Genomic DNA, 116,153 nt, shown 5'->3' on the forward strand with positions numbered 1-116,153 from the left:
CAGCAACATGCCGGGTTCATGGACGTTTAGACATTTCTTCAAAAAAGGTACTTGACTTGTTTGGCTTGCCTAATATATATCCCATTCCCATTAATGCAGGAATCCAATACCTCACTGTAAGTGCACATGACCCCATCATCTATCTCTCTCTCTCTCTCTCCCTCTCCTTCTGGCTCTCCTCTCCCCCCACCAACCTTTAACTAACCAACTGTATTTTATTTTCTTGTCTTTAATTTCTTTTCCCTCCCCTTTTTTCCCCATCTTAATCTCAGATTCGGTTACCTACCCCCAAACATGTCACATGTTCTATCTCTCTCTACCAATGAGAAAGATGCTTAAATTCCATTTGTTGTTGATTAATATTAATATATATATTAAATAAGCCCATCTTGGTACTCAATCCTACCAGCTTCAGTCATACACAAGCCATAGTATATTTCTTTACAGAGTTGGTATTTCTAGGTGGAGGAAGATCCGCCATTCTTTCTGGAACCTAGCACTAGCACTAGATTCCCTGCACATTAATATTAATCATTTCAACTTTCAATCTACACCGTCTGATCACTGTTATCATGGTCCCACTTGTTGCCAAACTCAAATCACAATATATAGGGCTAATTTCATATAAAAATTTGATCATAAACTCCTAACTTGTTTAAGAAAACCCTATACGCTTCAAAACGTGATCAAATTGCTCTGAAATTCGTGTCGGACCGTTAACCTAACAATGAAATGATAAATTTAATTTTACTTTTTAATGTTAAATTTAAAACTAAAAATTATCTTTTTTTTTTTAAATTACAAAAATAATTTAGAGAGGGGTGAGTTTGAGAGGGGGTAAGATTAATATAATTAAAGGATATTTTTGTAATTAAAAAAATAAATTTAAATTTAACATTAGATAATAAGGTTAAATTTGTTATTTCACAACTGGGTTAACGGGTTGGACACGAATATTAGGACAATTTGATTACTTTTTAAAATGTAGTGAATTTTGTGAAACAGATTAAGAGTTTAGGCTCAAAATTTAAAAATAGTAGGAGTTTTATGAAATTAGCCCACAAATATATATATATATATATATATATATATATTAGTTACTAACTTTGCTTTTGGGTCAAGACTTCGTGTGTTTTTGGCGTGTTGCCTTAATTTGAATCTGAACAATATGCGCGCATGATATAGAAAATGAGCGTCGATTGGTTCTAAGAACAAGCCTCTTAAATATAATTATATGTAATGTAACTTTTTATTTTATTTTATTCATATGTTACGGCTTAAATTTATATATCATACTTTAATTTTTTCGCATGCACATATGACATCACCAATATCTGGGATAAAAATTTGTTAAATTGTTGAGTTGTGTGCGTTTATACTAAATTGTGTCAAAAGGTCAACTCCAAAATGAACAAGTGGCTCCTAAATCCCCACAAACCTTTTTTTTTTTTTACCCTTCCTAAATAAGTCCCCACATATTCAATTATGTAGCAAGTTGTAACAAGTCATACATAAAAGAGACCATTGTCCGGTGTTACAATTAATTATTGATGCGGAGTGGTAAAATTTATTTTTACGTATGTGTAAGATATAATTGGTTAATTACAGTAAAAAGAAAAAGATATAATTGTTTAATGTGCCATCTATTTGATGCATCAGAAGTAACGGTAATATAATAAATAGATAAATTTTTATTTATGCCACAAAATCTAATTAGTAGATTATATTGATGACATAGTGTTGTAGGTGCACCCAAAATTTTATCGTGAGAAAAATGAAGAGAGAAATCGAAAATAAATTTTTTGTCAAATTTCTGAATAAGACTCACACTTGAACTTATGCACGGACGGAGCCAGCTTGGGTTTGGGGGGTGCCGGTTGACCCATTAAATTATATATATATATATATATATAAAATATTACTTGTGTCCTCTTAAAAAAACATTTTCTTTCTAAAACACCCTTGGGATAATTTTTATTTTTTATTTTTTTACATATAAGCATATAAGTTGTAAAAAATTACTTTGTGCTTGTGAAACTAAATCCTTGCTCTGCCCCTATCACTTCGTAAATAATAATGAAGTGATAGGGACTTATGTCTAGAATTCGAAACACTCACGTGAGACTTGAGACGTTTTGTATTATCTCTTAAAAGAATTTGTTAAAAAAAAATTAAATTAAATTAAATTTGGTAGTCAATCATTTAACCATGCTTTTAGCGCCTAATCGAGTCAGAGAGCAAATAGTGCATCACTCCTAATCGAGTTGACACAGACATTAGTGCCTAGCATTAAGCTAGTCCAATACTTACTAGTATTAGGAGGATAGGACAGAGAACACTCCAGACCCTGATTTTCCTCCCACAAACTGTTCCTTTTTGTAACAACATATTCAACATATCTAATAACTGCTTTGTGCTTTGTCTTCCATTTGTCCAAAAGAGAGAACTTTTATTGCAAATCTAACTTTACTAACAAGAAAATACCCTCCCTACCCTTGCCACTATGTTTTAGTGCCTGTCTAGATCTACCATGGTTGTTAAACTTAAATACCCAACATTGGCCATGTGACCTACCAAACTTTTACAACTTTTTAAAACAATTTTGGCTCCTAAGAGCAAAATATCGGTCCCCCACCGAATCAATGAAGTGTTATTTTCTAGGAAAATATAAATACTTCTCCTATTGCAAGAAAACACATTACTACCAAAGAATTGAATGGTTCAGCCGTTATCATCTCTTATGCTTGGAGTTCGATCATCGATGGAGGTTTTGTGTGTTATTGCTTTAAGTTAAAAAAAAAAAAAAATACATTACTTTAAAAATCCTAAATGATTTTGAAACATCAATTAGATCAAAGACTATGTAACCAAATATATTTTTTCTCCAATAATCGGAGTGGTCTGTTTTACCCGACTAATCAATGGGACTCGAATAAGACGTCTTCCACATGTATCCTCCCTACCCTTGCCACTATGTTTTAGTGCCTAATCTAGATCTACCATGGTTGTTAAACTGAAATACCCAACATTGGCCACGTGACCTACCAAACTTTTACAACTTTTTAAAACAATATTGGCTCCTGAGAGCTAAATATCGGTTCCCTACAGTGTTATTTTCTAGGAAAATATAAACTACTCCTATTGCAATAAACCACATTACTACCAAAGAACTAAATGGTTCAGTGATATCATCTCTCACGTCTGAAATTCGATTCTTGGTGGAGTTGTGTGCATAATTGCTTTTAACTTTAAAAAAAAAATTACTAATCAATGGGACTCGAGTAAGACTGTATTCCATACGTATCGGGTAAAGATCAAATTATGTTCACGAGCGTGATTAACTTTAAAGAATTATTTACGTCTAAACGGACATGATATTTAATGAGACACCAAAACTTATAAAATGACATGTTAATCAAAAATAAATATAAAATAACTATAAATTTTTGTTCATCATACTCCCTCCGTTAAATATAATAAGCAATTTTAAAGGCATTTAGTCCTTCGCGAATAACCTAATACTGTACGTAATTCGGCTCAAAATGGCATCAAAAGTCAATTGATTTAAATTTGTCAACATTCTCTTAAGAAAATTTAAATTCTAAATAATAGATTATTATTATTCTGACAAAAAAGTCACACGCATTCATAATTGTTCCATCAACAATCAAATTAAATGATGAGACAACACTTAAACTAAGCCGTTAATTAGTTACAGATTATTAAATTTTATAATAATATTAATAGGAGTAATGATAAAAAATCAGACGACAGATCTGATGATTCTTTCGAATTTGGACTCCAAATTACTTTTTTTTTATTTATAGTATTTTTAGATCTAAAATGTTTTTGTTTAGATTGATTGTAATAAAAAGAAAACAAACAAGTGTAGAAAAGGGGAAAAAAATATATATATTTGTTCCATTAAATGTTCACTAGTATTACATGAGATGCTTTCATCTTCTTATAGATTTGTTGGTAGACGAAGGTAGTAAGTACGACATTTATATCTAAAACCTAAAAAGTCTATGCATCCAACGGTCAGCAAAATCTGAAAAACCCATTTGATCCTTGACAATTACTACACAATTGACCGCTCTGAAACCCTAACTGACAACACAAACATACCGCCGTCGCCGCCGCCGCCGCCGTCGCCGCCGCAGGCCTTAACTCGTACGGACTCTCCACCCCCGGCTTCGACTCGGCCGAGTTCGCAGACGAACTCTGAGTCGTCGTCGACCCGGACAGGAACGGGACGAGTCCAATCGACAGGTCGAGGTTGATCGGTCGGTGGTGGTTTGGCTGTTCGAGACTGTCGTCCGGTTGTCTCTCCTCGGTTGTGCCGCTGTTGCATTTATTGTCTTCGACCGAGTCGGTTAGGATTTTGAATTTAGTTTGATGATTCATCAGAGCTATGTCCGCTACTGGTAGAGACGGTGGAGAGGCATTTCTGAATTCCAAGCATGAATTGGCCACCGCGGCGGTTGCGGTGGTGGTAGTGGTAGCGGCGGAGGCGGCGGCGTTGAGCGGATGGTGAGTTTGGGGATCGAGGCCGCGGCTGATGAGTTTGCGCTTGATGTGAGTGTTCCAGTAGTTCTTGATCTCGTTGTCAGTTCTTCCCGGCAATCTTCCAGCAATCAAAGACCATCTGCGACAAAATCAGTAATCCAAAGTTTAGAAAAGTCAATTTGATGCAAGGTATGATTCACTGCTTTTACTTTCTGATTGGTTGCTGAGAAAATTGAGCCAATAAATATAAAAAGAATGTTAATTATTGGAAGTTAATTTTCCGAGTGTGAATTGTGTGGCATCTTGGAAATTAAAATGGGTGAAATTGTTGTATTAACTCCACTGAATAAAAAGCTTTTGTTTCCGGTGTGTAGAATTGCTTTTTCGTGGTCCCAAATATGGAAAGTAACACTAACATATACTCCAAAAAACGAAAATTTGCTTCTTTTTGTACGTTTTCTCAGCTGCCAAACAGAGTGGGAAAAGTATGGAAAATTGACATACTTGTTTCCAAGCAGACTGTGGAGCTTGATGATGAGTTCATCTTCTTCTTCAGTGAAATTTCCTCTTTTGAGGTCGGGACGTAGGTAGTTTATCCACCGGAGTCTGCAACTCTTACCACATCGAAGCAATCCTAGAGGAGAAGAACAATAACAATCAGTGTTTTCATGTATATGCATATATATATATATATATATATATTTATGTATGTATAGGTAGAGAGAGAAATAGAGTGGGTTCCGGGGGGTTACCGGCGGATTTAGGGAGGGAACGCCAGCAGCCTTCGCCGTGAGCACGGATGTAGCTAATGAGGCGCTCGTCTTCTTCTTTGGTCCAAGCACCTTTGTTGGTGTGAGCTTTCTCACAGCAAGGGGAACGTCCCATAATTGTTAGAGAGAGAGAGATGGGTATTGAGTGGCTTTGTTCTGTTCTGGGTTGAGATGAGAGATTGATTTGATTGAAATATATTAGGGAGAGAGAGAGAGAGAGAGAGAGGATGTGTTATATATGTGAGAGTGGGAGGGAATGGAGAGAGAGAGAGAGAGAGGAGGATGGAAGGAGAGAGAAGGAGAAATAAGGGAAAAAGCAATAGAGTCGATCCTTTTTGATAGGGGAGAGAGAAGTGGATATTTGACCAAGTTGGTGAGAAAAGACGAGTGGTTACAGATGGGGCTGGATTTGGTAGGTAGGTCTACTTTTACGTGAGTTGGCTTTGTGGGCTCTCTCCTCTCTCTCTATCTCTTTCTCTTTCTCTCTCTACATTTTGGAGTTTTGGACACAGTTTCAACATCGATGGGATAGAGTTGGGTACATAAAGTTAGTGTCCATGTGGAATCCGGCATTGGCGTGGGGGTGTTGAGAGTTTATTACATGCTCGGGCAACACTATATACCCTGGTGAATAAGTCCACGTACAAATTAAAAATTAAATAAAATTTATACATTTATTCAATTGGTCGACACTCAAATCATTTACCATAATATTTTTTTTGTGTGGGGTCTTCAAATTTTTTTTTACATGTTTTGAAATTACACGGTTTTGATCTATTACAATAAATGTGTCGATTTTACTTAAGTTTTTACTTATATGGTATGTTGTACCCCCTCACAGAATAGATGTCTATTGGCATGTGTGATAATTTCTTATTTCCTCTTCCTTATTTATTAATTAATTAATAATAATATTATTATTATATTTCTGTTTTGATAATTTCTTTTGTAATAATTCATTTTTTGATAAATGCACTTAAGAAGTTAAGAGATCTTGTAATAATTTCTTGTGTGTCTCCGAATTTTTTTTACAATAATCAAATAAATGTATTAGCTTTATTTAATTTAATTTTTTACATGTCATGTTGTGATTAGTATGGATCGTGTAATATTTTCTCATTTCGTCGTCTTTATTTATTATTATTATTATTATTGTTTTATTTCATCTCTCACAAATACACGTGAGGGATCATACCATATGAACTAATGCCAATAAATAGACTTATGTTATATTTAGGAGCACTGGGTGCCTTTGATTTGGGAATGAGGGAAATTTAATTCATTATGTATAGCATTATAGATAAAATCTTGAAATTTTTAAAAACTATAAATAAATCTATTAAGTGGTACCCTACTGTGAATTAACACAAATAAAGAATGAATAAAATTAACACATTTACTTATGTGTCGGTCCTGTTAAATTGAGATTGGTCGAGACCCAAACCATGTAATAATTTCTCGTGAGGTGTCTCCAAAAATTTTTACATTGCCAACTACTTGGTCTTGCCTAATCATATGGCCCGTGAAATAATTTATCATTTCCTCCTCCTTTTTAATTTATTATTATTATTATTTTATTTCTATACCTTGTGGCTAATGTCCATAAATAGACTTATACATAAAATCTAACTTTTTGATGGGGAAATTCCAAATCATTTTATTGTAAGAAGAGTGGATTATTGGATAACATTACATTCTCATCCATTTATATTCATTTTATTTTTCATACTCGAATTTTTAACGCCCTCGTTGAGGTCGGACTACTCTTCTTACCCAGGTGGCTCACCCGATCACCTTCCGAGGTGGGCAATTGGCGTGGCATCGGATCAAGAATTGGGTCTGGCTCTGATACCAATTATAACAGGTGGACACTTGTCCATTTATCAAAAAACTTAAGTTATTATGCATTGCTGCATACTCATTCATTTATATCCATTTCACTTTCCATCCTGATCCTATGTGGGACAAGTCTCAACTCACCCCTTATAACACTATTACGCAACTAGTGGTAACTAGTGGTTTGCAAGGATAATTCAGCGGTGATTTTACAAAAGCGGTTGTGGGTCCAAATCCACTAGGTTCTATACCCAAAATATGGTTTAGATTATGCTTTTAGAAGCACCATTTAAAGCCCTAATATTCTAAACCTTTTTGGTGGGCTTGATACCAAGTCTAATGGTCTATTCTTAAGGTTCTATTTAGAAAGGAAAGTAATTTCTATTTATCTCATATGACTAAGGAACGTGTCTCATCTTTTATTTATCTTCGTGTTAACAAATTAATTAGGAAAAAAAATAATTAATTAAGATTGGTCATGATTTCTTACAAGTAGTTCCATCAATTTCGAATGTAAAACAGGGAAAGGTTATATATAAAAAGAGACGTAAGATTTGGAGAACAATAATGATATATTTAGTTGATTTTATTTTCACCAACCTTTAAGAGCCTTTCTTAAGTTTATTTGAAATATGTAAAGAAAGAATTTAGGTACAGCGTTAATAAGTTTGCAAAGAGGAAATTGGGATGTGAGAGAGAGAGAGTATTTAAAAGCAGCTAAGAGCCTAAGATTTATTGGGCTTCAATCTTTGGGCTACAATTTTGCATATTGTTCTCATATACACACACACACATATTGGTCTTAGTTGTTGAAAGCTTTAAATAATGCCAAAGCCCAAGAAAATTAGCCCACCTTACTTGTCCAAGCCTCCTTTGCACTGAGGGAGGAAGTGAAATGAAAATACCCCAGCTTTTTTCTTCATTGTGTTTTTCAAGCAAATTACACAGGCAACACTTGGATGTAAAATAGTTTTTGGAAAAAAAATTTTACATTTTTTTTTTATGTTTGGTTGTCCTAAAATATTTATGAAGGAAAAAATATTAAAATTTAACAAAAATAATATAGTAATTAATTTTTGACAGTTATTTTCCACGTTTCACTCGAAGGACTTGAACCTCAATCTCGATCTAAAAATCTTAACTAAATACCAAAAAAAATATATAAAATATTTTACCTAAAAAAAAAAATCACAAAAATATTTTATGCTGAAACAAAAGGAACATTAATTTAACCACATAGAAGAATTTTAGACTTTTCTCTGGAGCAAGACAAAATCCACACTTCACTTTCTGGCTTTTCATAAATGGAAAGGCAAAAGTGCCCCTGAACTTATAAGTTCATTAATGTTTGATTATTTATTTATGAAAAGTTATGGAAATAATTTCATTTTCTTTAAAAGCAAATGCATATTTGCTGAAAAATAGTGTGTGAATATGAATACCTTTCCTATATATAATTACTGCCATAAATCAAAGATGGTGGTAGCTGTTGACTCTTAATTACTTGGTCAAAAGCTCCTTAGGTAGCTAGCTTTCCAATCATTTAAATTTAAACAGATTAGGTCCCACTATATCCTTGTGTGAGACTGAAGTCAACTCTGTATTTACATGAATTTTGAATTCATTATATGCAGTACGTTTTGCAATCACATGAATGTATGCTATTCTAGTTGTTGAACTTTTCATTAATGTTGGAATGTACAACAAGAAGTTGATGTTTATCGAATGAAAAATGACCTAAAATTCGAGTCTTCGAAATTTGAATACGTTAATGTATTTTATTGGACTTTTGAAATATAACTGAGAGTTCCATTACACTTTAATTTTATTTTTATTTTTTTTTATTTACAACAGTATGTTAAGATACACTGTCACGTCACTAATGTGTAAAATTATTATGTATTTTACACAACTCCTCATTCTTTCTCATTCCATTTACGAATCAATCCAATATTAAACATGGTAAAAATTTTGTGGGATCTAAGCATGATACCGATTGGTTGTTATTGGGAGATATATTTTTACACAAAAGTATAAAATAACCGCTGGAGTTAAAAATAAATAATCCAAAATTTTTGTGTAAATCTCTCCAATTGCTTTTTAAATTTGTGGCCGAATTACTAATATTTTTGGGGCCGGGCCATGAAAGTATTCATAAGACTATTCCTCTCAAATTTTCAATCCATAACCCATATTATATCTTATAAATTTAGAGTCTATAAATTTTAGATACTGTCATTTGCCACATCTCCCTCCCTCTTTTTCTCTCTCCTCAATTTTTCTCTCTCTAAATCTTAAATACAAGACTAAAATTTTCTCTTCCCTTTTAGTAACTTTCATACAATTAACCTACCCACAAACTACTTTTTCTCTCGAATCGTGAACTTACTATCTCCGACCTGAGCTAAACCATGCAGTCACCATGTTTGGCCACTTGCCGGCGCCATGCTTGATTACTTCGCCCTGAAGGATTCTTGTTATTATGACAGATGCATTTGTAGTTATAAGCCCATCCATGTTTATATTGACCATGAATATTTCTATCTTTTTTAGATATTGCTCCAGATTTTGTATCATCTTCAAAACGAACAATTAAGGTTTTTTTAGGTTTTGCTCGGTTGACCCGGTAATAATCATAAATATATGCTGAGTTTATTTATTTATTTTGTTTTTAGAAAATAATCATATTTTTTTTCTTTTATTTATATGTGTGTATATATTACGTTTAGCACAAGTTGAAGAAGCAAGCAAAATTTAGGTATGAAAATTACTGAAAAGGAAAGAGAAAATTTTGGTTTTGGTATCTAAGATTTAGAGAGAGAGAGGGAGAGAAAGAGGGAAAGGGAGATGTAGCAAATGAGTGTCTTAATATTAGCCTTCAGATTAGTTTTGGAGAGAGCAGTAAAGAGATATCCTCAGGAGAGGATCGTATCCTACTCACAAGATATCCTCAAGAGAGGATCGTATCTGATACTCACATTGAAAACTTGCAAACTTGCAGTAAATAGTCTAACCTAATATTTTTTAATTGATTATTTATACTAAATGTATATAAGTGGAGGACTCTACTTCCTTATTTGTTGCATAAATGACCAATTAAAAATAATAAATCTAATAATTTACTGTAACTATAATAATAATAATATCTTCTGACTCCTCCATATTATTGGGTGTAAGAATCATTTTCTTTATTTTAAATTTTAAAATTTTAATTTTTGGGTTATTTTCAAGCATTTTAGTTCCCTTTTCCAATGCAGCAATAAATGTGAAATGCCATAGCTACATGCATGTAGTGAGATCTTGAAAATGTGCTTCTTCTGTTTGAGCTAATAGCAATAAACTATCATTATCGCATAATTAAACATAATCAAGTATTTTGTAAAGTGTAACTTTCAGATTGCGAAAACATCAAATAAGTGGTTCATTAGCAAATTTGGGCAACACTTTTTTTACTCTTATTTTCAGCTAAACTCCAAGTGTCTGATCATCATTTATGTTGAGCTATATATGCATAGCTCAAATACATTGTCAAGTGTTAAAACTTGACAACACTCAACACATAGTTCACTAGTTAGGTACCACTTTTAGATTCATTTTGAGCTATAGTCCAACTATCATTTTGAACTATAGAGTACAGGTATAAAAATATATACACTGTCAAGCTTGAAAAAGCAAATTGAAATGTCATGGTCATATTCTGAACACTGGAATATTGTCAAATTTACAATTTTACCCAATATGTGGTTTAGTACACCACAATTAAGAAACCTCTCTCTACCAAGAAACTCAAATTTAACAATCATAAACCCTTCACCAAGCAGGAAAAGGCTCTTGTTCTTTTTTCTCTTTTTCATAGGGGGAAAAAAAATAAAAAAAAATTAGAGCAAACATTATCCGAGAAAGTAGAAGCGCGATTCTCCGATCAAATGAGTAAAACCCGTGTCAGACATCGACACTTTTCGAATATATGTCCGATACTTCATATACGTATCAATAAATAAAAATTAATTTTATTATTTTAAACACTTAGCACACACCTTTCGAACGCTTTGTCGACACTTTTTGAATATTTTTAATACCAGTCTACTCAATAATTTTAAAAATAATAGTAATAAAAAAATAATATATATGATATAAAAATTATTAAATATAATTTTATTTTCTAATTCATTTAAGAACAAAAGAAATATCCATTCAGTTGATATAAATATATAAAATCCACAATTACCATTTTTGTATTCACATGTTTATGGTAGTGCTTTCCCTTCAAAGTTGACACTTTCTTAAGTACACACAAACCAACGTTAAGACACCCCTTAATCTAAACAAGCAGTGGTTCTCTTAATTAGTAGCTCAGTACCTCATTTTGCTTTGCCATCTCTTATCTCTAAATTACATTCCTAAGACCCGACAAAGATTAATTAAGCATAGGATATAAATAAATATATAAACAATCAAACGCCGGCGGGTTGTAGCGGCGCTGGTGGTGGAGGAGGAGGCTGCGCCGGCGGAGTAGTGGGAGCTGATTCCCTGCGGCGGTGTGCATTTTTGTTATTGTGCATCCACACCTTGAGGACGTTACGCTTAACCCCAATCTCAGAGCAAAACTGGTTCAGTGCGACGTCGTCTTGCCTCTGTATCCTCCATCCCAACTTCTCTGCAAACTCCAACATCCTCTCTTTCTGTTGCTGCGTAAACTTCGTCCTGAACCTCTTGTTCCTCGCCGCCGCCGCGGCCGCCGCCGACATTGGCCCGGCGGACCCCATCAACACCACCTCCTCTCTCTCCGGCGTCTCCGACCGTCGATCAACCTCGTGATCGTCATGATCATGCAGATCAACGTCTCCAAACAGCCCACCACCGTTCAGATGAGCACTAGTGGGACCCATTGTAGCAAACCCTCCGATTTTGTTGGTGGGTCCGGAGTTATACGCCAACATCGCCGGCGGCGGCGGAGAATGCAGCATGCTGCGGCAGTGGTGGCCGCCGCCTTGTACTTCTTTGCGGTGGAAGTTGCGGTGGCATCCGCAGGCGGCGCACGTTAGTGGGTCGGCGGAGGAGGGCATGAACTCGCCGCAGCCGTCGTTGGCGTGGCCGCCGATCGCGGCCGCGTGATTCCTCATGCAGTGGCGGTACTTGAATTTGGCGGTAGGTTTGGGGTTCATGACCACCGGTTCGACCGGCGTTTCGCGGGTCCGGTAGAGCACCGGTTCTGTGGTGGTGTCGGACACGTTGTCATGGGTGGTGTCGTTCTCGAACTTGATGTCGATTCCGTACGGCACCATCCTTAAATCCATACCCTTCATTCCCCCTAAAGACATGATCTCTCTCACTGAAAAATGAAAATGTAGAGAGAGAAACGTAGACTGGTAGAGAGAGAAAGCGGGACTCTGCAGCTAATTTTGGAGGAGCTCAGCTTATACTAAATAATTAGCTGAAACACAGATTGTTGTAATCCTCGTTTCGGAGACAGCGTGAAATGAATTTAAGACGAGCACGAAGAGAGACAGAGAGAGCGTGTGCGTAGAGAGAGAATCATCTAGAGAGAGGAGGATGACCAACACGTGTCACTCAAACGAAGAGAACTCTTAATACTATTTTTTATTTTATTTTATTTTTGAACAATGCTAAACTTTAACCCTCCCCGTAACACTTCTCTAAATTATTGCAGCATCATCAAGTACTCGAACATTTGTCAAATATGCAAGAACGGTTTGAATACATGTCGGCTAAAAATATAATATTTTATTTTTTAGTCGAATACGAAAGATAAGTAGAGTGATTTTGTTATTATTAATTTTTTTGAAAAAAAAAAATGTAATTCAAAATATATTATAAATTAACCAAAAATAATAATATAAATTTAAGAAAATAAATTTAACAAAAATCTACCTCTAAACTTCAAATTATTAATTTATTTATGATTATACAAATAATATATTATATCTATATATTACAATATATATTATATTATTGTTTTTTAATGTATAATACTATTTAATTTATTATATTGTCTTATCCGTATCATATAATACTAATTTTTGTATCTCTATTCGTATTTCTTAGATTGAAGGCAATACTCAAAATTGAAAAGAGTAGGGAATAAATTCATATGAGAGACTCATTCATAAGGTTTAGCTATTTATTTTTATTTTTCAACAATTTGGCAAGTTAAATTTTGATGCGTTTTTGATATAATTTTAACACCAAGACTATTTTAGGAAACTTATGAATTACTTTTCCTTTGTTCTCTCTCTCAGCTGTTAGTCCCCATTTCATTTTGATCCTTGCTCCCTTCCATGGGTGTGGGGAGGTGCCCTTGCTTACCTCTCATATTTTAATAACCTTGACGTGTCTCAATAAATTGGCCTTGTGGGTGGTTTTCATGTCGTTTTTTTGTTTTTGTGTGACTAGATCTACTCTTGTTTGGATTGTTTTCGATTTGACAAGATGTGTGCAGACATCTTGTGAATGCAGTTTTAGAGTTGTTACCTTGATGATAATCTGATCTTTGGTCACTTTAGTTGCTGCTCTTCTCTTTTGGTAATTTTTATTTTAGAGCGGTGGTTCTTTCTATTTTTTTTTTTTTTTTTGTGATTTTAATTATAAAGAGGTGACTCTTTCTCAACAAATTTAAAACATGTTTTTTATTTTTTTTAATTTTACTTCATGATATATATATCTTTATCTTACTCGACTTGTACTTTTGTACCGTTACTTGCCTTTTGTCTTTCAAACGATGAAAAAAAAAATAAAAACTATTCGCTGTTTGATCATGGAAAAAAAAAAAAAAAAATTACTTTTCAAAATTCATGATATTCAATGGAGTAGTATAAAGATGAGCGTAGGATAACACTTATGAAGCGAGATCTCATCATAACCATTAGGAATTAATATGATGACGTGTGGAAGACTGATTGGTTGGGATTATCGTCCGCCCACGGTGGTACTTTGCTCGTGAAACGTCCCGAGTCTGAATTATCGAAAAAGTGGGACCTACCCACGTGGTATTCTGATAAAACAGTCAGATGATCTGACGGCTGGAGATGGAGTGAAAGTGTAGGTAGAGTAGTAGGGTATGGGCAAATTGTTTTTGTACAACACGTCACGCTTTTTCCCGCCATACTGAGGGTGGGGTCCACGAAGGGAAGGAGGAGGAGCGTGGTTTTCAAGGTAACTGAAGGCTCACCCTCCAATTTTAGGGCCTCTAATGACTGACATCTGACATACCTAATTATAATATCTGTCCGTCCCTTTGACATTTTTTTTACTCCATAATTTTGATAAAAAAAAAAAAATTCCTAATTTTTTTGTTAAGCCATTTTTTCTTGTGCCACTTCTATGTTATTATAATTGCTTATGCAATAATTTTATATTATTTATGTACGAATAATTATTTACCTTACTTATATAAAGACAATATTACTTATATAACCAGAATTTTGTTATATAGGAGTATTACGTATGTGTTATAGATGGATTGTGTTGCACTAATATACTATTCGAGACACCAAGGCACAAAATGTTTTTCACAATCAAGGATTTGAATTTTACCAAAGTTATATATATTCTCATTATGAGAAAGATTCATTCAAACGAAAATTTATTGGATAGTTCCGAAATAATTTGTCTCGACCCAATAATTTAGTGACACACAAACTTAGTATGTTTAGATATGAGGAGTCATTCAAACATATTAAATACAATTTTGGTCTCAGAAGAGATATTGTTTTTGGAGTTGAGGGAGCCGATACTATATTTAGATATGGATTCATGCTTTGTTTCATTCTTTTTTGGATTAAAATAGGTAGAATAATCACTCATATCTCTAAATGTAATGTACAAATAGTTTAGAATTACAAATTCATGAAAGTGATAAATAAGAATAATAACTTATTTTTGAAATAAATTTAACTTCCTCTCGGATTTCTTTATTTATTATTTTTCTACAACTCGAACTTATATGACATTATCTGAAATATTTTAGGGAGTCTTATACTATTTTCTACTTGATTATCTTGCTTTTATTCTCCTCCAAAGCCTAAAACACTAATAGAGAATATTAATGGACTCATTTCTATCTCTCGAGTAAATTAGATAAAGACTAAAATTTTGATTTTATTACTAAATTTATTTGATAAAAATCTCTGCACTAACTTTTTCTGGTAGAGTTTTTTTTATTCAAAATAGCATTGTCTTTTAGATATACATATATGTGTGTCCATTAGAGAAAATTATTTAATTAAAAAATTTTGGACGAGGGTAAAATTAATAATCTAGTACATTTATTATTATTGAATTGCAAGATGAAATTAATCTCAATTAAAAGTATGCAATTTAATTGAGTATGCTCTCAAAATTTTATATAAGAACTAGATTGTAAAGAAGGCTAAATCTATCACTTTGTAGAAAATATTCATTGAAATATCAACTTACCTAAATATTACATTTGTCACTTTTTAATAATACATAAATGTATTTTTTTCGTTGACTTATATTTCATGGAATATTTTGGCACAAATGATAGTTTAGTAAATTCAGTGAGTCTAATCCCTGGTGAGCTTAATTGCAGCTATTAGGAACCTCAACACCATCAGATACAAAATTACAAATACATTGGGACTTCAAACACTTCTCATGATGCTGCCTGCTGGTAATTGAAATTATAATAATAAAGTATAAAAAAGAGATATGAAATTAAATTATTCATTCATTGTTTTGGCCCTCTTGAGTGTGTGAGTTAGTTGAGGTTATATTTTTTATTAAATAATTTTATTTTATTTTTTTATATTTTTTATAAAAATAATTTCAACTTTTAAAAAAAAAAAAATTCATGGACATTATTATAAAATCAATAATATAAGTGTTTTAAACAATATTGTTATTAAACGAATTAAAAAATATATTAATTGGAAAAAATATTTTATATAATTGATTACTAAAAAACGTGGAATGATTTTTACCAACAACAATTATATAAGAGCCATCTTCCTAAGAGGGAGAAATTAATAGTTATAACGGTTATCTCAAGTTATTAGTATAACTAATCAATACAAAAACTCCACTAAAGTAAATGATCCCGCAACGGTTTAGTAAATTATGAATCCAAACCATCTTACTCTAGTGGAGTGTTTGCATAATTGCATTGGTTGGTTGTATCAGTGGCTTGGCACAACTTTCTCATAAGATGAACCACGAGCTCTTCTTATTTTATCATTGGATTCTAACTTTTTGAGATATGGATAAATTATTTAACACATTTTTCAATCCAAGGGCTAAATAGGGAAAGAACTCAAGGCTATTCCCATGAGATGGTCCTCTTAGGAGACTGATAAAAGGAGGTTACGCCACACAAAAGACACGCAAGAACTGAGAAGGATATCAGTATTGTATGAAGAATGTGGAGTTATATAGTCTTTCTAAATTGTATAAAGAATTGAGTAGTATCGTAGAGAGTTGAAAAAATCTAGAATGTTGGAGAGTTCGCTGTACATAATTGTAGAGCATAGACCGCTCCAAAATTGTAGAGAATTTGTAGGTATTTAAAACGATTTTTAGATCTTGGAAGGATTCATATAAATAGGGAAGGATGGTTATTCGAAAATAAGCTACAAGTGAGCGAGGAGCCACCAATAGTAAGAGTGTTTTTTACAACACTTTTCTGAGTGGTAATAAGAATTAATATTCCAAGGATTTTGTGAACTCGGCGGTCATAGTCATGAAAAACTGTTGAAGCATCTATGTTTGTTGAATGTCATAGTGGTGAGAAGAACGGTGAATGAACCTAAAGAATAATAATGTTAGAATGGTAAAAGTAGAATGTGTGTGATGGTTTTTTTTTATTTCATTTTCTAGTACGTTAAAGGTTTTCTACTTGATTGAAAAACTCTACTCTTTTAGTTTAAATTATTAGTTCTTAATTCTTTTAGTTTCTATTTAATTATTGTAGTTTATCTATTTCATCTGCTTGAACTGGCAAGAAAAACTATTATTATATATATTTTTTAACATTTTAAATTTGATATTAAGACTAATTATAATGTTGTAGTCTATAATGTGATATAGTATAAAAACAATGGTCTTCAAAGAATAATCACAAGTAATCACCAATATAAAAAAAAAGAACAAATTCCATCATAAAAAAGATGAAGAATTACAATAGAGAATTTTTTCTTAATCTCTCTCAATTGGTCTCTTGTGTTGGCACAAATTAATTAATCATACACATGTATGATAATCATATTTTCATTAAGTCATACCCTAAATTCCAATTAAGGTTCACGTAACTTTCCAGGAGAATTGAACCGGTTCAGAACCGGTTCAACTTTGTTGTCTTACGTGATGCACCAATTTAAGAAAAGCTGAACCAATTCAGCATTGGCATGCGTAGTCAAAGTCTACGCCACACTTGAATCGACCTAGGAACTGGTTCAACTTTGGCAGTAGCCAAAGTTAAATTTGCACCTCCAGTTGAACCAGTTCAAAGACCCCTAAATCAGTTCAAATATGTCAATAGACAACGTAAAAATCCAATCAATAAGTTTGAACCTCCCAAATCCTCCACGTAATAGACCCCACAAAACCACAACAGAACTTGAAAGGTAATACTTAATTAATTCAAACATATTGTCTTGTAAGTCAATATATCTTTTGCCAGAAATGTCTTCAAGTAAAAAATATACCAGGTCCCTATAGAAACTATTGGAGTTTCCTACTAAATTAACTCTCCTACTATTTTTTTTTTTTAGGTTTTGCAATTCTAATCTGAATACAGTATTTTCATACTTTTCAATTCTTTAACAACAATGTTAAGCAGAGTCGCATTTATGCAAATCTGTTGATAAGATTATGTGCACATTATTTTGGTGGGTGAGCACATAAAATAAAGGTTAAGATTGCATAATCGTGTGACTGTACTTATCATTTTTCTTCTAAAAGATGTTTAGTTGTTGATAATATTGCATATTATTTAATAATGGCGTTGGAGGAACATTTTATCGTTCTCAATAAGCAAGGGATTAAAGTCTGGCAGAATTAGAAGGGAGCTAAGGGGGTCGTTGCCCCCCACTTTTTCTTTTTTTTTTTCTTCTTTCTTTTCCCATAATTTTTTATAGGCCTCAAAAATAGTTCTGTATTAACCATGGATTGTTGATTACAACAAAGGGCCATGACCATTGGAAGACGAGTGGGTGAAAGAACAACATAGATTGATCAAATTACATTGTTTACTAGCATTAGGGACGGACCCATAGAAGTATGTGAGTGGGGGTGACTTTTAACAAACAAAAAAAAATCCGTGTCGATGTTTACTAGCATCAGGCACGGATCCCCTGGGCCTATGCTAGATCCGTGTTTGACGAGCATGCTTGACCAGCCAAATTGATTAAAAAAATAATAATAATAATTTTAAAGCCTCCAAACATACCTTTAAGCTAATTCTTGACAAGTAATGGAAATCATACATGCAAACATGAAATGTGTACATATATAGAAACATCAGTAATAATTAAATACAATTCGCTATTCAAATGAATGACCAAAAGGTGCTCAGGCATCCTAGAGAGCCAATACACAAGGCAGGGGCAAACTGCACTAAAATTATTAAGGCCCTGTTGAGCCCCAGACTAAAGGGCGGGAAAAAAAATGCTTATATGAATGAATAAAAAAAATCCCTAGTAGATGTGGAGAATGATATGAGATTAAATGTGGACTGAGCTGTTGACTGAACCACTGCTAGAATCGGCTTCCTTGTGTTCTATGGAGAGGTTAGCCATTTGGGGCTCGAGGTCTCTACTTTTGGATCGATGATGTTTGGAATGCTGCTTTTGTTGGTGGTGGTGTTGCTGTTGCTGTTGTTGCTTTTGCTGCTGTTGCATCATCTGAAGTTGATACAGACTTTTAAGTCTTCCAATCTCTCTCTCTAACATATCCTGCTCCACTGTAACAATAACAAATAAGCAATTACTGCTTCATGCTCCCAGATCACAAGTCCGAAAAATTATATTAAAATATATAGAATGATTGTTTGGATTGTGCTTCCACATTCCAGTGTCACAAGCTAAGAGATGGCACGAGACAATGCTCTTGACGCCTAAAAGAGTGATCAATGAGTTTGGTCAAACATGAAGGACTGATGCCCGTTAAGGGGCATGGGGACACATTTGCATGCAAGTTGTTGCACCTTCATAATTATTGAAAACCCGGTCTTGGAGTCAATAAAGTGATTGGAGTATATACTGGAAAATATGATAATTAGCTGGAGGTTATAAGAAATCTATAGCAATGGACACACACGAACTCAAGAGCATTTCGAATCTGGTATGACCAATTATGATTCGTTGAGCATAGATGACATGTCTCCCTATTAAAGGGATAACTTCTCAATTTGCTGTTATGAAGGAAACACATGCATGGTGAGTTTCTATCATCCATGCAGTGCTAAATTAGGGCACTAAGGGGGCAATCATGAGGCAATTTTTAGGCGCTTAGAATCACTACATCTACTTGAAAAATGTTATATTGAGCTGAATAAACTGTGGGAAACTACCTTGGCCCATGTCCCAATTAATGGGCGTTCACTTGGATTTTCACCTTGTGGCTAGAGGGTGCATGTATTGAGGAAATGATGTTCTTGCTCGTTATTTTGTTATCAGTGATAAACCATGTAACTCGTCTGACACTGACTGTTTTGAATGAAAACATATGAGGTGCCATAGCGCATTGCTGACTTGTGCTTTGGGCAGAAGATGGCCTAAGTTGCTTGTAAATTGAGTGCATAAAGGATTATACTATTGCTCGAAGGCAATTCTCACTGCTTGTTTGGAACTAAATCATTCCTTGGCTATTCAAGGTACTTTATGCAAACCTAACACGAGATGTCGAGCCAATGTGAATCACATAATTAGATAGCTTGTGGACTTGGCATTACAATTATGTTGATGTATGATGTTTTATGCTGGTGGCCTCCAGTTACACTAGGGTACATGGTTTTGTTGCAAGAAACGTTGATAAAAATATCTCGATGTAATCGGTGTATTGCCCTATAACTATTTGGCTTAGTACAGAAATCGGTAAATTGGATAAAAAAGCTTCCTGGTGGCATCCAGTATACAGGGCCTTTCGATAGCGGTGCTTGTTTGGGACTTTATGGTTCCTTGGCTATTCAAGGTGTGATATGTAAACCTAACACAAGATGTGGACATACCATCTTGGTCGAGGCCAACGTCAAGAACATAATTTGACAGCTTTTGGAGATGTAGCATTATAAGTATCTTCTTGGTGTAATGTTTATGTGGGTGGCACCAAGGAACATGGTTGCATCGGGTAATGTCTTCTTGATGTGATCAGTCTCTTGTTATAACTAAGCTCGGTATGTTAAGAAATCAGTAAGTCGTCTATAGAAGCTACTTGGGATGAGGAAGCTTCCAGATGGCATTAGATACATAGGGTCCTTTGATTAGGGTTGGTCTTGTTGACAAAGGTCTTAGGCTTGACAATATTAGAGTCGGATCATTTATTTACTCAAATGCTATCTTTAATTCATTGAGTTTAGGCATTGCACAATACAAATAGTTTGAATTGGAGCTAGGATGGAGGTGATTTATCATATATTAAACTACATTAAACCTTGATGCTACTATTTCAGGAATCCGAGCTTGAGACATTGGAGGGGGTGACTAATCATATATTTCTGTTTCTCTACGGACAGCCATTATAATGCGAGGAAGCTTCCATTCAAGTAAATACAGCCAAAAAAAAAATCAGTGCAAAAGGAAGCACATATGTAAACAGGGCTTAGACTTCACATAACCAACAATGAATTGGAAAAGAAACACTTACAGTTTTTTATAAGTTGCTCCTGGGATAAACTGTCTAACCGTTGTCTCAAGGCTCTGTTTTCCATGCCTAATATAAGATTGCGCTGATCAAGAAATTCAAGCTCAGCTGAAACTTCAGATCCTTCAGCCTATAAGGCCAGAAACAGGCAGAAAAGTGTTAATACTTGTACCATTAGCACAATTATCAACAATGCTAACATGCAAACACTGCTAAAATTAAGATATAATGCTTCAAAATTCTGTTGGCTTGCCTGTAAAACGTGGACATGCCTTTCCAGTTCAGCTATGTACTGAAGTTTCCTGATTCGTGACCGTTGTGCAGATTGCCTGCATTTCATAATGTCATAACAGTTTTAAGTATGCATATCAGGTGAACAAACAATGCGGACATTTTCTAAACATAACGAAGCAAGTTTACATAATATGAAAAATGCCTTAAGACGCATTCCGGATGTTAAAATAGCATGCAGACACTTATATTGGAGCTTGTGTTAGTTAAATCAAGCACATTTCAATATCAACAGAAAGCAAGAGAATTTCTGTTGGTTGAATCAAGGTCATGGGTGACATAAGAACACGGTCACAAGAAACATGATTAGAACACATACTGTTTAGCACGTTTTGCATCTATCTTGGATACAGAAGGCTTAGCTTGCAATAAGTTAATTCTTTCAGTAGAACTCTCTTGGTTCTGTGAACCTCGTTCCTCTTGGTCGCACTTTTCAGTGGCTGTAGATGGCACCCCATCTGATTCTGGCAGAGCACAGGATGATACTGAGGTTTGAAGAGAAATGCCATCCCTTGTAGACGAAAGGCCACTTGAGCAGGTTACATTTTTTAAAGATGATTCATTAACCCTATGGTTCTGCTTATCAAAAGACCTTGGCTTCGTGTCAGAGCTGGAACTCCAAGAATCTTTATAATGAACAAAATTCTGAGAGCCCCAGGAAGGTCCTCCAATAATATTTTTCAATTTGTGCCTCTCCCATGTGCTACATGTCTTAGCTGATGTACCTGCATATGCTAAAGAGTCACTTGATGAACGTCGGTGACCTCTGTGCACCAGTGTCTCTGGCTCGTTAAGAAGGTCATCAAGCCAAGAGGGTTGCTCCTCTAAGAGAAAGCTCTCAGAAGAACAACGTTGGTAAGACAATTTCTCCGTTGGCTTTGGAATGCTTTGCGATCCTACCACAGAAGAATCAACATAGGATGAAGAAACACGTGGAAACGGGCTTATAGGGGGGAGTAGCGTCTGTCTGCTCATGTTTGGAAAATTTATGAAATTCAATAACCTGTTTGAATTTTTCAAAATCTAAGCCTGTCAGATCAGAATTTGTCATAAAAGGACAGAAACATCAGGAATGCTCAAGTATAAGTGCAAAGACATAGCTATAACTGTCAAAAGCAATTATTAATGATATAAATCATTCAGGAGATAAACAAAACAAGCAGAATTATATAGCATCAGTCTCGCAAAATGGCAAACAGCAACATTGCTATTGAAAAAACGTTGTTCAACCACTACTTGACACTCTATTATGAGTTTTTAGTTGATTTATGTTGATTATTGAATGTTTTGGTCATGCTACAATGGTCCAATTTGGGAAATATAAAATATGTGAAAAGATTTCCCTAGTCCTCGAATTCAATGGATAATTCATGAAATACATGTGATTTGGGCAAGACATGCATCAAAATTCACACACACACACAAATGTGTGTGATAAGATTTCCCTAGTCCTTAAATTCAATAGATAATTCATGGAATTCATGACATACATGTGATTTGGGCAACACATGCATCAAAGTTCACACACAGATACACACACAAATGTGTGTGATAAGATTTCCCTAGTCCTTGAATTCAATGGATAATTCATGGAATTCACATACATGTGATTTGGGCAACACATGCATCAAAATTCACACACACACAAAAGAGGTTATTTCTATGTATTCAATTTTTAGCTTTCTTGGTTTCTACATCAACACTCAAAGGGATGCCCAACCAGCAAAAAGGATACTCTGACATTAATTGATTGAAAATATAGTTTATGGAAACGATACATATGACATAAAGCTTAATCATGACAAATCTTTTTCCAATATCAAGCTCAAGAATATTTCAGTTGTAAATTGGCCTTACAAAGTGTTTTCATATATGATCTCGTTAGCTTTAAAAGGAAGATAAAAATTGCGTTCACACAAACACACACTTATTTACATATATAACATTGGGGGAGAGAGAAGAACAGATTGAAGAAATATAAGATTAAAAAAGAAAAGAAAAAAGAAGCAGATCTGAATTGAGTGCCTATGTATTAAATTAAGTGCAGACAAATGCACACACACACACACACACACATATATATATATATTATAGAGAGAGATTGTGTTAGTACCGTCACCGGAAGGGACAGTGTTGAGAGCGGTGGATGGGAATGGTGATTCATGAGCTGTGAGTCCAAATTGTCTCAAATCTCCATGAATTTGCGGAGGGCAGAGCATATGCTAACTCCTTCGTGCTTCTAACTCTCTCTCTCTCTCTCCACCTGAAACAGGCAGAGAGAGAGAAGGGCGGAAAGGTTCGCGCGCACTTTACGTAACGAAATGAAAAAGGATCCGTTTGCTTTCTTGCGAAATACTAGTAGTACTACATGTTATGTTCTGATCCGCCCCGTCAATCTTTCAACACTCATCTATCTACGCCCCAATTTGAAAGCCCATACCAACTTTTCTATGGACCAACTTCGTCGAACCTTGGGCCTTGCAAGGTTCGAAACCAAATCTGGCTCCATTTGAAGTAAATTTGTTTTCATAATGTATATATTTAACAAAGCTTATAAAGTATATAAAGTAAGATAAATAATATTAATCACAAAATGAGACTCAACTAGATAAACAAATCAATCACAAAATGTATTTAACTCAAGTGCACACAATGCCCTACGAAGAACTGAAAATAATTTTTGAGTTCTAACTATTACTTATAGTAAAATAAGACATCAGATTTCTTTTATTTTTCCGTATTTCTTTTATTTTTCAGTTTCGAAAGAGTAGGTTGTGTGACTGCTAACTGTGTGCTTATTTGCTTTTATGATGCGTTTCTTTCTTTTCTCACTTTTAAGCTTCGTTTTTTACAAATAGAGGGAGTCAGCCAACTACATCACTCTTTGACTGACTCACCCAAGCCATTGGAGCAAGGTCTACAGTTCTACTCATTATGTGGTCCTTGCAATAAATCGAGAAATTTTTAGGTTGAAATCTGTGGGCAATTTTGACAGAATAGAACAAGGGCTGTAGATTTTATGCGCAAATAATTATTTATACCATAAATGTACATTGAAATGCACAAAAAAAAACACTCAATAATTGACGGCCTGCACGGGCCGTATACTGCACATTCCCGTTCTACCTGATTTGGTAAAATTGTGTGTACCTGTCATACCAGCATGCTGACTTCGCTACGAAACAATCTACTTTTATTACAAACTTCATATAACGCCTGCCAGAATACAATATAGTGAGGAAGTTTACCTCTGAAATTGTACTAAAAAAGATTTTCTCAAGAATACAGACACAGCTACATTTGATTGCCAAGAGATCATATGGAAAAAAGATATGACCGTCTTCCTTCCATTCACATGATAAACAAAGCACCAGAGTAACAATATAGCAGCCCCAAGAAACCAGATTATTTTCCATATTGAATGTATCTAAAGGTAAAAATATATCACCTCAATATCAAAGTCATGACGAGTACGGTCTTCAACATTCTGTTTCTAAGGAAGTACAAATGGCGTTCATCATTCAGTTCAACTAAGAATGTTTCATTCACGAATTTTACAAACTTGAGTATGGAGAGAGAATCCCCGACACTCCAAGGGATGAAGCATTTAAGTGGGGGGAGGGGAGGGGGTTTTACTTGGTGTATAGACCAAAAATTTTCACATGTGATCTGGTTCAGGAAAAGGTCAACTGGGGATATGAACATGGGGAGATGCACAGATGTAAAGAATATATCAGATAAGACTAAACCTTCTTACTGCTGGTAAGTACTTTGTGCAAATGGAAGGCTTCACCTTGATCTCCATTTAGGGACCTCCTCTCCAAGTAGCAAGCAGTTAGCTGCCTGAGTAGCCGCTCGAGATAGGAATGCAAGCTACCCTGTGAATCTTTCATGTTAGGATTTGTTGACAAGATCATCGCATTAACAGCATCAGCCACAATCTCTCGATGTGAATCTTCAAGAAGATATCCAACCGAAGACTTCTGCGGTTGTTCATATGCCAATAAAGCAGCACAGTCCTATGGACAGAGTTTCAATTAGAATCTAACTTCAAGTTTCACCGTAACAAGAAAGATGCTCAAACTCCACCTATAAACTTCATTACTAAATATCACTGAAACGATATACTATAATTCCAGATTTACCCTAACCAACCAAAAGCAGGTTAAACAAGTGTTCTAGTTAATATCATAATATCTAAGGATATTCACAACAGGACAATAAAACACATAGCTGTAGTACCTGTTGGAATTGTTTGTTAAACATGCCATAATATCCCCCCAAAAATCAAGGAAAAATAAATGTAATAAAACTGCAACTGGTATGCGAATCACATTCTGCATTCCAAGTTACAACCAATAATAGAATTTAAGATCCAGAACTTGAAGATCTGGATGAAATTACAATGAAGGATTGATATGCTTTGCACTTAATGCAGTTTTTTAACCATTCAGTATGTGTGAAGAACAGTAAAATTTTAAAGCAGAACTAAATATGGGGTGCAAAGTAACTGTATTGCAGAATTTTATTCACTACCTTAACTAGATTGTCAAATTCAGCCAACCTATAAAATTTTTCGAAGTTGATCCTTCCGTATGCCACAGCCTCCTCCAGCTTTCCGTCCTGCATGCCAAATATAGACATTTCAAACTATCAAATTGTTTTATGAATTGTATCAGAGTGTAACATTTCCAAGACAAGTATGGTACTGAAATCAATCCACAATTTTAAAGTTTCCTAACAGTGTCTAAAAGAACCCAAAAATTCGTTACCACTTCTCTCACATTACATGCAACTTATCGTTTTCGTTTCTCTATGTATTTTATTTCTCATGTCAATATTCCATCTCAATTGTAAACCTTTTTTTGTTACAACTGATTTATAAATTTGTCAAATTATATCTACATAATTCTAGTTGGCCTCCCTTTCAAAATTCCTGGCTCCACCCCTGAGTAGAACTAGTCTCTGACGGTGGCAGAGAATACATTAACCTGCATCCATAGTTTTGGGGAAAACTACACACTACAACATAGTATGGGCTTCTGGCCCTTAAAAAGCAAATCTATGAACAATCAAAGTGATCTAAACCGATCAATGAGTTTTTGGATGTTGTTTCCAGACTTGTGATTTTTCAATGTTCATAGTTCGATAAGAACTAGAATACTCTCTTGCAAAGTACACTCTGCGTAGTAAACTTGGGCACAGAACTGCTCATCAATTCGTACCGCATGTACGGATTCTAAATTGTGACTGCAAAAATGAGCACTTGCTTATAAGTTTCTGTCACCACATGCATTAATGTATAAATTTGAACAGACTGATAGGAGTACATATCGGTATGTAACTCCTTGCCACTATATGAATTGATTCTCAACAAAGTATGAGCAACAAAGTTCATATCTGCGAATCATTTTGCCAAACCCTCATAAATGGGGTTGATACTCATAGTTTGGTAATTAATGGTCCAGAACCACATGGTTACATCGTTTTACCTACTTCTTAACAAGGATCAAATAACCATCCACCAACACTAAGGAGACAAGGTGTAGACACCAAAGGCAAATATCAAGATAGTTTAGTTAATTACTTAAAAAAGAAAGGACGGAACTTTCGAACCACAGTTTATTCAGCTTGACAATCTGTAAAGAAAGTAACGAACATGATAAATAAGAAAAATATTTACCCGGACTAGTTCAATAAACTTTTGAGAGTGAAGCAGAAAGCAAGTAGCCGATGTACCATCCTGCAGATAGATAGTAAAACTGGTTACCAAGACCTGAATAGTACAAGGATTGATCACGGAGAGAAGAATGATACTCTAGTTCGCAGCACAGTGGATGAAGTAAGGGACTGGGCAGGGAGTCTTGATAAGTTCATAATGAACATAATTATACAATATTATTAACATTTTTTTTCCTTTTCACGATCTACAAAGAAAACAATGGGGTAGACACCATGTGTACCAATTCTAACTTTCAACCTCAATAACAAACAAGTAAATAAGAAAAAAAATAAGTACAAGTCAAAGTGCAGTAGGAATTCTTCTTCGCATGATATACACAGTGATGTAGAATAAATAAGATCAATTCGACATCAACTGTAGCCAATAATTATGCTAAAGTACACAAATAAACAAGAGCTTGTCTTGACTGATGCTGATAATAAGACTATGACAATGATGATTATGATGACGATGACCAACAACATTTCTAGGAAGAAAGCTATGAAGGATATGGAGAACAAAAGGAAACATCAATCACAGTTTTACATTGATGTGGTTGTGGCTGTTGCAATGCCCTAGGAAGTAGGTAAAAGCATACATTCCGTGAGAGCAGATAAGTATAGTATGTGAAATTTTTGGGGGTTCAAAACCAGCTAAATCTTCACAATCACGAACAATTAAGCCTTGAAGCCCCATAGTTAAATGCTCTTTCAGGATTTTTATAAATATCATGCAACCAGTAAAGAAGTTTCTGCTTTTTAAGTCACTGTCAATAAGAGGGAGGGGGGGGGGGGGGGGGGGGGACTCTTGCCTCCTTTCTTTTTCAACTACACTTTTTTATGACAAAAAATGCAATCAAAACATGGTAAATTAATTTAACATTAAAAAAAAAATACATAACTAAAATAAAAAAGAAGAAGAAAACATATTTGTGAAGTAACAATTTCACATTAAAATATCAATTAGTAAAAAAGTGAAAAATGGTTATTTTATAGCACTGGTTGATTCTTTTTCTTTGAAAATCTATGTTACTATTTAATCTAGTCATATCTTTCAAAGCAAATTTAAATTTGACTAATCAGCTCAAATAAGTGGTACAAACTTAACACAATTTAAATTTGACTTGTCACCTCAAATAAGTATTACAAACTGAATTCAATCTTTGATGTATATAGTTTATGACAATTTGGGATGGTATGACAGAGGCAAATTTAAATCTCAGTAACAATTCCTGATATCTAATGTTGAAGTAAATATATCTAAAATTACTTATCAAAAAAAAAAAAGTAAGCGTGTCTAAAATTACAATTGAGAATCTAATCTCATTCTCAATCAAGAAAAGAACATCAAAAACTTGAGGTTGATGAGAATAAATCTACTACTTTTATCTCTTTGATGCTGTTTAGCCATTTGAAAGCTTTGATTCAGGATATGAGCTCAAAATCCTAAACTTAGTTGATGAATTTGGTAGATGTAATCTGAATTAGGAATGCATTTCTGAGAAATTGGTGGAAAAAAAAGGGAAAAGAATATTAGAATCTGGCTTTAAAGGGAGTTTCCAATTAATGCACTGATTGGGCCAAGGTAAGTTGTCATGACAGTAGTGTGGCATAGGGATGATACATATGTGATCACAGGACTCACAGCAATCAAGGCCATAGCAATTGCGCTGGAGACCATAAAATTGTAGTCAATATGCAGTGTTTTGGCTGCAAATCCACAGTCAAAACCTTGGTCTGGATACAAGTAATGTACATAGAACACCTAGTGGTAGCTATGATTCACAAGATCATAGCTTTCTTGACAGTAGAGTTGGGTTGGCACAATATACACTGATGCAGAAGATAAGATTATTAAAACAAAACAATAATGTAAAATGAGTCAGCATTTATATAGAGAACTTGAGAAAGTCAACCTGAACAATCTGAGGATACCAATCACGAAGTTTACCAAACGCATCATCAATCTTCCCAATCTTGATTAGCTTCATGTATAGAGGAGATAGGTAAATTAGAGCTTATCTTTACTAAAAAGTTATCACTGTAAGCTGAAATCATAATAGAAAATACAAAAGACCTCAGAAAAGGAAAGCCTCAGAAAAGAAAGATATATAATACACAATTGTATTTTTCAATAAATGCACAGTTCAATAGTCTGAGAAACGAAAACTGAAGGAAATACTCCCAATCCAGAAGGATAAGGCTAAATTTATTCAAGAAGACCACATTGCAGAACATCTATTTTATCATAGTTGGAATCATTTACAAGTAAATGACTGCAAAGACTAGACACCATCTATCTAATCAAGTAAAATATCTCAGAACTCTTAACAGCTGAATAGGCAAAATAGATTCACTACTGAATTCAGGATAACCAAAATAAAAGAGTGATTTTGACATGAGCCATTAAAATCTTCTCTCCACCCCTTTGTCCAAGCAAAATCTCACTAAAAACTATATTCAGAAAGAAAATTAATCCAATAATTTCATGATGAACTTGTGTTACTTGTGCTCTAGGAAGCACGGATATGGGATCCGGACACGACACGATATGGGTACGGCAATACGACAAATATAAAAATAATAAATAAATAAATAATCTTAACTTTCACCACTCATTTTCTCCTTGTTGCAGCTAATGCCTTCAAGTGTACAGTAAAAAATCTTAACTTTCATATATTCATCATACTACTTATTGTAATTACGTTCAGCGAACTTTCTTGCAGCTCCTCCAACTGGAACATTCTCGTTCTTCATTTATATTGATTCACAATTGCCCACATAATTTTTTTACGATCTCTTTAAAAAACTTCCAAATATTTATCTATATATGTATATGATTACATACCCAGGAAAAAATGTATCTTGACAAATGGTTATTAAACATGTTCAGACTGCCAAACAAAATGAATAAGCACTCAAAATGAAAAAATGTAATATGAAGTTTTTCTCGTTTTCAGAAGAAAAAAAAAAAGAAAAATTTGTGTCAGATTATATAATGCAGGCTATTCAAGAAGAGGGGGGAGGGTTAGAACACTATTTTACATGTTAATATCATCCGAAAAACTTTGCCCAGTCTATGGACATGCATACTACTTTATTAACTCTCCATAAAGGATACAACCATGCTCTGACATTTCGTACCTGGCGAAGAGTCTTTCTCTCGTTTAATGCATACATCTCTGGTTCAGTGAAGCCATTTTCTTTAGCCAATGGAATGGAAGGAGCAGTACTTTTACTAGCCATGTCAAATAATTGGAGTGTATCTTCGTAGCCATAGTGTAGTAAGTAGGAACGGACTATTCTGGTAAATCCCAAACCAATTAAAAAAAAAAGGTCAGAAAAATATAACAAAGTTTAATATACTCAGTATTAAAATAAATATATATATAAATAAAGAGAAAAGAAAGAAACAAAGAAATAAGAAAATTAATAATACTATGATAACCATGTCATTCCAAAGGTAATAAATACTAAGCACTAAAATGTATATTAAGGCGGAGTGAATAGTAGACACCACACAACTTATGGAAAAAAAGATCCATCAGATTCAACTTCAAAGTTGAACAACAGTTTTCTTGAAACGCAAACTCAACTCAACTCAACTCAACTCAATTGAGACTTTTCCCCAACCACTTGGGGTCAGCTAAATGCAGCAATACAAGCATTTTCAACCTGAACCAAACCCATTCATAAGGTAAAAACAATATACTTCGTAAAATTGATTTTTGGAATGTATCTTTAAATAAAACCAATATAATCAACATTCAAGCGAAGTATAACCCTCAGCCTGCGTTTGGTGGGACAGAAAGAAGGGCCATGGATGTAAGAGAGCAGGGATGGAGCAGGCTTCCATTGTTTGGTAGAGGGGAAGGAATGGATGAGAGATGTTCAGGGCCCACCATTTTGCTTCTATTCAAAAGTGGGAGCAAGCGAAGAGAGAAATATCAATATTTGTTGGATAAAATATAAGACTTTTTCATCCTCATTTAAGTGTATTAATTCAAATTAAGGATATAGTGTTAAAATAACGATATCACCTATTCCCTTCCCTTCCCTTCCACTCAATCAAACAAAAGAAGCGATGGACACCCTCCATTCCTTAGGGATGTCTCTTCCTCTTCCTATCTTCCCTTCATTTTTTCATCCTTCCTACCACAAGAAGCATTAAACCTTAATGCGCTTTCAGGTATTACCCCTTCACTTTATCAACAGTAGAAGACTAATGTTTTTAATTTTCCCCAAAAAACAATCATGCAGTCAATCAGACAATCATTCTTATTCCAATGGTTTCCATAAAGCTAAATTAAGAGTTAGCACAGCACCATCAAGGCACATTGCAAAGTTCTAAATTTGTTTCTTCCTTTCCATTATTTTCCCACTTTAATGTCATACCCAGAACTAGTCGGATAGTGTAAATAATTTCCTTGTCAAATGAAACAAGTAAAAACCCCTCCCCCGCTCTATTGAAAGGTCTCCATTCCTCCGGTGATTCCCAAAGTGCTGACGCAAACAAAGGCATCTCAGCAGTTGGTCAGTCAAGACCAGTTGATGACTTCCAAATGGAATGCGGTACAGGCATGAACAGTAAACGAGACATGCTCAGCAGAATTATAGATTTTAATTTTAATCAAGAAAGGACATAAATATGTCAACAAAAAAATCTTATCTTTTTTATAAAAATAAAAACAAAGCTAATATGAAGTAAATATCACAATAGAGCACCAAATGAGGTGCACCCACACACACATGATGTATACATGAGAATTTTAAGATGTATGCTCATCTAACCCAGAAACCGGCTAAGGAATCTAACCCCCCCACCCACACACAAAATAAATAAATAAATTCCAAAATAATGCTCACAGACAAGTTACCAACCCATAGAAGACCTTATATTCCTCACCATCCAGCAAGCACATCCTCTGCCAATCTGTTCCTCTCCCAGTGAGTTCCGAAAAAGAGTAAACAAGTGAGCCCACATATGGCTGGCAACAGGATGATGCAACGGGAAATGACTTCCGCAAGTTATCTGGTGTACTTTTTCCCACCTTCCACAAGAACCAAACCAACTTCCCTGAGCATCCAATAGAAAGATCTCACCTTGGAGATTATGTATACCCCCACCCTTTTCTCTTCTTTTTCTCTCTCTCTTAAACTTTACCACCTCAGCAAACACCTCCTTGACAACCTGAGGATAAAGAACACAAAAAAGGCCTCTCTCTCATCCAATTCTTAATCCACCAAGACTTAAAAGACAAATATTTCCCATCATCCCACATTTTGAAGAGAGGAATATCCGAAACAGGGGGACTACCAATAGTACAGAGTATATTGTATATAAAAAGTTAAGGACCAAAACCTTACCAAACCCATCCCACAAAACCCAAGCTCCTAGGAGAGAGAAAAAAAACAGTCAAGGGGGGCAAAATTGAACCCAGCTACTAAGAGTAACTAGTTAATGTTTCTCTACCTAATGCTCTTCTCATTTGTTTGTTCCTCCACTGTTTCTTCCTCAAGTTGTTTTTCTCCTCTCCCTAAATTCAAATCATTTTCATTCATTTCCTTTATACAAATATCCAAATATACCCTTTACCCTTTCTCCTCTGCAAACAACCTGAATCAAATCACTTTTTCTTTCTAAATCCTCCTCACATGAACTTATTGTATCATCACCACCTCGTTCTCAAGATAGCAAGCAGTCTCAAGGTCTTGAAGTACATCCTACATCATCAACAACTTGACAAAGTTTGGGGGCCATAAAGAAGAACCTAGTGGAAGTAAATGGCTATTGGGTAAATCATTCTTCCAAGCTAGGCAAGAGCAATTTGGATAACGCAACAGCATTAGGTGAAAGACCTGAGAAATATCAGTCGTAGTACATATACCTTCATGAAGAACAGGGAAAAAATGGAGCACAACTATCACAAGGGCGCACTCAGCAAGCTTCAACTTTCAGCAGTTGGATTGAGAGCTCTCGATCCAACGAATGAGCACAATATCACGCAAGAGCGCTCTCATCATAGATTTTTCCAAAAAGATAATAAATATAAGCTTCAAATAGCCAGACATAAAACAAACCAGGGATGGTCATCTTGTCCCATATGACACCTAACAGTTGCATTCCTTTTAATGCTTCCAGTATATGGGTGTTAAATCTGTTCTTACAAATAGCAATACATCAAATTAAGTTCTCACTTCATATTTAAATAAATAAATAAATAAAAATCAATTTCAATACCAATTGCTGAATGTTTCTCATTACCACAAATATTAGACATGTATTGTTTGATCGTAACTATAGTTTAATGCGAACTTACTCATAACTGACATTCTGCGGTAAAGATACATTTTCAATTATCATCTCTTGCTTTGCTCTTTCTTGCGCTTCATATGCCTAATCATCAGATACAGGAAAATAGGAAGGGGGTCAATATCCACGAGAAATATAACATAAACTTTAGCAATTTCTATTGTTTCAAGTTCAGAGATCCAAACTTTCAGTTCTTCAGATCAAAAATTTTGATTCATATTGAACGTCACAACATTATAGAACTAAAGTTGTGATCAGAAAAGAAGGAAACAATGAGTTGTCTGACGTAATAGTACCATTATAGTTCCTAAGAGCCAAAAATGGAAAGTCAGCAAGTTATTATGTCTGCTGAAATTCAAGTGGATGAATAACTCAAAGTAATCACTCCTAACTAGCCCATTTGCAATCTCAAGACATAATTATAGAACCAAGAATACATTTTCAAGATGTAAGTACTGGGGCTTCTTATCAGAAGCATTTGGCTCTTCAACTAATACAGTTTAAACCTTATCTTACCAAAATAACAATATTACTTCTTGAAAAAAAAATTAGCACAATTAAGCAATCACTTAATCGGGTAGGTAGTCGTGACAAGCATACCATGTTCAGAGAAGAATATCATGATGACAAAGAAAGAGAAGTATATTTTACCTTAAGATCGAAACGGAATGGTTCTTTCCCAAAGTTGACACTCACCCTGACATTGAAATTAAACAACAACTACAATTATCAAAACCTCTAGAACTTTGATAATGCAAGAATCTCTATAACTATTTCAATTTTATACAAGTATTGGCACAATTAATGAGTGCAAGAAGAAAAAAGTGCACAAAAGGAAAACTCAAGAATATAGCAGCCATAATGTTTCCCTCACAAACATATCAGAAAAGCTTCTTAAATTTAAGCCACTGCCCACCAAATACAAAGCAGAATGAGAGAGAGGAAGGTAGGAAGAGAGAGAGAAAAGAATATGCAAACCATATATTAAAAACTAAATTTGTAAACTATCAACAATAGAAGCTTATCCGCCCACGCAAGACATTACTTAAAACAATTATTTTAAACAATTATTTTCAAGCAGAAAAGTCATATTCTACGACGACGACTTAGCTGTTGCACTGTTGAAGAATGGTATTATGTGCACGCTCCAATATTATGATGTTTGAAACCAATGTTAGTATGTAATATCTCTTTGTAGGAAAAGAAAATGTGGGTGGTTAAGACGCAATCATACATCAGTTAATTGTTAAATTCCATTTTTGATCCGCAAACAAGCTATAACATTGAGAATCTTACAACATGGAATGTACCAGTAAAACGTGAACTTTAAGGCCAAAATGTAGAAAAATATATTGGACATACATAGGCAACAATACCAATAATCTCATCTTTAACCTATTGAATTTACATATGATAACACTAGAGGTAGAAATTCGGGTTAATAGGTCGTATTTGTGTGTCGAAATAAGGGCACATTTTGTTATATGGACCAACCCGAATGCAAACCTGCTAATTAAACGGGCCAAGTATTCTTGACACGGTTGTGTTCAGCAAAATAAAAAAAAAACATTATACGAGTTGTAAACCTATAATATGGAGTCACATGACCAATTTAATAATCTATTCAATATTTTTTCTTAATTATAAAATGCAAATATAACCAAAAAATTATTGTTAGGGGATTTAAATGTTAAAGAGTGTAATTTTAATATTTAAATCCTTCAACACGCCCCTTCACGTGTGGCCTTCTTTTGGCCCAACACATGTTTCAATTTTAATTATCACGGTGACGGTAAGGTTTGAACACAAGACCTTGCCTGCTCTGATATCATGTTAACAATCATCTACACTAAAAGCCCTAATAAACTAAAACTTATGAACTGACTAATTCTTTATTTTTTCTTAATATATAACACAATTAACCTACGGTTCACTTTACCGTACTAACTGAAACATATTACATATTATACTGGTTGAAATGGGTCACTAGTCGATTCAGGCTAACCCTACATGACTGTAACACAATAAATTTAACGGATCAAATTGGATTAAACAGGTTGAGTTTCAAAACCCAAACATGGCATGATTGAATAAACAAGTCAATCAGGTTGAGATGAACCCAATTGAGGTCAATCCAAACACACTAAATTTTTGTTGGATTCAAATCATGTTGAAGGATTGAGTCAAATTCTGTCACCCCTAATTAAACCAATTCCTAGCACGTGTAGTAAGACGAAGATAGACTATTAATATCCCACTGCCCAAAAAAAGAACAAAGAAAATGTGAAGAGCCACAATAATTCAAATATTTTTAATGGGATTAGGTCAAATTGATAGTAAGTGCAAACCAATGGCCTCATTTCACTCCAAGTGTAACACCAATAAAACAACACATCTCTATATTCATTCTAATTCATCATTGTTGATAAAGAGTTGAAATAATAAGTGCTGCTCAGTGGGAAAAAAAAAAAAAAAAAAAGAATTGGAACCTAAGTTCATCAGGTATCAAACCTGAATCAAAACAAGATAGAATTTTATTGGTAACGGCCAGATAGGTTGGTTCCCAAACACTAAGGTTACGTCCTATTAGAGTGCTCAAGGACCCATTCGGACACATAATATGTAGACCTAACCAGGTGCTAGTCCTTTATTTGCCCACACGTACCCAAGACTTCCTTTTCCTTCCTTTCTTTTTTTTTTTTTTTTTTCCCCTCTTTTTTTTACCCTTTTTAAGTCCAAAGGCAAGAATGTGCTAAGACGACAATTAGCAGTCCCCATAATCATAAAACCCTCAACTCTAATTAATACATGATTCTATCCTATATACCAAACAACATATCAAGACACAAATAGGCACCAATTTTTTATTTGCCAGTACATAACTAAGACTTTTCTTTTTCTTTTTCCCTTCTCTGGTACAAAGGCGATATTTGACTACACAATTGTGCATAGCTCTCTCCCCCGTATTCATAAATCCTCCAACTTTGTTAAAGATTGGATTCCATCCCATGCTTGCTGATACAGACACCTCAAGATTTTACTAGCAAGTTAAATAACACTGTTGGCATTTGCAAGACATCCAAATCCCTAAAAGAATAAGTAATTTTGGGTCCAGCCACTTCAAATGTGTTGTATGGTACTGGTAACTCAGCCTCACATTGCCCTGATTCAGACAAACTCGGGGAAGTGTGATGAAGAACCGGACATGGCCCGAGAGCTTGAAGTACACATGGTCCACAGCTACCATCGGAGACATGGTAAAGACAGATATTAGGTTTGATTTTCATTGAATATTATTATTATATTAGTATGTTTTGATTTTAGAGATATTTTAGTAGCTTACTATTTTATGGTTTTATTTATGGTATTAGGGTTCGATTAGGGTTTTCTTGCTGCCTATAAATATGTGGTTTGATTACATTATTAAGGTACCTTTTTATGTTGATAATTAAATATATTGAGATTGGCATCAAAGTGTTAAACAAGGTATGGCAAGAAAAGGAAGTCATGTCAACTAAGATTCGGGGCAAGGTCAAGGACTTTGGTGGCCCTAACTCACCCACCCAGATTATGCAACAATTAGACAATAATACCCCTACTATTTTTCAAAATGCCGAAATTGTAATATTCTAAATAATCTCATTTAGGGTGTCTAGCTTTGCAAGCTGCTTTCCAAACTTCATCTCTCTCGTCTGTCATCTCTCTCATTGTAATCCAGCCACCATCATCTTCCATAACCATCACCATTCACCAACATGGTGTCCATCCATCACCATCAAATCTCAATCCCCCTATCCATCATCGTTTTCAATCATTGTAGTAGTTGTGTGACCACCTTTTTTATCCTTAATTTTTTTATTTATCATTTTTTCTTCCAATGATGTCCGAAGTAAATATGCAATTCCAATCAATCTGATCATCTCCTCTGGTGATTTTGTCTCTCTACATTTTTCATGTTACTGTAACTTCTTGGATATTATTTCGTTCATGCCTTGTTGGTATCTTTTAACTTCCATCAGACAATGTTTGGACGCTTAGAAAGTTTAAGTAAAAGAAACTAATGGGAAATAAAACCTTGCGCTTTAAATAGTTTTGTGGCGCGCGGCAGGATGCTGGGAACTGGTTGAAAAGGTTCCTTCAAGATTAAAATAAGAACCCTGTATTGTATTCATGGCGAAGTCATGGAGATAGCCTTCCCTACTCCCTAGCGGGCAGGGTCGAGATACAGTGGCCCCATCCCATGCCTGTTGCCACTCCTAGCTGCTTCTCATTAAACCTTCATAACCATAAGCAGTTTCATTTCACCTAATTATTAGAACTGCTAAGGCAACCAGACACTTGATTTATTAAACACTGGCATCAAAGGTTACACATCAACAAACATTGAGAGGTTTTCAAATGCAAAGTATCAATTACTCCAAGCAATAGAATCACAATATGATTAATTACATTTAAATAGTGGAACAAAACACACAAATACTGTCATTAATATTTTTACTGTTTAAATCATGCATAATATGAGAAACGAGCAATAGTTTTAGCACATACTCTTCATTTTGACTGTGAACAGCAACAGTAGGATATAAGGGAACCTTCACATCCTTGTAGACTGTTCCTACAATAACCCCGTTTCTACTGGCATCAAGAACAACAAATCAAACATCTATGAGAATTTTGAGAGGAAAAACTACAAAAATAAATAAATAAGTCAAACATATCTAAACAGGAGCCAACTTAAAGAAGCCATATTTTTAGTTCTCAAAATTCTCCATGCTCACAATCAAATCATGTACATATGAAGCAACACTTCCATTATGAAAGCAAGCACAAAGTACAAAACCATCTTACGTGAAAAATAAGTCCTGTGTAGCATAGTTAATACCACCTCCAACTGTATCACCAGCCTCAAATTTTGCGGCAAAGTCCTCTACATTTCCTTGTCCATGAAAAAACTTTCCCTCTTCCCCATGATACCCATAACTGTTTGCTTCCCATCTGTCACATGGACGAAAAAGAATAAGAGGAATCTTAAATCAACAAAATAAATAAATAAAAATAACACTTGTCAAAAAAATAATAATAACAACTAAAAAATAACAAGGCATGCCATAATCAGCTGAATTTTTCAATCCTCATGTGATATGAACAACAATAAAGCTATAAGAAGAGCAGAATATCTTTTTCTTCTTGGAGGTAGAGCTGTGATATGAGCTTCAAAATACTCAGCACAACAGTTTTGAACCACCTTCATGTTCTCCAAAGTCCAAACTAAGGCCGGAACATCACCAGCCTGCTGCATCTTCATATACTATTTCAACAGAAACAAGATCCAACCATTCGATGCCTTGATCATGTTATTGTCTTCATCTAGTAACCTCAATTTGGATGAAGCACACAAAAACAAAACTATTTAATTTCTAGTTAATTTTGCACCAAGTTAGTCGAATTCAACCTTTCTATCTATGTTACATGGACTATTCAAAATATGTGAAGTACCTGTGTTGGACACACAAAATTGGACATGAGCATGGGATATGTGTCCGATACCTTTGGTTAGACAAGCACCAAAAAAGACATATCTAATAATTCAATTTTATTATACAATACTTCAAAATGAGTGAAATGCCTATATTGAAAATTATGTTACATAAAGACATTTTTTACTCTAAAAAATAAAATGAATATTAGCAATGTAATGTCCATGTGTCCTTTTGTCTAGGGATCTGACATGTCCAATGCATGGATACATACCAGCATCCGACACATGTACCCAAGTCCATGTAACATAGCTTTCTATACAACTAATTTATTGTACTTATGAAGCTAAACAATTTTAAGCAAACGAACTATGAAAACCTTGAAACCATTGTAGGCACTGTTACACTATGAACTTGTTTGTGGTTGTCTCAACACTCAGATTAAGTTTTCTGTTGCTTAGGAATGTGATGTCTTCCCTGGATTTGAGCCTAAAAGAAAGCCTTTTTAAAAAAAAAAATTGTTAGAGGCCATGGTACCTGCCTATATCAGACAGCTATAAGCCTATAGCAGGCCTTTTGACAGAGAGTCACTCATAATAAATATCCGTCATAACACCGCTACTATCAATCTTTTCACTCCTAAACTAAGGTGGTGTTTGATAAAACTGAGAATTAAGTACTCAAAATTGTAAATGCTGAAATTTTTAAACGGTAATTCAAAATTGAGATTTTTTTATATCTTGTTGAATTTTAAGTGTTCAACATTCAATGATAAGTGAAGTCATTGTTGCTTAAAATTCTACGCATTACCTTTTTAAGTGGTATTCAAATTGTTTATCAAACACACTTAATTTGATAAACCCTTCAGAATTAAGTGCTCAATAGGGTTATCAAACAGCACCTAAAGGCCTTTTTCCCCTAAATTTTCACTCATCCTCAAGAAGGATCCTCTCCCGCACAGAGATTAGCTGAACTTTGATGGTACATATTTAGGGAATCCGGAAAAGTAGGATGATGGATGACATTTTTTAAAGAACATTGTGGTAATTAGACTGGCGGGTGAGATTTCGGCAATTAAAACAAATATTAATGTTCAGTGTATGCGAAAAGTTGTAGGGTGGGAATTTTTTTTTTTTTTTTTTTTTTTTTGCCTTTTTGGTAACTAAGCTTGTGAGATATCATTAATCAAAATTTTGAATTGCAATTTACTCTTTCTAGGCTCTTGAGCAGCATGGAAATTCAACACATGAAGTATAGGACATCTCTAGTAGTCAAATTCTCTAGAATTTAAGATGAGAGAGAACCCCCACCAAATCAACAAGGACTAAGAAGCAGGCTAATTTCTCAACCACAAAGCGGTAAGTGACTTCCCCGTCTTAAGCTTGTTTTTGTTTGTCTTAGTATTCTATATTGTTTTGGGTTGCTTAATTTGCTTAAAAGCCTAGAATGGCATGGTATAATTGTTCTATTTTTTCTCTCCTTAGAGAGGACACGTCATCCTTCCTTCAAAGGGACAATAAATACCTGATAGCTAATGTAGTGTGCATGTTATGAATAACTTTTCCATAGAAATAACAAAAAGTAAGTTGGTAGTGACGATAATTTGTAACTCAACATGTGAGATATCATATTACCGTTATTAAAAACATAAATAATAAACATAAAAATAAATCTTTTGATGAATCAATTCAAATTTCAAATGATTTAAACTAAAATTATACCTAAAAGATTCTAGATAAGTACTTTTGTGTAGGGATGGGACTCAGACGGGTTTGGAATACCAAGGGGTCAATCCGCGCCAAACCCATGTTACTGACCTCTTATCCCCGCCATCCCATATGGGTTCCTTGGGTTGTTCACGTTACTCAGATTGTCAAAAAAAAAATCAAAAATCAAAAGAAGTTGAATGAGTTACTCGTGTAAATATAACATACTAATCAAATATATATATCTATAACATACTAATCAAATATATATATCTATAACATACTTACCTATGTATATCCAAATTACCTGTACTAGAGTGTCATATTAGTCACATTAACTATTGATAAAATCAGCCATACAATTATTATTATAACATAGACAATAATTTATAGCCATAACCAAAAAAATACGGACAGCCATTACATGTTTCAAACTTTCAAAACATGTAATATAACCGAAGGGTAAAACATGTAACTTCAACCTTAATTTATTAACTTCTCATATTATAAATCTAAAATTATATGAAATTTTCTTACACCAGTTTCCCAGGTAGGAGGAATTTTCGCCCAAGTCCCATCCAAAATGAATTCGGACTCCTAAAATTGAACTCGATCCCGATTCCGATATCTCAAATACCCTACCCATTCCCGCCAATTTTTCAGGTTGTGTTTAGTTTGTTGGGGTTAAGCACGCCCAAGTCCACCCCCAGTTTTGTGTTAAGTGAACAATAGCAGAGAGGTGGATTTTCCCTTCCACTTGGGGGATTTGTGCAATGGGTCAGAGAAAAAAATTAATTCATCACTTACTTAGAAAGTTGCACCCCAGTTTTGTGTTAAGTGAACAATCTCTGATTTTAAGATGCAGTTTTTGTAGTATTTAGGGAACAATTTGTCCAGAATGGAATATCTGAGTCCAATCTCTTTTCTCACTTTCATGGCTTTCCTGATACCTTTTTTTTTTTTTTTTGATAAGTAAAGTATATTAGAAAAGCATTCAAAAGGGGAACGCGTCCCTAATACAGAATTTTTTTGTTTTCTTTTTTTATAGGCAAGAAACTCACTCACACACCCACTTTGCCCTTAGGGGGACTTGAATCCTCGACCTTCTACTTTGGAAGGTGACAAAATACCATTTCTTTACCTATAAGATTGGAATTTCTGAAATGTCTTTGCTTCATTTACATCTCTTATCTTTGATTCACCAAATCTTTTTTAAATTCAAGTATTTTCTATGGCTTCAACTCTTCTAATAGCCTATATATTTCCTTATAAGCACAAAATAGTCGTACAATCTTATGAGAAGAAACATTTATCATTGGCTGAATGGCTCAATAGTCAGTTGGTTCCTCTATGAATGTGAAAAATCAACAGATTTATTTATGAAATATTAGGAAACCCGAACCCTGTTTGGCTGCATAAAGGAATTAAAAAGGCATGCCAGACATTTTACTCTTCTGAAATCTAGAGAAAAGGGAATATATACCTAATTAAACCATAAAGTCATATAGGACCGATTAAAAGGGGGTTCCTTCAGTTATCTAAGGTTTCGAATACAGAAGAAAACAAATAGATCTGTATAATAAAATATAATTTCTTTGCTTCACCTACAATATCCGAGTAAAAACAATGTAGCACAATTAAATCATTATATTCAAAATCAGCCATCACTTTCAACTTTTTGGACAAAAAGAGAGAAGGAAAGAAAACCCTCGCTATCCCAACACAATAACTATCAAATAGTATACTCAATTACAATCCAGCCGTCATTGAAAATGTAGTCTCCACGCATCAAATAAAAATGCAGTGCCTGCTTGGTTTATAAACTGTTTTCATAGATTTATTTATTTTTTTACCATTTTTGACCTTATAGTTTCATAGATTTTCCCTCGTTTTCTTAGGAACCAAACATACGACCAGTAAAATTTTCCCTCAAGATTGAAGATACTATAAAGTTCAGCAGAATGTAGAGTAATAGAGCTTGAAATTAAATAAATCCCACAGGACTCGTCCAATTATGAAGATCAATTGACAACTACCATACAATACTCAAATATATATTTACAGCTATATAATATATACACACATATATATTCTTACCCGGGTTGTCTGCGCATGTTGTAACCCTCGCAAGTGAATCCGATGGCAACCTTGCCCTTGGCGCCATGATTCTTGACAAACATCTCGAAGTAGTAGACGAGTCGCTTCACCGGAGCGGGTCGATTCGCCTGAACGGCGCCGACGTCGTGTTCGTGCAAGTTCACACTGGAGTACTGAACCGTGAGCCTATCGGGCAACACCACCGCGAAACCTCCGGAGCTGTTGACTGTGTCGAGCTCCGTCGGAACCTCCTCTTCTTCCTCCATTTCCATGTCTGTCCAAGCCTTCGAGTTCAGCTTGCACATCTCGAGAAAGTACGGGCCAATGAGGTCTTGCTGATCGCTCACCATTTGCAGAGATTCAAGTGAACATTTACGCAAACAAAAACCCTAGATTTCAAGTTCTTGGTAGTAAACAAAGCCCTAGAAATCAATTCGAAACCCTAATTCTTATATTTGTCTTGCTATAGTTAGGAACGATCAAAGAAAGGATTTCTTGATACCAAAGGGAAGTGAATAACGGAGAAAGAATCTTTTAACCACTGCACATCTCGGAACGGTATACGGAACCAAGTATTTATATGGGTCTGTTACTTACACTGACCTCTACCAGTGTTGGCAAATTACACACGATAGTTACTGACTTTAAAACATTGGAAGTGAACAAATGTCCTTATATTATAATAATAAATTAGAAAATAGTAAAATTATCATTTTGTAAAATTTAACCACGTGCCTTCTTAAAAGAAAAGGGGGGTGTCTTTGGAGAAGCTACCGGTTACGCCCGAGCATCGCATCAAGTTTATTCGAACTATATGTACACAATTGGTGCTTGTGTGTGTACAATATTTATGGTTTGAGTGAGTATGGTACGTAATGTTTCGGACACACTCAATATCTATTCATGTCATAAAGCATAAATTACAGAGAAAAAATAATCTACCAAAGTATATTTGTTCAAACCACTGAGGAATGAATATAATTTACTCATTATATATTAGCTGTGCTCATAAATGGACCCAGAAACATAAGTTTTGGATGGGGGTAAACGTGAATTTTTTTAATAATTTCACTGGGGCAATAGCGTAACTTGATAGGTATCTATCAAAATCCAAAAAATATTTAGGGTATAATGCTTAAAAAAAAAAAAAAGGGTTAATATTTGTACTCCACTTTTATATAATCCACGTTCATTATTTTAAAAAAAAAAATTAACAATAACCACCATGAGCTCATTAATACTTCACCCATTATTTTATAATACCATAACTACATTTTTTTAATTTAAATTTTAGGATAAATTGCATTGACATTCCCTGAGGTTTTGGTCAACGCCACTTAGAGGATAATCAATGGCTCTTTTTACATTGACACCCCCTGAAGTTTCAAAAATATACATTGACACCCCTCTAGACATCTGAAACTATATGAAATGTTTTTACACCATTTGACTTGTTTACAACTCCATTTAAATCATAAAATTATAAATTTAACCTCCTAACTAAATTTAATAGACCAAACTAACCCCTTCTTCTCTCTTATACATATAAATATGATTTATATATAATAATACTTATACCACCATAACCACCAACGCAACATAAAAATAAAATATATATATAATTTGTTTTTAAATAGCTAGATAATTGTAGACCACCATAACCACCACCGCAATATAAAAATAAAAAATAAAAATTTTAATAGCCAGATATGTACACCACAACATAAAAATAAAAATTAAAAATTAAAAATAAATTAAATTAAATTATTTTTTAAAATAATCAGATAGCTGTACACTGCCACCATATAACCACCACTACCACACCCAAAAACACCACAGTAGAAGAAAAAAAAAATATAAAAAAAAAATTATGGCGAACCCATACTTCTATGTGCCAAATGCCACCAATACTACCACCACACCAAGGCATAACCACCAACACACTCAGACTCTACCAGAACCATCACCACCACAATAGAAAAAATAAAAATAAATTTTTGAAACACGCACCTTGATAACCTAGACACCACCTCAACCATACCTAAACCATACCACAATAACCACCACCAGAGTCATAGCCAGCCTAGACCCACCAAAACAAGGAAAAAAAAAAAAAAAAAATGGGCAACCATATGCGAGATCGGAAAGAGAGAGAGGGAGTGTCGGCGGTTAGGTAGTAAAATGAATCAAAAAAAAAAAAAAAAGGTTAAAGATTAAGGTAAAGAAAGAGGCTTAATAATGAGAGTAGTTTTGTAAATTAATTGAATTAAATCATTAGGGGCAAATATGATATTTGAAATTATAGGGAGTGTCGTTGTTAAAAAAATCGTTGACCCGCATCTAAGTGACATTGATTGAAACCTAAAAAAGTGTCAATGCAATTTACCCTAAATTTTAACTTCTTTTTTTAACTTTATTTACTCTTTTTTTTTTTTTTTTTCTTTCTAACAAAAGATATCATTTAGGAACGACATCCATAAAAAAGTTACTTACTTTTTACCGGTAAAAAAAAAAAAAAAAAAAAAAAAAATTAAAAAAAAATATGGTCAGAAATAAAATAAATTACGACAAGGTTAAAGGAGGTTAAGAAACAGCAGAATATAGACTTGACCAAACATCTCGCAACTTGGCCAACAACATCAGAAGCTCTTTTTCTTAATAGTCAAAGTGGCATGCATTGCTATTGGGGCCTTTTGATAAATGATGACCATTAAAGAAGTGATAATGTAAAAGCAACATCTTTGTTAATGAATAATTCATTATTTTTTTTTATCTTTCGTAGTGGTATTCAAGCACCATCATCTCTTTTACTGTTATTCTTACGATAGAATGCAATGAACAGTTTTTATTTTATTTTTATTTTTTTTGTTCTTTTCACAAAATCTATCTCATTGTGATTTTATTGTCAAAATATATTGGACTTTTATCATCAATTAGGTGAAATTCAATATTCAAAACATTCTAAATTAATTCTTAAAAACTCATAGAAAAAAAAAAAAAAAAAAAAAAAAAAATCCAAACTCAACGCTTACCACACGAAAAAAAAAAAAAGGACAAAAAAAAGACAAAAATGCGAGAGATCTAAAATATTAAATATTAGAGAGAGGGAAATAAAAAATATAGTTTCAGATATATTTAACATGAGGACTTTTAATTCCCATGTCAGTTTAAGCATTGGAAGCCAAAGGCGTTAAATTATCTGCTTTCTTATACTTCTTTGAAGACAAAGACATCAAAAAAAAAAAACAAAAAGGTTGCAATGCGTGTTTTGCTTCAACTGAATTGACAGGGATGGAGGAATTAGCATTTTGCAATACTCTATGGAGAGAGGAGGGCGTGGTTTTGGGAATCGATGAAAAAAATAAAATAAAAAAAGAGAAAGGGTGGTTATCAAATTAAAACGGGTCGATCGGACTTTCTCTTCATTTTTTTTATAATTTTGCTGATTTTGTTATTAAAATTGATCTGTTATTTTTTTATTGGAACACGCAAGAATGAGTAGGGTGAATGAGTAGTTAAGCATTGTCCTAATATATATATATATATACACATCAGAGGAAGAAATTTCTGACTACGCCACTGTTTAAAAGGATAGCTGTGGTATTCAAAAATAATAATAATTTAATTATGAAGTTATGTTTAAAAGTGTTACTTCATTTAAAATTGAAATCCAGTTATATGACAATGGACTGCAATATGACTCCGTGCTTGCGTGTGCTCCTTTGTAACAAATTTTACACTCGCGTCTACCAGGAGTCTTTGACTCACTTGAGTGAGTTATTTTTCTATTGAATAGTTAAGAAAAGAGTCAGAAATAAAAAAACTGTAATAGTAATTTTTTAAGAGATAGTTAAAGGTTAAAGATACAGTAATGTTCTCGTTATCGATTAATCATTTAAAATAATCTATATTTTATTTAATTCATAGAAAACTTCTTTTTGGTAAGAGTAATGATATTTGCACAAAAAAGTTAAGCAGAATTATTAGACCTATTATATTTAATTGGTCAATACATGCCAAATATAAAAAGTGGGACCCTTAACTTTCTTATCAAATGCATATATAGAGGAATCAAAATCCTTTCCAAAGCTATAGTCCTCTTGTTTCAGCCGGTGAACATTGCGTGGCTCTTGTTAAGCCACGTCGCTGCCCAAATAAGTCTATTTCAGTTCAGTTCACGTCTTGTCATCAAATTCCTCTCATCTTCTCTTCGTTCCCTTCTTCCTCTTCTCCCGTTCCGGATCAATTTTAGTTCCATCAAGGTCATTGAGTTAATTTCAATTAGTGAATGTAAGTATACAAATATACAAAACCTTTAACATAACAACTTAAACGTAATATGTTTCAAACACGAATTATATGTGACACACCAAATTTCCCGTAACATATATCACTTAACGCCTTTAACATAACAATTTAAATCTAACCTATTTCAAATACGAATTATATGTGTCATCCCAACTTTTTGTGACATATATCACATAAAAGCATTTAACATAACAATTTAAACGTATCATGTTACAAACATAAATTATATGTGACATCCCAACTTTCCCGTAACATGTATCACATGGTCTTTAACATAACAATTTAAACTTAACATATTTAAAATATGAATTATACGTGGCATCCCAACATTATCGCAACATATATCACATAACGTAACAACATAAATGTAATATGTTTCAAACACGAATTATATATAACATCCCAACTTTCTCGTAACATGTATTATATGTTACTTTCGTAGTGTCAATGGATTTTAATACATTCTTTAATGACAATATTAAATTGGGTTAGAAAATCATGACCACATTTCAAGTTGTTTTGATACATAAATGTAAATAATAGGTAAAGATTTTATATAATTATAACATCCCAATATGTTTTTTTCAATCTCAATTAAAGAGGTAGTTGCTATAAAACTTGGTTTTTAATTTAAAATCACTCGACTCACCTTACTTTAACCTTGTGACATATCTTACAATATATTGGACTCACCTTATGTTAAATTTGTGATGCAAATATACGGTATACTTGCTTATACAAAATTCTATTGAAGAGAAAAAAATGGGTCACAAGAATAACTATGTAATCACTTTTCTCTTGGGTTTCTGTAGAGAGAAAAAAAACGAGTTTGATTTTGGTTGGAGAAATAGTAGACTATACATTTGAGGTGAAGAAGATGAAAAAAAGATAAAAAAAAATAAGCTGGGGTTTGAAATTTAAAAAACATGTCAATTGTTGTCTAGTGGACCCGTATGTATAAGAGGCAATAAACAAGTATGGTATTCTCTCCTAATACATTACTTTATTACTTTGTTGCCTTTTCAATCATTTACCTTCTGTATTTTTACTTTTCTAGGCTGGGACAGATGTCTTGTAGTTCCGGAGAGGATTTCACTCCTATACAAAGAGAGTCGGATGTATGCTTGCTCAGAAAAATTGTAGATAAACTATTTTCACTTTAAATTTGTGACGTTTAAGTCACAATTAACCAATCATACTGTTGCGCTTTTAGACACAGTCTTACCTAAAAAATGCAGAGAACATATTTTAATTTCAAACTCGTGACTTTCAAGTCACAATTAAGCAACCATACTATTACGCTTATAGATGTAGTCTTACCTGCAGATAAACAGTTTCCGTTTTGAACTCATGATATTCAAATCTCAATCGAGCAACCATACCATTGTGACAAAGCCCATCCTCATTTTAAACATAAAAATTTGGTCTCAAATCTTTTGGATCTCTGAAGCTATACTTATGTTAGCTGCTGCTGTATATGGAATTTTAAGAGTTTGAATAAATATATATATATATATATATATATATTTAACTTATGAAATGAGAAGAGAGAGACTCAAAAGCTGCAACCTGAAAAGTCCCTTGAGAACAACAAAAATTTATAGAATATAATTGGTAACATTCATAGAAGAAATAAAGTCATGAAATATTTTGATTTATTGTTCTATTATGCATATAATGAATTTAATTGGATCAACCCATGGTTTATTTTAGCCCAGTGTTCATGAAATATTTTTGACTAATACCTCAAGTAAGCAAGCAGAGTAAGTTTATTTGAACTCCAACTAATTTCCCAAAGGTACAAATGATTGGTTTAGAGGAATAACTGTGACTAGGAAGAAATCAAATCCTAGTTCAAGAAAATCAAATACAAGTCTGAACATGTTATTAATTACAGAATTAATATTTTCCCAGACATCTAATTGCAATTTTTTCAGAGCTCAAATTATAGTTAATTACCATTAGTGCAGCAAGGAATTACTATGAAACAAGTTATATGGTTGGTATGCATTGGCATGATTCTACAGTACCAATGTCTCATCTCTAGTCTGAAATTTATCAGTCCATTTTGAACTTAATTGTGTTCAAGATTACTTGACTCATTCATCAACGTATATGAACATGTACGAGCCCAATAATGTTTGGGATCGATTTGTTTATTAAACAAACTTATAGATCAAACCCGAATTCAGTTCATTTACTTAATGAATGAACTTTAGTCAAACTCAAATCGAGAGAATCTCAAGCTACTCATTGACAACTTGATTTATTTGCATTGTATATGACATATTTTGGACGAAATATGCGCTATCTCCCATATTTTATTTGAATCAAGGTGTGTATACATATGTTGCGTGTGTGTACATATGCAGTTTGCTCTTCTGCTCTCCAAAGTCCAAATTTATGAATAGGTTATATTGAGTTATTCAACATTGACTCAATAAAATAAAAGTTATCGGTACCTTATGTAAGTGGATTAATCTAATTAAAAGCATCTTAGAGAATTTTGAATAGGCATCATCTAGACTAGTTAATGAATCCGGGATCATGTGCACCCATCCTGTAGCGTACAAGTTACATGACAAATTGTAACACTAAGAAAAAAAACGATGTAAAATAGTTGTTGCATAAGTAATGTAAAAGGCATATTAGTGACACACTATGAAACCGGCGGAGTAGAGGACCTAGATTAATTGTTAATAACTAGTTCAGGTAGAGATGTTGAAAGTCGTTATTTCTAATTAATTTAATCTATCTTGTTTGTCTATAAATAACTTAAAGCTAACCTTCTCCAAACAAGTAAGAAAAGCATGGCTGCAAAAAAGTGTGGTGTCCTGTTTCTTCTCCTTGTTTGTGGTATGCTTACTACATTTCACTTTGATTCATTACTGACATGGTTTATATGCATGTATGTGCCATTGTATATTCATTTATAGTGCTTAATGATCACAAAAGATATAGATCTCCAAACTCTATTCCATACACATATGTTCATATATTGTATCATCAAAACTGTGACTAATAAGCTAATTAGTATGCTGTTTTAACTTTTGGCTAATGACAGGCATGTTTCTGTTGGGGACTAATCTAGAATGCGCCAACGCGAAGGTTTGCCCATTAATTTGCTACGATTATGCAGCTTATATGACTTGCAAGTCTTCCGGCAGTGAGAAGCTTAGCCCGAAGTGCAACTGTTGCTTAACCCCAGTGGGCTGCACCCTTTACCGTGCTGATGGAACTCCAATTTGCAGTGGAACTTGAAAGTTTGGACATGTCTCGAAAGACTACTTATCCATATGAACTATGAAATAATGTGGGCGTTTGTTGTCTGTGTAGTAAAGTGTGATGTGTTCTTTATTGTCCAATAATTGAGATCACTCTCTCTCTGTGCTATATAGTGTCAACTGTTGTTTCTACAAGCCTAATGGTATGTTTGTAAAAATACTCATTGTTGCAGCAAGTGAATTCAGAACTGTTGTTTCTATAAGCCTTATAGTGTCAACTGTTGTTTCTATAAGCTTTATGGTATATTTCTCATGCTGTGAGCTCGTGCCTTCATCTATTTCATTGGAAGGTACATGGATCGTCGACGTCCAAGTGTCTCAATCCAATGACTGAGGGTGTGAGAACACATTCGAGCATCATCACTCATGGTAGCTTTTTTCCTTTATCTAAAACACACATTAGTCATGCCTATTAAATAAAACAATGATTATGACCAACCCACTCATAAATTAATCACTTGGAGCTAGGTTGATCTTGATTGAGTGTTTCAAACAAAAGTCAATTATTTTTAATATATATTTTTTATTTTACTTGTTTATTGGAACAATAGGAGTGTTCTTGAATACAAATCAAAAGTTGACTCTGACTAATTAAGCATCCATTGATAAGTGCATTTCACATCATAATTCCATCACCCCATGACAAAAAGAAAAATTGTTGAGAAATTCATTACTTCTAATGTTTTTGGTATGTTAATTTTTTGTATACCTCAACACTTCCCTCTTCATTTTGTTTCATTTTCATGGCTTATTAACTTCTAGTCTTCTCTTTAGGCTAATATCGGGAGACTATGTCTCAAGAACAGCTTGTAAAATAACAACAAAAAAAAAAAATCAAACCAGATCTATTCATCTCACTAAGCCACAGGCTGATCCATATATAGTTTAAACTAATTTTTATCTAGATTAATTATTTTCTCAAAACAGTCTTATGTTTCCAATATTGACAAACCTTGTTCTGCTGGGAGACAACATGGAACACGCAATCGCCGTGGCACATTGCCCTCTGTTGTGCATGGATGTGGAGTACATGACTTGCAAGTCTTCTGGTGATGGGAAGCTTAGTCCAAGGTGAAAATTCTGCTCGGTCCCGAACAGATGCACTCTTCACCTAGCTGAAGGAACTTCAGTTTATTGTGGACATTCACAGTCTCAACATGCCTTAGAAACTTGCAACTGACTCTGCTAAACAATGGATGTTCTTGTCTATTTAAATCTATCTGTAACCTCTATAAGCTTTTGTGTATGTTTTGTACACACATTGTTATAACAGCAAGTGAATTCAGAACTTTGGGCATATTTATCATGCTGTGAGCTTGTGCCTTCATCTATTTCATTGCAAGGTACATGGATCGTCAAAGTCCAAGCGTCTCAGTCTATTGATTGAGAATGTGAAAACACATTAGTTATGCCCTATTAAATTAATCAATTACTATAATATTCGTCTGTTAATATACATACATTAATCTTCGTTACTTTATCTAAAAGGCACATTAGTCATGCCCTATTAAATTAAACAATTATTGTGACCAACCCTTTCATAAATTAATCACTTGGAGATTGATCTTGATGGTTTGGTTCAAATAAAAAGTCATTTATTTATTCTATTCGAAAGGTAAATGGTTAAAGTACTTATTTATTGGAACAAATAAGAGTTTTCTTGAAAACAAATCAAAAGTTGAGTCTGACTAAACATCCATTGATAACTTCATTTCACACCATAATTTCATTACCTCATCAAAGAAAAAAGAAAAATTGTTGAGAAATTCATTGCTTCTAATGTTTTTTTATATGTTGATGTTATATATAACTCAAAGCTAAACCCCTTCAAAGTCCAAACATGGACATATAAGAAATCATGCATCAACCGCTGACAGAGTTGGTGACGTGGCTTTTTCCTTGTATTTGGCATTCTGCAGTTCCCTCTTTCACTTTGTCTCATTTTCATGATTTATTGACTTCTAATCTTTTCTTTAGGCATCTATCAGGAGACTAATAGTTTAAATTAGTATTGAAAAATCACACCAGATCCTATCTATCTCACTAAGCTACCAGCCGACCTATTCCAAACCAATTAGTCCATAGTTTAAATTAATTGTTATATAGTTGTAGTTGTTGTTGTTGTTTTTTTTTTTTTTTTATCTGAAGTCTCATGTTTCAGATATTGACAGACCGGCCTTGTTTTTCTGGGTGACAATATGGAACACGTGATCGCCATGGCACATTAGCCACTGTTGTGCATGGATGTGGAGTACATGGACTTGCAAATCTTCTGGTGATGAGAAGCTTAGTCCAAGGTGCAACTGTTGCTCGGTCCCGAATGGCTGCATTCTTCACTTTGATGAAGGAGCTTCAGTTTATTGTGGAGATTGACAGTCTCAACACATGCCTCAGAAGATTGGAATTACTTCAGTTAAACAATGGGTGTTCTTGTCTATTTGAATAGACTGTGTGTGTAAATAGTCTCGATGTAGTAGTGTTATGAATTGTGTGTTGTTTTGACAAGACTTGTGGTGTGTCTCTTAGTTTCAAAAGTTACAATAAGTGAATTCTAATCCTTTCTATTATTATTTCATTATCATTATTTTTTCCAATCCACTTTGACAAAAGTTACAAATCTAAAGTTGACTTCCACAAAAACATCCATTGATAAGTCCATTTCACACCAGACATTTTCATTACAGAGCTGCTGAGAAGTTCTTTTGTTGTAATAAATATGTCATATCTGCTTATTGCTTTCAATCTCTAGATAAGTGTCTTTGAATAAACTGTATAATTGACTTTGACTAAAGATCATCTAGTTGATAACCAGTGCAGTTTTAACCATAATGTTTCCATTACTTCACAAAAATGAAATAAAATTTGTTCAGAAATTCCTTATATCTAATACTCAAATATAACTCAAAGCTAAACCCCTCAAAACATAGATAAGAAAACATGGCTGCCACCAGAGTTGTTAACATGGTTCTTCTCCTCTTATTCGGTAGTCAATACTTCTCTTCGCTCGGTTTGATTTCCATGGTCTATTCACTTCTAGCTTATAACATGAAAATTTTACATCTGCACTAAGCTACGTACCTCTATCTCACACATACATAAATTTGTGCATAATTTATATTTATTGTTATGGATTGTTTTCTCAAAGCAATTTCATGTTTTCTATATTGCCAGGCCTTGTTTTGCTAGGGAACAATATGGATCACGGAATTGTTGAGGCTTGTCCTCAGTACTGCTTGGATGTGGACTACATGACTTGCAAATCTTCTGGTGCTGAGAAGCTTAGCCCGAAGTGCAACTGTTGCTTGGCGCCAAAAGACTGCACTCTTCGCCTTGCTGATGGAACTTCAGTTTACTGTGGGAATTGATAGTCTCCACATGCTCAAGAAGATTGTAACAGCTTCTATTAAATACTGGATGTTCTTATCTATTTGAATAGACTCTGAGTGTAGTTATTGTGAGACTAGTCTCAGTTACAATAAGTATATTCCAAACCTAATTTTTTTTTTTTTTTCATCCATTTTGTGCTTGTTGGTATACTTGAACACTCAACTTTCAATTTTGAGACGTGAAAAAGATAGCCCTCAATTAAGCTAATTATAAAATCTCATGAAATGTTGATCTTAAGTAACTACTAGCGAGTAATATACCATAAAACAACTATATCTTAGGATCACACACTATTGGCAAAATAGAACATATTGAAATACACATAAAACGAGATTTACTTTGTTTGGCAAATTGCCTAGTCCACGGACCAAAAAAAAAAAGACTATTTTACTTAAAAACTTAATTACACAATCTCTCTCTTTTTACAAACTACTCATTTATCTCCCTCTACAAAACAACAGAGGCCTCAAAACATTCACTCCCCCAAATCTTGCCTTAATTAGTTGGTATCAACAATTCAACCCAAAAAAAATGAAAATTTCAACTCCACAAGCCACCCTCCCCCATATCTCCCTACAATATCAGCACCAAACTACCAACCAAAAAAAAATCAAATCAAATAATAGCATTCACAATCAACGCCGATTTCTGTTCGGTGACCCAGAAGCTTGATTCAAGTTTCAATGACCAAATCACAAACTCTCTGCTGCAGTTTCAATCCATCAACGAGCCTCCCAACACCGGCGAGCAGAACCAACCAAACCAGACCTAGCAACCTCCATTGTTTCTAGCCAAGCTTCATTCGCATCATTCACGTCCGGCGAAGTTAATGATGGTGCTCCATTGTTTCCGGCCAAGCTTCATTGTTTCCGGAATGTATGGTGCTTCTACTTTAAATCGGAGCTTCTTTGAAAAGGGACAATGTTTTGCTTGTTTGATGAGGTTGTTGTCGGAATTTTCGAAGCTTGGTCTTCGGCCGGATCAGAGAGACTTCAATTTCAAAGGGAGGTAAGCTTGGTCTTTGGCCAGATCAGAGAGACTTCAATTTCAGAGGGAGAGAGACCTAGAGGGAAATAATGAAATATCAAGAGGATATAAAATAAAATTTTGGGGGGAAATCACTTTTATGTTTTGGAGGGAATTTGAATTTAATTTTGTATAAATTCTTATACAGATACATACGTGTATATATATATACACCAGCCAAAGTAAATACCTTTTTACTAAAAGGGCCATGTCACCAATTCACCGCTCCAAGGACAGTCACCAATTCACCGCTCCAAGGACAGCCACCAATGAGTGGTGCCTTGGAGATGATTTTTTCCCTATATCCTAAGTGATACAACGAAGTCAAATAAAGATTTTCAAATTTTCAAGTTGTCCATTGGTTCACTTTCTAGAATATTTCTATTTGTAGGTTATAGTATAGCATTTGTCCTCAATATTTTTTCCTTTAACCAACTCCTTTTATTGGAATAGAAAACCATGAAGATGATATTAAGGAAGACTTTGCATGGTGTCCGCATGGAAGAGTTTGTAGAAATTTATAGATCGGAGAGAATTATAGAAAAGTTGGGAGTTTTATAGAGTTTATAAATATGAAAATATTTTGGTGAAAAGTTCTAGAAAATAAATCTTAAACATGGATGGTAATGCATGATAGTCGTTTATTGGAGTTTTATAAAGTTTATAAATATGAAAATATTTTGGTGAAAAGTTCTAAAGAATAGATCTTAAACATGAATGGTAATACATCATAGTCGTTCATTGGAGTGGAGGATATCTATATAAGACATGGATGTCTCATTTGTAGTCATCAAACAACTAAGAGTTAGTATAGATCTTAAAGGAAGAGAGTGATTGCTAGTCTCAATTTTGGTTTGCATGTGTTTATGATATTTCGGATCTATAGAGTCAGAAGTTTGCGGAATAAATGTACCCTTCTTGAACTAACATATATAGAACATTGTAGTTGGTGATTTATGGGTAGAAAGGGATCCATATGGAAACTCTGTGATGAATTTTAAAATGATTATTTCTTAGTGTTTTGTTATGATAGGATGCCACTGATTCTTGCTCATTGGTCATATAGATTAAAGCGTTTCATCAGGAGATTCAACTTAACTTTCCCATATTAGATTAGAAAATTATAGAATAATTTAAAGCGCATACAATTTCAAAAAAATTCATTTTCAACCTATTGACTAAACTACACAATCTTTGGGAAATACCAACTATCGTTCTTGTGAATACATCAGCAAACAGGAACGCTCAGGGAAATTGTGTGAGAGGGCAATAAGAATAATTTTGTGAAATTTTAGGACGCCAATATTAATTTTTCATAAGTATATAATTCTAAAAAAAAAAACTTCTTAGTTGATGATCAGAAGACTCCATGGACATTTCTTCAGAAAGGACAAGAAACAAATGAAAATTTGTCTATTTATATTGGCATTTTGTCATGAAACTATTACATACAAATTTGACTAGGTTACAAAACTAATATTTTCCCAGACATCTAACAATTTTTTCGGATTATAGTGTGTCATTAGTGCAGCAAGGATTTACTGTGGAACAGGCGATATGGTTGGCATGCATTGACCATGATTCTTCGGTTCCAATGTTGATCATCTCTAGTCTGAAATTTATCACACTTGATTTGAACTTAATTGTGTTGAAGATTACTTGACTAACTTGTTCATGAACATATAGGAGTTAGCTTACACGAGCCTATGTTTGATGAACATGTATTAGCCTAATAATTATATTTGGGATCGGTTGGTTTGTTCCACGGACTTATAAATCAAACCCATGGTTCTCAGTCTGTTCATTGACAACTTAGGTTTATTTGCATTCTATAATCCATATTTTGGATAAAATATGTATTATCTCCCAAATTTTCTTTGAGTCTGTACATATGTTATCGTGTGTGTGTGTGTGTATGCAGTATGCTTTTCTTCTCTCCAAAGTTACGAATGTGCTATATTGACCATTGACTAAGTGTGTTAAATAAAATCACAATTATATCTAAAACATACTTTGACTAGGCATCATCTGGTCTGGTTAATAACTGATTCATTTACAGAGCAAAATATTTCTCTCACTGCTACCGTGCCACGTGGAATTTGATGATAGAGATGTTAACCAAGTCCTTATTTCTAATTAATTTAATCTAATCTTGTTTGTCTATAAATAAGTTGAAGCTAACATTCTCCAAACAATCAACAAAAACATGGCTGCAAAAAAATGTGGTGTCCTGTTTCTTGTCCTTGTTAGTGGTATGCTCTACTACAATTCACTTTGATTGTTTATAAGCTTGTGTGTGCCATGTTATTCATTTGATAGTGGTTATTAATACATTGTATCATCAAAACTGTGACTATTTATATAAATAATATGCTGTTCTAATTTTTGGGCTAATGACAGGCATGTTTCTGTTGGGAATCAATCTGCAATGCGCGAACGCGAAGATTTGCCCACAATATTGCAGGGGAGATATAGCTTATATGACTTGCAAGTCTTCCGGCAGTGAGAATCTTAGCCCGCCCTGCAACTGTTGCTTTGCCAATGTGGGGTGCACCCTTTACCTTGCCGATGGAACTCCAATTTGCAGTGGAACTTGAAAGTTTGGACATGTCTCGAAACACTGCTTATCTATATGAACTATGAAATAATGCGGGCGTTTGTGGTGTGTACTTTTTATTGTCCAATAATTGAGATCACTCTCTCTCTTTGTGGTTTATAGTGTCAACAGTTAGTTGTTCTACAAGCTTTATGGTATGTTTGAAAACTCATTGCTATGGCAAGTGAATTCAGACTAGGGCATATTTATCATGCTGTGAGATTGTGCCTTCAACTGTTTCATTGGAAGGTACATGGATCATCAAAGTCTGTCTCAATCTAGTGACTGAGGTCATGCCTATTAAATAAAACAATGATTATGACCAACCTACTCATAAATTAATCACTTGGGAGGTTGATCTTGATTGCCGTTTAAAACAAAAGTCAATTATTTTTATTTTTTCGAATGGTAAATGGTTAATATACTTATTTATTGGAACAGAAATCATGGTTGCTACGGTAAATGGTTAATATACTTATTTATTGGAACAGAAATCATGGTTGCTACCAGAGTTGGTGTCATGGCTTTTCTCCTTATATTTGGTATTCTGCACTTTCCTCTTCACTTTGTCTCATAAAATATCATGAAATGTTCACAAGCTCGACTCGTTGCTAATATCTTGTACTTGAGTAGCAAACACTTGAATTATGACACAAAATGAATTGATGTAGCTAAATGATAACTGAACATGCTTGGGTGCCTTCTATTGGAGTTTTGAATTCAAATTTTGTGCAAGACTTATTCAAAGTTTCGCGGAAGCTCTGCTACTACTGTATTTCTTACCACTCACTAGTTCTAATTGATCGATGTTGAAGGATTTATATATTTAAGTTACACCCTCTGTAACAACTTAAACTTTTGGAATAGATGGTAGTTAACAATAGATACAAAATTAAATTTGGATTTTACAGAAAAATTCAAGTAATTGAGTTGCTGTTATTTTTAGAAAGGACCTGATCTTTTTAGGAAATAATTGCAAAAAAAAAAAAAAAAAAACTACTGTTTCTACCCCATCATGCAATTTCTTGAGATCACTGTCTTTTTGTGATATACAGTGGTAACTTCTGTTTCTAAATGTCTTGTGGTATGTTTGTATACTCCTTGTTAAAGCAGGTGAATTCAGAACTTGGGTCAATAATGTTTGTCACGCAATATCTATCATAAAGTTAGCTTGTACCCCAGTTGTTTCATTTGAAGGTACATGGATCCTCAAAGTCCAAGACTCTTGATACAGTATGTAATTAATTGAGGACGCGAGGTCACATGAGAGTACTATCATATCTAACACGCGCATTAATCGTGCCTAATAATTCCAAAATAATGACCATCACCACCGCACTCATAAGTTAACAATTTTGACTTTGACAAAACCTCCATTGATAAGTGCATTTCACACCATACAATTACATTACAGAGAAGTTCCTTCATTTTAATATGTTATATATGCATATTAATTGATTTCTCTCTCTCCATTTGTGTCTTTGAATAAACTCATATTATAGACTTTGCTACCAGAGTTGGTAACATGGATCTTCTCCTTGTATTATTTGGTAATATTCTACACACTTTTCTCTTCACTTTGTTTGATTTTTCATGGTTATGTTAAACTTCTATCATATGCTTATTTGTGCATATATAATATATATATGTATGATTGTTTTCTCAAAGCAGCTTCATGTTTTCTAAATTGCTAGGCCTTGTCTTGCTGGGGAGCAATACGGTTCACGGAATTGTTATGGCTTGCCCTCTGGTCTGCTTGGATGTGGATTACATGACTTGCAAATCTTCTGGTGCTGAGAAGCTTAGCCCCAAATGCAACTGTTGCTTGGCTCGGAAAGACTGCACTCTTCACCTTGCAGATGGGAATTCAGTTTACTGTGGAAAATGAAAGTCTCAACATGTCTAAGAAGATTGATTGTAACTGCTTCTATTAAACAATGAGTGTTCTTGTCTATATGAATAGATTGTTGTAACTACTTCTATTAAATAATGGATCTTTTGTCTCCACATAAATAAAGGAACATAATTTGATACTTTGGAGCTTGGTTCTCCAATTATGTTCCTTTGCTTATATGCTTCTTTGGTAGAGAAGTTGAAATTCCTTATTTTTTTATTCAAATATTCATTTTTTTCTTGTTTTTCTATAAATAACTTAAGAAAAGCATGTCTGCAAAAAAATGTGGGGTCCTGGTTCTTCTCCTTGTTTGTGATATGCTCTATTGCAATTCACTTTGATTCATTATTGACATGGTTTATAAGCTTTGAATGTGCCATGCAGTGATGGAGCCTGGAAATTATTTCAAGAGCGCAATGAGTATGATCAAAAATTGTTTTTTTCAACTAATAGTGCAGCAAAACAATAAACCAAAAAATATAATTTCAGTAGTCAGAATTCAAATACTATGTCATTATTCTAAAAATATATAGTAAAAAAGTTCAAAAATATAAAATGTGGATAATAAAAATAAAAAAAATAAAAAAAAAAAGAATAAAAAGGGAGAAAAATGTTGTTGCACACACATCATATATTTACGAAGGATTAGGTGGCCACCTTATTTGCCTTAAGGTAGAGCAACCCTAATATCACTCATGGTAGCTTTTTCCTTCTTATCTAGAAGGCACATTTTCTTTTAGCACCTAGAAGGCACATTAGTCATGCCCATTAATCAAAATGATAATGTTGTCACGAGAACCCACTCATCAAAAGAGGTGTGAGTTTTTTTTTTTTTTTTTTTAATTACTAGATTGAGATAATTTTTTGAGCAATAGAAAAAATCAAATGAATCTCTTAATTAAATATGGAGAACTCCTATCTTTTGTCATGAGTTGATTTTCCTAATAGTATTACTCCAATGAAAAGTAATGATTATGACCAACCCACTAAAAAATTAATAGATCATGGTTGAATTTAAATAAGTCATACAGTAGTTTATTAGAACATTAAGGGTGTGTTGAATACAAATCTCAAGTTCACTTTGAGAAAACATTTATATTTCTTGATAAGTGCCTCTGAATTCTGGAGAATTGAGTCTGACTAAACATTAATCAATGAATTGAGTTTAAGTAAACATTATCTAGTTGATTATCAGTACAGTTTTAACCATAATAATTTCATTAATTACCTCATAAAAATAATATTGAAATGTAATATATATCTCAAAGCTAAACCCCTCCAAACATAGATCAGCAAGCATGGGTGCTACCAGAGTTGGTTTCATGGCTCTTCTTGTCTCAAAGCTAAAAAAAGGTTTGAACTGCTTCTGTTAGACAATGCGTTTTCTTGTCTATCTAAATAGATTGTGTGTAACTAGGGTTATGTATTGCGTGTTGTTTTGCCAATATTTCTGGTTTACAATAAGTGAATTCTAAACCTTTTTTTCTTCTATTTTATTATCATTATTTTTTGCAATTCACTTTGACAAAAGTTAACGAATCTAAAGTTGACTTTGACAAAACATCCATCGATGTAAGTTCATTTCACACCATACATTTTTCATTACAGAGCAAAAAACCCCCCATTGAGAAGTTCCTTCCTTGTACGTAAACTCTACAATTGAATTTGACTAAATTCATTTGGTTATGCAGTTTTAACCATAATATTTCCATTACCTCATAAAAATAAAATAAAATATGTTCAGAAATTTATATATAACTCAAACCTAATCCTCCCCCAAACATAGATAAGAAAACATGGCTGCTACCAGAGTTGGCAACATGGCTCTTCTCCTCGTATTATTTGGTATTCTACAAACTTTTCCCTTCACTTTCTTTGATTTACATGGTTCTATTAACTTCTATAGTATGTGTAAATCTGCATGTTTTAAATTTATTATTATCAATGATTATATATTTTCTAGAATCATTTTCATGTGTTTCTGTACTGCATGTCAGGCGTTGTGTTGCTGGGGAACAATATGGCTCACGGAATTGTTAGGCCTTGCCCTCTGATCTGCTTGGGTGCGGATTACATGACCTGCACATCTTCTGGTGCCGAGAAGCTTAGCCCAAGCTGCAACTGTTGCATGGCCCCGAAAGACTGCACTCTTCACTTTGCTGATGGAACTTCGGATTACTGTGGAAATTGATAATGTCAGTTTGACATGCCTTAGAAGATTGTAACTGCTTCTATTCAATAATAGTCTGTGTATAGACTGTATAAAAGTTCTTCTAAGACTAGATTATACATTATATAGCCGCCTAGGGTTTAGGTCCAAATTCTCATACCATGTTACAATATATGAGAATACTAGAATAATATTATATTGAAACTGATTACCATGATTAGGATCCTAACCCTAATTGGGCTATATAATATATAATCTAATATTAACACTCCAAACAAAGTTTTTGGGTGTAAGAGCATTTTTCACTGCTAGTTCTGGGTAAATTTGGACTTCACATAAAAATTCAAGATGGAGTTGCCGTTATTAATAGAAATAACCTGGGCTTTTTAGGAAATAAATGGTTTCCTTTTAAAAAATTTAAACTAAAATATGTCACATCTGTATTGGGGTGGCAATGATACTGATAGTAACTTTTGACTAGTCGGACAATAAATTGATAACTTGGCCTTGGAGGTCGGTGATGATTGGATTTAAAGAACATTAATGGTGTTGCTTGAATACAAACCCAAAGTTGACTTTGACTTACAAATCCATTACATAGCGAGAAACCGGTTGAGAATTTCCTTCCTTTTTATATGTTACAGAGAAAATTACCTATTACTCCTATTTTTTTTATTTTGTGGACTAATAAGTTTTTTATATAAATAAATAATAATAATAATAATAATAAGTTTTTAAGTCCTACTATTAGTTAATATTGCTCTTTTTTTTAATAGAAATATCATTAATTTCATTTTCTTATATAAAAAATATTGGAAGAAATTTTTATATTATCCTATATATATATATATATATATATATATATATATATATTAGTCTTAAATTTACATAGAATTACCTTTAATTCTTGAAATTACACTTTACCGAAGAAAATTGTGGAGCTTTTGGACTTGTTTTAATATTTATTTTTATTACGATTGGTTGAATTTTAAATAAATATTTTTTAAAAATTGCTCATTTTGGTGGCAATTAAAACTATGTGCCTTTTTCATTACTATTATAAATTGATACTAATTTTAAAAATAGAGTTAAAGAGTATAGTTAGTATTTTAATAAGAAAATAACATTTGAGGCATTTATAAGAAATGGCAAGCCAAGAAAAGAAACTTAGTTAAAAATAAGACTTTATGGTACTCATAACAAAATTTAAGTTTAAAATAAAAAAGTAGGACTAATTTGTAATTTTTTCCTATGCTATATCCATATATTGTTTTTAATGTTCTGATGACTTTGAATACTCTATAATTGAGTTAGACTAAAGTTTAGGTCAAAGTTTGACTAAACATCTTCCATCACCTCATAAAAATAAAATGAAATTTTTTTATTCAGAAATTCTTTATTTTTAAAGTTGTGGATATGTTATAAATAACTCAAAGTTAACCCCCTCCAAACATATATAGATAAGAAAACATCGCTGCTACCAGAGTTGGTTCCGTGGCTCTTCTCCTCATATTTGGTATTCTACATCTCTCTTCACTCTGTTTATAACATCAAAAATTTACGTCAGATTTGCACTAAGCTACCTCTATCATTTGTGTGTGTGTGTATTTGTGTATAATTTATGTTTACTGTTACGTATTATTTTTTCAAAGCAGTTTCATGTTTTCTATGTTGCCAGGCCTTGTTTTGCTGGGGAACAACATGGATCACGCAACGGTTGAGGCATGCCCTCAGTACTGCTTGGATGCGGATTACATGACCTGCAAATCCTCTGGTGCTGAGAAGCTTAGCCCGAAGTGCAACTATTGCTTGGCGCCAAAAGACTGCACTCTTCACTTTGCTGATGGAACTTCAGATTACTGTGGAAATTGATAGTGTTTGATATTCCTTAGAAGATTGTATCTGCTTCTAAATAATGAGTGTTCTTGAATAGACTGTGTGTAGTTCTGATGAGACTAGACTCTGTAGTGTTATGACTCTGGGTTTGATAAAGTTACAATAAGTAAATTCAAAACATTTCCATCCAAAGTTTCTGGTGCCACAACATTTCTTTTCGAAAATTTTAAATTCAATGTCCCAGCTGCAAAATTTAAGATGGAGTTGCTGTTCTTAATATAAACAACCCTAGCTTTTTAGGAAATAATTGCTTTTTAAAAATATATATATTTAAATTCGATGTCCCAGCAATGAATGATAATATAGCAAACATACCTGTCACTATAGCTTGAAAGAATACTGTTTCCAGAATTTTGTATTCACATATCTAATGGTAATGAGCAGCACTGCTGCTTGTGTGTGTGATTGAAGGAATTTGATGTCATCTCATTCTAACAACTGGCATTGCCTGCGAAAAGACAAACATCTTAGAAGATGATCGCAAAGGTTTCATACATATTTCTTCCAGAAGGACAAGAAACAGATGAAAATTTGTCAATTTATATTGGCATTTTGTCATGAACTTATTAAATACAATTTGAAATTTCTATATAAGCATTTAACATACATTTTTTGTTTCTATCCCTGCCCTATAATTCTGTTCCTTCTTCTTTCCTCTCTAAGCCTTATACACATATTCTTCATACAACAGTCTGATATTTTGAGCCGATATGGAAAAGAGTCGATTACTCAGTTACAAACACAGAAAAAGGAACTTTATGGAGAGAAAATTAGAAGGGATGGAAAAGAGTCGATTACTCGATACAAACACAGAAAAAGAACTTTATGGAGTGAAATTAGATGGGATTATATACTGCCGGAATCCCTCCTTCAAATCCCATCCACTCCTCCCATTCGTCAACTTCATCATAAGCCCCACTTGCCTGCAACTCTTCTTCATCTTCAAACTTTTGCGTTAGGCTCTGCACATTAAAATAAATACATAAATAAATAAAAAGAAGGAAACCCAAGAAAAAGAAAAGAAAAGAAAAGAAAAGCTATTAAACCAACAGCATTATAACATTCATCACTTGATCCAAATGCAAGTAGGAAACCCTAGGTAGATTCTGACCTGGATGGACCCATTCAACAGTAACACTAAGATATTCCTCTTAATTTTGAACAACTTTAAAGGGACTCCATAAATGTGCTATACAAAAAATGGAAAACTAAATTTATAATTATGTAATTAATTCAGCCACTCAAACATATGCCCGCATGTATGCAATTTAAGTTATCAAGCACATATGCAACAAAAAGAAACCAGCATTAAAAATTTTAAATGATTGAAATAGAAACAAATAAATATCGAATTATTGGATACATGTTTCAGGGGTTAGCATTGGGTACTGTCAGATAATTGAGCAACATTAGTCAGCCAAGAACCTTCCCTGCCTAGGTATTGTCTATGTTTACTAATATCGTTAAAAGGGAAATATATGATGTATATTTTTAATCAACTTATCTAAAAAGCTCCCATCCCAACTACTTGGAGTCAGCTACAAAGGATCCTTTGTCTCCATATTATAAAAAAGAGAAGGTGAGGAACAGCAAGAGTGGGTCTGAATTTAGGAATTCCATTTTTCTCGCCCCATTAGCTTCGTCTTCTCTTTTCTTTTACTTGAGAATGATATAGGAGAGAATATTGGTGAGGCAGTTAAAAATGACACGATGGCCTATGACTTAACTTCCACTGCTCTCATTACGCCTTTCTACCATAAGGTCCCTGTAAACTAAGATCACCGAGTGAGATGTTGAAAGGTATCTTAATTATATTTTGAATAAGACAATTTACAAGGTCTCGGATAAGCTCTCAAGTATTTTGATACTAATGTTATCTACAATTATCTGGAAACCTGGATTAATTCTACGAAGCATTTCCCTCATTTAGAAGGGAATCAGGAAACAGTTTTATATGATTCAAAATGTCTTTTGTTCTCCAGTAACCAAATTGAAATATTCAGCTTTGAAAATAATCTGAAGGCAACAACTCAAAAAGTAAGGAAATGGTTGCAGAAGGATGTACAAGAAGTTGTGAGAATAAATAAGAGTGGTAATCAAATTTAAGAGAGTATAAAATAGAAGTTCAATCCATGCAATGCATATTCGCTTATAAACCAAATTTGATTGAACCACAAGGCTATCTTTTGCTCGAGTCTTATACTTCAGGGGCAACTGAGTCCGAAGTTTCAGGGTTAATAATCATTTAGCAATTTTGGAACTGAAATAACTATTAGCAAATTAGTAAAGGATGTAGGGGTTCTTTACTGGAGTGCTAAATAAGATGTAATAAACGGAGATATCAAATACAAATGTGAGGCACCCAGAGAGATGATATGGATGAACAAGCAGTAGACAAGCCAATGGTATTTATGGTGAAGGTAGGAATGTTTGTCTATGTGACAGATCCCTACTTTTATGGGAGTTTATGTTTGCAATAATGCCTGCCATAGTGCCTGTATTTATAGTCCTAGGGTTTTTGGGTAATGCCCAGTAATCCACGACCTGATTGGTTTTTAACTTGTACTTAGGGTTGTAGGTTATGATTCCTCTACACCTAAGAAGTCAAGTCCTTCTTTTCGACATGAACTAGCATAGCAACAGCGCATTAAATTTTTAATGCAGACAAATGCATTTGGCTGGGCAACAACAGCGGTGGTTGAGGCATTAATGGTTTTAACTTTTAAGTAGAGGATTAATGGTGATTGTAAGGGTTGTCACAGCATGCGTTCACCATCAGTTTGGCTAGGCCCATTACTTGCCTCTGGCATCTTCTGACTTCTCATCCACCAATCCAAAATCCTTCTAAATGTCCCATGTGGTAGTTGTAAATACATGAGGAGGCTCTACCTTCCTCTCATTCCATACTTAATAATCTCGACTTGAGGTTGCGAGACACCTCGTGTCGGTATGTTTTGTCGTACGCGTTTTCTTTAGACTCAAGGGTGATGTTCTCGAGGTATGATGACCTGGCATGATGAGGTTTTATTTGGACTCGAGAGTAATACCCTCAAGGTTTGGTGACCTGTCATGATATCATGGTTTTCTTGGACTCAAGGGTGGCGTCCTCAAAGTTTAATGGCTTGGCATGGTGTCAGGGTTTCCTTTGGACTCGAGGGTGATGCCTTCAAGGTTTGGTGACCTGGTTTTCTTTGGACTCGAGAGTGATGTCCTCAGGGTTCAGTGACCTGGCATGGTGTCAAGGTTTTCTTTTGATCTCGAGTGTACTACTATTGAGGTTAGTTGTCTGTATCGAGAGCTTTGGCCACGTGGGGCCTTCTTTTGACTTTTCAAAGCCATGTGGCTGCTAAGTTGGGCCACTTTGGCCACATAGGCAGTGTTCGTTTGACTTTTCAACTACCCACGCGGCTAGTATAGCTTGACACCTACAAAGGACATCTATCTAGATTTAAGGTTTAGTTTTTTAAGTGGAAAACCAATATATAGCTTCCAAAAATCATAGAAACTTGCATTTGTTGAGAACTCTCTCTTTGTCTCGTACACACACATTTATGCGTCAAAACCATGTTTTTTCTGTGACAACTAAAACGTTCTAATATGTTCAGTTCCCTGTTGTATCATAATAGTAATTGGAGAATGATATTTTTAGGTTTCTAATGGAGCCATAAATGTATCACAATAAGAAAATAAAAATAAAAAACATTGAATGCATTGAATTAATATTTTCTTTCTAGATGAGAGAAGTATCCCATTTTGGAGACTTATGAATAATTCTCTCCATATAGTATCAATAGAGGATTTCCCTATTTTAGCTGGCCCAATTGTCTTGGTAAAAGAGGAAGGGCAGATGTGGGAGGCTGATCAAATTATGGGCCTCAATTTTTTTCCCTTTGAAATGAAGTCTAAGCAAATGGGTAAAACGCTTTGATGCCGGACCGGTTGGGGTGCTTCAATGTGAAAATTAACCAAGAATGAGAGAATGAGAGAGAAGAATAAGGGAGAAGAAGAAGAAATAGGAGAAATAAATCTTTGTAATCAATAATATTCAATAATCATCAAAAGGTGATTTCTCAATGTATTGAACCACATATATGTATAAGCATCAAGGAAGAACCCTAATCAAATCCTACTACCAAAAATAAAATCCTAAAATATTAAATCACTAAATATCGTAAAATTATAACATTCCCAAAATATTAATAATAAATAGAGTAAAATGCATAATTCTATCTATCTTTCCCACCTCTCCAATAGTAGAGGCAAAACACGTGTACTCCAAGCACTTGGGTCATGCTCCGTTCTCCATCACACTTCAGTCGAAAGTTATACAAACGCGAACCCTTTTTGCTTTTGCAGCAACACCAAAAGTGCTCACACATTCACTGGTCAAATAAAACTTGGTTGTTCCTAATGGGTCCCATGCTTACTGGAAGTGCACTAACTATTAATTAGATAACCATTTCTTAAGTTGGCAGTAAGCCAATGTTCTTTCAAGTTTAAATATATATATATATATATATATATATATATATATATATATATATTGATATATATCCATCTATTACCAAGTGCATCAGTAGATTCATACTCCGAGTGTAATTCGACAATAGTTGTCCTAGATCTAAAAAAGATTGCTCAACACTTCTAATTCACTTCCTGTGAATTTCTCATGATATTTCCTAGTAAGTTCCCCTAACATATATGTTCATTCTTACCCTCCACCTTATGCATAGACCATGTCATTTGGCTTCACTTTATGCTTAATGCAGTTTTCTGTTTGGCTACTACATCATCAATCCACATCATCGCAAGATTTCTTCAAGCCTCAATAACCTAAAGATTTCTTGGGAAGAAACCTACATGAGGTTATGTTCCAAGATGCTTAAGCATATGAGTTTAATATATGTCTATACACCAATAATTTCTGCAAAATTAACATCCTACGGATATCCAATACTTTACCAGAACAAGATCATGGGTTGTAAGTTGTAAACAGTATTGCATGAGCAAACAGTAATATATTTTACCAGAACAAGATCATGGGTTGTAAGTTGTAATCCCTTCGGTGCTCTTCCATAGATATCTTTTGCTTTGAAAGAAAAAAGTAGTATTTCCGAAACAACTAAAATAAAAATAGTATCTACAATTATAATTTATAGTTCTTTGCAATGACTTCAGACCTATCAGACAGAATTTACTTATTCTTGAATTTTATCCAAACAGCAGAACAATAAGCATCACATCAGAAGTAGAGACTAGAACCCCATTAATGATGTTTCATTTACTTTTTCAGAAGTACCTCATTTTGAAGCAAAAGTAAAGCAATTATTGTGAAGTGAGGATCATCATCCTTGCCCTTATCCCAAATGGATAGGGTCAGCCACATGATTCTCTTTAATCCATTATTTCCCATTATAAACCATGTCTTCCGTTAAATTTAAGTTTTTTGAGTCACTTTGAATTACATTTTGTTACAGTCTGCAAAATTTGTAAATGAAATTTTGGAAATTTTCCGTTATCATTTGCTTTTGACCACTATAACATGTTTTTGTCTTTACCAGAGGGTGTGTTCTTCACGCGCAGGAATCAGCATTTAAAAAATCCTTTTCCCTTTTTTTTTTTCCTAGTTAACAAATCCTTTTCCTTTTAAATGCTGATTCTCGCACGTGAAGAACACCCTCTGGTAAAGACAAAAAACATGTTATAGTGGTCAAAAGAAAATGATAACGGAAAATTTCCAAAAATTCAGAAACAGAATGTAGTTGAGTTGTAACACAAAAGAGGAAAGGAAGTTAGGAATTAGGTGCTTTTGTGTAAAGCCAAAAGGGTAATTACCTAGTGTGATTCCGATATGCGCAATAATTAGCTGATATTATATGCAAGCTAATAGGATTTGTGTAGCTAATCCCTAGTTGTGGTGTGAGGCTTTCTTCTGACTGGATTTAGTTGAATTGAATGGCAATTCAAAATGATGACAGTGCTGAAAAAATGTTACAAATTTCAAATATTAATAAATAAATAAACTACAATAAGTTGAGTAAATAATCAAATCAAGTCTTCCTGAAAAGAATTCAGATGAAATGCACAAAGTGGTTCTTTGAAACACCTCCAGACACATAGCAAAACCAAGGCTTGAATGACACAATGCAGAATTTTAAACAAAGCATTGCTCGGCGAAAATGTCAAAATCGATTCGTTACAACTTTGAAGAAGACAACCAGAGGTCAAGAATAAAGAGATCACAATAAGAATTCAAGACATCTTATCATGCAGCCACACATTAATTTCAATGTGATTATATATAAACTTGTTTGCTCATTCGCATTAACCACCATCATCACACTGTTATTGATACAATGTGATTACTTTCTTAATTAACAATTAAACTACAAAGTTGTAGAATACTTTTAACAATGTGAGTTGAGTTCCTTAGGTTCTGTTTGGTTAGATGGAAATTGATAGTGGAAACTGAAAGTAAAATAAAGTGAAGTAAATGGAAAGAAATTTCTATCGTTTATTTGTGTTAGCATGAAATTTTTTCAAGAAAAATATGAGAAATTACCTTTTTAAAATTTTTCTAGGCAAATTTTACAACTTAGGTGGTTAAAGAAAGTAATTTTCCCTCGCTAACCAAACTCCTAAATTGTTCAAAAATATATATATTTATTCAATCTACTTTCTTTTCATTTACTTTATTCAATCTAAATTGTTCCAAAAAAAATTTAAGGTAATTTTTAATATCTTGACAATATTAGTAAACTAAGGATCAGCTCAAAATTCAATCTAATTTTAGAATAATAAAAAGATTGATTCTAATTTAGACAATCCAGCAAGGAACACGCACCTAAAAAAAATAATAATAATTACCTCGTATGCAGATTTTATAGTCTCGAACATTTGATGCTTTTCGGACATGTTCTCTCCTTTGATCACATCTGGGTGATACTGCTACCCATAAAATTAAAAGAATTAAAAAATTAAAATAAATAAATAAAAAGAAAATAATAAAGTTAAAGAACTTGAATATATATATATATATATGTATACACTTCTATACAAATGCGTATGTAATTTAAAGCATTACCTTCAATGCCAATCGCCTGAAGGCATTTTTAACGTCGGACTTGGAGGCCAAAGGGGTTAGACCCAGGACGGCATAGTCGAAGTTCGCCAAACATTTTGTCGGAAATCTGACACACCGGCGAGGACTTGAAGTGGGTTTAATGACTCCGAGTCTGTGTGTTCCTCGCAAACTGCCCCCATTTCCAGTTCTGATCATCTTCTAGTTCTCGACTCGTCGGAGGTATCGGATTTGGTGTTGAATGTGAAAGGATAACAGAAGTGTAACTGTTGGCCATTGGGACCCACCAAGAAAATAGTTGTTCTAAATTCCAAAAAATTTTTTACTCATTGACACTTATTTCCGCTAAAAAAAAATAATAAAATTAACTTTCAACCACACCTTTTGTTATTATTATTATTTTCCTCAATGTACATTGCAAATCAATATAAAATTGACAAATTCAAAAAAAAAAAAAAAACATAGAATTGACAATAAATTAAACTAAATAAACATCACACGTTCATATCAATTAGGTTAGAGCCCAAATAAATTGGATTGAACTTGAAACAAAAAAGAAAATTTTGAAAGAGAGAGGACCAGATACGTATTGTAATAGAAAAGTCAAAGGCTTGTAATACATATTTTCTAATACATTTAAGCTTCTTCACTTTGCTGCAACAAGACTTAAACTATTGATCTTTTACTTTAAATGTGAAAAAGTATTTTAGATTTATAAAATTATTACACTATAATTTAGGGTAAAGTGCAAAAAAAAAAAAAATTAGTGCTATATAAAAATTGTACAAAAAACATTCATACTATTTAGTCTGTTCATATACATTCCTATAATTTAAAATCATGTAGTAAATTGCTCCTGATCGTTAATTTTGACTAAAATTATATATATTTATAAAAAATATACTTTAGGTATTTCAATCTTCAATTTTTTAAATCTCCAAAAATCCCAATTTTTTTGTAAAACCCCCCCAAAATACCCCCACATCCTCAAAAATTCTATAAAAACTCCAAGTATATTTTTATATATAAAAATACCAATTTATTTAAATCAGAATTTTTTTATTTTTCTTTTGTCTTAATAGCATTTTAGGTATTTCAGTCTTCAAAAAGAGTTTTTTGAACACCAACGAGTTTTTTTTTTTTTGGGGGGGGTGGGGGAAACTTTATTTTATAGTTTACTATCCATATTATTCTTGTAATTTATTCAAAACTATGAAGTTTTATGTTAAATGTAAAGTTTAAGGTTATATTTGTCAACGGGTTTTTGGCAATGACACATCTTAAGGTTTAAAAAAATTTCATTGAACCTTGCTGGGATGGAGCCATGGGTAAGTTTATGGTGGCCGGCGTTGGTTGGATGGCAAGCCAAACAACGTAGCAGTTGTTGTCTCTAGGAGATCCAGCGAGTAGCACAATTGGAATAAGTTAAAAAAACGATGAAGGTTGAGATTGAAATGTCACAAAGCTGAAAGATTAATCATGTTGTTTTGATTGTTTCCAGAAAGTTTTTAATCTATTGGTGGTGAATTTGAGTGAGAGTTTAGTGAAGGTTGAGACTCAAACTAGTTGTGGGGGGTTTTTTCCAAGTAAAAATGAATAGAGATATGAAAGAAGAGGGGTGTTGGTTGTGGGTGCGGTGGTGGCAAGTGTGGGTATTAGCTTGAGATGGAGAGGCTATTTTTGGTTCAAAAAATTAGCTAGAAAGGGTTATATTGGTAAATTTAATGCCTATTGACAAGTCAAATGGTTAAATGGTCATTTTGCGTGTGGAGGGGGTGTCAATGAAATTTTTTGAATCCTTGTTATTATCCAAAAATATGTTGATCAACATCTAAGTGGCATTGATCGAGACATCAAGTACTGTCAATACAATTTACTCTGAATTAAATTTTAAAAATATATATAATTCTCAGACTCATTACTTAAAGTGAATTGTCATACCTAAATTTGATTGGTCATGTATGCAAAATATAAGAAAGTAAAACTCTTAACTTTTTTATATTTGATAAAGATAATCAATCAAAACTTTTAAATTATATAACTCACTTTAAGAATTGGGCCAAATATCCCAGCTTGTATCTAACGAACAAATTGACCAAAGCCTTGTCCATATGAGACATATGCTTCAAGAGGTGTTGGTGCTAGTGTAATAAGCTTTGTTCATGTCCTCATTGAATGGTGCATTTTTGTTGAGTATAGGGTGGGCATATCAACGATCTGGTATGTTGGCAGCAGCCCATATCTTCTCAAGTTCATTACGAGACAAGATATGTTTCAAGTCGGTTTATTATGTTCGTGTAAAGTTCACGAGAGTAGGAGCCCATCACGAGATATGTTTGAAGTGGGCTCCATATTTGTGTGCGCTTTCACGTGATTAGGAGTTCCATTAGTGGGCTTGGTTTGAGAATGCGAATCCGAATATGTGTAATAAAATAATAATAATTAATTGTAATGTTTAGTTAGACCAACTTAAAATTTAGAATAGAATAAAATTTAAATTGAATTCTCTAAAATATCTAGTAATAAATAAATTAACAAAATTACATTTTTCTATAATTTTTCGGCGGCAGTGGCAACAGTGGAAGGCAGTGGCGGTGGCGGTGGCGGTGGAAAGCGATGGCGGTGCTAGTAGGTAGTGGTGGCAGTGGCGACGGTGGTAATGGTGGAAGATGGTGGTAGTGGTGAAAGTCGATGACGGTGGAAATCAGTGGGTAGTGGTAAAAGTCAATCGCAGTGGAAGATAGTGATAGTGATGGAAGACAGCAATGGTGGTTGTGGTGGTTTTTGAACTTGGAACATAAGGGTTTGTTGGGAAGTTAATTTTTTTTAAAAAAAATTACTTCAGAATGAAATGACCATTCCATAAGTTTAGTTATGAAATAGATTTTCATTTCAACAGAATAAAATGCCCATTCTCACTTTAAATTGCATACAAAATAAAATGATTGAAATTGACATTCCATTCATCTACACCATAACATATTCACATTTATTATCCAAATGTGCATATTTTTTTAATTTTAAAACAATGTCATTCCTTTTAGGAATAATTTTGTAATTTTTTTTATTTATTTACAACAATATTTTAAAAATGTATATATTTATTATATACAACTATATATAATCTTTTCCCTTCAAAACGATGGGTTCTTTAAAATATATATATATATATATATATATATATATATATATAGTATAATAGAACTCAACCCCATTTAATAAATAAATAAATCCTCCACTATATCAATAAGGAGTGTTGAGAAAGTAATTTGCCAAAAAAAAAATAAAAAATAAAAAACTTTAAATAGCGAAAAAATTACTGAATGTATAATAACTAGAAATCTTTTACCAAAAAAAAAAAACCTAGAAATTTAAATAACAAGTCCACAAAATATTCTTCTGCCACGGTCGAGTCCGCACTTTGGGAAAGAAACGAGATCATACGCCTTGAAACTACTCCGGACATCAGAACAGTCTCAACTTTAATGGCGAAATCCGAGAATTCAAAGCCGATTTCGTCAAATTTACCCCCTCTCGCCAACTCTTCCGCCAAAATCCACCCAGCAAACGATGCCGAAACTGATCCCAACTCCTACTCGCTCGAGAAATTCAGACTCTACGAAACCAAAGCGGTAAGAAAAGAATTTCAATCTCGTGCTTGTTTCTCAAGAAAATGCCCTCGAAAGGAAAGTAAAATGAAAAAAATTTGGTTGTGTAATCAATATACAAATGTAAATTATTAAAAAACCCTTTTGATTTAATTTACATTGGTTTGTGTTCTTTCCCGAGTAGAGGTTTTATCTGATTGGGAGTGATCGGAACAAGAGATTCTTCAGAGTGTTGAAGATCGATCGTATGGAACCGTCTGATCTCAATATCAGCGAAGACCCAGTGGTCTACACGCCGCAGGAAGTCAAGAGCTTGCTTCAGCGTATTGCCGAAGGCAATCGTGCCACCGGAGGGTTAACGTTTGTGGCAAAGGTTTATGGCATAGCTGGTTAGTTTTGGTCACCTTCTGTGTTTAGTTTTGGCCACATTTTGTGTTTAGTTGAATCTAAACTATGTTTCAATTGTTTTGTTTTAGGTTGCATTAAATTTTTGGAGTCATATTACTTGATTCTTGTGACAAAGCGTCGGCAAATCGGATGCATTTGTGGTCATGCAATTTATGGTATAGATGAGACCCAATTGATTTCAATTCCGCATGTCTCGATTCAAACTGATGTTGCTCATTCTAAAACTGAGCTGAGGTACTTCAATGTGTTCTTTGGCCCCATATTTTGGCATTCTGTAGTTACATGTAGTATTCTAAAACTGATGTTATGAACTGTAAGTTCTTTCTTTATTAATTTTAGTATACACAGTTGCCATGAAGAGCACCAAAGAGGGCCTTGGTTCATTTACCCATGGCTGTTCAAATTATCATGCATTGCATAACTAACCTGATTTCATCCGCTTTTTCTCTTTGGCACAATGATTGCTTGGTTTTTGCTATGTATGTGTGCGCTTGCATGTGCAATTATATTATATAACATATTTATTTAACATTCACATGGTAAACTGAAAATAAATACAGTCTATTGTCTTTCCAAATCTATGGCCACAAATATATTATTTTCACTAGTTTTTTTTTTGGGTTTAACTTTTTCTTCCAGTCATAGTCATGTCGTGAGTACTTTGTTGAGGTAGTTTATTGTCATGAAACTCTTGAGAGCTTGAATATGGATGTGCTCAAAATCAAGTTTTAATAAAACCTTTCAATTATCAGATCATTTGTTTATATATATATATATATATTATTAATTTGATGCATTGAGTTATATTCACGTTTTAGTCCATGCTATAATGTGAAGGCAGAGTGTAATGACTTAGTTTTCCATGCCTTACATAGCTGTGTTTAGAAGTAAAATTTCCTTGTATAAATGTACATGAATTTGGTCACACTTCCCATACGACCTCTTTTTTTTTTGGTTTTCTTGTTTGTTTTGGTTGGGGAAGGGGAGAGAGGGTGGACGAGAAATGAAACCTTTAATCATAGAGGATATAAATGCAAGTCGGAAGAGGAAGGCCTTATGAATGTGATAGCGAGTAATCAATTAGTGCTTGAAACCTACAGCGAACAACCAGGAGTAAAATAAGCAATTGACTGTTTGAGGAAAAGACCACCAAGGTGATGATGTGTCCAAGAAAAACTCTTTAAATTAGGGATATTTGGGAGCATAATTGGTCCATAAGTCTCCGGTGCTTGATTGAGCATTCAAATTTAGATTAGTTCTAGCACCTTCCTCATTCAAAAAGAATTCTTTTCTAAAAAGCTCTCCGCTTATTTAATATATTCAAAAGATTACTCCAGCACCTTAAGCGCCTGTTTGGTTCTGCTTTTTAAAACAATTCTCAAGAACTCACAAAATAGAGAACTATTTTCACATTCAGAAAACAAATTTCAGAAAACTGACAACCAAACAAGTATTTTTTGTACAAAATTTTTAGTTCTCTGAAAAAAGAAAATTAATTGTCAAAATTTGAACCACGGGGAAATTTCTCCTTTTTTCTGGTTCAGTGTACTTGAGCTATTTTATTTATTTGAACTCATTTTTTGTCCTGCGCATGTGTTGTGGTTTAACTTTTTTCTTAGAAGTTAGTGTAAGCTGTAAAGGAAGGGTATTTAAGCCTAAGTGGGAGGGGCTGAAACAATTGAAATTATATATTTTATTTTCTACCTAAGCTTTCTAGCACCAACTGCATAAAACCTTTTGATGAACAAAGAAATGAAACTAACAAGGAATTAGACAAAAGGTTAATACACTATTTAAGGGACTTGGAAGCTAATTGGTTTGACTAAATAATACCCAGACCGACCAACTAGGAAGCACAAACATGCCTAAAAAGTCAAAGAACCCTTGTCGGAGACATGCCTAGATTTTTTATTTTTTTAAATTTGCGGACACAATGCAGACACGACATAGATATGCCATGGACACGTGTCTGACACGTGTGTTGCATTGTTAGGGTTTTAAGAAAGTTTCCGAAAAGAAAAATAGGTTAAAGTGTAAATATGATGATTTCTATGAACATTTTTAATTATATGGACCATATAGTGGTCATAGTATAAAATACTTAAAATTTTTGGTTTAAAACACAATGACTATTGTTGTTATGGAGTAGATTCGTTTTTGTAGTTTTTCAAACTATTATAATTGAAAAATAGTATTACACTTAAAATACAGGATGTTATACATAAGAAGATATATTTAGTAGTCGTCGTATCCTGGCCAAGTCCATGTCTTAATTTTGTATGATTTGTCGTGTCTCCGCATCCGTGTCCCATATACGTATTCGTGCTTCTTAGCCGGCCAAGATCATCATCATTTATGTATTTCACTTCGTCAATATTTTAAAGTATACATGAAAACTGAAATAGTATAAACGATTGCATGCTTCACAGTTCATTGCTCTTGACAGTACAAGAAGTGATAATAAAAGTGGGAATGCTGTAGCTAGAGCGAACCACACAAACAGGGGTGATCTATGATCCTGTTGGTTTGTTGTGGAAAGTTTCAACATGGAGTTTTTGTGTAGCTATATGCGTGGGGGCAAGATATACACAACTTACGAGCTTTTAGGCTGTCCTGTGTACCAACTGATAAAAGGACCATTTCCAATGGAACCTCTAGGAATGCTCTTAAATTTCATTTAACATTTTTATGTTTGTAACATGTGGTGGGAAATATAATCTTAATAAAGGTCTGTTATGTGGTTCTGTTGGTTTTAAAATGTGGATTGTTTGTGTCCATCTGACAGTGTTTAGTAACAGATCATTAAAATCTTTCAGTTCTTCTTATTTAATTCATTTGACTAAACTGCAGGTACAAGAAGCTTCTATCCAGTGTCGATTTGACAAAAGATTTTTTCTACAGTTATACATATCCTATAATGCAAAGTTTACAAAAAAATGTGTTGTCAATGGGTGTGGAAGGGATGCCATACGAGAATATGTTTGTGTGGAATGCTTTTTTAACACAGGCAATTCGATCACGATGCATGAATACTATTTGGACAATTGCGCTAGTTCATGGGAATTTTAAGCAGGTATCTTACTTTCTCCACTGGTTACGTCTTTTGGTTTCTCATCTCATCTTTTGTGGACTTGATAGAATATTAGTGCTACTTAAACAATTTTATTCTAGTTCTTTATCCTCGTTGTTTACTCGTATAAAATAACCATGGCATATGCTCCTAACTTTTCTTCTTTAATCCTTTCTCTCTTTTTTCTAGGCCCGAAAGGATCTACCTTATTTAGTAAGGTTCCTTAGAGAGTTGGAGGTCTTAATATGCTATTTTATTTTTTTCACTATATCTCTTTGGCTTGAGTTGAAAGCAACCACTTTGAATAAATAATGCCGAGGTTAGGTTTGTATTCAGTTCATCCCTCCAAGCACCTTTGATTAATGAGGGCCAACACTGTATTATGGCACTTCTTTTTTATATTTTGAGACTCTCGCTCGTAATAGCTTTCAAATGAGTTCTCTGGGTAATAATTCTTGAAATTATATAGAAGAAGTGAAATGGTTATCTCCTTGGTTGGGTAAATTACCTTTCTTTCTTCTTCTCCCTTTTTTTTTTTTTTTTTTTTTTCTTTCCCCAGGTTTCATCCTCAGCAAAGTATATGGGTTTATTTCTTACTTTGTTAATGAAAGGATACTGAAGCACTTTTAACATTGAAATGCAATTATTCAGTGATTATATTTTAAAATGCTTAAATTCGCCAATAAATTTTTTTCCACTGTTTTTATAAGGACCAATTTAACAGAAAAAATTTGATGGTAGAATCTTATTATTTCATTAAAACTTTTTATGGCCTTTTCCTATTAATTTTTTCTTAGAAAAGTGTTATTGATATATTATTTATGTGATAGTTGAGGTTCGGTTTTGAAATAACATAATAGGGATATCCATCTATTGTTGTTTGTTCTAATTTGTTTGATAAGGATGTCTTCGTTATCTCTATAATTAATTAATAACATATACATATATATTTACCTTGCAAGGAGGGGGGAGGGAGGGGGAGGATGGGGTGAGTCGAACCTAGGCTTCCACACGACTTTGGGAAGTGCCTCTACCAACTGGGCTACCCAGCTCACCCCTATATCATAACATATTTAAGGGACTAATTTTGGTGCGCTTGAATCTAGTGCATTGCTTTATCCACTAGTCTGAAGAGAATATTTGTTTATTACAGAGAATATCTCCTACTGAAATACAACTCACCCGATTCATAACTTATTTAGATGCAAGCTCAATTAGGTTATTGGAGTCCAGTAACTTACTCACAATGTAAACTATATTAACTAGTCAAATAGGGTTTCTTGATTCACAAAAAAATTTCCATGGGGCATACACTTTGCCATACTAATACACTTTTATATATTGTTGTGTGTATATATATGCATAGTAAATGTATGTATTATGAACATAAATATATATAGATATATCTACAATAGAGCAAATGATATATGTTTGCTTGATCATATTATTGTAAAGCATATATCAATTGTGCGATACATACTGCATGTGGATCCTATTGAATTCAATTATTGCAGATTCGGCTTTCAATCTTTGGAAGAGACTTCAGTGTTTCTCTGGTTTCTAGACGATCTCGGCATTTTGCCGGCACACGGTATGATTTAGTTTAAGTAACTTCAGTTTACTGATTTCTGAAATCACCTTACATTATCTACAACTTCTTGTTTGCTTACTGAATGGCATGGCATCCAAAAGCTTTTGATTTCTACACTTTCTCACTTGCGCCAGCTTTTCAAGTACTTGTTTAAACTGTCATAAATTAAGTGGCTAAATATCACAGAAGATGAAATTTTAGCCCTTATTTTTTATTAGTTGAAATGGTTTTTGGAGAAGCTTCCAAAATTTTCCGTGATGTAATTATTTATTATCATATGAGCTCCAGTGATTTGTTTGGAGTGGCTCTTACAAGTCCGTGGCCTTAATACTCTCTGGTAAAATAAAATTGTTGACTCCTTTATGATTCATCATTACTCTTTTATGTTTCACGCAGCTGTACTCATAGTTATGGTTTAGTTCAAACTCACCCTTACTGCCTTACCCACCTGTCGACTAACTAATTAGAACTTCATTATAATAGCAAAAAAACTTGTTGTCAAATGTTTCATAAATATAATTGGAAGATTGTAAAATTTTGTAACCAAAGGGATACACTTAGAGAAATAAAGCGGAACTTATTTAGATAAAAATATAAGCCCAAAAAATAATGATTGTGTATATCACAAGCCAATACATTCTCTCTTCTGCATAGTAAAAGTGTAAGAACATTGTAAAGTGAATATGGGACAATGGATTAAAGCTAAAATTCGTGAAGCAATTAGTGTGGTTTTTTTTTTTTTTTTTTGTGTGTGCGTGCGCGCATCTAATCAAATATGAATACTGTAATAAATGATGTATTTGCATGATTTTAATTATTGTTTTTTTTTTTTAATTATATATATATATATATTTTTTTTGATAAGTAAGAATTGTATAAAAACGTTCAAGAGGGGAGCGCATCCCAAAGGAACAACAAAAAGCAAAAACCACTAAGCCTTCAAAGAGGCCAAAAAATCTACAATGTCCTCAAGTATGTGATTGGAAAACAGGGCACCATTTAGGTTCTGACCAATTTTGATGGAGTGAAGGGGCTTATATCATTGACCCATTGCAGTAGCAGGTGAAGAACTGCACTCCTGACCATTCCCTTCTTTATTTTGCTTTTAGAAAAAGAAAAAAGAAAAGAACATAAGGAAAGACTGGTGCAAGATAAAATTGGGACTTATATTAAATGAGATTATAAGGTTGGTTTGGAGACCCTAGAGGATATACTTGGAGAAGCCGAAAAACTGGTTAGCTGAGAATGGCTTGATTGAGTTGGAAATTTATTGCGTTTGGTATAGTTATTTAGGTAGACTGATTAACTTACTCCTGGATTCAGGCATTAAGTGCCAATTTCTTCCCCCATTAAACCAACATGATAAGTTTTGAATGACTTCAGTGTTTTTCAAGTCTAAACAACTCACTATAAGTCATCGACTCTTCATGTTCCTTTGTCACTTACATTTTGAGTTTTATTTATTAAGTTCTTTTAACAACTCAATATTTTACTGTGAAAATTTTAGTATTCTTTATGAGTTTTTGGTAAGTCTTGAATGACTTCAGTGTTTTATCAAGTCTAAACGAGTTCAGTTGGGAAGCATAGAATTTTACTACTGGGGCTTCTTAATTATTGTTTCAGCGCACTCTTTGCTATGGTTAGTCTAAATGTCAAGGCATGACAAAATGCTGTGAGGTTTATGAGAAATAGGATGCATAGTGCTTGAGTTGATCAATGTTTCTAATAATAAAAAAAGTAAATTTGGCAGTTTTTTTTTTGGCCAGTAAGGCCTAGCATCATAGAGCAGTTGTTTCATGGAGGCGTATTTGTGGATTTGACAATATGGATCTTATGGGGGCATTATGGACCTGATGTGGTCTAGCATTGGGTTTTTGGGTGACCACATACTTGAGCAGGACTGCAGGTTGCACTTCTTATAGCACCTTCCCAATTTTTCTTTCCCTTTCTATTAATGTGTCTTCAGAAATTTTACACGTGCAAATATGTGTGTGCCCAATTATTTGTTTTCCTATTGTGATACTTTGCATACGTGCATATTCATATATTATAGAGATGCATGAATGTTTTTGGGTCTAAATGCCACTTTTTGGAGTTCATGCCCAGTTTCTCTTTCCCCTTAAGCTAATGTCCTATGCCTTGCACAATATGCAACTGCTTGCAGGAGTTTGTGAGCATTCAAAATTTTCAAAATGTTTGTTTTCCTCTCCTTAAATATATGTGGATATAAAATTACAAGATTATGTACAGGCACCTGTGTGCATGCATTTTCCATAAATAATTCATTGTTTCTATGAAGGAAGGACTCCTTTTTCATTATGCTGCATTTTTTCTTTTTATTTTCGGGTTTCTTCATATGTTCTAAGTTCAGGGAAAGACCAAAGGAGGAAGATCAACAAATCAGGTCAGCCCCCCATCTCCATTCTTGGGAATTTAGTCTTTTTCATGTTTCTACTTTTAATGGCCAAAAAACAAAAATATTTTATTTAAAACTGATTTTTAAATCCACATGTTTTAAATCAAAATAATTAACTATGGTTTTCTCCCCAAATCCCTACCCACATTGTTAATGTATTTTGTGTTCACAAAGCTTCTAGGCTCAAAACCTGCAGGTATTGAATCTACTGTTATGCAGCATATTCTTTCAGCTATTTTTTCTTCAGTTTTGTTTGTTTGACTTGAAGTGTGGATCTAAGTTTGGGTTGCTTATGCTGTATCTGTTGTCATTTTTTCGTTCTCCATTGTGATTATTTCTTTGGATTGTTTATGTTATATTGTCAATCCTTGTTTTCCCAGGTTTTTGACCTAATCTGTAAATGGATTACGTGCTAGGTACAATATAGAAAGAGTTATAATTATGTTATCATCTTTTTATTGTTATAATTATAATTGCCACTAGTTGCTGTTATAATCTCTTATCATTTGTTACACGGGTTTGAGTCATTGAGAATCTGGCTTTGATGCTTGCCTTTACCTTTGTCTTTATAGAATGGTTGGAATATACTAGTTTCCTAAATGATGCATTGTGCACATCTTGAATTTTGTTTTTTTTTTTTTTTTTGGTCTGTGGTTTTATTTTTGATTTATACCTAAATATAAGAGTTGAGCGATTTTAAGAACAAAAAAAATGTGTTTATGTGGTGAGAGTAAAATAAAAAAAAATAAAAAATGGAACCAAACATTTGAATGAATCAGACACTAAAGTGACACTTTAACCTTCGTATCTCCTCCTGTTTGGGTTGGTGCTTCGGTGATTGCTTATTATAGGGGCTAGGTCCAGCACTTTGATTGCCTAGTCTCATTGACATTGTGGAGTTAGGGGGTTGATGAGTGAAGGGTAAAGCCACATCCCTCGTAGTACAGTTGTATGGGCATTTGGAAAGGACGGTTTGGTGTTTAGGATTTACTGTTGATTAACCACAAAACAAGTGTATTGTAGAGAACCAATACAAAAAGGGGAAAGACCTGGATGGGATTCATTAGTTTCCTTGTGACTCCTGCTGAATTGAACAATATCTACCTCATACCATATCACACCATATTTTCCTCTTTGAAATTTTCACTAATTTTACATTGAAGAGTATGTAAATAACTTTTAATCTGTTTACTCCCATACTTTAAGGGAGGTGATATCGACTTTTCAATAAATGCACTGAACTTTTCCAGAAAAATGACATTATTGTCTCCAACTTCATAAATAAGAGAATCAAACATTTATGAGATTAGAGACATTTCTGTCATTTTCTTTATAAAAAGAAAAAAAGTGCAGTGTGGATTTCACCTCCCTACTTTAATACAGAGTTTGTTATATATATTGGGATAAAAGTGAAAGTAATTGTGTTTCTGTGGCTTCATTGTTTTGTTTGTTTCTGTGGATGCAGTTATTTGAAAAGGGGAGTTAATGATCGTGGAAGGGTTGCAAATGATGTTGAAACAGAACAAATCATCCTAGATGAAGAAGCTGGATCATGCAAAGGAAAAATGAGTTCTGTTGTGCAAATGCGGGGTTCAATTCCCCTTTTCTGGTCACAAGAAGTTTCAAGATTCAGTCCTAAACCTGATATAATCTGTAAAACAATCAAAAAAATTCACCTGATTATTTTGTCACCAATTTTTTTGCATTGCATCCTCGGTTTATTGTTCTATTTCTTACCCTATTTCAAATAAACTTGTGATTGTTCCTTTTTTTACTTCAGTGCAAAGATATGATCCTACATATGAAGCCACCAAACTGCATTTCGAAGACCTGGCAAAGAGATATGGCAATCCTATTATTGTGCTTAATCTGATCAGGGTTTGCTTTCTAATTTATTTTTAATATTGACTAGCAACAGTGTATACTCCTTTGGCTTTTGGAGCTCCTTGCATGATAATTTTTTTTTTATTTTGGAACTGATTGATAATCATATTGAATTTGTTGAAGCTTGTGATGTTTGATGGCATTCTTTAAGGTGTAATTTTCTCATTTAAGCAAGTATGGTTGACATATTATTTATCTGTTACAATACACTGCTTTAATTTTTTAAAATTATATTCAAGTGTGCAGTGAGGGACATCTAATAGATGGCACTTGTTTTGTCGATTTTTGTTTAAACTGCAGTGATTGCATATTTCTGCTTTAAGATATTTTGAGACTCAAATGTGTATTATGAAATGACTTGTGTATGTTTTTTTTTTTGCTTGTCAACTCAAGTAAGAAATGACTAGAAAAATTACGAGTTATTTGTTCCATTCTAGCAAATTTAACGTTGATTATTAGTATTGCCAATATTATGTTCCATTTACAACCTGAAAGTATCAAACTGAGTTTGCTCAAGTCTCCACACATTTACTTATTATCATGTTCTAAGAAGCTAGTAAATGACAGATGAAACCCCAGTTATGATGAAGGTGGCACTCCATCTGATTGGAATTTAGAATTTTAAATCTCTTCTTAGAACACATTGTTATGAAACTTCTTGTTACGTGTTGCATCTTTCCAGGTATGGTAACGGCAGCTAGAACTTGATTAACTTGCTGGTGCATGGTTGAAACTTTGAACTTCTGAAATTGCACAAATAATTTCTGATTTGGGAGGTTGGAACAGGATTGGACTGCTATTTAAATTTGGGAGTTCTACTATGAGACACACACACACACACACACACACACAAGAGCCCCATATTATTGAAGCCAAATTTGATATTTGTCAGCAGTTAGAATCACCAATTTTCACTGATGCATTCATTTATTGTAGTGTCCTTTATGATCTCGTCGCCCATTGTCCTTCCATCCATCTAACATACTCATTTTGTGGCATATTCCTTCATTAGTGTTTATTTTTACTGAGCGTGCATGGTCTTTTCTTTTCTTTTTTTAATTATAATTTCACTTTGTCATAGTTGAATGTTGTGCACCACTTTTTACTAGGAAATTGTTCATATTTTACATTGTGTACATATACATATGTGTGTCGGTGGGTGATGGATGTTGCTTTCTTATATGACTTCTAATACTTATATGGATGAAAGTAGGATACATATTAACTTGCTTCTCCTTAAATTGATTGTCCTTAGTTAATTGAATAATTTTTGCTTGTGTGGTGTTATTGTTTCATTGCTCAATGCTCATCCTATTTTAAATGTAGAGATATTCTCTTCTAGGTCAAGGGAGGGTTGACTTGGGCCACATTAATCTTGAATTTAGATGTCGAAGCCCTCGCTTAGTATCATTCAAGTTGTAATAGTGTTTGCTTACTTTTAAATGTTAAATTGCAGACTGTTGAGAAAAGGCCTCGAGAAATGATGCTAAGGCGTGAGTTTGCTAGTGCGGTCGGGTATCTAAACCAGATTCTTTCAGAAGAAAATCATCTTAAATTTATACACTGGGACTTCCACAAGTTTGCAAAGAGGTAAGCATGTGACATGGCATGCAATAAACCTCTTCTTTCCTCTGGGCTAACTATTCTGTTTCTTTTCTTTTTTCAAGCAAGTCTGCCAAAGTTTTGGCAGTTTTGGGTGTTGTTGCGAGTGAAGCACTTGATTTAACTGGGTTCTATTATAGTGGGAAGCCTGCCACTGTTAAAAGGAAAGCCAGTCAACTCAGTCGAACAAGCACTGGGAGGTACCACATCTCTCGCTTTAACTTATGTATATTCATTGTGGTGGTTTTAGTGTTTGAAAAATACCAAAATTTTGTACCTTTAAAAAAAACCAATATTTTTTATTTTGTTGTGATTGTTTTGTAATAGAAGCTATCTGAATTTCTTTCTCACTGTTTCTGCTGATGAGTGCTTTTGGGGGGCCCTGTAAATTGATACTCAACTAGTTTCGTCCTAATATATTGAGATATCTCTCAATGCATTCTTCCATGTAGTACATATTGAGAATGGTTGTCCAATGCTGAATCTTGTGCTATGCATATTGCATATAGTTTGTGGACGTGAACGTATAATTTTAGTGTCTTACAGCTCATTCTTACTTCTTCCAGAGATGCTTCTCTTAGAGATCTGAGACCTAATTCAGGGGACCTTGCAAGGATTGGAAGTAGTAATGATAGTCTGAATTCTTTGATGAAACAAGATAGGGAGTCTGATAGGAGTCAACAGACTAGGAAGAATAATTATGGTGGTGCAGCACCACAGTTTCAAAGTGGAGTTTTGCGCACTAATTGCATTGACTGCTTGGATCGTACAAATGTTGCCCAGTATGCTTATGGTCTAGCAGCTTTAGGCCGCCAACTCCGTGCAATGGGTTTGACAAACGAGCCCAAAGTTGATGCAGAAAGTACCATTGCTGTGGCTTTGATGGATATGTATCAAAGCATGGGTGATGCACTTGCCCAGCAATATGGTGGATCCGCAGCTCACAACACTGTATATTCCCATACTGCGATATGCTTTCGTGACTTATAATATTTTTTTTTTCCTGTCAAAATATTTATAAATTGTTGATACTAGTAAACTATGGGTATATTGTTCAACCAGTGGTTTTATTATGAATCCAGGTGTTTCCAGAGAGACAGGGAAAGTGGAAAGCTACAACCCAGTCCAGGGAATTTCTAAAATCTATCAAGCGATACTACAGCAATGCTTATACTGATGGTGAAAAGCAAGATGCAATTAATTTGTAATAATTTCTCCTCTTGTATACTTGTATCTTCTGGGAGTCTCTGTGTTTCCTCTATAAATACCATTAAAAAATGTGACTAAAATTACAATACAAGTGGCTCCCCCCATTGTTTCTCACAGAGTTATAATTATTTATTTACTCATTATTATTCTTAGTGGGGTTGAATCAGGAGGAAGCTAGGATGCTCAAATTTAACATTTCACTATTATCGTACTTCTGAATCTATCTTCTTTTAGTGGTAGGTAGGGGAAACTAGGATGAAGCAAATTTAAGATGCTTTTTTTCATGCTTCTCAATCCATCTTCTTTTGGTGGTTTTTACAGATTTCTGGGTTACTTCCAGCCTCAGGAAGGAAAACCTGCACTTTGGGAACTGGATTCTGATTATTATCTCCATGTATCTGGGATTGGAGATGACCTTGTCCCCATTAACTGGTAAACTTTGAATGTACTTTAGATCTTTGGCCCCTTATTGTATCAGTAAGTCAAGTTAATTTGACTCATCTGACTTAACCATGAGAATGGTAGGTAGGAGCTGTTGATTAGCTTATAAGTTGATGTGAAGTTATTGTTTTATCCCTTTTTTAAACATAAGTAGAAGTTGTTACGAGCTCAGGTTTTCAAGTTTGAGAATGTTAATTTAAGACTAAAGGCAATCTCTTCGCGCCAATATTGCTAAACTTTAGGTAAGTAACTAATTTAATTCACCCAATGCCCCAGACTGGGAAGTGGGGATGGCTTTCTATGTCTAATTTAGTCATTTATGTTATACATCCATAAGGAGGGTTGGGTTAATGTTCTAATACATACACAAAAACACATTTTCCCATAGATTCAAATATTCAATAAAATTATAGGCATCCACCAGATCCCCTCATGCTAGACATGGTTATATTCAACTACATAGATTGTTTAAGCACTCATGTAGACAAAACTTTGTAGATGCTTACATGTGCAGATTCAACTGTTAGTTCCCAATGTTCCTTTTACATATTGTTTGTATCATTATATATTTATACGTATTTGTTATTAATTCCAATTTGTAGTTCCCCAGCTGATGCTAAGCCTGTAGGAGAAGGAACCACTCTTGCTCCTATTCCAGCTTGCAAGGAGGACTTTTTGCGAATGAAGTTGACATCGTTTGATAAATTGATAGACAAAACATGCAGTTCAATAAAGAGTGTAAGGCTTTGCAGTGAACCTGCAGATCAAAAACCTGGGAATTCTGGAATGGCACCAGATGCAGTGTAATTATCTCCCTTTTATATATATATATATATATATATATATATATATTTGTGTGTGTATTGGTTTAGTATCCTATTCTGAACACACACACACACACACATATATATATTTATGTCTAATTATCTCCATGAATGTTAGTTGTGTATTTCTTTTTCCTTTTCTTCCTCCGTGCTCTGACATGTTCGATAAATATTGTAAGAACCCTGCAGTTTTTCATGTTAGCAGTTTTTTAGTTAAAGCATAGCAGTGATATTTGTATTTACATAAAGTTATATCCTCTTTAGGTCTCTCTTTTGCTATAAAATTTGTAAAGATTTTCCTGAGCCCCATTTTTAATATACATAGTACATGTTCTTTTCCACTCATGCCTTGTGGTAATCCATGTCTCTCCCTAACATGCATCTTTTTGGTGATAATCTCATGCATATCTTTTCGTTTTTACGGTTTAAGGGGGCTTCGTTAGGACTCTTCTATAAATATTATATGAGTTTGTTTAGGCCTTTTGAGTTTTTAGCACTTACATGCTTGGTGTACACATGGGTTTTTTTTTTCCCTTGGGCACTTTTAATGGTTACTTGTCAAGACAAGAAAAATAGTATTGTGTTTTTTATTTTCCACAGAAAGGTTGTTACTGTAAGTTCTAATTGGACTGAGGAGAAATCTGATTTTTCCCCCCTCTGCTGGCTTATGATTGTTTACTAAGCCAAGTAAAGATACGTAAAATTTATTATTCTATTAGAAAAAGAGATGTTTAAATTATTTATTTATGATTTCCGGCAGGTAAATCACACTCTCACACACCTATTTGTCCCATGCCCTCAACCATCCATTTGGAAGGAAGAGAAGGTACCATTTGGGTTATAAGCCCTTGGTGGTATTCAAATTAATTTTTCCCTGCTGATGAACAAACACAGAAACATCAATTTTCATATCAACTTTACCATTTCTGAACTAGATTTGTTTGTTGCAGGCTTGCAGCTATGTATTTGGAGTGCTTTTCTACAGTTCAATAATGTGGGCAAATTCTATCAGTGAGTGCTGATACATAATACATATTTTTTGCAGTGAAATACAGCTCAAGACTCCAAATTGGCTTTTTGGACAGAGGAAGTTTGAGGACAACATTTCTGCTCCCAAAGTGGCTGCACAAGAAATTACCAATGAAGGGTCTCAAGAGGAGAAAAAAATAGATGACTTCTGTGACCTAAATTGGCTTTCTTCTATTGGTGATGCCAATGAACAGGATGTCTTTGAAAGGTATTTCTATTGAAACCCATTCTCATTTGTCCCAAGATAGAGATATGTTTAATGTTCATTGTTTATTAGGATTTCATTGAGCTGAGCTAGCATGCTTCCCTGCTACATAGTTCATTAGAAGCCAGCAGAAGGCTTAACTGGAAGGCTGATAAGTTGAGCCAGAGGCTTAAATTCTGCTTACCTTACTTAAATTACGGATATAATTTACGTGTCATCTGCAAATAGTATACCATTTTTCCTGATTTATCCTTTTCCTTTTATAGAAAAAAAGTGATTGTTGATATGAAATCTGTTGAGAGTGCAGTAAAGGTGGAGTGACAATAACAAAAAATAGGACTGAAGATTAAATATAATACTTACCTCTATGGAGAAAGTAGTGTTAAGAGGTTTGAAAATGTTACAACACATTTAACTTCTATGTCTGGCTTCTAGCAGGGCCGGCTGGAGCCTTAGCTGACTTAGGCGGTCGCCTAAGGCCCCCCAAAATTTTTATTTCCTTATATTGTTACCTCTCTAAAATGTTTATTTAATTATATTGTTAGACCCCAACCAAAAGCAGATATTTAATAGTGGACCCAAAAGAATTTAATTCATTCTAAACTTTTTTATTCTACTTTGTATTAAAATTCTTAATTTCTATCTTTATGTCACTTTTTTTCCCCCTCGTTCCACATTTTTTCTTCTTCTCTATCATCAAACAAGCAGTATAAATTATTGAATAAACATTTTAATAAAACTTTCTATTCCTCACTTTTTTCCCCTTCTCTTGCGTCATAACGTTTCCTCCACTCTCATTACAACGTGACTTTTTTTATTTTATTTCTATCCTCCACTTATTACAGACACAAGACTCTCCATTTCCCTCCTCTCTTGTTACAATGTTTTTTTTTTTTTTTTTTTTCTCCACTCATTACAACCTCAATATCTCACTTCTCCATCTGAACTCACTTTTTCTCACATATTTTGGATATTTTGGGACTCTTCAAGGATTTGAAGGTAGCAGTTTTTTACAAAATATGAATAAAACGATATTTTTCACTTAAGCCCTCAAATTATATTGAGCCCCCCTTGAGTCCTTGGCTTCTAGTGAACCATAAGAAATGTATTCGATATCATACATCAAACAAGAAATGGTATGGCAGATCCATCATCACCTGTCCAGCACATCTATGTTCTGCTGGATGCTGTAAAGTATAGCTAACAAAAGCGTAGTGGGGTTGGCTTATCGTAAAGATTACACTTGAAATTAGGATACATTGTGATGTAGTCCATAAGATGTCCAAGGGAAAACGAATTTGACGGTGATCCCTCTTGTACTTGTGGATATCTTTCTTGTTATCTTGTTTTTTGTTTGTGGGTTTTGATTTTGATTCAGTTGAATTTTGTTGTTGGGTGGTGATCTGGAAGAGTGACTTATCTTGTATTAGTTATTTGAGAGTGATCCCTCTTGTATTCTGTTTGAGCTGCTTGTTTTAATAAAATGTGAATTAGGAAAAAAAAAAAATTTGAAATTCATCATCATTATCATCCTTGGCCTTTTCTCATATGAATGGGTCAGCCACATGAATTCTCTTTATCCATTTTATTCTATTATACGCCATGTCTCCTCTAATATTTTATTTTTTGAAGTCATTTTTAATTATTTCATTTCATGTTAGTTTTGGTTGGCCTCGACTTCTCTTACATTATATGCAAACTAATCTTCCCTTTCTTATGGGCTCTTAAAGGGGCCAACATTCTATATACCACCTAAGTATATATTCTCTTCTTTTTTTCCCTAATAGGTGTTATTCCTAATTTCCCTCACACTTCGATTGGTTAATTTTTTTTTTCTAGTCACTCCTATCATCCACTTTAACATCTTCATTTCAGTAGAATGTGACATACTTGTTTCTTTTTTAATGCCCCTACACTCCTACAAAATTTCCCTTTAACTTGTTTGGTATAAAATGAATTCAAAGGTAATCTTATATATTATTTAAGGTTTCAAGCAAGATGGACCTGAAACCTCTTGCAATGGTGTTTTTTTAGTTTAGTTTGTTTTAGGTGTATATACAGTCAGTCTGTTCTATTTGTTTTTTTCTTCTTTAATATTAGGAGTCAATGTTCTGTATCAGTTAAAAAATATGTCAATACTTTCAAAAGTTGATGTTCAGGTCCTGTCAGAATCTGGAGTTCATGTGCGTCTAACTCTTTCTTGTCAATGGAGGACATTTTTAGAGGATATTTCTATGAATTTGTATTATTTGAGGATTGTGTGATGCAATTCTAACCTTAGTGTGATGCTTAAGGAATCTTGAAGCGATTGTTATTTAGTTTCTCCTATTCCTCTTAACACTTTGCAATTTTTTTATTAAAAAAATCAAAATTATGTGCATAATTTTAAAGCTTAGTTGCATAAACTTTATCCATTCTCTACCTTAAACCTTTACCTTAACACAATATATCTATAAGAGTTAAAGTCCAGAAGTTTTGGCAAACCTTTTCTGAAATTTCAGCAACCTTCGTATCAATAAAGAAATTCTTGCAACCTTTCACTAAAGAACCAATAAAACTCTAACCCCTTTCCATCTACAAAACTAACAAGCTTCTTTCATTATCTAGATCGTAATTCACAAGCTTTTAGTAACTTTAGCTCACCAAATAAAGGATGATTGCTTTGCATATATGAAAGACGGAGAGGCCAGGCAAAACTAAAATGGGAAGAAGTAATTAGAAATGCTTTTGAAAAATTCAAATATAACAGAAGTCTTGACTTGTAATATGAAAGGGTAGAGAGAGAGAGAGAGAGAAAGAGCTCATGTGACCACCCACATTCAGATAAGATAAAGGCAAGGATGATTGTTTGCAGATCTGGTTGGTTTCTATACTAAATAAAATATGAAACAATTTATAGCAATATAGATATTATGTGAAATATGGTTATGAAGTTATAAGCAAACTATATTTCAGTTTTGCAGGCAAAGGCACTGGTTTGGATTTCATACTTTTTCTTTTTTCATTTTTCTCCAATATTATATATTAAAAAGTGGGACAAGAGTAGTCGTATTACTTTGTTGCTATATCTCAACTCCTTTCTATGGTATATTCTTTGGGTATGTAGTTGATAAATAATGTATTGTTAATGTACTTTCCAGATACCTTGCCATGACCTCAGTAGATGAAGCCAATGGTTGGTATGGTGGTTCGTTGCTTGGTGATCAAGATGAAAGCAGTGAGATATATAAGCATTATGCTGAACTGTGTCAGGTAGTATAAAATTCCTTCCCTGTTGAGCTCCAGTAATATTTACTTTTTCCAGTACCTATGGTAGGTTATATATATATTTTTTCCTGCAAGAGTAATTTACTGTTGCAAAAATAGTGATTCTGATTGGCTATGACAAGAAAATTATCCTTGTAATCTTTTCACAGTATTTGTTTCTATTTTTTCTGTTAATTATTATTATTTTTTTAAAGCATTGTTTCTACTTTCTGATTTGATGATGAGTATGATGTTGTTTCTACTTGTAGCCAAGTTGTGCTTGTTTGTTGTCTCCATATAGCCATATAGAATAAGAATAGCTTCTGATAGGGATTTTAAGAAATAGGGACTCCAGCAGTAAGAAAGAGTCACTCAGGGAATCGGTGGATCACAAACTTGGAGACAAGGACAGGGGCACGCCTTACTATTTGTCAAGTATACAAGTGTTGAAATAGTGAAGTCTGGGCACAACGGTAAACGTGAGGCATGGGACCTCCAAAGCAAGTGCTGAAAGAGTGAAGTCTGGGGACAACGGTAAACGTGAGGAATGGGACCTCCAAAGCTAGTTGCTTCCCTGATGTATCTTGGAAGTTATTTTAATAGAGTAATGCCATCAAGAGAGCTTCCTTGTGACAAGAGTAGGGATGGCAACGGGGAGGTTTGGGGTGGGGAACCTCAACCCCATCCCCGTTTAGCAAAGCTCCCCCAATTCTCGCCCAAAACCATTTATTAAACGGAATGGGGCAGGGGCGGGCTTAGGAGAGTACTTTTGTAATTGTATTATTAATCTAACAAAAAGAAATAATGAAACCAATTTTCAATAATGGTAATAATTCCTTTTCTCGTGTGGATAAGAAAAAGATTTAAATACTCAATTGGAACTTGAGATTACAATACATAGAGGTTCTCAAATAAAAATAATACAAAAGAATGTCTAGTAATTGGGGTAGGATAACTTAGGGTTTACTTAATATATACTTTATAATTTTGAATATAAAAATAAATTATAAGGACAAAATTCTAATTTATCACTATCAAAGGGGCGGGGAGACCTTTCCCCATCCCCGTCCCACAACTATGCGGGTTTTGAATCCTAACCCCTACTCCTGCCCCAAAACCATTTAACCACCATAACCATTTTAAACGGGGTGGGGCGAAGCGGGTACCCGATGGGGCGGTGTGTTTTGCCATCCCTAAACAAGAGTTATGAGCTCTCTACATTTAACCATTGAATTGAGATAGTTTTTTGAGATCTTTCAAAAGTGAAATGAATCATTTAATACATATTTCAGTCACTTGCATTTAATAGAAAGGTAAGTCGAGTGCAAGAGGCTCCTGCCATTGCAGGTTAAGGGACGGTTAAATGTACACAGCCTTACCTTCTATTTCCCGTTTTGCTAAAGCTCTTTTTTTTTTTTTTTTTTGTACTTTTTTTTTTTCTTACGTCTTAGGGCCTGTTTGGCATTGCTATTAGAATTATAAAAGAGCTTTTGTCAGTAGAGTTGCCAAAAAAAATGTTGTTAGTAAAACGCAAATTAGGTGTTTGGTGATACATTATATAAAGTACATTTCAAAATTAAAATATTTTTTAATCTATTTGATAACAATATGTTTTTAAAACACTTCTATTGTTAATTTTACAAGTCATCATCATCCTTGCCTTTATCCCCATATGGATGGGATTAGCCACATGAATTCTCTTTTTCAATTCTTTCCTATTGTATACCATATCTCCTCTTAAATAGGAATTTTTTTTTTTTAAATCGTTTTTAATTACTTCCTTCCATGTAAGTTTTGGTTGCCTTCTTTGTCGCTTACCTTCTAGGCAAACAACTCTTCTTCTTCTAACCAGTGCATCATCAGGTCTACGATGAATGTGACCCATGCCACCTAAGTCTACTTTATCTAATTTTATCTTTATAGGCGCCTAAGAAGCACATACACTTCTATGAGGTTCCATGTCCAACACTCCTAGCACGTGTCTGTGACTTCATGGCCGTGTCCATTATTTAAAAATAAATTTTATTATCTTGGACACTTGGTCAACACATTCCGAAGACTTGATCAACACATCTTACACTCTTCGTTTTATACAAAACAAATACACGAAAGTCCTGGAAACAACATTATGAACATACATCATAGTGTTCAACCTCTAAGGAACAAAAATATAACTATAATTACAAGATAGGATAGTGATATCATATATAGTGTAACATATTCTTTTTGATATTTGAATAGCATCATTATGTAACATATTCTTTTTGATATTTGAATAGCATCATTATGTAACTTCAGTACAGAATTTAGGAAGTAATTAAACTTCTATGATTATCTCATTTTACAGATATATAAATGAAAATTTATATTTATATACCCGTGTCTATGTCGTGTCTGTGTCTTATTTTTTTAGAATTTGACGTATCGATGTATCCATGTTGTATCGTGTTCGTGTCCTGTGTCCGTATCTGTGCTTCTTAGATAGGCGTTAAACATAGTGTTCCTCTCACACGTTCATTATCAATCTTTTTTATTCTTTATTTATTATTATTTAATTCCTATCATCCAACATAGCATCTTCATTTCCGCAACATGGATGCGTTGTTCTTATGACTTTTTCAACGCCCAACACTTCGCTCCATATAATATAGTTGGTTGAATAACCGTTCTATAGAATTTTCCATTCAATTTTTTTTGGTATTCTTTTGTCACAGAATATACTATTAGCTTGCCTCCATTTTGTCCACCCCGCTCCAAATTTGATAATAACAACTTCATAAAAGAAGGGGTAAACTTTTCTGTGTATAAAAATTAAAAATGATGAAATTGTCCTAAGGAAAAACAGTTAGCTAAAATAGAGAACGTAGTTTCAAAAGTTAGAAATCGTAGCTTCATTCAAAATCTCTACTAAGCTAAAATTGGTAAGTATTAAATGTTCTTTTCATGGTTACTAAACACATTTGAATGCAATTTTTGAAATAAAAGTGCTTTCAAGTGATTGAAAGGCACTCCCAAATGGGCGCTTATAATAAACCCAAAATTGGATATTGTACAGCACCTTAAAAAAGGGTACATACAGGAAAGGTTGTCTGCTATATCTGATGTAATTACCTTCTGATTGGACTCGATGTGGTATGGTGAGATCTGAGGAGCGTCCTAGGCATTTGGTAGGGAGGGAGAAGCTTGGACCCTTCCCCTTTTGAATTATAGATGTAGAGAGGTTGGTCTCAATGTGGCATGGGAGATTTGAGAGGCATATTTAGCATTTAGTAGTAGAGAAAAGCCAGATCTTTTCCATGTTGAACCATCTTTTTAGAGTGGTGATTGATGTTATATTGAGTTTCCTCGTAATTAGAAGGCAAATGAAACTGATTATTGAGTTCATGAGTTAATAAAGTTGTCTCGTGGGAAATATTTGTATGTTTTAGTTCATTGTCTCACCTATAGTTTTCTTCCTGTTGCAACTAGCAGGGCCCTGCCATGGAACCCTTCCAACATGATCCTGAAAAAGAGAAGTACTATGCTGACCTTCTACGAATGGGCACAATTGATGGTTCGGACGATGCGGCTGTCGAAGCGGAGATGGAAGCAGCTCTCAAGGAGTATGATCAAATTGGTGCTGATCTCGGATTATTCTCAAGACATGCAAATTTTTGGCAAGAGATCCAAGCCAGTTGACAGCATTGATTACTGGAGAATTGTGTACATTATAGCATGTGGCCTGCATCAATACCCCTATATCCTCCTCAAAATATCATTATTTCATGATGGTCAATGGTAGAGATGATAGATCAAGAAAGTTTTGAAACTCCATGTAAAATATACATTTTACCATTGGAACTCCTTAGTCCTTGCTCTCAAAATATCATTGTTTCATTATTCTTAGTTTTTGATCCTATGAATCATTATGGTCAATGGTGTGGAGATGATAGATCAAGAAAGTGTTGAAACTTCATGTAAAATATATATACATTTTACCTTTGGAACTCCTGTTACTCAAATACAGGGACATTGTATTCAGTTTTCCAATTATGATGAGGTGTGAATATCTTGTATGCAGTCCATTTCATCATTCATTATATACAGACCATTTTTTGTCAGATAAATCAAGTGGTACTATACATCTGAGCTAAATTGTGGAGAGTAACAATGGAAAGTGACTTTCATAATTGAACTGTGCTTGTTTGAAATGTATGAGGTAAGAGGCTTTCTTCCAACATATGATACTAGGTCATTTTCTTAATGTATGCGAATGAATGTCTTGGGTATTGGGACGACTTAAATATGTTCCGGGATGTGGACCCAGAGGTAAACTATGTTGTGAAAAAGATTGCTTTTATAATGGGGATGTTATTGATGAATTGTTTGTCAGAAGACCGTGATTGTTGGTCTTTGTTTAAACAATGTACATCAGCTGTCAAATTTGGAAAGAATTTTAGGAGTTAAATGATAAAATCTAATAATTTAGGAGGTTTTTAGGTAATCTACTCTTTTGATGAAATACCTTATTTTATTTATTATTATTATTTTTTTTCTCTTTATAACAATTTTTTTTGTCCTAGCTACACAAACGAAACATTTGTTACGAGACATTTATAGTCTTCTAGTCAAGTACGTGATACGATATTATATATATATTTTACTTTATGCTCAAATATATTGTTTTAATAAAAATGAGAGTTTTTTTTTTTTTTTTTTTAAAAAACGAAATCTAATTAGTTTACAATAAAATAAAGATTAATTTTTAATTAAATAATTATCTATTTTATTTTAATTGGTGACTTGTTTTATTATTTGGTAAATTATTTTATTAAAAAATTATCTATTTTATTTGAATTGATAACTTGTTTTTAATAAGAATAAATGTTTTATTATTATTATTATATAGTCGTTAACTTGTAAAATGAAAATGATTTTTTTTTTTTTGTTAATACAGTTTGACAATAATTTATTAGCATTGCAACTACAAATCTAGACAATGGACACATATTGTAAAATTGAAATTCAAACACCGAAGGTGCACCTTAAATATTTTTGAAAGTAGTGCTAGGATGAATATTTATTTGTAGAAATAGAATTAGAGAAGATAATATGCATTTTTCTTTTCTTTCATAAAGGAATTCATATGGTAAATAGATAAATTACTACTATAAGATTCGTAGAAACTTAAAGGGAGTTAAAGGAAGTATTATTAATAGTAGAGCAATTTTAATACAATTAAATATCTAATAGTAGAAATAGAATTAGATAAGAATACTTGCGCTTTAATTTGGAAAGAATATTTCAAATTTAAAACCAAACATAAAACACATAATAAAAACTCCATATATGACTAAATAAAATAAATTAAGAATAAACCATTTAAAATTAATAAATTAAGAATAAACCACTAAAAATTTAATACCTTCACGATGCTTCTGTAAAAAATAATAAAATAAGTTGAATAAAAATTGCAATTTTTATATACCAACAACTTGTAGAAAGCTGTGTATTAAATTAATCAATTAAACAAAATTTTAATATGTAATAAATTAAACAAAAATTCAATATGTAATTAAACAAAAATTTACTATGTAACAAAGTCAAATCCAAAATCAAGTCCGACCTAAATAAATTAACGATGAACCAACAACCAAATTTTAAACCAAGTACAAAACACATAATAAAAATAAAACTTTCATGATGTTTTCGGGAAAAAAATACTGTACAAACACCAATAAATTAAATTCCCATATAATGTATTAAATTAATCAATTAAACAAAATTCAATTTGTGACAAATTCGTGAGGAATTCTGTGTAGAATAGGATATGAGGAATCATGTTTAGAGTAAACCATGAGAAATTTTGAGTATAATAGGGATATTATTCTATTTAATAACTTATTTTATTACAAAATATTTTATTTTATCGTGTGTAGAGTAAACCATGAGCAATTTTTTTTTTGGGAAGAATAGGATTATTATTCTATTTGATAACTTATTTTATTATTTTATTTTTATTTATAAATATGATTTGAAACACCTTGACACTCCCTTGTACTTTTATTCCCGTGTAACTTTTAGGAATCAGATATAAAATAAGGTTGGAGAAATTTGGTGTAGAGTGAAGTAAATCATGAATAATTTTGAATCGAATAGAATTATTATTATATTTTATTTAGACAGATGTCTTGGTAATTGAATGAAATTAATATTTTTGATAAATTTTAAAGTGTGAGACTCCGACTATATGTATAAATATAACTTATAACCGTTCTTGTAAAAATATATATATATGTATATAGATTAGGATTCTATATATGCTTTGCAACAAATGGTCACCTCTTTCTAGAATTTTTCCTTTTTCCAAGTTTGCGGCAAGGTTGACTTTGTGATTTTTGTTATGAACTTTCTTTAAATCACTACTCCGTACAACATTTTGAGTATAAAATATGTTACTCATACATGACATCATCGCATTGGTGGTCTCACTTTCACCTTTCAAATAAGATAAATAAAATGATACTAGTTAGTTTTTTACACTTTCTTTAATTTAATCAGATTTGAATATAAAATTGTGATACAGACCCGAATTATTATTATAAATAAAATTTAATTTAAAATTTCGAGGTTATTATTTCTACTTTCATATTCATATTTTAAAGAGCACTTCTTGTTATAAAATCTTTGTGGAACATAAAATTGTTTTTTAAAAAACAATTACCAAAAAAAAAAAAAAAAAACTGTTTAAGAAACAACTTCAAACAGTCCTTTCAGAACCCTTTTTTTAACGAATCCAAACACGACTTTGGATTTTCTTTCCTGCTCTCATCCCTGAGCTTTGAGTTTTAGTCTGACCAGATCGAAGCAGTCTCAACAAACAACCGACTCAATGGAACCCTAATCTGCTTGGGCTTTAAGAGGTTCTCTCTCTTCCTCTCTTAGATATAAATATATGTATGTGTGTGTATAAATATTTCAAACTTGTATTGCTTTGTTTATGTGGATCCTTTTAGAGCAAACTAAACCTCAATTTTGATACTTAGTAGGAAAGAACTGTGATACAAATCATGAATTCAAGCTCAAAGCTTCAAAAAATTCGTTGTAATAAAGATAGGATCAGTAACTTACCTGACCCAATTCTCTGTCACATCCTCTCATTTCTTCCAACGAAATTCGCGGTTGCAACCGCCATTTTATCAACAAGATGGAAGTTCCTTTGGGCTTCAGTTCCCATCTTAGACTTCAACGATTCCATCTCCTTATATTGGCCCGGAATCATGTTCAGAAATCCCAGAGAGCGCCATAGTTTCATGAACTTCGTAGACAGAGTGTTGATGCTTCGTGATAATGAGTTGAATCTTGATAAATTCAACCTGGATTGTTGTGGGAATTGTGATTCGACCCGTGTTAGCAAATGGGTTTGTTTTGCTGCTCGACGAAATGTTGGAGAAATTAAACTCAGCCTCAATTTGAGGCACCCATTTCACTTGCCACCCAGTTTTTTTATGTGCAATACAGTGGTGGTTCTGCAACTGAATTGGAAGATTTTGGTTGATGTTCCTGAAAATGTTTCCTTTTCGAGTCTCAAGGTCCTTCAGCTCAATGGTGTCGAGTTTTGGCGGTATGAGTGTCTAGAGAAGATTTTATGTGGTTGTCCCGTGCTTGAAGATTTGGTGATTAGGAATTGCAAATGGGTTCGAGGCTGTTGTTTGAATGTCTTTGGGTCGGCACTGAAGAACTTGACATTACATTCACAAGCATACAGAATTGTAGTTGATGCCCCAGTTCTTGAGCACCTTGATATTAAAGATTATTCGTCAGAAAGTATTTTGATGAAGAACCTATGCTCCCTAGTCAAAGCTAATGTAGATGTTGCAAGTATAACAGTGGGTGGCAATAAGTTTTCTGATCTTCTCTGGGGGTTTTCTAACGTCAAGTTTCTGTCACTATCTGGAGCAACTATGGAGGTTAGCTTGCTTAACATTTTCAATATCTCCTTAAAACTTTCTTATAGTTTCTAGAAAAATTGAATTAATACACTGTTTTCTTCCTATTAATTTTATTGTTGTTATTTTTGTATTTAATTATTTCTAAAATGGATAAAATATGTGTTTTCTTTTCGTGAAGGCACTCAATTTTGCCTATGATTATACTCTACCTACATTTCATAATTTGACGCGATTGGAGCTTACTGTTGATGGATGGAAGGGTTGGAATTTGCTGCCTAAATTACTCGCAAGTTCACCTATCCTTGAAGTTCTTGTCTTTGTGGAGGTAAGTCTACATGCACCCTTTTTTGGTATAAGTGTATTTTTTTAGGTCGTTAGTGTCTGATCTTGGCATTTCTTGATAGGGGCTTATTCACCTTTTTAATTTCCAACTTGGAATTTTTCGATTCAATTGGAGTCCGCCAGAGCATGTGCCTAATTGCTTGTTGTTACACCTTAAGGCAATTGAAATTAAGAACTTTGAAGGGGTAGCTGATGAACTGAATCTGGTCAAGTATTTGTTGAAGAATGCAAAAGTCTTGAAGAAAATGTCTATTAATTGTACTTTCTCGACGGAAGATGTAAACATACAGAAGAAATTATTAAGGTTTCCAAGGGGCTCAACGAGTTGCCAGCTTGATCTCATATTTTAGTTGTATAATATACCTATTGGAAACAGAACAATCTCTGTAAAGGAAGGGGCAAAGCTTCTATGACAGCTTCCCCCTCATGTAGTCATCCAGCATATGAAGGTATTATCTGTTTCTTTGATCCTCTTTATTCCTACTTATATTAGACTAATTTTGGAATGTATTTCACGCCTCTTCTCCATGCCTTTTAACTTGTTGAGTTTCAAGGGAAGATTGAACCATTGATACAGAGGAGTCGTCAGTTCATTAGTGAGTGTCAGTATTCGTTTAGTTTTGAAACCTATCTGCTACATTTATATGCGGATGGGACAATGCTCTATCTTAATAGAAACTTACTATGATATTTGTTTAATAAAAATTAGTATAGAGCATATTAAATCTTAAGATCTGAATTTGTTAGTATCAATCTATAATGGATATTCCTATATAGGAGCCATATCCATAATTCCGTATATTATCCGTGTTGGACATTGCTTCTTCTCAAATACTCCGGGTAGGCAAAATTTTCCTGAACTCGTGCTGGAAAACATCTAACTCATATGAGATGGGGTGTTCTTAGTAGTGTACTTGACAGAAAAGCATCATGGGGATTTCATCATCATCGTCCTTGCCTTTATCCCAAACGAATGGGGTCGGCAGGAGGTTTTTATATATTCAGAATAGTATTATTTTCAAAGAAGAATGAGATGTATAAGATGAAATCAATTTGAATCTAGTCTAGGAATCATGTCAATGAAACAAAACTATCAACTTTCTTGCATCAACATTTAATAATTCACCTTACCAGCAGAAGAAGTTTAATATTACAAATCAGAAACTTAGAATATCTAATAAATCATAGGAATTATTATTATTTATGTGTGTGCGTCTTTGTAGAGCATATCCTTACTTTTTCAATATCCTATTCCTTAAAAGAATCCCTCTTATCAATGTGTTTGTATCATGTCATATACAATTATACATGTCCGTGCTTTGTGAGTAATAATGTAGTAGATGCCTTAACTCTTGTATACTGATCCTTAGATTTTGGGCTGGAAGGTGCAAGTATCCATGTTCTGCTTTGGAACTAGATTTGGTGGACAATGAGAGAATAAAGTAGAAGAAATATAGGATTGTAGTTATTTTGTAGTTGAGCTTGTAATTTGGCTAGGCGTTTTTCTAGATATGCTTGTGCCAGGAAAACTGGAACCAACTCAGTCATGTAGTCGTTTGCTACTGCATTTGATGCAACTTTTTTTTTACTAAATTGTCTATTTTAGTTGGGTTGGTTGTGTCATGTGTTAGCCCCCCTACAGGATTGCTTAATTTTCGGCATAACTGGCCTGCTCTAACACAAAATGATACTCAGTTCTATTTTGAACTTGGTGTTCCACATGCTAGTGTCTAAAGATTTTTTTTTTTGATAGATATGCTAGTGTCTAAAGATTTTTGTGTGCTTCATAAACTAATACGTATGCTAGATAACCATTTTGTATCACCAATCACTAAAAAAATATAGTCTAGATGGCTCCTTTTTATGTTACACCGACTAGTGAAATAGCACCTCCAGTCTTTATGCTGCAAATATCCCCAAAAGATCCATGAAATGTAACCATTAATGCCTCCGACCTCCATAAAGCGAACAATAAGTGCTCACTTTGGAAGTTTTTATTCTTTCTCCATCCTTGACGTTACTTTCTTTCGTACTCGATTACATTTTTTCCCTGTATTACAGGTATTCTTCCATAAGACTCTTACTAGTGGTTCTTTCACTATTTATGAACAAAAGTTGATCAGGAAGTGTTGTTTCCAAGTTTAAGTTCAAGAACCAAAATGGTATTAGTGATATCATGTTTGTACTTTGGTGGAAGTTGGCATCCCAAGGCATTAATGTTCAAGTAGGAGATGAAACTAGGGAAACACTGGTGCTCATAAATTGTGTGAGACACAAAATTGGTTTTCAATACTTTATAGTAATTTTATTTTGTTTTCTTGTTTCTTATTTTTGGTCTCAGCTCACAACCCAAACTAGTGGAAGTGTGTAACCCAAGGCTTGGTGGCAGTTCTGGGGCCAGTATGTTGTGCTAAGTTGTGGATTGCCAGTGTGAGAGCAGATGACATGGTCTTGAAAGGGGTACGAACCGCGATCAAACAGGCCTTACAAGGTTTCTTTTGCTTGTTTCTGTTATGTTAGTTCTCAAGTTTTTGCTGCAATATACCAAAACCAATGGTTTAAAAGCTGGGGTGGACTTTTCAATTGAACTGCCCAGCCATGAACCGAGTGCCTCCGTGGTTGGTTGAACCCTAGAAATCGTTATTCGGATGGAAACTGTTGAAATTTGGTTGATTTTGTCTAAATCATTGGATATTTAAGCCGGTAGCCCATCCAGGTCATCATGGTTACATGGAACTTCCTGAGTTTAAGCCACTTGGAGAAGCTGTCATGATATGTGCTCTTGAAATTTGACTTGTTGCTGCCGATGCCATAGCTCTAGTGCTGGAAATCGTTTCTTGGGCAGTTGGGAGCACCTCGTTCTCGGCATCATCAGCGCACACCTTTTTCAAGGTTCTCTTTGCATTCAAATCAAAAACAAGAATGGGGTATGTAAGAACAAGCAAGTTCTCATCTCTGCAAATCGAGGATGTTAATGGCCCTAATGGGCTTTGTGTTCTTTTTCAAGGTTTTCAAGGCTTTACTTGAATTTGATGTTTCAACATCACTAATCAAAGAGTCTTGAAAATAAGGTATCCATTTCTCTTTATGCTTTTTTTGTTTGGATGTAAAATATTGTTTTATTATTTACGAAGCAAAAAAATATTTAAACCTAATAAAAATAACTTACCTATCAATTTTGACGAGTTGTTTTACACGCCCTATCCGGATTCGACCTCAATCTTGATCTAGACTAATATCGAAAAATAAATTACTTAAAAAGAAAAATACTCGGAGAAATCTACTCAAATTGTTAGCCAGCTCTTCAAAAGCAGCAGGGTAATTATAGGGCGAATTTAGAGGTAAATTTTGATGTTTTTCTGAAGAAACGATTGGATTTGGCTGATGTTTGTACATTATAGGGTTCTAAACCATATAGCGTTTTGAATTTTCAGTAATTATGATTAATTAACTATGTATCTAGAATCAGATGCAATTGTGGCCTCTTATCAGCAAAATAAGCTAAGCACAAGTCTTGCAATCCAGTAGAAAGAGCATGATTAAGCCTGAAATGGGCTCCAACTGTCCGAAGTTTAAATTAAATTTCACTGCTTGAAGCCTGGCCCGTAGGCCCAAAATCAAGCCCGACTCAATGTTTAGGCCTCAACTTCACACTTTTCAGGCCCAAGTTTATATTGGGCTTGGCCTGGCGCGTTGGTGACTCCTTTGCTAAGTCACACAAAGTCGGAGCAAGTGTTTGAGTTACAAAATCTAAGTAGCAAGGAGTGAGAACGAGAACGAATAAGAGCAGCATTTAATTAGAAGAATTGTGTGACTTAACTTATATGTGAGTGGAGAATAACACTGTCCATTAGTTATCGAAAAATGATAGTTGGAAATACCTATAAAAAGAAAAAGGAAAAATGATTAGCTGGAAAAGTAATTTTGGTGCATGTATAAAACCTTCAACATATTGTAAATTTTGATGAAGATGTACATACCAAATACGCTTTCACCTATAAAGGTGTGTGTTTCAGAGCATGTTTGTGCGGGCATGCCTTTGCATGTGTTTTTCTCAAAAGCAACTGTTTTTTTTCTTTCTTTTTCCTTACCTTTCCCTTTCCTATCATTGTTCTACTCATGAAAGCGTGAGTCTGGAAAAAACACTTTAACTGGAAGTGCATGAGGTTGGAAAACAAGGTTGAAATTAACAAAGCTAAAATATTATTACGTTACGTTAGGTTTTGTGAACACCGAATGTGTCTTAAAATTAAAATTGAAAAAAATTTAGTTCAAAAAAAGTGTTGATTTTTATGTTATAGTCTCGTGCATCAAAAAAGTTCACTAGGTTGAAAGAGTTCCTCGTTAACCAGAATTATTTATTTATTTATTTATTACTATTATTTTTTGGGTGCAAATGACCCATTTTAAAGCTTGTTTGGCGTGTGCCATTTTTTGGGTGTTAGAAAATCAAAAGTAATCCATCTCCTAAATCACTTACCGAAAAAAACTCCTCTCTCAAATCCAATTATGTAGCTTTAATGTTTGGAGCTAAGTAGAGGCCAAATTAGTAGGGGGAGTTCAGCTAAAATCAAGCTTATCTTTTCTAACTGTGCATCATCCCACTAATCACTTTTAGTGTTTTAACAAAACCAACTTGCCATATTGGATGGTTTGGTCTGTCTTGCTAAACTTTTTACAAATACCATTTGCTATTTTGGATGATACTATTATGAGATTCTGTGTCCGCCTCTCTCTCTTCTCCAAAGTGCATATATAAAAGCAACCAAGACACAACCACCAAGACATTTGTGGAGCAGTTACAAAGATGAAGCTTTACTACTTTCTCTACTGCATTTTATCTATGACTCTCCTGCTCTCCTCAGGTATGTTACTTGTCTACTTTAGAGTTCATCTCTGTCCCAGCAGCAAATGGCAAATGGCTCAATTCAGCAAATTTCCAAATACTAAAAACCATAAACTGACCAAATATGGTTCTCATAAATGGATCAAAATCCTCTCCAGTCACGTTTTCTCACGGTCCTATCCGGAGGGCGAAGTCCACCATTAGATAGAACCGTGAGAAAACGTGACTGAGAGAGGATTTTGATCTCTCTATGTATGATCTCAAATCTTGTGTTGATTATGTTTTTTTTTTTTTTCGTGTTAGTGGAGAGGACGATGTTGATGGGAGACAAGAGGGTTGATAATGGAAGGAGGTGCATGGCAGTGATGGACCCGGGTGGATGTGAGCTTTCATCTTGCAAGCAGAACTGCTTTCAAGTGAAGAATGGGAATGGAGCGTGTGTAGCTCTAGCCCACATACAAGAAGTTTATCAATGTGTGTGCTACTTCAATTGTTAAGCTGTTGCTTCTATTTTGTTACTACTATGAATGTGATCAATGTAATAAATTACATGCAAATCATTTTCAGCATGAGCAAAAATAGAATTTCTGGTACTTAATTAACAAGCATTAAAGGGAAGAGCATGAGTCTGACCAAAGACAATGTTTCAAAGACGAACATTTCGAATTTGACTCCCTTTAAGATCAGCTTTAAGAGGTTTCATGTAATAATCATAATCATGTCATAACCTAGCCTTGATCAAACATCTTGTTAGCTAATTAACATCTCCCAACATTTTGATCCAAGTTACTTTACACCAATGATACCTGCATGAATAATCTCTGTCACGACCCGCCCACACCACGTAGATATTGCCCCCTTGCACACACAGTAGTTCTCCTCCAACACAGTCGGGGCTGTCCACACAGTGTAAATCTCAAACACCCCACCACCCCAGGGCGATGTGGGACGTCACACTTCAGGCAATGGGGGACGTCAAACTTCACACTTCACCTCATCTTGACATTCTTTTTAGCACTTCTTGAAACTGGTGTTTAAGCCAGCTAAGAGTCAAGCGAAAAAGGGAAGAAAGCTAAAAACAGAGACCCCTGCTTGAGTAATTATTCACCTCAATGTTCGAAAATAACTTCTATAACCCTTGGTGGTTTCTACACTAAAACCCAGAGACCCTCTTGGGCCAAAAACCAGAAGAGGCACTAGAAGTTGAAGCCATTTGTACAGCAAGATAGGTTTCTTAGTCGAATTCAGGTCACATTTAATTCATAAAGCCAGGAACACAAGGAAAGCGATCACAAAGATTCAATAATAGGGATGTAATTGATGCAAACAGGGAACTCAAATACCGAGTAAAAGTAATTTTCTATATTGAAGTTAAATAACGTTTACATTCATAGAACCCAAGTTGCAAAACACAAATTGCAAAAATAATCAACAAGGACATGATTTCTTAGTTCATGGTGCCCTTCTATTAAAAAACTTTGAGCTCCATTAGATCTACAAGAAGCTGGTCAAGGAAGATTGTGGAAGCCAAAGCTGTCCTACTCCATGCAAATATAGTAATCATTGTTAATGGCACTGCAACAATAACTATAACATCCCAACAAGAAATGAGCTCATGATTAGGGAAGCTACTGAAACTTAATGCCAAGGAGTCACCTGTCTATAGCCAAGCTGGCAAGAGTCCCATCCTCCCTCTGGTTCCCTTCTTTTCATTGGTGTGGCAGATGAAGCAATTTGTCTAAAAGACTTCATTTGCTCTTCCGTTGATGAAGTTCTTACCGGAAGTAAAAATTGTCCTGCATTTCCTCCCCTGCTTCCATTCTCTGAAGAATTTACCCCACCATTTACATTAAAACCGAGCCTATAGTTTTTTATGTCATTGGGGCTTGGTCCAGCAGCAACCTCCATGAGATATGGGGACCCGGGAAATGTGGGAAATGCACCAGGGCCCGGCATTTGAGGGATGACAGTAGTTCCACGCGGGTCTGTCATGTATGGTAGGACCCCTGAAGAATGAATTGTGGAGGATACAGGATCTGTAGGGCCAATGCAGAATCCATAATTGTAAGGGTAAGCATGTGGTGGAATTGTCTGTGGTGTATACGGTAATATGGGTTGCAAGTGAACTTCCCTCTGCATTTGTGTCATTGGGGGTCGGACATTTTGTGCAGCCGCGAGAAAAGGTAAGGCATGACCATGGCTAAAGAGCTGCATAGAACTGAAATCTGCTGAATTTGCAGGTCTCACCCAATTAAAGTCTGGTTGTCTAGAATTTCCCTGGAAAGAAACAGCAGGATTATTCAATCCCTTGTTTCTCAAAAGTTGGCTGCATTGACCTGGCCAGTGAGCATCATTACGTGAATCTACAAATGACAGATTGTCATTCAAATCCAAATCCACAATGGCTTGCCTTGACAATGATACTGGTATAGAAGATTGAGGACAGTTTCCATCATTCTCACTAGGACGATTTAGGTCAATATCGAGCATGTCGGCTCGTTTTGAACCAACTTCAACAGAAGACTCTTTAAAAGGGTAACCTGAAGGTGTGGTGACATGTTCCCTAGGCAACAATTCCATGGCACAATCATCTCCTGCAGCAGCAACATTGAGGTCAAACCCTGTAAACTCCTGCGAGTGCTTTGAGCTGCAGTTATTTTCACTGATGGAAGATGCTCTGTGCCTATGGGAACCATTGGAATGAGCAGCAGGCCGGAAAGCACTAGTTGCAGCAGAACCCCTCCAACCTAGTTCACCTTCCAATTTCAATGGGGCAATAGGTAAGAATATAGGAACTCCAGACTTGGCCACTATGGGTACAGGTGTTGACAAATTGCTCACATTATAAGATGATACAATTCCATTGACCAAATGTTTAGGGTATTCAACTTCACTTTCCTGTATATCTTCATTCAAGTCAAATCCACTCAGACGTGGAGTCTGGTCAACTACTTCTTGTTTTGTAGTCAACACAGATGATTCCTGCGCATGAGGGCCACTGTTAGTTTCATGCAATGCAGGATCCATGCCCTGTGATGACCCTTCTGCAGCCAACAAATGTTTATTTTTCATTGGTGTTTCAGGATCCATCACCTCCTCATTGGAACAAAAACTATCACAGTTACTTTGTTCATTGCATAATTTGACCCCTTGTCTGTCTTCCATTGAGCATTTTTTATATGGTGCAAAATCCACAGAACTCAGGCGAACTGCTTCACCATTTTCCTCTTTAATGGAAGAGAAGCTTCCTGAGGTTTCCCTAAAAAAACCAACCCTTTTCTCAGCTTCTCTCGCAACTTTCCATGCCACCTCCAATGTGTTATCCTGCTCACAGGAATGCTCCTCTTTGTGCTGACTCAAAATTTCATCATTTTTCTGCTTTGATGGACTGGACTTCCAAATATTGATCTTCTCTACAACTGTAGAATTGTGGTCTGCAATCCTCCTCGACACTTTCTTATCATCCCTGGCTCTAACATTGTCAATTGCTCTTTGACTGATTTGTGCAGCCATACCCAAATCCAATGCAACACTTCCTACCGCCAGCTCTTCCATGGTACACTTGAAACCCAAACAGTTACAATTCTTCAAGCCACTACCACAGCGCTTGCATGACTTGGCTTCCAGTGACGTTTCCTGAAAGCTGTGGCTTGAAGAAGAAACTGGAAGTATGACATGTGTTGAGTTAGAAGAAGAGGACTCGGTTTTAGGTTGTGTAACATGAAAAGGGGCATGCATGAAGGACTTCAAACGATCTTCACTAGCATTTATCCAGTTCCCTTTCGTTCTCCCAACATTTGACTTATTGTTCTCTCTGATAAGCGGAGATCCAGTATCTGAGCTAACATCACTCTTTACAGAAATGTGCTGTGCGGAATCAATTCCATCTACAGATTGTACAGAAACTTCACTACCCTTTGGATTGCCATTACAAGGATGTTCATCCTGAAGACCTGAAGATGCATATCCATTGCTACAAGACATTGAACCTGAAGTTCTTTCAGCACAAATTTCTTTTTGATAAATTCCAAGTTCAACCTCTAAATGCCTTGATGTAGAAACAGCAGGTGATTGTGATTTCAAACTGTTTGCACTATCTCCTTTTGTGCAATGACTGGTAGAAACATGATCGCACGTTGGGTACTTCCTTTCAATTTCTGACGAATTTTCAGCTTCACAACTCTGGATTTCTTCACTGGGCATACGTTGTTGCTTCTCCAATACAGCATCCGCATCCTTAGACTTCCCACGACTGTTAGACAAGCCCTTTTCCATGGTAAAATCTGGTACTTTTCTTAGTAGTTAACCTTGTAAGAAAGTAGACTACTTTTCTTCAAAGCATCCAGATAACATTTTGCACATAGATTAACCTTGCCTTGTGAGTGCTTCCAGACTTAACGACAATGTTCGCCAACTCCACAGTAATTTGTGTGGGTTAACAATGTCCTACATAACCCCTCTCGAAACATGATACTATCATTATTCGAAAATCGGATATTCAGCCAGGTAGTAGACTAATTTCCTGCAATTTCAACATCCATTGCACATCAGTTGTTTCATGTAGAAGTAATTATTACCATAAGCAAAAAGATACCAATCCATTTCTCATAGAAGGTAGTATTTTTCAATGTCCTGAAAGAAAAACAGAGAACCATCTAACTTCTCCAGACTAATAGTTTTGTCAGTCTTTCATTACATAATTATTTAAGTGGTTCAACCGGAGAATTGCAGAAAACTATGAAATAATGCAAGTCTTTGACGAAATCTAAATTACATATAGAACAATTTATAAAACATTTGAAACTCCTAACAAAATTTAGACTAAATTTCTATCATAGCTTTGACAAACCAACTTAAAAATGAAGAAGAGTTGAAAACACTGCATAGGACATGAGACCAAACAATTCATAATTACTCCTATGAAGGAGTTGAATAAATGTACAAGAAGCATAAACCTAAAATACCAAGCAAGCTGAGAAAATTGGTTCCTCGAATTCCTCCATATTTGAGAAACAAACTAAAACTACAAATTGTACAAATTTTGAAATCATCCATTAAAAATTTTCATGCCAACTCAAAACAAATAAATAACAAAATTAAAAAAATGAAACTGAATACAAAGGGTTCAACTTAGAAATTATAATGTAAAAGAAACAATTATTTCTCTAACCATCAGTACCCAATACATACTGGGAAAACATGCATCTCTTAGACAATGTTGCGATGTTTGCAATGGTTAGCCAAGAAAATTCACTCGTTATAGTGTAATTTAAAAAAATTTCTTTCTAATTGTCCGGAAAATATGAGAAATCAAAGCGAAAATTCTAGGCAGCCAAACAGTAAGGAAAGGATAATCACCAACAAATTTCCTCATAGAGGAGAGCATATTAATCAAGTATGTACCAAAGCTTAAGCACAACAACAGGGATCTACAGAAAAAGAAGAAAAAAAAAATAGAATCCAATCAAAAGATCAACGAAAACCTAAAATTCAGGATTCAGAGAAGCTCAAACTGGATCTGAATAATCTTCATCCCATAAATAACTCATTTCCATTATGATACAATCTCCCAGAGACCACAAAACCAAAACGCTAGCAAACCCAAATTTCTCAACTCAGAAACACATAATACTCACACACAACAGAGATCTGAGCAATGAAAAAAACCTTCAAAAACCCAAATGAAAATAAACAAACCACTTCATATATTCAGTATATAGCCAAGAAATGAATGAGTTTATGGAAGAAAACGAACCTGAGGTTGTGTAGAGGGATGATGAATTGTTGAGAGATTGAAGATGAGAAAGACAGACTTTAGGGTTTGAAGATTCAGCAACTGGCGGCCATATGAGCGTCAACGGAAGAACAATAAGCGCACACAGAAACAGAGAACCCAATGAGACTCTCTCTATCACTTTCTCTCTCTAGTAATTCTGGGTCTACACTACACCGAAAGTCCAACCAAGAAATAAGAAATGAGATCTCGCTTCTTTTCTCCGGAGAGCCCAAAGGTGAGAGGGACAAGTGGACAAAAGATCATAGTCCCACAGAGTAAGAGTATTCCTCCTGGAGCTGAGCTTTTTGTAGAGAGAGAAAGTGTGTGACGACGCATATAATACAAACAAAATGCATTGTAGAGAGAGAGAGAAAGACGACGATGTGGAGAGAGAGGAGAGAGAGACAGACAGTCAGTGGGAGCGAGTGCGTCAGAGTCAGACAGACAAGGATGTGAAGGGTGGGGACACCTCGTCCTCTGCCACTGCGCCCTCTCTTCTTCTGCCGACGCGGGTCCCACCCCCACACGTTGGTAGGAATCCCAACAACAATTAAATTCATCTTTTGAGCTGTTCTTTTCTTTTCTTTGCTTGCCCTCAACAATATGTGTGTGTATATTTATATATATATATATTACGAGTAAAATTTTACTTTTCAATGTATTTCAATGCATTAGTTAAATGCCATGTAAAATAAATTGTCTTTCGAAAGATGAATAATATCTTAATTTATGTTGGTTAAAAATGATGTCATTATGAATTCGCATAAATATAATGGGATGTATTTAATTTTAAAATGTTAAATCATTTTTTATTATTAAATTTTAATAAAAGGTGACAATTATAATCATTAATCATGTGCATTAAAAGGTTTCACTACAAAAAATAAAATAAAATTGTAAGATTATTTTAACAAGTGAATAATGATAGTGTGCGTTATGAACTATGGAGTTGTGAAACTTCAAATTAAATAAGCTTGATAGTGTGCGTTATAAACTTTGGAGTGGTGTAATTAAATATGCAATGGAAAGTATAATATTCTTACATATATATATATATATATATGTATAGATATATATATAGAGAGAGAGAGAGAGAGAGAGAAAGAGAGAGCTGGCTTTTTTGGATCATTAAATATCTGCAACAATTCTTGTCTTTGCGAAAGAGACACTGACCTTTCGCCCTATTAAATTCCTCTTCCATCCAAGACGCAATCTTTGAGTTAGTGAAAAATAAGACGCGCCACCGTGGCGCGTGTTTCCACAACAATCAGCCTTTAATTAATTTCATTTTTTGAAAAAATGACCGATGGAGAAGAATTGGAAATTGTTTTTCAAGTTTGGCTAACAAAAATTAAACGAGATTTTGTTTTTGCCTGACATAAAAAGATATTATAGAGGAAACGAGATTGCATTTGGATTTTTTTATTACTTTGTTATTAGTGATAAATAGTTCTTACATTCATGATTTGTCGTATAGATCAATAAGCAATGTATCAATCGGTTCGTAACTCTTTTATAAGAATCAATATTGTTATTTACCTCCGCGAACTGATCGATTCGGTCGATTTACACGTATATTCGTTTACACCGCGACTGATATGAATACCGCAATTATGAACCATGCTTACATCATATTCGACTGGACGTTATACTACTGCGTGAATGCTTCACATATATAAATATATGTGTGTGTGAGTAATTATTCTCGTTCGACGTGATATAACATAATTATGTTATCATTTCAAATTCACTCATGGTATTGATAAAATAATTATACAAATTGTGGTCTAATGAGAGAAGTTGTTTATGGTTCGGAGCTATATTGGTATCCGAAAAATATATATATTGAAAATGTGTAATCTTTATTTAACTTTTTTACTCACGCGTTCAATGAAAATTGGTTGGGACTATTTAAAAAATTCTTGTCTAATACTCGTAATAACTTATTCTTTTAGAGAGTTCAAGTTTTTATAAAAATATTATGGGAGTTATTTGACCAAGAAAAAATAAAAATAAACAAAAATTGCCAATAAAAGTGTTTTTTTAACAGTGTGAAAATTCCTCCTATTTGACTAATGGAAGGGAGGCACGCACATGTGTGTGTGTGTGTGTATATACACAGCTTCGATGTGTTCCTTTTCATGATGCTTTATTATGAATTATATTCCATTAATCTAGACCACCTTTTCATCAAAAGATTAAGTTGACTCTATGTCACCCACTCTCTAATTTCACGCTTCTTCAGTTTTTCCACCAAAACATTAATTATATAACAATGTTATCACTACTGCAACTTTGTCTTGGTCATATATTTATTTCAAAATCCATATATATATATATATATATAATTGTTTAATATTTTAAATTATGATATATATATTTTTTAAATCGCACACGTCCTCAGATCCAACTGGTATTACAAAATTTCCAAAGGACGACCAAAAACTAACCCACCCATCGACACTTTGGACCCATATACAATAATACAACGTACTACATAAAATGATTCATGTTTGTTGTGAAAGTAATATAATATTTTGTTGAATTAAATTGAGTTATTTTAATTATATATAGTACTATTACTACCCTTACTTTCTAGATTTTTTTTCTGTTAATTTTTACTTAATTTCTAACATTGTTACTGCATTAATTTGTCGTTTTAATTTATTTTTTATTTTTTATTCTGCCATGTCACTTGTTTTACTCCTCTAATGAGTCACGACTCATGACTTAAAACTCAACCTTGAATATGAAAGATTTGGATTGATATTGCAATTTCAGGCGGCTATAACATATTATAATTTTTCTGCAGAACTTACCAAAAAGCTACCAAATATAATGACATTTGAGGATTTTTTTTTCTTTGTGGGCCATCATATCGATTCTGTTTAATGCCTTTATTTATTTAGTTTTTTTGTTAGTTAAATACTCAACATTGGACACGTAGCCAACTTAGCTTCAATCTATTAAATTTTGGCTCATTAGGCTTAACTTTTTATTTTTTTATTTTTTAAGAACAAGCCATATGTCATATGGCATCTATAACAAGTTCATCGAGCAAAAATATAAGATCAAAAACACATAAAATATCATCCCAAAATCAACTAACACATTTTATAGTCAAGATTACCAGTCTTGACAAGCGAAAGAAAAAGTAAACTTGAAATGATGACAAACTTGAAAAAGTAAACTTGGACTCAAAATGTAATTATTTTTAAAAATTTGAGCACGTTTAATAATAAAAGTCATTTGAACTCGATTTAAGTTTAAGTTCAAGGTCGCTTTGATTCAGTCATAAACTTATATAAATTTACACTAATTTACACATTCATTAACTTATACAATCACATATTTGTGAATTTATTTCTAAGCCTCTATTTATGTTCATAAACACATGCAAGACTATACAAATATATTTTTACTTGTCAAATATTGTTCGGGATTGACTCATTTAGCTCATTTACTTAATGAATCATGAACTATTAATAAACAATTTAATTCATTTATAGACTCACTCACACGAATAGATATTGGCAGAGGTGGGCTCTAGTGGGCTTGAGACCACCAAAAAAAAAAAAAAAAAATTACTAATATTAGTGTACCCAAAGAAATATTAATCCACCTCATTAATAATTTTTAAATTTGTCTTTAAATATTGATATCCTGTATACCGTGCATCAAGTTCATCTAAATTGTAAGTGTTGTATGCATATAATTCGAATGATCTTTGTGCACGATACGTGGCGGACACCCAGCACCTTTTCCACTAATGTTGATTATGGACTCAAATTCCCACTTCCAAATTGAGCCAATGGTACAATTATTTATCATTATCATGTTTTGTCAAAGAGATAAGAGCAAAACTATACAAGGGTTACTATTTCAGTTTCTCAGTACAAAGAGAACAGAGACACCTTGTCTTTATTACAAAGTGGACCAATAATGTAGGAACTTATGTCAATCGGTCAAACAATATTGTTTCTTCTATCCAACTATGTACCTCTAGTTTTTTTATATAAAATGTAGTAATACATATCTATACAACTTTTGATTCCACTGACTGAATAGAAAGATTTGAAACTGTTGGTACTACTGTTAATAGTAAATAAATTTAAAATAGTCTATAACTACTGGTGGCCCAAAAAGAGTAACAACTTTAGCACCACTGGCTTGTGTTGGCAGTGGCAGATAAAGCATGCAATAGCCATATTTTACAGAAATAAATGTGTCAATGCACAGCTAATTATCTGAAAGTCTTGTACTTTTCTTGGTAAAATAATTAAATAAAAATTCACTTTGAACCCCAATGTGGGCCCTTGTAAATGGTGAGTGGGCCCTTGAACCTATTAAATTTCGGCAGGGACCAAACCGGCCCAGATTACATTTTTGGCGGGTTTTACTAGACACGGAGGAATCTACTTTGACAATGGAAGTCAGTTCGGGTTCCGTGTCTTTGTCATATTATTGTAACTTTTGCCCATTCATTTCAGTCCAATTATATATGCTGCTCCTTAGTGATTCATACAATATAATACATACATATATATTTAAATATATCTATACATAAATATAGAAGAGTGATCTCTTGCTCTCCATATATCTATATATAAATATATCTAATCTAACGGTCTAAAAACCCATTTATATATATATATATATTTTTTTTAATACAAAACCACTATAATTATTTATAATTTTCAAATTTAATATTTATCAAACTAGTAATTATAACAATAAAAGATAAATACTCAAAAAATATATATAGAAATCTCTTCACCTCTGAAAATAACGTCTCTTTCAAAGACCTATAAGAGTATTTTCTCTTTCTCCATACAAATTGAATTTGCTAGTTCTCTATCTCCTTTGTCTTCTTTTAATCATAAGTTCTGATTTTTACAAAAGTGTCACAAACCATTCACTAAGTTTGTTTAACAATTTAATGATAAATTATAGTCATAATCACATCACCGACTCAAAAATATACAACATATATAAATAAAAATAAAATTTATTTTTTTCTGCACGACATTTCACCCGCATAAAATTTAATGGATTAATTTTTTTTTTTTCTTTTTTTTTTTTCAATCTCATGTAATTTGTAGTTTGAGAGAGACGTGATTTCCAAAGGTGAAGAGGTTTCAATTTTTTTTGAGATAATTATCTTTTATTGTTGTAATTAGTGGTATTGATAAATATTAAATTTAGAAACTAGAAATAGTAACAATGGTTTTGTATTAAAAGGAAATGACGTAAGTGGGTTTTTATAATGAATGACCATTGGATTAGATCTAATGATTACTATAGAAAGTGCGGATGAATTTTCTTGTTCTATGGAGAGCAAGAGATTATTACTTTATAAATAAATATATATATATATATATATATATAGATTGATGAATGACAACTGTATTATTCATGACTGATGTTAGGTCCACATTCAGTTTTTTTCCAGTGTTGTTTCGACTATGTTGCGGATGCCAGTTCATAGAAAATAAATCGTGTCAGGTGCAATTTTAAAAATAGAGTA

The 116,153-nt window shown here is 33.9% G+C and overlaps 9 protein-coding genes and 1 long non-coding RNA gene across 11 annotated transcripts; 4 read left to right on the plus strand and 6 right to left on the minus strand.

Annotated features, from left to right (window-relative positions):
• Nucleotides 1-3,889: 3,889 nt before the first annotated feature.
• On the minus strand, nt 3,890-5,645 carry LOC132274637 (myb-related protein 330). Its single transcript, XM_059775961.1, has 3 exons — nt 5,262-5,645; nt 5,014-5,143; nt 3,890-4,648 (listed from the first exon to the last, which is right to left on the minus strand). Exons 1-3 carry the CDS (start codon nt 5,392-5,394, stop codon nt 4,042-4,044), a joined length of 870 nt encoding a protein of 289 aa, XP_059631944.1. The 5' UTR covers nt 5,395-5,645; the 3' UTR covers nt 3,890-4,041.
• A 5,728-nt stretch (nt 5,646-11,373) lies between these two features.
• On the minus strand, nt 11,374-12,820 carry LOC132274640 (zinc-finger homeodomain protein 2-like). The gene has a single exon (XM_059775964.1). It carries the CDS (start codon nt 12,434-12,436, stop codon nt 11,570-11,572), a length of 867 nt encoding a protein of 288 aa, XP_059631947.1. The 5' UTR covers nt 12,437-12,820; the 3' UTR covers nt 11,374-11,569.
• A 5,729-nt stretch (nt 12,821-18,549) lies between these two features.
• LOC132274639 (uncharacterized protein At4g06598-like) lies at nt 18,550-24,480 on the minus strand. Its single transcript, XM_059775963.1, has 5 exons — nt 23,356-24,480; nt 21,562-22,245; nt 21,205-21,280; nt 20,955-21,081; nt 18,550-19,053 (listed from the first exon to the last, which is right to left on the minus strand). The coding sequence occupies exons 2-5, from the start codon at nt 22,215-22,217 to the stop codon at nt 18,815-18,817; spliced, it is 1,098 nt and encodes a 365-aa protein (XP_059631946.1). The 5' UTR covers nt 22,218-22,245; nt 23,356-24,480; the 3' UTR covers nt 18,550-18,814.
• A 146-nt stretch (nt 24,481-24,626) lies between these two features.
• Nucleotides 24,627-43,158, minus strand: LOC132274638 (ran-binding protein M homolog). The gene is made up of 10 exons (XM_059775962.1): nt 42,557-43,158; nt 38,125-38,271; nt 37,825-37,911; nt 33,928-33,973; nt 33,284-33,360; nt 30,108-30,267; nt 28,880-28,948; nt 26,926-26,985; nt 25,779-25,865; nt 24,627-25,261 (listed from the first exon to the last, which is right to left on the minus strand). Exons 1-10 carry the CDS (start codon nt 42,904-42,906, stop codon nt 24,986-24,988), a joined length of 1,359 nt encoding a protein of 452 aa, XP_059631945.1. The 5' UTR covers nt 42,907-43,158; the 3' UTR covers nt 24,627-24,985.
• Nucleotides 43,159-60,775: 17,617 nt separating this feature from the next.
• LOC132273382 (uncharacterized) lies at nt 60,776-61,532 on the plus strand. Its single transcript, XM_059774344.1, has 2 exons — nt 60,776-60,896; nt 61,049-61,532. Exons 1-2 carry the CDS (start codon nt 60,848-60,850, stop codon nt 61,240-61,242), a joined length of 243 nt encoding a protein of 80 aa, XP_059630327.1. The 5' UTR covers nt 60,776-60,847; the 3' UTR covers nt 61,243-61,532.
• Nucleotides 61,533-62,638: 1,106 nt separating this feature from the next.
• Nucleotides 62,639-63,249, plus strand: LOC132274643 (uncharacterized). The gene is made up of 2 exons (XR_009470484.1): nt 62,639-62,737; nt 62,900-63,249. It is a non-coding gene; the product is annotated as an uncharacterized LOC132274643 (long non-coding RNA).
• A 390-nt stretch (nt 63,250-63,639) lies between these two features.
• Nucleotides 63,640-71,148, minus strand: LOC132274642 (chaperone protein dnaJ 8, chloroplastic). 2 transcript variants are annotated; one of them, XR_009470483.1, is made up of 4 exons: nt 70,202-71,148; nt 69,985-70,062; nt 68,953-69,097; nt 63,987-64,079 (listed from the first exon to the last, which is right to left on the minus strand). XR_009470483.1 is itself a non-coding variant. In XM_059775965.1 (3 exons), exons 1-3 carry the CDS (start codon nt 70,394-70,396, stop codon nt 63,954-63,956), a joined length of 399 nt encoding a protein of 132 aa, XP_059631948.1. In that variant the 5' UTR covers nt 70,397-70,721; the 3' UTR covers nt 63,640-63,953. The 2 variants fall into 2 exon arrangements, 1 of the variants encoding a protein (XP_059631948.1); XM_059775965.1 differs by lacking the exon at nt 68,953-69,097 and having other exon boundaries at nt 63,640-64,079; nt 70,202-70,721.
• Nucleotides 71,149-73,576: 2,428 nt separating this feature from the next.
• Nucleotides 73,577-95,790, plus strand: LOC132274644 (phosphatidylinositol-3-phosphatase SAC1). The gene is given in 17 exon segments (XM_059775966.1): nt 73,577-73,830; nt 73,991-74,195; nt 74,283-74,448; nt 77,065-77,287; nt 78,799-78,875; nt 82,757-82,944; nt 83,072-83,169; nt 84,632-84,765; nt 84,843-84,977; nt 85,344-85,728; nt 85,860-85,981; nt 86,308-86,418; nt 87,030-87,230; nt 88,297-88,488; nt 91,626-91,737; nt 95,203-95,365; nt 95,368-95,790. Coding segments are annotated over 17 exon segments (2,736 nt in total). The 5' UTR covers nt 73,577-73,683; the 3' UTR covers nt 95,445-95,790.
• A 2,574-nt stretch (nt 95,791-98,364) lies between these two features.
• LOC132274645 (F-box/LRR-repeat protein At4g14103-like) lies at nt 98,365-103,189 on the plus strand. Its single transcript, XM_059775968.1, has 4 exons — nt 98,365-99,680; nt 99,841-99,987; nt 100,067-100,453; nt 102,346-103,189. The coding sequence occupies exons 1-3, from the start codon at nt 98,781-98,783 to the stop codon at nt 100,352-100,354; spliced, it is 1,335 nt and encodes a 444-aa protein (XP_059631951.1). The 5' UTR covers nt 98,365-98,780; the 3' UTR covers nt 100,355-100,453; nt 102,346-103,189.
• Nucleotides 103,190-106,190: 3,001 nt separating this feature from the next.
• Nucleotides 106,191-110,940, minus strand: LOC132274646 (uncharacterized). The gene is made up of 3 exons (XM_059775969.1): nt 110,606-110,940; nt 106,507-109,372; nt 106,191-106,388 (listed from the first exon to the last, which is right to left on the minus strand). The coding sequence occupies exons 2-3, from the start codon at nt 109,123-109,125 to the stop codon at nt 106,359-106,361; spliced, it is 2,649 nt and encodes an 882-aa protein (XP_059631952.1). The 5' UTR covers nt 109,126-109,372; nt 110,606-110,940; the 3' UTR covers nt 106,191-106,358.
• Nucleotides 110,941-116,153: the final 5,213 nt, after the last annotated feature.

This window comes from Cornus florida, unplaced genomic scaffold (assembly GCF_030987335.1).
Source record: "Cornus florida cultivar Cherokee Brave unplaced genomic scaffold, ASM3098733v1 CherokeeBrave_3.0.0_Hap2_Chr09, whole genome shotgun sequence".
Lineage (NCBI taxonomy): Eukaryota > Viridiplantae > Streptophyta > Magnoliopsida > Cornales > Cornaceae > Cornus > Cornus florida.

Coding starts and splice junctions, on each gene's coding strand:
- LOC132274642 (XM_059775965.1), bottom strand. CDS start 70,396: ATGATCAGAACTGGAAATGGGGGCAGTTTGCGAGGAACACACAGACTC. Junction 70,063..70,201: donor TCAGGCGATTGGCATTGAAG/GTAATGCTTTAA, acceptor TATGGGTAGCAG/TATCACCCAGATGTGATCAA. Junction 64,080..69,984: donor CTATAAAATCTGCATACGAG/GTAATTATTATT, acceptor TTTAATGTGCAG/AGCCTAACGCAAAAGTTTGA.
- LOC132274645 (XM_059775968.1), top strand. CDS start 98,781: ATGAATTCAAGCTCAAAGCTTCAAAAAATTCGTTGTAATAAAGATAGG. Junction 99,681..99,840: donor TATCTGGAGCAACTATGGAG/GTTAGCTTGCTT, acceptor CTTTTCGTGAAG/GCACTCAATTTTGCCTATGA. Junction 99,988..100,066: donor AAGTTCTTGTCTTTGTGGAG/GTAAGTCTACAT, acceptor ATTTCTTGATAG/GGGCTTATTCACCTTTTTAA.
- LOC132273382 (XM_059774344.1), top strand. CDS start 60,848: ATGGCTGCTACCAGAGTTGGCAACATGGCTCTTCTCCTCGTATTATTT. Junction 60,897..61,048: donor TCTTCTCCTCGTATTATTTG/GTATTCTACAAA, acceptor ACTGCATGTCAG/GCGTTGTGTTGCTGGGGAAC.
- LOC132274637 (XM_059775961.1), bottom strand. CDS start 5,394: ATGGGACGTTCCCCTTGCTGTGAGAAAGCTCACACCAACAAAGGTGCT. Junction 5,144..5,261: donor TTCCCTCCCTAAATCCGCCG/GTAACCCCCCGG, acceptor CTTCTCCTCTAG/GATTGCTTCGATGTGGTAAG. Junction 4,649..5,013: donor CACAGTCTGCTTGGAAACAA/GTATGTCAATTT, acceptor ATTTTGTCGCAG/ATGGTCTTTGATTGCTGGAA.
- LOC132274638 (XM_059775962.1), bottom strand. CDS start 42,906: ATGGTGAGCGATCAGCAAGACCTCATTGGCCCGTACTTTCTCGAGATG. Junction 28,949..30,107: donor AGAGAAAGACTCTTCGCCAG/GTACGAAATGTC, acceptor CTATACATGAAG/CTAATCAAGATTGGGAAGAT. Junction 25,262..25,778: donor AATTTGACAATCTAGTTAAG/GTAGTGAATAAA, acceptor CTCTGTCCATAG/GACTGTGCTGCTTTATTGGC.
- LOC132274640 (XM_059775964.1), bottom strand. CDS start 12,436: ATGTCTTTAGGGGGAATGAAGGGTATGGATTTAAGGATGGTGCCGTAC.
- LOC132274639 (XM_059775963.1), bottom strand. CDS start 22,217: ATGAGCAGACAGACGCTACTCCCCCCTATAAGCCCGTTTCCACGTGTT. Junction 21,281..21,561: donor GATGCAAAACGTGCTAAACA/GTATGTGTTCTA, acceptor TATGAAATGCAG/GCAATCTGCACAACGGTCAC. Junction 21,082..21,204: donor GGCATGTCCACGTTTTACAG/GCAAGCCAACAG, acceptor CTGGCCTTATAG/GCTGAAGGATCTGAAGTTTC.
- LOC132274646 (XM_059775969.1), bottom strand. CDS start 109,125: ATGGAAAAGGGCTTGTCTAACAGTCGTGGGAAGTCTAAGGATGCGGAT. Junction 106,389..106,506: donor GCCAGCTTGGCTATAGACAG/GTGACTCCTTGG, acceptor TGCATGGAGTAG/GACAGCTTTGGCTTCCACAA.